This window comes from Molothrus aeneus, chromosome 6, assembly GCF_037042795.1.
Source record: "Molothrus aeneus isolate 106 chromosome 6, BPBGC_Maene_1.0, whole genome shotgun sequence".
NCBI classification, from domain to species: Eukaryota; Metazoa; Chordata; class Aves; order Passeriformes; family Icteridae; genus Molothrus; species Molothrus aeneus.
The window spans coordinates 3,570,069-3,714,247 of record NC_089651.1 but is presented as its reverse complement, the minus strand read 5'-3'; the positions used below and the strand labels follow the sequence as shown (position 1 = coordinate 3,714,247).

General features: G+C 40.2%; 4 protein-coding genes across 4 annotated transcripts; 2 read left to right on the top strand and 2 right to left on the bottom strand.

Moving 5' to 3' along the window:
• The first annotated feature begins 5,016 nt into the window (after window positions 1–5,016).
• OLFML1 (olfactomedin like 1) lies at window positions 5,017–11,455 on the top strand. The gene is made up of 3 exons (XM_066552755.1): window positions 5,017–5,142; window positions 7,400–7,688; window positions 10,677–11,455. Exons 1-3 carry the CDS (start codon window positions 5,017–5,019, stop codon window positions 11,453–11,455), a joined length of 1,194 nt encoding a protein of 397 aa, XP_066408852.1.
• Window positions 11,456–43,893: 32,438 nt separating this feature from the next.
• Window positions 43,894–120,772, top strand: PPFIBP2 (PPFIA binding protein 2). Its single transcript, XM_066553064.1, has 28 exons — window positions 43,894–43,979; window positions 57,727–57,941; window positions 78,649–78,738; window positions 82,671–82,784; window positions 90,924–91,055; window positions 97,785–97,877; window positions 100,311–100,419; window positions 101,836–101,868; window positions 103,518–103,579; window positions 104,096–104,171; window positions 104,811–104,908; window positions 105,088–105,152; window positions 105,546–105,614; window positions 106,008–106,068; window positions 107,600–107,641; window positions 109,246–109,390; window positions 110,640–110,672; window positions 111,220–111,358; window positions 112,004–112,132; window positions 112,620–112,770; window positions 112,923–113,034; window positions 113,525–113,613; window positions 114,326–114,448; window positions 115,046–115,171; window positions 116,013–116,201; window positions 116,590–116,760; window positions 118,280–118,345; window positions 119,004–120,772. Exons 1-28 carry the CDS (start codon window positions 43,916–43,918, stop codon window positions 119,073–119,075), a joined length of 2,868 nt encoding a protein of 955 aa, XP_066409161.1. The 5' UTR covers window positions 43,894–43,915; the 3' UTR covers window positions 119,076–120,772.
• Window positions 120,773–120,800: 28 nt separating this feature from the next.
• On the bottom strand, window positions 120,801–127,542 carry CYB5R2 (cytochrome b5 reductase 2). The gene is made up of 9 exons (XM_066553063.1): window positions 127,416–127,542; window positions 127,192–127,338; window positions 126,478–126,550; window positions 125,299–125,405; window positions 124,201–124,330; window positions 123,399–123,482; window positions 122,815–122,900; window positions 122,160–122,259; window positions 120,801–121,252 (listed from the first exon to the last, which is right to left on the bottom strand). The coding sequence occupies exons 1-9, from the start codon at window positions 127,428–127,430 to the stop codon at window positions 121,080–121,082; spliced, it is 915 nt and encodes a 304-aa protein (XP_066409160.1). The 5' UTR covers window positions 127,431–127,542; the 3' UTR covers window positions 120,801–121,079.
• Window positions 127,543–127,722: 180 nt separating this feature from the next.
• On the bottom strand, window positions 127,723–141,919 carry OVCH2 (ovochymase 2). Its single transcript, XM_066551576.1, is given in 20 exon segments — window positions 127,723–127,859; window positions 130,930–131,098; window positions 132,028–132,160; window positions 132,573–132,585; window positions 132,864–133,009; window positions 133,011–133,037; window positions 133,642–133,745; window positions 133,748–133,848; window positions 134,468–134,550; window positions 135,553–135,681; window positions 136,433–136,532; window positions 136,926–137,042; window positions 137,367–137,507; window positions 137,939–138,084; window positions 138,184–138,274; window positions 139,040–139,063; window positions 140,180–140,287; window positions 140,290–140,352; window positions 140,443–140,449; window positions 141,866–141,919. Coding segments are annotated over 20 exon segments (1,893 nt in total).
• Window positions 141,920–144,179: the final 2,260 nt, after the last annotated feature.

Here is a 144,179-nt window from a genome sequence, read left to right as displayed (position 1 = left end):
GCAGTTATCAGTTAACTTTTAATTGGGCAGTTTTTTCTTTATCTCTCCCACAGCCAATCCTCCCTCCAGGAGATCTCTGCTGTCCATGGCCACTGAGTGTGCCTGCATGGCTGATCCAATTCCATCATCCCATGGGGAGATGCTCCGCCCAGGGGAGGAGCCAAGCATTCCTACCTGGATCCAATCTGAGGTGCTGGGACAGCACAGCAGCCTTTGCCCACTGCATTCCCAGAGGAGCAGCTTTCTGCTGCCCTGCACTGCCAGAGGGAGCCCAGGCCCATCTCCAGCAGCCCTGGAGCTGCAGAGGAAAACTCCCCCCTTGTGCAGGATCCCTGCTCCAGCAGAGCCACAGCTGGCACTGCAGGAGGGCTGAGCCCCCATGGGATGGGGCTGTGCCACCTCCCTGACACACAGGGGGGCAGTTCCTGCTCTGACTCTGGCAGTGTTGTTTTGTATTACTGCAGTTTTATTTTATTTTTTCCTACTAATTAACTGTTATTCCTACTCCCATATCTTTGCCTGAAAGCCCCTTAATTTCAAAATTATAATAATTCAGAAGGAGGGGGTTTACATTTTCCATTTCAAGAGAGGCTCTTGCCTTCCTTAGCAGACGCCTGTACTTTCAAAGCCAGACACTAACTCCAACAAGAGATCTACATGAGTAGAGTACAGCTTTATTTCCCTTTTATGATTTCATTCATAGAGACAGTCCTGATGTGACAACTCATTTTTCCTGCAAGTGGTGGGCATCCTGGGCTCTTGCTGGTCCCAGGGAGCTCTGGAATTCCCAATTTGGGGTGGCACAGACCTAAAGCCTGGAAGAGCTTTCCCTCCACCTGGCTCCCTGGTGTTCTGCACCCCCAAACCACGCTTCCCTCTGCGTGTTCTGTCCACCTCAGAGGCTGTGTGTTCCAGCCGAGTCTGCCTTGCAATTCCCAGGGCTTGGGAGCCGCCTAGTGGAGTCCTCTGTGAGTCCCAAAATTCTGCCAGTCCTCCTCCTCATCACTGCATTCCTGGCTGATACCACTCCCAGCACTGTGGGAATCCACAAAATCAGAGGGTTTTGGGAAAGCTGCAAAAGGCAGGCCTCAGAGACAGCAGAACTGTGATTAGAGCTAAGCAGCAGCCATGAGATAGGTCAGCAGAAAAGTTATTTAAAAAGTAGAAAAGACAAATAGAACAATGGTCTGTGTATTAACGCTGGTCTAGAATAACTCCCTAAGCTACAGAAAAGTTTATCTAGTGAGATATTTGGAGTCCTCTGTGAGTCCCAAAATTCTGCCAGTCCTCCTCCTTATCACTGCACTCCTGGCTGACACCACTCCCAGCACTGCTTTTACAGCTGAGCACCACAGAAGGACTTCACTTGGACTTCATGTCTTGGTCTTTTCTACAGAAATGGGAGTCACTTTCTAAGGTATAACACTGAAGGGAAAAAAAAAAAAAGAAGAAAAACAAAAAGGTAGGGGCAGAACTGGAATTAAGTGCTGATTTCCTACTGTGACAAAGGTATTTTCTAACCTCCCATATCTCTGCATTAGACCTGTGGCCAGTAGTAACAAGGAACTTGGTTCTGCAGACCCAACTCCCAACAAAATTAGAAAACACAGAAGTAGGCCATGACACTCCCTATACTACTAATATATTATATTAGTAGTATATCATAATATCATTCTGATTCACCAGCATCAAAACCTATCAGAATAGGCAGCTGTAAACTAAATAAAATTGCAATCACAAACAAAATCCCACATGAGCACACAAGCACTGGGATATCACTGATGCATCAGGGTGAGCAGCAGTTATTCTGATGCAGGTGTGTATAAAATCAGTAGAAAGCTCTGAATCAGACTCTGATTTTTAGTTTTCATCTGTTATTGCTTTGCATGCTGAGGTTAATTAAAGATGAAAAACATAATTAACCTTATTTTAAGCCAGTGTGTAGTTTGGGAGTAAAATCTGGTGTATTTGTGCACCACTTGGATCTGACAGGAGTTGGGAATTCCCTCTTGTTTTCAGGGCTGTAATAACACAGGGCAAGGCATTAGGACAGCATCCATGGCTCAGGAAAAGCCAAGGAAAAAGCCAAGGAAAAGCCAAGGAAAAAGGGTGAGGGAGCCCTGGGAGTCAGGGATGTTCCCAAAGTGCAAAATGAAAAATTTCTTGTGATTTCTGTGAGGAGCTGAGAAACCAGAGCGGGACTGGAGGAAAAGTAACCTGATTTATTGTGGCACTTCTCTAGTTATCCCACCTGAAATGACAGAAAGAAACTGGCTTATAAAAAAACCCAAAACAACAAAACATAGAATGCAATCATATGAGTGAAATAATATCTTAAGGAAATGTCATTCTTCCCCCTAATCAAGTGCACACTATGAACTGATTTCAACATTGCTTTTAAAACACATAAAGCTCCATCCAGCATCTGAAATCAAAACCACAAACACAGATGGAGCTGAAAATGCCTATTTTTCCTTTGAAAATATCTAACAGCTGCTAACACAGACACCAAATGGTAAAAAGGTGGGAAAAATGCAGCAAAGAAGCAGCATTGACAAGAAAAGGATAACATCTCAGCCAGGGAGAGAAGAACAGTGAAAAGGCATATTCACCTTCATTTATACACTTGTTTCCTTTTAAAGTTTGAGAGGCCTGTCAAATCAAGGGACTAACGGTCATGAGAAAAAGAGTTCCTTGAGTTAAAAGCAAACTTTTTGTTTAGTGTGTAATATCCTATGCCCTGAGACCAATGTCTTCCCAGGCATGCCAAAAAATCCTGCTTTAAATCACCATCAGACATACCTATAGATATAGATTAGCTCTAGATACAGATTAGATATATAGATATAGATATAGATATAGATATAGATATAGATATAGATATAGATATAGATATAGATATAGATATAGATAGATATATTGGGTTTTTTTACAGATTATATATAGCTGGTATATAACTATAGATAGTTATAGATTAGATATAGATATATTTATTATACAGATTATACATAGCTGAGAAAAAAACATTTCTGTGTATATCTAGGCTGAAGAGAAGTGGAAAAAATACAACAACCAAAGCAAAATAAATGTAAAAGCCCAACAAAGCTCATGATTTTACCAGGTGCTGTGGCCTTCCCAGAATTGTGCATTGGACATGGACCAGCATTGCCATTGCCACGAGATCATGGTTTAATAAACATGGGAATGCCCCCATTTGTAGAAATCCTTGGAAGTATTTCTAGGATTTGTAGGAATCCTTCTGGTCTTTCAGCTGTGGGTGATTCTAAGAAATGATTGAGCACCTTCACAGAATCTAACTCCATATGAAGAATGTTTAGGCTTATCAAGGGGGTACAGCAGTTCAAAATATTTTACCTTTTAGATTATTTTCCCTGTCTTAAGATAAAGGAAAGAAATTATGTATCTGTATCTTGGCTTCTAAATATGCATTCATTAAAGGAAGTTTTTAATTTTGAATTCCACAATCCTCATCTCCCAGTCATTATCTGGGACAGATGTGAGACTCAGAGAACAACTCTGAAGGGTTCCAGGTTCACCTCAGAGGTTAGAAAATGGATTTATTTTCCTATGTTGATCTTCCCTGGTGTTGCAGCTGATTATTTTGTGGAAAAGAATGTCAATATATTCCATAGGACAGAGTCAAGGAAATTCAGATTTCCCAAGGTGTCTGCTCTCAGGTCCAGCTCTCTGTCCCCTCAAGAAGGAGCTCTGGAGTAAACTGAAATGTCACTGGACTGAAAAATCAAATATTAAACTCTCTGTGCATCACTGACTGTGCCTGTAAATAGGAGCTGGCAAATTGTGTGCCCCTCTTAGGTTGAAGCAATACTAAAATACAGAATACTGCTCTGTGCACTGGGGTGAAATTTGCCTGCAAAGAACACATAAGCACCGTGCAAAAATCAAACACACAGAGGAAAAAATCTGCTTGCTATGGCACACACACTGTCTTGAATTCTGCAATCATCACGTGCCTACACATGAGGCAGTTAGAAAGAAAAAGAAAGCTTGGTAAATACGATGAAAAATTAAAAAAAATAATGTAGAAAAAGAAAAATGGGAGGGGGGAAAAGTGAAGAGGTGGAGAATTCTGAGAAACAGAGGCGTCCAGCTTGGCTTCAGCTACAAAGGGAGCTTTTTAAGCTCCTAACACATGGTTTTCTAGCAAATAGTGCTGGCATGGCCATGAGTTTTTCCAAACAAGGCATTCAGTCAGGAAAATTTAAAACAAATAAATACAAATTGCCTCCAATGCAGTAGGTTCATGTAAGTTAATTATAATTAATTTTTAAGTCAGACTAAATAGAATTATTATTCCAAAAGAAGATGTCTGTCATAGACTCCACTGAATGGACACAGAGCTGTGTTAAGGGTATTGTTTTCAGCTGGAAAAGTAGTGTCAAGAGAAAAAGGAGGAGGAACGTTTTTAAAAACAGTTTTCTGTCTGGTTTCCAGTCCCACTGTAAATAGGCTGGATAGTGGAAGTGAAATGAGTTGCTTTAGATGGTTTTACAGGCACAGACAACAAGCACCAGACCTCCTTGTGTTCCACCCACTCTGAATCCACTCTGACCTGCACCAAGCACACTCTGTAGGATTGGTCACATGGGAAAGCAGATGGGAGGAGAAAGGAGGGGAAAATAAATTACTTTTATTTGTATTATTTGATAAAATTTGGCCTACAGACTCGATGTGACTCAGTGCTGAACATCTGGGATTGATCATAGGATCACAAACTGAGAAGTAGTCATCTGGCTCCTAGAAATAAACACATTCAGTCCCTCTGCCACAATGTTACTTCCTTAATGATAGAATGCAACAGCCATTTTAAGTCCTTTTAATCTTTTCAGCCACAGTATTTTTTAACTTTTTAGTAATTTTTACTATTATTTTTTCACTTCAGATGATGGTAAATTGCATTTGACCGTGGACTGGCAGCGTTTGGGATTGCCCACAGAACTGATTCACCACTTTCCTCCAAAATCTTCTGGTGCCATGGTAGCCTTACAGGTTCGTTTCTTGCTGGTTTCATCTCTCGTGAGCATCATGGGAGCAGCACAGTACGTGATGCAGGATGCAGCCCTGCTGAGCTACATTGACCAGCGTTTTCTGTCTCTGGAGGTATGTGCCTGATTAATCCTTCTGCAGCAAAAGAGTCTTGAAAATGTGTGGATGTTCTGGGGCCAGGACAGTCTGTGTGATATATCAAATCAGGAGGGTGAATTTCCAGCTTTGTCCAATGAATGAGTAAAATCGTTGCTAAAACTTTAACTGTAATGATCCCAACTCACCACATCATTTGTTGCCGGATAAAATTTCATAATGTTATGTTTTTATTCTGTTATAATCTGTATTTTTTTTAAAATGACATCATTGAATTTAGCTAAAAATGCAAATGTTTATACAGAACTGTCACAGACCTTCCTAGGGAGCAGTATAAACTTATTGTCACCTGTAGAAGTGTTGTCAAGTGTTTATTAGCAAGGAGATAGAAATTTATCAGGTATTTTTCTCCTGTGTGCAGATATCCCCACCTGGAAGGGTAGTTTAAGACACATTCATTTAAGATACACTGCTGCAAACCAGCAGTGTATCTGCACTTCAAATAAATCCCTAATATCAGAGATACTGAAATGCACTCATTTCAATTCCTTGAATTCCTTTCAATTACTTATATAAATGTACCAGCTCTTACCTTTTTCCTACAGTAAAAAGCTACCAGTACTGGAAAATACCTCTTCAGTATTGGTGTGTTATAATCATATATTGTTTATTTTTAATTATTGACATATCCCTGGCTCCTGGCTTGTATTTTCAGACTTACAGAGAAGCTCTAACTTGCCTGATTTGATGTCCCTTTTTTGTACAAAGCCCTCATTAGTCTTATCTTCTCAACACTGAAGGATTAACCTGATATTCTCTTCCCACTGTGTAGATGGAGATTTACATTTTCTTTGCCACTCTAGGAGTAGCTTCCCCTGGCAATTTCTCTTCCTTTGGCACCCATTAAAATTGAGGTAACCTGTGGCATTTGGTGCAAGGGGCACAAAAGGAGCAGGACAGAGAAAGAGGCAGATACTGATGACAGCACTTGAAAGCATTTAAAATAAAGGTTTTGTAGAAAGCAATTAAGCAACTTCCTGGGGGCTTATGGTCTTGTATAAATGGGGGAGAGAGGAGGTAGCACAGAAAGCACAGCTCACAAAGCAAGCCAACCAAAGATCTGCTCAAATTCCTCATCTTCCCAAAGTGGCAGCTGAACTACTATTTTCAGGACACCTATGAGGCAGCTGTATTGCAACAGAGAAACATATTACTTACCTTTGAAAACACTGATAATCTGAATTTAGGTGTAAAGAAATAGTTTTTTGTCTTTCTGTGTTTGGGTGTTTTTGTTGTTTGGTTTTTTTGTTGTTGTTGTTTTGTGTTGGTTTTGTTTTTAATACACCCAATAATTTGAGGAAAAAAAAGACAAAAAAAAAAAAAACAAACAACACAAAACTTCTTCAACTGTAGCATATATTTCAGTATTTTCATTTTCACCTTTAAATGGGTGAAAAATAGCCACAGTAGATTCTGCCTTGGTCAGAAGAGGTGTATCCATGTGAAATGCTCATGGCTGTACATTTCCTGCAGAAAACCCTTTGAGACTGCTTCACCAGAGCACTTTTCTTTCTTTAGGCAGCAAAACAAAATATCTAGCTGTGAATAACCATGTCTGTGGCCACAGCTCTCTTCAGAGAGCAGCAGGCACAACTTCTCCGAGGACTTTTCCTGGGGAAGGCAGGGAGAAGCCCAGAGAAGAAGAGAAAACAATTCTTGTCTCTATTCACTGGTCCTGTTGTTTGGCACATGTGGAATGTGTTATGGAGATTGTTTACCCAAAGTTATTTGTTAATTGGACACTGGTGAAGGTTGTTTGGATTCCTTGGCCAGTTGGGGCAAAGCTGTGTCCTGGCTGTCTCTGGACAGTCACAGGGTTTTCTTTAGTATAGTGTAGTATTCTTTAGTATAATATCTCTTTAGTATGTAATTTAGTATAGTATTAGTGTAATACTATAGTTTAATAAAGCATTTGTTCAGCCTTCTGAACCATGGAGTCAGAGCAAGTTATTCACCGTGTTGGGGTCGTCCTGAAACTATACATGTCAAGACAAAAAAAATGTGGATTTTTGTCCAGACTTTTGAATTCTGTGCCAGTCTGAGATGTTCTCCTCACACAGACACCCAGCAAGAGCCCCCTGGGCTGCAATAGGTGGGTGCAGGGCACTGGGCAGGAGGGAGCAGCAGGGTTGTGAAAGTAACCATGAATGAGGCCGTGATGCACACAAAATACCCACGTCTGTCCGTGTGTTCTCTTCCCGTGTTCTGGCTGAAGAGGAGGCTGGAGAAGTGCAGCCAAGACCTGCTGGAATACATGGATGAGTTCAGAGAGCTCTCCAAGGCGGCGCTGGCCCGCCTGGCAAGGATGAGCACTGACAAGGCTGAACTTGAGGGGGAAGTGGAAAATTTGCTCACAAGGGTCGAGCGCGCCCAGAGGGACATCGACTATTTCGGATCCATCATGGATTCCAACGCCTGTGTGGAGGTGCACGAGGACCTGCTGAAACAGCAGCTGCTTGAAGAGGCAGAGGAGAAAAAGAGACTTAAACTCATGCTTAATGCAAGTAAGAGCAGTTTGTTTTTCAGAACTTCAGTGTGAACAGTCCCACATGTGCATGCTGGCACAGGGATAAGAGATTTTCATCTGCAAGGGGGTCTGGGCTGCGTAAATACCAGACTTATAAAACCCATGTATATGCAAAAAAGGTATGGGAGAGGGAGGGAGGAAAATACAGTTCAAACATTACTTTGCAGAAATTCTACTGCATATCAAATTAATTCTTTGGAAGTTACATTTTATTATAAAATAAGGTAAAATCCTCTGAAGGTGTGCTGTTGCAAAGTCCCAGAAGTCCCAGTCTGGGTACTGCAGCTGTACCAAGGAATTAGTAGTCTTTGCTTTTTGGACTAGGCAGGGTCAAAATGTCAACTCAAAATTAAATTCATGGGTTAATAAACTACTTAATTTACTTCTACAATTTTTACCTGCTTTACTGTACTGCTCTGTCATCCTTCCTCTCCTTGTCCCCTCCTTTAATAAGAGAGCACACTGGCTTGGCTGTCAGCAAAGCTTAGCTCTGATTTTAAAATTTGGTGCTATGGTACCTAGCATGAAGAATAATGCACAATCTATATTTTTTTAAAACAAATGACATTTTATAATTATCTTTACCTTAAGAAGTTTTGGTACAGATGTAAACTATGTATTACAGACATATTTAAAGAAGACTGTTTTCATAGTAGTAAGAAATGAAGAGTAAATAATAGGAGATATGAATTGAAATTTTTAAAAAGTGAGTGAAAGAACTTTAGCATCATCAATTACACAATTCCACAGGCTTCAGCAGAATTAGGTTGATTTAATTTTACCATAAATTTACAATTTCTTTCTTAGACTTTTCAAACATCAGTATTAAGGCAGATGCTTACAGAAGCAATCAACTATTCTGCTTCTTAGTCTCCTCATACTCCACAATTCAGTGTTCTGAATATCAATAGTTCTGTTTTCCATTTAGAGAACTTTTGGACATTAGGCATTTTTTTCAGAGAGGAAAAAAATTGGGGATTTTTAAATTGACTGTGGATAAGACACTTTGAAAATTGTATCTTTCTGAGAGTTTCAGAGGAGAAAAAATTACTTTACATTTTCCTTTGTTGGAAATTTTTACTTTTAACTTTATTGTAGCAGCTTTATTTTCAATTTGTTCTCTACTGTCAGTACTAGTCAGATGGTTTTCCCATTGAATTTGATGTAAAAAGTATTCCCTGTGCAGATTTTACAGCACTTAGAAAAAGTAGGAAGAACCTCAACTCTAGAAAATAGCAGCTCTGCTTCTATGCTTTCATGTCTTAACCAGACTCTATGATTATTTTTGCTGAGTCACTTCAAAAATCTAGCAGAAAAGAGGGTTTTTATGTCCAGCTTTGTTACTGTGTTTGGGTCAAGTTCACACAGAAAATAACAATCAGTGAAATCAGAGACAAAAATCTGGTTATTTCCCCTGCAGAGGAAGATGCTGCTAAGGCTGCCTAGAGTTTTTGATTCAGCACCTTTAATTTTTTTTAATCTATCTAATCAATAAATGTTAGGTCTGAGAGAGCTGTTGTGGCTTGCTCATGGAAGGCACTTCCAGAGTGAGGATTCTCAGGAAAAAAAAAATCCACTCTGTAGCAGCAATATCCAAAAGCTTTGATTAGAGGGGAACAGTGCACACAAATTACATAAAGATTGCTTTCTACAGGCAACTGGAGTCTTGCCATTGACTTCAATAGGTTCCTATCAGGCAAAGCAGGGGGGCTGGTTTTGCTTTCTCCATTTCATCTGCTGCCAGAACTTCCTGCCTTAGAGCTTTGTTTGTCCTGTTTACTGAAATGGCTGCCCTCCACTGAAAGCAATTCTTTCAACTTCAAATGCTGTGCCCTGTAATTTATGAGTGCCTTTGGTAAACAAGCTTGGTTAATATGCTTTGCAATAGTTTTTAGTTTTTTTTTCCTGGAAAGGATGCTGCTTGATAAAGATCTCAGAGTCTAAATGCCCGAGTCCTCCCAGGCTTGGTGCTTTCTGGTCTGAAATGTCCCTGAAGAGTGCACAGAAAATGTGAAGAAGCTAGAGCTGTGGCAAATTGAGGCCAATTTTAACCCTACAGGGAGGTAAAGAGCTGGATGGTTCCACCAACTACGGTCCCGGCACAGGAATTGGCAGCACAGACACCACCCCAGCTCCTTCAAAGGCCACCTCAGTGCATGTACACGCCTGCTTGTGTGATCTATATTCTGTTCTTGCTCCTTTGTGTGCAGGTGTTGGGAAGGTGAATGGGAAGATAGCCCAGTTTTTTGGCTTTCAGTTATGCTGATCTCTTTTTGTTTCTATTTATACTATAAATGCATAAAAAAGAGGCTATCTGAGGATAAGACCAGTCCTGAAACAAAAATACTATACATGTGAATAATGGATTTTAATTTATATGCCTCCAACAGGAAATAAATCTGATTACTTTACTGTGTTGATCCTAACCAGAAGTCAGTTCTCCGAAGTAAAAATTATAGCCCTGTAAAAGGACAGACAAGAATAATCACAAAATCACTAACTGTGCTCTTGGTCTCAGACACACAAACATCCAAATGTTTTGGATGACACTGGTGTAATAGAACAAAGCCCAACGCTCTACAGGTAGATGAAGATACTACAGTTTTATTAGCAGGAATATATAATAATAATATCATATTATTTTTCAAATATAATATATATTATTATAGATCATCTATATTATTGTAAAATCATTATAGAATATAATATATATTATATATTTTTATTTAATATATACATTGTTATTTTATATATTATTCAAATATATTCAAATATACTAAAATATTATTCAAATATAATATCACATAAAATCATTTTCAGCACTACTTACCAGAGCCACATTGCTGACACCTTTACTGATATATTGATGAATTAAAAGGAAACTAAGTAATTCAAAGAAAGGAAACTAGAAAATTTACAGATATTCTAATTTTATTTTTCTTTGTCTTTGGTTATTTCCTTGCAGGCTGTGACCACATGCTTGCAGGTATTAGGTCCCTGAAGGTAGTTAAGAAAACTGGAGGAAAGCACGGCTCTTGGATGAAAGATCCTGGCAAAAAGCATGCCAAGATTTATTTATTAAGTGGTTCTGTGAACAACGAGATTTTGGAATTTGCAAATATCATGGCTTTCATGGAGAACAACCAGACTCTGAAGGCTCGCAGAGTCCCCTTACCAATGCCCTGGGAAGGAACTGGCCACGTCATCTACCAGGGCTTCCTCTTCTACCACAGGCACGGCTCCTTGAATGAGATCGTGAAGTTCCACCTCCAGAGAAGGAACATAGCTGACCAGATGCTGCTGCCAGGGGCTGGGAGGATTCCTGCCTACCAGCTCTCTCCACAGACAAAAATAGACTTGGCTCTGGACGAGCAGGGGCTGTGGGCCCTCCATGCAGAGCCAGAGACCAGGGGGAACATTGTCCTCACCAAAATCAATCCCGTGGCCATGGCAGTGGAGCACAGCTGGGACACACCCTGCAGCAGCAGGGATGCTGAGGCAGCTTTCATGGCCTGCAACACCCTGCACGTGGTCTACAACTCTCCTTCTGGGGGCTCCTCCCGCATCCAGTGTGTTTATGATGTTTTGGGTGCTCTGAATGCCCACACAAACCCAGGACTGCATTTCCCAAAACGCCAGGGTGGCCACTCCAGCGTACACTACAATCCTAAAGAGAGGCAGCTCTTCGCTTGGGGTGATGGATCCCAGATCATTTACAAACTTCACACAGAGCAGAAAGTTTAAAACCTTTAGCAGCTTTTCAAGCAGACCTAAAAGCCACCAGTCCCAGGTCAACACAGCCTTTTTATGTGTGTTAAAATTGCATTACTCCCAGCTGTTACAACTTTCATCCATTTTACAGAACTTAAGACTTATGTACCCCAGTAATCTTAATGCCCAATAAAGAATATGTGAAGACTGAATTAATATAAATTACATGATCACTAAATACCACACATACACAACCCCTCTTCCCCCCCACCCCCCAAATTAAAGTCTAGGGTTAATTAAAAGAAATAATAGCCCATTTCTGACACATTCTCTTCCTATTGAAACTATGTTTTCTGTTTCAATGCCATGGAAATCAAATCAGAATTCCTTCCTGTCCAAAACACAGTCTGACAACCTTTCCTACTCTGAAGATCACCATAGAAAGCCTTCTAGTAAGCAATATAAAATCACATGCTTCCAGAGAAATTAGATATCAGTTTTAACAGGAGAGGTTTATTTTACCACAAAGTGTAGGAATATACAGCCCCACAAACATGGTTTATATTTAACATAGAACTCTCATACATCACATCAAGGCTACTCCTATTCCTTGAACCTCTAGAGTATTTCCATGAAAATTCCACACTTCTTACCCATATAGCTGTACGGACCACTGTGGATCCTGCCAGTACATTAGCTGCAGCCAAATATTCACTTTTTTCAGCTTCAAGTCACCAGCTCTCACCATTTTTGAGTATATTGCTGTTTGTGTGTCAGAAGGAATGTTCCTAGGTGAATTCTGTGTCACACACCACTTTTAAAGGTTTTACATGTCACTCTTTGGTGTTATTCTCATTAGGTCTCTTTCAGCATCTACTTGTGAGGCATTTCCCCAATGTCTCAAGTCACTCCCATTGGTTACAGCAGAATCTTTCTCATCCTATCCTCCACCTCCAGGAAAAGGTGGCTCAGGTGAGCACAGCACTGCAGGTGAGGGCATGGCACTGCTCAGTCCTGGGTTTGTGAATCACAGATAGACTCCAGGTATTTTTTTTTTCAAAAATAATGTTAAAAATGTTAAATAATATTAAAAAAAGGCTTTTAATGTGAAATACAGGTATAGACTGTATTTTTTATTTATTTTAATGGCAGCTGCATGTCTAATAGCAAACAAACAAACAAACACAACAAAAAATCCCCTCTGAAAAACCACAAATAATGGTACTTGAAAAGCAATCCACAGCTGTTGCTACAGAAAAACTCATTTTGTTCATTACACTGAGAGAGCTGTTGTTCTGTTTAAAAATAGCTTCCAGAGAACAGCCAGACATCAGGGAATGATTTTGAAAAGGAGTTCCAGGGTACAATTAGGAGTGTATAGACTGCTGGGCTGCACCAGTGACACTCTGCCTTCAGCACAAAGAGCTTTATCATTCTGAGCAGGGGCAGTGAGTGGAGCACAGCAGACAGAGGGTGCACAGCCACAGACACCCCCAGGCTGCCAGGGATGTGGGCTGGCACTGCTTTCCTGGCTTAAAGGCAGTATTTGGCCTTTTATTCCTCCTCTGTAAAATTACAAACATGTAAATGCAAAATGGTATCAGCCGCCTCTGTGAGAACTTTTACTGGAAAGGATGTGTAACTTCCTTTATTTAGGAAATAAACTCTTTGGGTGCAAATATGGATTGAATCTGCTTTTTAGAAAAGAGGTTCTTGGGATGTGCTTTGTGTCACACTATTACTCAGCAGAGGAAGCCCATGTCATTATTCTGCAGAAAGATTTCAATGTGCAACCCTCAAAAGTTCAGGCAGGGTCTTCTCTGAGCCTTGCTGCCCTGGAAATCCAAACTTCATGATGAACTAAAGCCCAAGAGGGGGTGGAGCACCCAGACATCCCATCAGCAGCAAAGGGAGGCATGGCCAGCCTGCACAAGAGCTCCCAGCACTCTGTAAAACAACCACTCATTGTCAATCCCTGCCTGGGACTGCTTTTCCACACCCTGGCTATGTGCCAGGAGTGTGAGGACATCCCATGTCCTCTGCACAGAGCCCCAAGGACAGGACAGGACAGGAGCTGGCATCCTTGGGGCCACTGTGTCAGCACCACACAAGGAGCCTCTGGGAGGCACTGAGGAAAATCCTTCAGCCCTGGAGGTGGAGCTGGGGTAGCACTTCTCAGTCTGAGGTTCACTCTTGCTCTATTTTCTAGTCTTAAGATGAACTTTGGAACTGCTTTTGTTTTTCTCAATCCCCATGGATATTTTGGTATCCCATCTGGGAGTTTCACTGCCTACACTTCACCTTGGCTGTGACAAAGACAAAAAACAATTTAAATCACTTCAGCATCGCTCACACTCTTCCTGGAGCACAACATGGACCTGGCCACTGGTGCTGCAGCAGGGAACAAGCTGGGAAACAGGCTGTGGGTTGAGGTGGCACATGAATTTTGTGGCTGTGGTGGCAGCAGCATCTCTGGGCTTACAGCACCGGTGACAGGTGAGGGATTCACATCTGTGAATATAGTGTGCTCTGCTGACCAGTGAACATTCTTGTAAGAAAAAGGTGGCGGGATTCTCCTCCAGCTTCCTGACAATCTCTGAAATATAAATGATTTCATTAATTTTCATAACTGATAGCACACAAGCAGATATTTTTGAGAAAGTCAGAAGAGACATTTGGTTAACTCCCAGATGACAAAGGGAAAAAAAAAAAAAAAAAGAAGGACTGTCTGTTCAGAAAGAGAAGGGAAGAATGACAAATATCTGAACTGAATAATCTGCTCCAGGACGGCAGTCTCCAAAAGGCAAGGACAAAGGACTGTCTGGAGGCAGGAGACAGCCATGACAAGACTGCATGAAAGAGGGCATTGACTTCCAGTTCAGGTAGATGATATGATTGTTACCATGGAAATGGAATTGGTACAAGGAGACCAACACAGAGGAGTCTTCATCAGGAACAACAAACACAAATGAGTTTATGACCTCTACCTTCACCATCTAGATTCTAGATAACATCCATTACTCTCCTAGTTATTCAAGTCCTTTTATGCTACACTTTTTCCATGTGCTCACTTTGCCTGAACCACTGAGCTCATTCCATGTGAACCACTGGCTTTTTGCGTTTTCATGTCCAGACCCTCCTCTAGAGGGGAATTCCATGCCCTCTGCTCTGACAGCAGGATCACCATCCTCCCAACAAAAGCAGCACTCCTCAGTGCTCTGGCTGTGCTGCAGGTCCCTCACCCCTTCAGTGACACTGCTGTCACCTCATCCTTTTCCTGCAGTGGGTAGTGACTGCCCCTTCCCGTGGTGAGAGCAGGTTTCACTGCACGGATGCTCCTCATTTCCCTGCCGTCCATTCCCTCGGCCATCTCTTCCCCAGAAAGGTGGCTCAGGTCAGAATAATCTGCAGTGATTATGTCCTGTTTGCACTTGGAGCAGTCAGAATTATCATAGACAGAAAAGTTTTCAGCTCTCTCGGTTTATTGACATCCATATGATGAATTTAAGCTTTCTGACAACCATGTGCTTTCTTATTTGGATTTTGTGAATACTAAGGATCTGTGACTGCTAAAAACAACTTAACCAGTAGAGCAGAGTGTGCTGCTAGGAGCATGCCAGTTTAACTGGGTTTATTTTTACAGTTCCCATCAGAGATAAACTTGTTTGTCAGAAAATAATCCTCCTGTCTCTTTTTCTTCTTCATTCCCACCTGCCTGGGTCTGGAGGATGAGAGTCCCTTTTAGCATTCACTCAAGCAGGCACCATTTCAGAAAAACACACTCTACATGTTTGTGACAGGGGGGTTTATCACTAAAAAATGCAGCTGTTGTCACCCTGCTCTGTCACGGTGCATGTTTTTACTCCTGTGCTGTTTCCCGCTCAGTTGCAGGGAAGCTCAGCAAAGAAACTGCAGAATCAAAACCATTAAAATGCAGCTCACTCTCCTAATACTGAAGAAATAGCTCCTCCTGAAGGCAGAAACCAGGACCTGTGGCTTTTTGAGTTGTTTGAACTTTCCCTGGGTTTTCATTGCATATAAGAAAATAACTTTATTACACTTGATTAGACCAGTCTTTCTTTATTTGTAGATGGGATATTTTGTGTGATCTGATGTTGCACTCATTTGCCTTGGAAATATGAGTGGCATAAAATAATTGAAAAATTGAACATTTTATAATTCTTATCTGTGTCCCCTTGTCCTATATTTGTGATAGATGAGGTTAGAAATAATATTTTCATTAGGATGTCCAAGTAAAAATCTCTTTAATAGAGGATTATTCCACTACATTGTTCTGTGACCTCAAAGTTAGTCATAATTTTCTTATTCTTAATTAAAAAGGAAAGTAAAGAATCCAACATGTAAACACTAATTGCTAATGCAATGAGTTAGATCATGAACATCTTATACATTTTTCTGTTATCCAATCCTTTGTTATAATTAATCCTCTATGTAGAATTTTTGGGAGCAGGGCTTAAATTTTGTACTTCTCATGTAATTCCTGAAACTCTCTGTAATTATTAACAAATACCCAGACAGAATTAAGTGCTTTTGTGGGCTTTTCAAATATAGATTTTTCAGACTATTTAATTTAAGCACTACATATGCTTTATCAGAATATTTAATTTAAACAGTGCATATGACCAATGGCTTTTTCTTCTAAAGGCCTTATAGTGCTGGCATTACCACTTCAGCTGAGGGTTAGAAGATAAAGTGCCAGCATCATTTCCTGTGCACATTCTCAGTTTGAAACCAGTAGCTGTTCCATGCAGACGGATGGCTCTCCTCAGAAGAGCTGCAAAGATTTACTTTGGCCTCATGTTCACAGTGTGTTTTTCCAAAAGCATTTTTAATGTGTCTGCAAGCTGCATCCTGCTTTCATGCCAGCTCTCCAGTGCCACATGTACAGCTGTGTCTGGATTTGAAAAGATAGGTGGCTGCTAAGGAAGGCAGGAACATTCCTTGAAATGGAAAATGTAAACCCCCTCTCTCTGAATTATTATCATTTTGAAATTAAGGTGCTCTCAGGCAAAGACTTGGGAGTAGGAATAACAGTTCTATACAAGGAAAATTAAAAATATAAATGCAATAATATAAAAACATAAAAAAAAACCACTGCCAGAGTCAGAGCAGGAACTGCCCCCCTGTGTGTCAGGGTGGTGGCACAGCCCCATCCCATGGGGGCTCAGCCCTCCTGCAGTGCCAGCTGTGGCTCTGCTGGAGCAGGGATCCTGCACAAGGGGGGAGTTTTCCTCTGCAGCTCCAGGGCTGCTGGAGATGGGCCTGGGCTCCCTCTGGCAGTGCAGGGCAGCAGAAAGCTGCTCCTCTGGCAATGCACTGGGCAAAGGCTGCTGTGCTGTCCCAGCACCTCAGATTGGATCCAGGTAGGAATGCTTGGCTCCTGCCCTGGGCGGAGCATCTCCCCATGGGATGATGGAATTGGATCAGCCATGCAGGCACACTCAGTGGCCATGGACAGCAGAGATCTCCTGGAGGGAGGATTGGCTGTGGGAGAGATAAAGAAAAAACTGCCCAATGGACAGCAGAGAACTGCCCCAGCTCTGACAGATGGGAATAGAACACACACCCCCAGCCACATCTTGCAACCTAAGACAAGCTTGTAAAAACAGCTTTGGCAGAAAAAGTACAAAACCTCATGTAAAGCTTTAGCTCCTCTTTATACAGATCCCCAAAAAATGAGGGAAATGTCTAAAATCAGGTATTTCAGTCCCAGCAGCAATCACCTCTGAAGTGTGTGCAGTACTTGTATCACTGTTAAAAACACAACCTCCTATGAGGGCCTCTAAAAAGTTCTAGTTCAGTAATCATTTTAGCAAAAAAAAGGAATTCTGCTGCATGCTATGAATTGCTTGTTTACTTCCCCATTTTGAGAGCTAGTGAGTACATCCAGAAAAAGATGCATTTCCTATTCTGTTGTTTGGCCATAAAATACAAACATAAATTTTCAGGATTAATGACAGCAGTAAAGCCAAAAATGTATTGCTCTAAGTTTAAAGAACTTGCACACAAACAAACTGAAACAACCTCCAGGCTACCCTGAATCCTTTTTTCTCCCCTGTGGCATTGCTATCCTAAGAAAAACAACATATTCACATTCTTGTAGCATATTTGTTACCACTACATTCCTAGTCAGTCTGGTAAACAAATAACTTCGAATTAAATTTCAAAGAAATGTATAAGTTGTGGTTGGGAATTATAGAATCATTAAGGCTGGAGAAGAGCCCCAAGGTCATCAAGTCCAACCTGTGCCCAAACACTGCCATTCCGCAAATAAACCACAGCGCTGAGTGCCAAGGCTCCTCTTCCTCTGAGCACTTCCAACCCCACCACCTCCCTGGGCAGCTCCCTCCAATGTTTCACCACTCTTTACATGAAGACACTTCTTCCTAATGTTCAACCTGAACCTCCTCAGGTGCCACTTGAGACCGTTCTCTCTTCTCCTCTTGCTGGTGACCTGGGGGAGAGGCTGATCCCACCTGGCTCCAGCCTCCTGCCAGGTACTTCTAGGGAGTGTGATCTCTCTTTTCCGGGCTAAACACCCCCATTTCCCTCAGCTGGACTCTCCAGACCCTTGCCCAGCTCTGCTGCCCTTCTCTGGACTTATCCCAATGCCCCTCCTGCAGTGAGGGCCCCAGAGCTTTAAATGTACACTTCGAATAAATCTTTTCCTCAGCAAGTTTTTACTGAAAACAATGTTTGTTTTACTAACCAACGGGTATGAAGATTGCACTTTTTTCTATCCAGGCAATTCAAAATATGTTGGCAATGGTCATATGCTTGTCTGTTTATGTTTTGATATTTGAAAAAAAGATGAGATCTAATCTTTTTATGAAAAAACATTTGAGTTCTCCCCACCCACCTGATAAACCTCCATAGGTTTATCAGTCAGAGGACAGCACTGACATCCAGCTGGGACATTTAAGTTGCAGTTTTCTTACTAGATATGATTTTACTGACTCCCTCTAATGGAGGAAGAAGGCAAGGAAGGTGCTGCTTATCATGTCCACAAGCAAACTTTTTGGTGAAATATTTATATTTACATTGTCTGACATTACTCACAACACCAAATTAACTTCAACACTGTAAATGTCAGTACCCACAAACACTGCTTTTCATTTCAGCCCTGTTTGTGTCCAAACTAAAAGAATTTGTGGGGCTGTTTGGTGAGGACATACAACATCACATGACTGACTAACCAGAAAAACAACAAGGAATGCTCAAAAACAAGATGTGAATACTTTTTTGAAAGGAATGTGATGTGTACACAGAAAGAGGATGCCTGATGATGCAAAAGCAAAGCAGAAGCTAAATTACTTATTCATTCCATTACTTCAGGAAAACAAATATTTCATCTGTGCACTGGGTAAAGCCAGTGGTTTAGGCTCTCCTATGGTGAACTAGGCTTTAGGAACCAAGAAGATTTTTAAAGGAGCCTGAAAAAAGTGAACATCTTCCTAAACAGTTCAGCTAAAAGTCCCAGAAGAAATCTTAAGATCTTAAGAGCAGAAAAAAAAATCATTTACAATAGCAAAAAAATGAAACACTTCTAAGGCAGAATCCATGAGCCACAATTCAGATGTGGATCAGAAAGCCACTGTCTAAATCTATAGTTATGACAGAAACGCAGCTGTCGTCATACCAGCAAGTATTTGATCCTGAGGTACTTCCTTTGGCTGGACATAAATTCACACCAGGAAGAAAATAATGGTGATTAAAAATATGCAAAAAAATTCTAGTTCCATATCAAGAGCAGAGCACATGTACTGCAACAAATATCAGAACCACAATAAAGATGACTGACCATCATTATTTCCTGTTCAGAGAGGATTTTGTGGGAGCTAGAGCCCCCTAACTATTTAATAATATTACAAGTCAAAGACAGAGTACATTAAGAAGCTGCAAAGAATGAAATAATGCATTATGAATGTATTATAAATACATCTCAAATTTTAGATTGGATCTGTGTAAAGAAAATTGAACTGCAAATTACCTGAAAAGGCTTGCTAACTGCCCAAATGTCAGCATTTGCAGCACTCATAAATATCTTTCTCTATGATTAATTGTGTTTTTCTTTGAGCTAACAGAAAGCGGGGCAAAGCACAGAAGCAAAGTTTCGGTTTTCAAATAGAGACAAGTTCATTTAGAGACTTATGTAGCTGCAATCAGCATGAAATCACAAGAGGATTCAGAGGTCATGGGCAGTGAAACACAGCTTTTCTCAGAGTCAATCAGAACTGAGATCAAGCTGAAAACAACCCTTCTGAGAGAGCTCATGCTGGAATTAACTTGGTTCCCCACCAGCTCCAGTCTCAAGGTGGCAAAATGTGCATGAAGGCTGTATAGCTTCTACCCCTAAGGTGTAGTCCACTTTCTAAGCCAGTTAATTTTAAGAAAGTAAAAATGAATCAGGAGACAATTTCCTGGTTACTTCTAAAATGTAATGAAAGTATAGTGACCAGGATATGGGCAGTCATCTACAAAACATGTTTAGAGTTCAAAGGCAGGGCAGAAGGAAAGAACTCTTTAGGAAAAAAACAAAACAAAAAACAAAAAACAAAATCAAACCAAAACAAAAAAAATCAACCAAACAAAAAAAAAACCCAAAACCAACCAACCAACCAAACAAACAAACAAAACCCCACAAGCTCTAAGAGCAAAGAACTGCTGAAAACCTGCAATCTGTTGGAAAAACAAAACAGGTCTTAGGTGCTAAATCAAGTCTCAGAAAAACACCAAGTTTATCTCTGAGGGTAGAGAGAGGAACAAAGGAAATGGGAAAATGGCTAAAATTTCAGATTTCAGAGAGGCAAGAAGGGTTCTCTGACAGGAAACCTGTACTGTGCAAAACCAGGTCACCTGTCCCCAGGGAACCTGTAAATGCAGGAGTTCCCACTGCTGTGTCACTCAGGGTCAATTACTCACAATTTCCAGGCCCTGCAAACTCTGGTACACCCATGTGGGTTATCAGCTGCTGGATCCAAGACAAGCCCTGAAGATCAGGACCCGCTGCTTTTCCCTGCCCTTGGCTTGGGGTTTGGGGTTTTCTGTGGGAATTTTGCTGTAATGGACCTTAATGACTGCTCTGGGACTGACACTCAGGATGTGAATCAGCAGAGACTCAGCTCTGCAGCTGGCCACTCTTTAATCTGCACCATCCATGCCCTGGTGAGATGAATTCACATCTCAACAAACAGCAGAAAACAGCAGAGCAGAGCTGAGCAGTGAACAAACAGAGCTTGGGCATGTGAGCGAGCTCCTGAGCGTCAGCTGAGCCCCAGGAGCTGACCTTGTCTGCTCTGGCTCCTGTTGGGGTTAGATGAAAGGGGCTTAGGCTAATCTTGCCTCCTGAGAGCTGGGACAAGTCCCAGCCCACAGCTCATTCCTGCAGCTCAGTCAACACAGGGTGTTCTGTTCCATCACAGCACCGAAGGGCTGAGCCAGGGCTGCCCCCAGGTCTGCCCTAAAACCAAAACAAGAAGGCATGAGCTGCTGCAGCTGGGTGTGGGGCTGTGAGAAAAGGGCTGTGAGAGAGCCACCACCTCCCTGACACACAGAGGTGAGCAAGGAGCAATACCATCAGGGAAAGAGACAAATCAGAGACCCAGCTGGTGTCCTGCCTCTGAGCTTGCAGGTAAGCTGAACTCAGAGTTTTTCTGCTGTTATGGTCTCTCCTGATGTTTGAAGGGACAGGATTTCATGTGCATGTTTTTTAAATAAGATATACCTTAAAAACAACTGACTAGATTTCCTGAAGAGATAATATGACAATAGATATCTTTTCAGCCAAGAAACAGCTCAATAACACCTTCTGTAGCTCACAAGCCTTTCTAGAATGTTTTTTTCCCCCACAGTGAATTTAGGCATTTGTTAAATCCCCCAGTGTTGTGACTGAAACAAATCCCATGACTGAACATCATCTCGTGGAAGGAGCTGGAACACCAGCTTGCACGAGGCTGTGTTCTCTACACCAATACACTCAGCCACACAGGGTATAAATCCACTATCTCCCCAGCTGCCTGATGGTGAGAGCAAATCCAGATGTTGGAAACAGCTGTGCCTGCCTGAAAAGACTGCAGCTACCCCCCACCAGCACTTGGTTTACTAAGGCAGGCTTGCCAACCCCAGAATTTATAAAACGCCTCCACATGGGGAGGCTGTGTTTACCGGGGGGGGGTGGCAAGAACGAACGCTCCACCTCAAAAACTTTCAGGATTTAAATCATTTGGCGAGTGATTTAAAGGCTGAACACGAGATGGCGCTAAGTCCTTGCAGCAGCACCACCTAAATTTGGATAATTTCCCTGTGTCAGGTGGAATTCCAGCTACGGCAAGCAAACCTCATTCATGGCTTGTTTAAATCTTTTTTAAAATGCTGAATAAAAGACGCAATATGCTCCTGAAAGGCTTTATTTAAGGACTGCACGTGTCAATGAAATCTTCTGGAATAAAATGTGAAAACTGGGGAAAAAAACCCAAACTGCTCAACCAATATAGTTCTCTCTGGCAAAACCATCTGCATATTAAGGATTTTTTTTTAACTGTATCATATCTGTCCTATTAAGAAGACTTCTATATCATGTGTTCTGCTAAATGATGACAGAGGAAAAATAAAATTCTGTTCTCATATCAAGTAGCTGTAGCTAACATGCAAAATCTCATTATTCTAGTTTCTAAATGCAGAATTTCTACTTTTATGCAGGGGCAAAACATCTTTATTCAAGCACTCAACTTGAATGTTTCAGAGTCATTCCGCCAAATAAAATAAACCACAGGCATACCAGTTAAAAAAGAAAGTTTTCAAAAGGTAAGGGAAAGTTGTGCCAGAGGAAATTGGTGACATGACTGGCCACAAATCTCAGCTAAAGATAAAGGCTGCACTTTCTAGTGAGACATAATGGATTAGCTGCATGGAGTCCATGGGGAAGGATTCTCCAACACATTATTTCCTGTCTGCAGCTGATTTATCCCCATTCACAGGAAGGGAAATCCCTGAGCATTTCAATGGGTCACTTTTTTCAAAAAAAAGAGATTATACAGTATTGCAGCTTTCACCATCCTGCATCATGATGTTTATTTGTTATTTTAATGCTGGTGTTTTCCAGCCTGCAGCCTATGAGGGCTGTGATTTTGGGGGAAGCAGTGAAACCATACTGTGACTAACTTTTGTTGTAGTCTTGGAGAAAAGATTTCATAAAGAAAGATGTGAAATCTTGTGAGAATTCTTGAGCAAATTGATACTAAAATATCTGAGTGGTTGGGACTGAATTCAGACTACTTTAGCTGCAACTAATTTACTCTCCTTCATAAACAGGAACATTACAGCTTCATAAAAACCTTTCAGCAAACATAACAGCAATTTGGAACATACTGAAAAGTGATGTATCAAAGGATGATTTTTTTTTTTTTTATAATTTCCTGCCTTAGAACCACAAGTTTCTATCCAGGGAGCACAGCCATTTAGAACCTTCATCTCAGAGTCTGTTTTGGCCCTTACCCCTCAGGGACTATGATCCATTTTGCCACTTTTCTGCACAATCCAGTAACAGGGCAAGCAGCACAAGGAAAGAACCCCTGGGTGCATCAGCCTAAGCACCATCCAGGCACAATTGCAGGATCAGGAACCTGGCTTGAACTGAAACTCAGCATTGCCAAAGTGACCCAAAATGTGACTGCCATGCTGAGGAAGAGAAACTTGGTCAGGTCTGCTCAATAACTTTTAAGAACATAAGAATAAACCCTGGCGATTAAATCTCATCAGGATAAACTGTGGGAGATCTCACAGGTAACTTTGGTTTTTGGGATGGAAGCAATGAAGATGGTTGATAAAGCTCCAGTGCTCTGCTTTGGGGCTCCTGACTTGTTTTTTTCGTGGGTCTTTTCCAAGAAGGATGATTCTGCTCTCCCTCAATAAACCCCATTGTTACATAAGAAAGGCAAAGACTCAGCACAATGCCAGCTTTGTGACAGCCATGGGTCTGCACCACTGCAGCAAAGACACCACTCTCATTGAAGGGGCACTTCTGGAATGGTAATTAGCCAAGAGGCTAGCACAGCTGAGGGAGTGCTCCTGGAACCCACTACACTGAGAGAGGTGCAGAACTGACTCACCTATTACAATGATAACAAACAGGATAGACAGGACCAACAAGCTAAAGAGAGCCCAGAATTAAGATTCTCTCTGCTTTCTGGTGGTGCAGCAATATTGTGTCGAACAGTAAAGAAGCAGAGCTGTAAAATCATGAGCCATGAACAGACAGGGGCTTGTGCTCTGTGCTCAGCCTCCCTCTGCTCCTGCCTGCTCTTCCCAAGGGAGTGGCAGTAATTGCCTCCCCATTCCAGGCCCTTCCCCTGCACTGGGGCAAGGCTGTGCTCGCCTTCCCAGGCCCTGCCTGACACTGCTTCTCCCAGAGAAACTGGAGAGCAGCATGTACCAGCAGGGGCTTGGTAATTCCAGGGCAGGAATGAACAGCACAGGAGGAATCCTGCATCAGTGAGGCTCCCAGGTGCTGCTTCTGTCACTGGCAAAGCTGTCCACATACCTGTCTGAGACCTCCAGTGAGCTGGGGAAAAGGAGGGGAAACTGGGCTGTTTTCAACCAAGTTTTGCCCAGATTGTTCTAAATTCCACTGACTCTTTCCCAATACTCACCAAGCAGAGCTGCCCAATAATTTTTGGTATTGGTATTATGAGAAATGCAAATGTTATCAACCTGTGTCATTTTCACTGCTCCTCTACATGACATATTTAAGAGGATTACTTCAAAGTTGAGACAAAAGACAAGAAACACTCAAAAGCCAAATTAATACACAGCCCATGGATCCTTGCCAGGTTAAATTATTCTTTGGCATGTTCAGAGATGTTTCAAAGGAATTCTACCTCACTTCCCATTTTCTCTCTCTCCCCCACCTTGGGCATGTCTGCTCTCTACAGTGAGGTCCAATCCTCTATCTGGAATATCTGGTATGTGATTCATAGCCTTGGTGTTTTGTGTAAGTTTAAAGCAAAACTGAAATAACACATAATTCTTCCCAAGGTCAGAGAGTGGCTCAGCTGGTAACAGGGAACAAATTTTAACACCCCAAATACACTGGAAGATTATTCTAGGCAAAAAGAGATTCTAAAACTGAGAAGTGTTATAAGTGACAAAATACCTTAAAAAACCCCATGTATTTTAGACATGCTTAAACTATTTAGGTGAAAGATACCATCATGCCAGAAAAAAAGACAGCAAACTGTAGTGGTCAAAATACAACCACTCCACAAAGAGTGAAAAGTGTGTGTTAATTGTATATGTGTCTGAAACCTCTTTAGCTCACTTTCTGCTAAGCAGTTACTTTTGTTTAGCCAGCTCCACAGAAAACTGACATCCCCAGAAGCACTCAGCTGCTGTAACAGAGCTGTGCCAGTGCAGCACAGGTGACCCCTTTGCTCAACAGGAACCCTTTATCAGATTTTTGCTCATCCAGGCGCCCCAAGCTACCAGGGAACTCCTAATGACCAAAACTCGCAGCACTTTTCATACTTCTATGAGTGATCCTGGAATCTCTAGAGACAAGAAAAGCTACACTTCATGAATGTGTTTTTGTTTAAGGTTTGTGTACTTGGAGCCTTCCTGCACTTGAGATTTTTTTTCAGTAAAAAAAAATCTCATTAGATTGTTGACTCCTGCTCAAAAATCAGCCTCTAATGCTGATTTTTTTCCAGGCTGATTTTTGAGCAGGAGTCAACAGGGGAGGTGATATGAAATAGTTATAACAATATAAACCACCTATGCTGTTATTTCACTGAGAGAATTAAAGTCGGTGAGAAGTGCTTTAAGTAGAGAAACACGCGATTTTTCAATCTTTGGAGTAGTTGGTGTTTTCCTCAGTCAATACCGCGATGTCCGTGTTAACCTGGAAAACCCCCGGGGACTTTCCTAACCCCTGGGTAGGAAAACGCACCAAAAAAATTAAAAAAAAAATAAAGAAGAAGAAAAAGAAAGAGAAAAACTAACTTAAAACAAAATGCTTTCGATTCCAGCAATAGCGAAGGGGGGAGAGAAACGCTGTGCAGAGAATTCCCAGAGCGCAGAAATTCCCTGGAGCACCTGCCCGCGCGGGGGGGCCGCAGCGCCAGGCGCCGTCACTCGGGGGCGGCCCCGAGCGCGACCGAGCCCGGGCTGGCACCGGGAACGGGATCGGGCACGGGACTGCAAAGGGATCGGGCTGCCCGAGAGGGCCCGGCTGCAGCCGTCCGAGCGCCCGGTGCGGGAGGCGGCGGAGAGCGGTCCCAGCTGTCCCGGGTATCCCGGCGCTGCGGAGGCGCGCCGGGCACGATCCAGAAGAGGATCAGAATCAGGACCAGGATCAGAATCAGGACCAGGTCAGCGGGCCCGGGGTGTCCGAGCGGGGCCGCTCTCGGTGCCGAGGCCGCTCCTGTTGCTCTCCCCGCTCCATCCCATCTCATCCAAAAAGAGCGGGGCTTTTAAACAAACGCGATTCCTGCAAGGTAAATATTGATTCTCCCAGACTCCCGTTGGACTGGCAGGTCGGTAAATAAAGCGCTTTGTTGGCGTAGGGCAGGGGGTTTAGTGAGAGCTGTTAGTGATATGATGACACCCAGCTGCAGCCGAGTTCTCTAAGGTGGGAGCCCTCCCCTTCCCAGGCTTTGACAATTAACTATAAAAAAAGCTGTGAAAAAGAGGTTGTTTAAAGGGTATTCAGGACAAAGTAGCTGGAAGATGTAGCTGGTTGTTCAAGCAGCACAGAGATAAGGAAGGTAAGGGGATGTCAAGTGATTCCCCCGTCCCATGGGTTAGCGCTCGAGGTTCGCGCTGCTCTGATAAAATCACCTCCTCCTAACATTTGCGAGAAGGATAAGGAACCACCTTCCTTCGTGCATCGTCCTTTGCTCAGCTTTGCATGGGGCAGAAGAAGATGCTGAGGTTCATTTTGGCAGGTCTGACTGTGTGTGGGTGTAGTGCAATGGGTGCTTTTGAAGATTTGCATGTACCACACTTTGTATTTCCATGGCCAAAAAAGGTTGTTTGCAATTTCAGATTTTGAATTTTAAGGTTGTGGAAGGAAGGGATTCACTGAGGAGCGCTTCTCTGGGGTTATTGTGTTGGGGTTTTTTTTTATAAAAGGAATATATGAACAAGTGCATAAAAGACTTTCTGAAACTTCTATGGAAATGTGGAAAGAGCAGGTGGGAGAGCAAAGAAAGCAGAATTCCAACTTTCCATGTTTATTTATTGACTTTGCCTGTGTTCCTGATTTTTACTTGCACCTGCTGTATGAACTTTCAAACCAATGAATCTTTAAGTTTCTCTCCATCTTTCTAATGGAGAAATACTTGGAATAAAACTCATATACCAGGAAAGTGCAAGGTCAGACTGGGACAACCATAAGCAAATATGGGTTGTTGGTTTTTAGATGATATGGGTGTTCCATCCACTTGTAATTCCAGTTGAGAACAATTACAAAGGCCTCTTGAACCTGAAGGAAACCCAGTGTAAGTTAAAGAGAGGGAGAACTCAAAAAAACCCCAGCTTTATCTTAAGGACAGTTATAGCTTGGTACCAGAATATGAGAAAAAAATGTAATAATAATAATGATATTATTTATAATGTACAAAGTAATTTCAAGTCCCCAGTAACAAGACTTAAGCTGAGGGATAACTCAGGACTGGTCTCATCACTGACTGCTGAAGTTTTTTTCTGTTGTAGAGACACATGACTTGCCTGTAACTCTTCTGAACTAATGTCAGCATTGCTTTTGAAAGCTTAAATGCTTTATTTACCTGAGCCAGGTAGTAATCAAACGTCCTGACAAAACATATAGCAGCTTATCTGTCACCCATCTGGGACTCTGCCCTATGGGAAGCTCAAATTAAAGGAAGGGGACAGAAACTGGGTTGATCTGTGTGGCTGGAACGTGGTAGGAATTGGGCTGGGAGTGTTGTTCCCTGATTCCAGCTTCCCTGGCTGCTTTCATCTCCTGTCCCAGGAAGCAGAGGGATGGTGCAGAGGGCACTTTCTGCTGCTGCCATCCCTGTTTCACTCCAGCAGCCCTATCCACATGCAGAAAAATAGGGAAGACAGGAAGGAGGTAGGGAAGGACTAGGTAAAGGTGAGATAATGAGAGTTATCTTCCCCTCACTCCTCCGGTGTCTGATCTCACTTCATCTTTCTTCTTGTGGTGTCAGCAGTGTGGAAAAGGGATCAGGGAGTGTTGGTATCCAGCAAAGGGAGAATGTGTAGGTGTAGGCACAGACCACAGAAGTGCTCTCTGGGCTCTGGAATCCATTCTCCCATTTTCCTGTCATGCTTGTTACACTGGGTCAGGTCTTCTACAGACAGACCATGCAGGCTCTGAGGCAGCAAAATGTGGCTCCATGTGGCAGAGAGAGTTGGAATGGAGCATGGGAGGAGGACAGATGGACAAGAGTAGAATGGAGACCTTAATAATCACCTTCCTCAACACGCTGATTGTGTCAGCAAACAGGCAGGAAAGGCAGAGGGACAATGTCCTGTGAGTGCAAAAGAGGAGAAAATGAAAACAGAGTAAGAGACACTGAGCCTCATCTTTGTTATTCCATGTGCAGCTCTGCTTCCAGCCCTCATTTACCTCACTTGTTTCCTCTTTGCCTCTTGCTGGTCTCTCTCCTCAAAACAAACTCCCACAAATCCCTACAAGGCACTCATGCCCAGACACTGCTTTCACTCTTATGAGGCTACTCAGAGGCAGACCAGAAACTCAGTTGGTTTTCCCTGCAGCTAAGGATTTGTTTGAGCTCAGGCAGCCTTGACCTGGTAAGATTAGCAAAGGACTGTGTTCACACAGGTAAAGCAGAGCCTCAATAGGGCTCTGCTTATTAGCAAAAAAAATCCACCTTCCTCCTGCTCCTTACCCAGAAAAGACATTTACAGCAATAGGAGGAAATCTCCTGCTTGCTTTAGAAGCCTATAATGTGATGATTTAGTTTGTCAAAGCAGGGAATGATAAATAAGGAAATGTGTTTTATGAAAATGATCGCTCAGCATAGGTGCGAAATCATTGAATGTGCTGTACAAAGCAAGGTTTTTGTGTTTTCCAGAAATACCCAAGGGTGTGGAAATATCAATGCAGCAGAAGATGACATTGTTTAGGGCAGTAGATTAGGACTGTCAGAAGTCACTTTTCTATCAGTGAAGTTGCATCACTCCAGTCTCTGGAGATGTTTCTCATTCCTGTTTGCCACCCCCATTCCCAGAGATCACTCCAACCTCTCTAGGTATAACCTTGAAAATCTCCTAAGATACTCAAGAGGGTTTAGCAGCAGTGGATGTCCCTGGAGGGACACTTGATCAGTTACCAGAGTTCTGTAGATGTGTATAAAATAACTTTGCTTCAGACAATACCCTGAGAATTGGATAGACTGAGCAGTAAATTAAGTTCTTTAAATTATCCCCAGTTTGCTTTTGTCTGTTCAGTGCTATCAACTCACCTGTTGCTTTGAAGCTGAAGAAACTGAGAGTCCCCCTTTGCTCAATCTGTTCTTTACCTTTGTCTAGGCACCAGCTCTGAGGTGATGTCTTTGATAACCTGTGGCAGGTTGAATTTCTTCCCTTCTTCTTTCTTCCACCTTTACAACATTTTAGTTCTTCTTTTACATAGATGCACATTAAGCAACAAAATAAAGGTGCTTTTTTTCTTGTAGCTAGATGCCTCTGCCTGTATGTTTTCGTGTGACATTTTAATTTCAAGTCTCTCTGACCTTGTAACATTACAGTTACCTTTTTTGTTTTCATCTTCAAAGGTTTATTTTTTATAAAACCATTTCTCAATAGCATTTTGCTCTTATCTGGTAATTCATTGATGCAAGAACAAAGCAGTTAAATTACGAAGATAATTTCTTTCTGAAGCAAACATAAAAAGTAAATCCTGGTGGCACCGTTGCCAGTCTCAGTAAATTTGTGTTTATAATGTGCACCTGCCAAGTTCCAGTGTAGTGGTTTAGAGGATTTTAAGCACAACCTGGATTTTGAACTCTAATTTGATAACCTGTACAGCAAGATTTTATGCCTATTTTGTGGTTCACTAGTATTTCTGCAAAACCTGTGACTGAAACTTGCTGAGGGGAAAGAGCTGTATATTTTCATACAGATCAAAAAGGAAAATGTGGTATCTTCAAATTCCTAAACTGGGGGTTTATTTCTCTGTCAGATCATCAACAAACAAATGAGAAACCATTAGTGGTTTTCTCAACTCTGTGTATGTGATATATAAAATACATTCTGTGTTTAGTCAAATTTTCCAGGTTAAATCTGAAGTAACTGAGGATAAAAGTTGAGGATTGAATACAGGTTAAAATAGAACACTTTTTAGAGGGGTAAAGATAAGAAACCTGATGTGACCAGACAGTGTAATTCAAGGAATAGTAAATAATGGATCTGACTTCCAAAAAGTTGCAAGTATGAACTGGTGATTGTATGAGAAGCCATTGGCATATCACCCAAGGAAATGGTGATAAATTGATGATGGTTTCCTGAAGCAGATGTGAATTTGGAGAAAACAGATCAGCTGATTCTCCTTCAATGAAACCTTGCACTGGTTTGGAGGGCTGAAATCAGACTGAACACTCAAAGTCAAGAAAAAGGTCCAAAGGATGCCTCTGCTCCAAGTCTTGCTTATCCAATGCTGACTGTGAGTGTTGTTTCCATTAGAGCAACAGAAAGTGTATGAATATTCATAGGGAATGATTCACTTGCTGCTTAGGTCTTCATAGTCTTTAAGATCAACAGATTGTGTGTGAGTTAAAGTAATTAGTGAAGATAAATCTAAGCTGTTGCATTTTAATCTGGATTTCACTTAGAGTATGGGAACTCCTGTTTTACCTTATCCTCTTCTGAAGACAAGTCTGGTTGGTCTCTGCATTCAGAGGTGACTTTGCTGGGGTTGCCTCCGTTCTTCTCTATGTACTGCTCCTACAAAAAAAAAAGGAATTTTATTTCCAGTTTGCATTATTTTCGACCCAAAGTTTATTTCAGAAATCTTATTTGGACAGGGGAAGATATTTGCCAAGTGTCTCTTGAATGTAGTGAATCATATTTTTATTCCTCTACAGGGCAGATGGTAGCATCTGCTTTAATAAAGCATAATCAGAACATCTTATTCTAATGGCATTGCAGTAAGATTTATGAGTGTGTTTCTGGGATGATCATAAACTAATGAACATAATCCAATCAGTTCCCAAACAGAAGAATTCTGATGTCTCACTCCAGACAAAAAAATAAAAATCTCTAGCAAACACCTTGGGGAGATAACCCATTTTATGTGGATAGGTTTGAAACAAGCACAAACCACTTATGAAAGTAGGATATGTTATTTCCTTAAAGAGTGTTCATTACATCTGAAAAAAAGAAAAAATTAGTGAAGTCAATATTTTCTTGAAGTAATCTTCTGCAAAGAAGATAGAAGTATATGTACAAAGTATTTTAGTATTAGTACAGATTATATTAAACCTGAAAATTTGAGTCACAGGCATTATAAATGGTTAGTTCAACAACTTTCTTCAATTTAGAAAGATGAATATATGCAAAGTAGAAGTGTTACCTGAAACTGTAAAGTACAATTCTCAGTCTGCTCTGGCAGACTTTGTATGTATAAAAAGAAAATCAAATTAGAACTTTTGTCACTAAAAGAAAGTTGTTCTAACAAGCTTTTGTGTAAGAAGGAGGTCTGTTCTGGCCTTCTTTGCAGAGCATGGTGCTTCTCTGTTGTGAAAAATACTGAAAAACCCTCAATAGTTACCCATACTATGCCCAGTGTGGGCAGCATTTCATAATAATTGTAAATGAGACAAAGATTAGAAAACTATTTCAAGAATTGCGGTCCAAATCTGTTTTGCCTTGATTGCCTTCTTCATTTTAATTAGGAAACTTGGTAGCATCTTCTGTTTCCTCTGCAGATTGTGAAGCACAGCTGGTTCTCATTTAATTGGCAAAAGGCAGAATTTAGAAACCTGCTTTTTTATATTTTTTTTTAGCATGAGGAGAGGAGTTTGTATTCAGAGTGAATGGTTTTTATGAAAGGAATTCAAACTCTAAAATGTAGCTGGGATTTGCCAGCCATTTGTAGTTTTTATTTAATCAAAGCTTCTGATTATCCAGGACTAATTGCAAATGGGAGTAGCAGCTGCTCACTTTCTTTGGCAACCCAGATTTGGGTGCTTAGAAGAGCTTCCAAATTAGTAGATAAGATAGATAGACTGATAAAAGTGCCATACCAAGCAGAATATTCATAAATATAATTTCACTGTAAATGAGTTTTATTTGCTTTTGTTGACTAATGAGTAAACAGAACTGTTACATGTTTACGGCACAGTAAACTGTGAAGCAAATTGAAGCAAAACTACCCCTTATCAATAAACAGTAATAGAGGAGAAAAAAGTCTTCATGACAGAACTGTATTTTAGTGTTTGCCAATATGACCATAGTCTTCTTTTCAAGTAGGAATGGACAGGTTCTATATTATTTTGGAATTAATGAAACTGTCTTGAATATTTCCACTTGGAGGTTTGAAAGGGGACTAAATCTCTCTTATATAATAGCAAACCAAGTTTTCCTTGCAAATTTAATAGAAGAGTACAAAGATGCCACAATTACTAATATGGAAGCAGACTTTGATCCATTTTCTGGAAAATTAAATAAACTGAAGAAACTGGTAGTGAATTCTGATTCCCTTTTCTCTCTTGAAATAGAAGCAAAAGATAATGTTATCCAACAGATGGTAATTTCAATACTTTAGTCTTTTGTCTGTATTTTACTTTGATTTTGATGCAAGTGGCCCCAAATGCAAGAAACTTCTGACAAACTTTTCATGCAGGCAAATCACCTGGTAGCTGTTAGGGATTAAAGGGCTTTGCAAGTCATTAGCCTGAAATAATTTCATTTTGTGGCTGTATTAATAAACAGGTCAAATAAAGGCATTGTTATCAAGCATAAAAATTTGTGATTCATTTATTACCTCAGGGAACTCCATAGGTGTATTCACAGACCAAATATGAGAAGTAGGACTTGCAAATAGTTCTTAAAAGCTGCTCTGAGTATTAATATGAAATACTCTGGAGCAAGGCAGGATGTGTAAAAGCCTGGCAATCAGCATGCCCCCAGGTGTCATTCCTGGTTTTGACAGCGCATTTTATGACTTCAGGCCTTCCTATGATGCCATTCAGGCCTTCTAAAGTAATGTAAGAATTCTTTTTCATTTTTCTGATCTGTCGGTACAAAGGTGTCTATTTCTGAGGCAATAAAATTTGACTAAATGTATAACTATATTTTGTATACATTTAGTCAAATGTCAAACAATATGTTTTGGCTACAGTTATACTCTAGCATTTGGAATTTTTCTATTTATTTCAACCATATGGAAGAGTTCTTGGGACTGGAAGTAACATGTAGTAGAGTTTTAGCTAGAGTTTTATTTTTTTGACAAATCCTTTCGTGTCATTGTTCATGTTCAAGTTGTTAAATACTTATCAAAATACTTATCTCGAAAGGAATCTAAAGAAATCCTCTGTGTGTTCATTATAATGGTTTAACTTTTGGATTTTTCATGCCCTAAAAGTAGTGGGAATTCAGAGAATAAAAGGTTTCCTTTAAATATACCCCCGGGATGGATGATACTAACAGCATCCTGAACTTCAGCTGTAAATATGTATATAAAACTCAGGAGAGCACTGAGTTTATGAACAGGTCTGTTCGTAGGTTCAGCTTTTGCATTCAGTTGATTTGCAAAACTTCCAAAATCTTTCTGTGTCTTAGCAAAATCTGTGAGCCAAAATGACTGAACTGGAATATGGAAACTTTAGCAACTTGGAAGGGGAGGCTTGAAAGTTTTACTGAGAAATCAGTCAATATCTGGAAATGGCACATACTTCCAGAGTTTTGCAAATTCAAAAAGGCTTCCTGATTCATGGAACTGGGGCTTTGCTTTTTCTTATCTCTTTATTAGTCCCTCATATCATGCATAACATATAAGGAGAAATTTACATTGATTTGGCTTATCCTTTCTAAGATGATTTGACATGGAAATATACTCATTTTACATTTGTATAGAACTTTAAATGTTTGGCAGACACTGCATGATGGGCTCTGTGGGTGCTAAGAACTTGAACACCTCTCACAGCTGGTACTAAAAGGTGCAATATTTTACAGGACAATTTGGGGATCTCTTTAGTATCCTGTGCCACAGGAGTGTCCCCTTTGTGGAAGCAGCACAGTGAGCACTTCAGAAGTCTTTTTAAGACTGTAAAATCTTTTCCTCAGGCACTCAAAATTGGATATACAGTTGTTTGGGTTTTTTTTATTCTATTATTGCTTGTTTTACTTGTTGTGATAGTGTCAAAACAATAGCAGTGCACACAGATGAGTGTGAGATACAAGAGCTGTCACAGACATCTTTCAGGAAAAATCCTTTCCTTAGGATTTTTTCTCCTGAGAAGCTGAGAGGCCTCAGGAACAAAATGTAAACAATTATTATCTGCTGCTGTGGAATGCAACAGGTGCATCTGGGATTGGCCCATGTTGGTTGTTTCTAATTAATGGCCAATCACAGTCAGCTGGCTCAGACTCTCTGTCCAACACAGAAGCTTTTGTTATCATTCTTTTCTATTCTTATCTAGCCTTCTGATGAAATCCTTTCTTCTATTCTTTTAGTATAGTTTTAATGTAATATATACCATAAAATAATAAATCAGCCTTCTGAAACATGGAGTCAGATCCTCGTCTCTTGCTTCATCCAAGAACCCCTGTGAACACGGTCACAAAGACCTGAGCACTTGGGTAGGTTTTCAGGGAGGTGAATCCCTTAGGAGCCTTCCCTGGGTAAATATGTGTTTCTGTGAGCATATACAGCCTCCATCAAACAGGTCACTGAGGAGGCCTGGATGTCTGGTCACACATTAATTGTGGCTGCTCCCTGCTCCCTCTAAAGTCAGCTTCTGGTTTCAGTGCATGCCTGACCTGTCTCCAGGCACCATGGTATTCACTTTTCCTCCAGGATTCACTGGAAAAACAAGGATAAAGGGTGGTGCATTCTTCTTGCCACCTGTAATAATGTTTCTTCAGCTGGGGGATGTTTTATGTTTCTCTCACCTCTGTGAATCTTCAAAGCATTAAATGTTGCTCTTGGATGTCCAGAGCAACTCTTCTGTCTGTCTGCAGCATTACCTATCTGTAAAATGTCCTTTTTTCAAAATTAGAAAATCATGTTATTCCATTAAGTATGGAAAGCAATTATGATAGGAGGCTGGGATTTAAAATTCAGCTGTGGCACAGGGTTTGATACAGATACTTTCTCAATGTTGACCAGCTCTGCAGGGAGTAAAATGTCCCACATTCTGAATAATGGAGGAGCAAAACCAACAAAATATGTCATTTCAAACCAAGGTTTTACTTGGTGTGAAGAATTTTTGCCTTTGGTTATGGTGTCCAGCTGTTGGAATGATGAGTTAGTTTTCTGTAGACTTGTGTCATTGAAGTTTAGGGCTTGATGTGATCAATGATCTCAGACTTAGGGAGAACTTAACAAAGCTTGAGGAGAAGGATGTACTACTGACAGTGGGCACAAAGACTTACAGGCCACAGGGACTTTGGGCAGAACTCCCAAGATAAGGAATAAAGTAACAAAGCCAACTCAGCAATTGGTGCAGCTCTGCTCTGTGTGTGGGCTGGTCTCTGGCCCACCAGGTGAAATAACCTATTTGGGGACAGCAGTTATACCTATTCTTGAGGCAGAGAAAGAGGAAAAACTTGAATAGAGTTTTTTTCTCAAGGATATTTTCAATAATCTTCAGGAAGCAATCTATATAGGAATGCTTTGTTTATAAGCACAGGCATTGAACTAGCACAGCTGTTAAAATTTATATTTTTGTCGATGTGCTGAGTAATGTGGGATGTGGTGCTTTTCATAGTGATCCATTTGCTGTTCAGCGCTTTTAATCCAAGCGGATTCAATTTTGATGAATTTGCTGTTTCTAGCAGAAGTATGTTTTTCTTTTCTTTGTTTCCCACAGACACTTTACTCAAAATAGCTACTGAAGCTTCAATTTATACAGAAGTGCTTGATACTGTCAGTTCCTGTTAGGATGAATTCAACATATTTGTATCCACAGATGCAGGTTGGGTAATATCAGACCAGCCTAGTGAATGTTATTTATAAATTGCTGCGCAGAATGTTTCAAAGGGGGAAAAATACTTATATGAAAATGAATTTTGCAAAGTCAAAAAGTTGACTTTTTAGCACACATTCTCAGTCTTTACATCTAAAGCTGAGTTTAGACTTCCCAAGAGCCTTCATGTCATGTTTGTGAAGCTGAGGGAAATTCAGGAAAGAGCTTTATAATCAGAGCAACCCAAGAGTAGCTAGTTTTGAAATAATAAATATTCATAAGAAATATTTTTCTTCATTGTGTCTATGTTGAGCTGTTTTTCTGTGCAGTCTAACCCAGACCTCAGTTAGATATCTTGTGGATGAGAATTAACTCTTTGGGTTGCAGGAAATCAATTTTCCAGCTCATCAACCCTGCCCTTTGTTCTGAGGTTCTGCTGCAGAAAAACCCAACTGGGTCCCTCTGCATCCACTGGTGCCAATTCCTTCTCTGATCCTCACCCATCCCAGTGTCTGCCCATGTTAAGGAGAATTTAGTGCTCTCCATTCTTCTAAACCTCCCAAGTGAGTTATTTCTGTAAAGATTTGTGGCTTTTACATGAAAGCATTCACACCTCCACCTGTGACATCATGTCATTTGTCGCAGACATCTTTTATGAAAAATCCTTTCCTTAGGATTTTTCCTCCTGAGAAGCTGAGAGGCCTCAGGAACAAAATGTAAACATTGATTATCTGCTGCTGTGGAATGCAACAGGTGCATCTGGGATTGGCCCATGTTAGATGTTTGTAATTAATGGCCAATCACAGTCAGCTGGCTCGGACAGAGAGCCAAGCCACAAACCTTTGTTATCATTCTTTTCTATTCTATTCTTATCTAGCCTTCTGATGAAATCCTTTCTTCTATTCTTTTAGTATAGTTTTAATGTAATATAGATCATAAAATAACAAATCAAGCCTTCTGAAACATGGAGTCAGATCCTTGTCTCTTCCCTCATCCAAGAACCCCTGTGAACACCATCACAGTCATTCTTTTGCATCTTTCTAAAAATCAGAAATGCCCTGCACCTTGAAAGATTCCCATGGCATTCCAGAGGCTCCATGGGCTCTGCCAGCTCTCTGAGCAGTGTTTGCTCCTTGTTGGCAAGGCTGCTCATTTCTACAATCATCCTAAGGAACTGAAGAAACAGAGAAGATTGGTGTCAGAACTCAGTACATCCCTCTGGGTGACCAGAGTTGCCAAGGACCCCACCGGGGGGCTCAGAGACCCTGGCATGCTGCCCAGAACACCTGGGGATTTGATTCTGACCCCTGGAGCAAGTTGCCAGCTTTGTATGAGGACATCAAAGTCACACAGGTTTGAATGGTGTAATAACAAAATGATCACAGGGTGAAAATGTAGATTTTAGGATTTTTAGTATGGGGGTTATGGTGACAAGATGGAAGAATCTGGGCGTGTCCAGCCTTTCTTCTTCTTCTTGTTCTACACTTTCTGCAGTGCTGTTGGCACTTTGGGATTGGTTTAGAGTAGAAGTGCACTGTCTACCATAGGTGATAGGTATTGGGAATTAAGTGTAAATATGTTCTATGTAGTTTGTAGTATAAAAGGACAACAGCGCCTCGGGGGTGGTCAGAGTGCCTTTGGCTGCCCTGCTGAGCAGATCTCCGCTGGGCAGATAAAAAATTTTATAGATAAGAATTAATAAACAACCTCAAGACCGAAAAGTGAAGAGTCCAGGCTCGTTCTTCAGTTGCGCGGGCCGAAGCAGAGACACCCTGCACATCTCGGGGCAGCAATTAACAACCAAAACCTGAGAGATTAGAAAATTGGACCTCCTGCATTTCTTTGAGATACAAGATCTTCTGGCCTTGTGTTAGCACTGTTTAGTTTGTCTAAATTTGTAGGATTTTTGCAGTGACTAGCTTCGAAAATTTTGCTTGACATATCTCCCTAATCTCTCTCCATTGCTGTCAAGGATTTGTCCTCTGCTTTACTCTAGGGCACAGTTAATTTGTACATGAGTTCTGTGTTTACTTTTATAATAATTCCTCACCTTCCAATTTACCAGAGCATGAATTTACTTACATGATGTGGGGTGTGGGGGAAGGTGTGGTCTGAGCAGTTTCCCAGGCACTGGAGCTGGATTTAAACAACTTCAAAGATCTCATTGAAATGTTGACCTTCATGGAAGAAAATTCAGAGCTGTGACCTTGAGGCCAGTGAGATTGGAAGGAAAAATAATTTTAAAAAACCCCACAGTTTATTTTAAATGTTGAAATTTTAAGGATCTAACTTTTCTTAGTTGTAAAACTCTCTGAACTAGATGTGAACTGCAATACCAAATCTGACTTTTGTATGTGTTTATTTTAAGAGCAGAAATGTTCACATTTTGGCTCAGAGACTTTTGTCTCGTGTATTTTATCAGGTTCAGCTGAAGTTTATATCCAAACTATTTATTCATTGTGTTGCGCTTTATTTTTTTTTAATTTTAACTAATTAGATGACAGAAAAGTGAACTGAAGTAATTAGACTTTTTGGACTTAAAACAGTAACAATTAATGCAATTTTGGTCTTAAGATTTGCAAAGTCAGAAGCTATAACATTTTTCCTTTATACTTCGTGTAACACAGAAAACTTCAGATATCTGATAACAACATGAAATTAAATGATGAAGGACTTTTTTAAGCTTTTATGGACAAAGTTTAAAGCTGCACTGAGGACTGAAGGGCTTCTTGCAGTTGCTGTAAGTGTTACAGAGAGGGGCTGAAGAGAGCTCACTTTCCACATGCCATTCTGTCAGCGTCAGCTCTTAATTGTAAGGATGAGACTTTGTGCAAACATGAGTCAGGAAATTTGGTTATGGTACCAGGAGGAGCTGTAACTCAATATCCATCAGCCCTGTGGAGGAGTTGCTGTGAGCTGATCTGTGTTTTGAAGAATCAAGTATCAGTCAGACCTAACATTTTTTTAAAGGGGGCTTCCTTTTTTCCTCCACCTTCTGTTCCCCCCAGAATTGAAACTCAGACTTGTATTAGCAAACTTAATGGGTTTATTTTTTGAAAAGAGATGTTTGGCTTTGACTTGGCCACTTCATAGTGCAGTAAGTTTAGCTATGTGTTTTAAATGAAATTATTTAGCACATTATGTTCAAAAGCATCATTGCTTTTTACTTGTTGCTCTGACTTTCATCAGTAACACACAAATATGGTGCTTTTACAGTGCCAAGGTGCTTCACTTCAGGATATCCCCTCATATAAGGATCCCCAGCAACATGTTGAATAAAGACTCTAGCAGTTCTGACACCTACCTGAAGTGATTTGCTATCAGGTCTTTGTTTAACTTTGGCTAATTGATTTTTCTCTTTAGAGATGCCTATTCTGCCTTCCTGTGGGCAATTCACACTTTCGAGCTCAAAACAAACTTGTTTTTTTTTATTCCTAGCCTAGTTGTTCTTAAAAACCCTCTGAAATAACCTTGATTTTACTTATTACAGAATGGATAATCAATGAAAGAAGAGGGTTTTTACCTTTCTGTCTGTTCCAGTGAAGCATATGAAGGGGAAATTGAGCAAGTACTGTCTGTATTAAGAAATAAATGAAATTTAAGGTAGAACCATAGAATGGTTTGGGTTGGAAAGGACCACAAAGGTCATCAGATTCCACCCCTACTGCCATGGGCAGGGATGCCTTCCACTGTCTCAGGTTTCTCAGAGCCCTGTCCAGGCTGGCCTTGGACACTTCAGGGATCCAGGGGCAGCCACAGCTTCTCTGGGCACCCTGTGCTAGGGCCTGCCCACCCTCACAGTAAAGAATTTTCCTCCTGATATTGAATGCAAACCTGCCTTCCTTCAGCTTAAGGCTCTTAGCTCTCTTTCTGTCACTACTGCCCTTGTGAAATGTCCCTCTCCAGCTCTCCCTGGAAAACTGCTGGAAGGTCTCCCTTCTCTCCTCCAGGCTGAGCAAGCCCAGCTCTCCCAGCTGTCAGATAAATAGGATTTCTGGCTGGAGAGGAGTAGCATTCCTCAGGCAGTCATTCTAGTGACCATCAGAGATGATTCTGTTCCCTGGATTGCTAGTCAGGATTGAGGATTACCTTAATTAGAGAGTTCCAGCAGGTTCTAAAAGACCAGGATCCAAACATGAATTTATAACTTTTGTACCTGATGGAGCCATGAGTTGGAGGGATGAATCAGTGGCTGTGCTCCTGTCTGGATGCTGCACAGAGTGTGGCTGGGGGAAAAGAAAGGGAAAAAAAGGGTGAGAGTTGGGCAGATTTCTGCATTCCAGGGCAGGAGTCATCTTGCAGTTGAAGGAAAGCTTGGAGGACTTCTGAGCTTACCCAAGGCACTTGATATTTCATTATGCCTTTAAGTACAAAGCAATGTAATACTCAAATCTGAGTATTTAAAGAGTTTACAAGCATGTGTTTATTCATCCTAGGAAAAAAAAGGTGGTGGTAGTTAATTGTTACATGTGTCAGCTAAATGTGAGAAGAATTTGTAGGCCACAGACAAGGTCTGGATTTCTGGAGTTTCTATCAAAAAGCACACCACTTATAATTGATAAAGTTGATAACCTCATTATTGTGAGCAATCTTGGGAAAATATCTGAGTTGCCTCAATTCATGTTGTTCATATTCTCATCTCTGAGCAGCTGCTGGTTCAAGCCAGCCATGAAAGATTCAAATTTAATTAAGGCTTTTCATGTTTCTGAAAAACATCTTGCTCACAGTGAAGATGTCTGTTAAATATTATGTACCTTTGGACACAGTAAGTTGTAGTTTTACATAGAGAATGTAGGCTAAGAAATTTGCAAGGGATATATTGGCTCTGAGCACAATAGTTCCACCAGAGATTTTTCATTTTATTTGGAATGCAAATCTCAGATTAGGATGTACAGTGCAAAACTATCTTAGCAGAATAAATTTCAGGAGTTCAGACCAGTTTGCTCTGTCTGCACTTCCTGGAAGATGTCATTACTTAGGCAATTATAACAGACAGGGTTGCAACATCTCTGTGGGCTGGGCTCTAAATTAATATGAGCATGTGGCTTAGAAGGGATGATAATAATTTAGATTTATGTCTGCTTAACAATAAAACTTCAGCTATTAATAGCAAGGAATTTTCACTAGTCAGGCAAAAAAGTAAATTCTTTTCTTCCTAAAGACCTGAAAAGGTGAGTAGCCTGGTTCTTGTATTTTGCTGGCATGTGAAATAATCTAATAAATCCTGAAGGTTAGAATTTGCTAATATTGAAGCTTGTACTGTAATGTGAAAGGTAGCTTTTGTGCAATCCTTACCAAAGCTGAAAAAACTTTTTTTCTTTTTTAAATATACGTATATATTTACATAAGTAAATAAGTCACGGTGTTCTGCATATGTTGATGTCATTCAGGAATGAAAACAGTAAAAAATATTTGTAATTAAAATACCAGCAAACAGATGGATCCTGTTTGAGGGGCTGTTACAAGTGTCTTGTTATTTAATAATATTTTTTTAAAATCCATAGTTGAAGATATTTCTATAGAATTAGATCATAAATGGTAGCTGAAAGCCCAGGAGATCTCACAAGCTCTTTCATTAATACTGCTCAGAGCAGCCAAACTGTAAAGAGGGAGTGTCTGGGAAAGTGAGACTTGCCTGGAGCACACACAACAGGTCTGTCTAGAAAAAGATGTCAAGCGAGTAATATTACATTATCTCTCTGGAGCAAAGAACATTGCTTTTATTAATAAATCCTTGTTTGATCAGCCGGTTTTGCTATAGCTTAATGCAGTTAGGCAGCAAAGCCTCAGTGGGTACAGGTGAGAAAATAGGCGGTGGAGGCAGGGAGGAGATTGGAAATTCACTTCTGGTGGAGTGTTTCAGCCAAACTTTCGGGGTTTTGCCAAGGCTTTGATGGGAGGTGTTTTTCCATCAGTGAATTTTCAAGTTTGTAATGCAGTGTATCAGCATTTTCTGTGCCTTTGTCACCACAAGTGATGAAATACTACATCAGATGTTAACAAGAAATGTAGACCTGCATTTCTTGTTTGAACAGCCATGCACTGCTCCAGTGGTGTGCTGCTTTTATCACAAATAAAAGCATGGAGTGCAACTTAGAATTAGGAACTCTATGCTATATTTAGCGTTTTTCAGTCTTTTTCTGCCTTCTAACTCTGAGCCAGAGATCTGCTGCCCTGATTTCCCCACAGAGCCTGGTGGCCATGCATTCCTGGGGGAATGGCACGGGAGCCTTGGTGCCCCTCTGGCACCTGTTGGCCACCTGTAGGTGGATTTCCTGTCACTGAGGTGATTATTCCCCGTGGTATGGCTGCTTTGAACTAGAGGAAATACAGCAAGGAAGGAGGATCATTGCAGCTGAGAGGGCTTTGGTGGCCTGTGATGTGGCAACAGAAGATGGAAGTCTCCCAAAAACCAGCAAATGGAAGCAGCAGGATCGGGGGGAGTGTCTGGAAAGTTCACATGTGAAAGAAAGCACTCTGAAATTTTAGGTTTATATCAGCTGACTTAATGACTTTCCAGATTATCCTGAGCACAATTTATGTTATTTCCAGTGCCATTAAATGAAATATTTGGGTGACATGTACTTTGGTTAAATTTAGCATCGCTTGTACTTAAGAGATTATTTTGACAAAAAAACTGAAGGACCAAAACCACTGATTCATTTCCATTAATCTGAGCCTAGGGTGACAGTGGGGTTGAGGCATTCTCACATTGCTCTTCAGATCAATGTGATCTGAAGTTAAATCGTGGCTTACCCACTGTGACAAGCTGTAAATGGCAGAGTTCAAATGAGAATGTTGCAGTTCCTGACTCATTCCTGCTTCTGTCTGTCTGGATCCTGGGGTTATCTTCATTAACTGGAATCAACATAGGATGCTGATAACACAGAGGTTCTTAATAAGTTAGCTTTCTTTGAAGAGGAAACCCATTTCTTTGAGGAAAAACCCATGTCTCAGGATTCTTAGTTTTCAAGAGAAGAAAATAATTTTGGTTGGATGGTGCAAATTTTAATTGTAATATTTATTTCAATGTAAACTGCTTGATTTCTTAGCACAAGTAATCCCATGATAAACACATATTTGTGGCATTTCAGTAGCATTGGAATCATAGGCCCATTGCATTTACACCTACTCACAACCTGAGTTATTTGAAGGATACCTCTGTCCATTGTCAGACTGGTGTCTTTGGTGACAGCTGCTAAAATGACACAGTTTTAAACCACAGCTCTTACAACTCGCTGTGAAAAAAAAGACTGAATGCTGAGAGACTGAATTGCAGCCTTCATGGAGAAGAAATCAAAATACTGTGAGCCTTTGTGGGCTCTGTGGGTGCATTGAGCTGTGCTGGAGCCCTGTGAGCCACAGGCACAGGAGTCATCCCTGTTTCCTCTCTGTGTGGGCACTGCTCTCGTGCCTCAGCCATGAAGTGATGTGCAAAAGGGGATTTTTTCACTGGCAGTGAAATGGACTGCATAAATTCTTCTCCCCTTTGAAATGTTGAAATGTCATCTGTTGGCAGCAGCAGCTGCTGCTTGACTTAGAGTCCAGCAGCAGCACCAATTCCAGCAGGGACTCATTCTGGAAGGTTTTTCTCTTTTTTTTTTTTTTTTTTTTTTTTTTTTTTTTTTTTTTTTTTTTTTTTTTGTTATCCCCAGTGTCAGGTGGTAACATGAATGTATTTAATCCTGTTTTATAGTAGCAGCAGTAAATTCAGAGAACTCATACCTGGGGCATTTTGGTTATTTGAACGGGAAAAAATGGGATTTTTGGTGTCATGAAAGAGATGGTGATGGTGAAAACTGAATATTTCAGAATTTTCTTTACTCTTAAGGCATAAATCAAAAAGCAGACTTCCTACAGATTTCTGCTTGTAGGAAAGACATGTTCTGCCCCATGTCTTCATTCCTTCATTGAATCTTAGTCAATCCTCTTTTTTCCCCCACATAGGAAAAGGCTGAAATGCACTGAACTTTGAATCTAGGAAACCATTGTTAAGGATGAGGAGCAGGAGAATCTTGGGCTTCCAGTATTTGAAATTCTTTGGGATTTCTTTATTTGCATTTGACTGTTTTAGTAAAATCTCTTAAAAAAAAAAAATAATCAGAACTCCCAAGTCATCTATCAAGAACAGGAATAGTTTTTTTAGTTTTCTTATTATCGGGCTGTATTTTTGTAACACAAGGCTTCATTACTAAGCTGTAGCATGGGTTTTGTTTGTGTAGCCTAATGCATAATGTGACAGTGACATATATTTTGCCATCAGGCTATTTAGTGTAATACATATGGTTTACTCTGTCTTTTCAGTAGAGGGAGTAAAGATCTGAAGAAATCCCACAGGATGGCTTCTGATGCCAGTCATATGCTGGAAGCAGCTTTGGAGCAAATGGATGACATCATTGCAGGTACAACAATGCATTGTTTTACAGCACACTGTCTTGAGATTTAACTATGTCTGGTTTGCTTTTTAATATTTATTCCAAATTTATCAGGTTCTCTGAGATGCAGATTTCACTATTAACACTCTGGTTCAATAGCTGTGTGGAGAAAGCTGAAAGCAAAATAAAGGAAGTAAAATAAGCCCTAAAATTTCCCCTCAGACAGGTGAACATTGAAGTGAGAGAGGTTTACTTTGCTTTAATGCTCTATGTTTACTTAAACACATCCTCAGCCATGTGGCAGCATCCAAATGTTAGTTTTGTATTTCAATATGAGTTTAAAAAGTTTTCACCAAGTCTTCTGGCTAGCTGGATAACTTATAACTGCATCAAACACCTGCACATATAGATATATAAAAATATGTAAAAATAAAAATATACGTAACTTTTATTATGCCCTGGGGTTTGTGCTCACACACCATGCAGCAGGAGCTCCTTAAAGGAGTGTCAGGGTAGGGCCATGATCTCACTTGTGCACGATGGCAAAGAATTCACTAAAGCTTTATAAATCTAAATTGGGATTTATAGGCTCACCCAAGCTGAGCCTTCTTCCCTGGTGATGGAGTCAATGGCATCAGCTGCAGTTGTGCTGCTCCTTGATCTTCCTGCTCTTCTAGGAGAGCTCTCTGTCCAGAGACTGATATGAGGCTTTAAATGTCACCATCAGGCTAGATCACTATCCAGGTTTTTTAGTTTAAACAATCACTAGGGTTTGGTTTGTTTGTTTTTTGCATCCTCATATGAGTCTTCACTTTATTGTATGTGCAAGACTGCAGAGATACACAGAACTGTGAATATGAATTTGGGATAGATATAACTGGAGTGACTTTTCACATTGATGGAAAAAGTTCTAAGCAAATAGGAAAAATCACACATATATTTCCTTGTCCTGAGTGCAAAACCCTATTCTAACAAGATTTTAACCAACAGAAGTAACTGAGATTTTATTTTTTCACACCTAACAAAACACCATAGATAGGGAAGCATTGAACTTCCCTCAGATGTATAAGGAGAGAATAAGGAAAGCAAGTCCCAAACCATAATTCATAAACTAGAGAACTGCAATACTTTTTGGCCACTGGGATGCCATGGAAGCTGTGCTCAGAAATCACCTGCACACAAATGGAACTTGGTGTCTCTCTTCTGTGGTGATTTATACCCAGCTCTGCTCACACTGGGGAATATCATGGATGCACTGGTGGTTCCATTCTGCAGAAAAAGCTAGACAGAAAAAAAGAGTCACTCTATTTAAATTGATTTTCAGATTAGAGACTTTTTTTTTCCAGGACCCATCAGTCATGAGGCAAGTCCTGGCTATGGCAAAAGGTCTTTAGTGCTGGGTGTTTTTTCATGGTATGGAAAGATAACCTCCTAATATGTGGTAGAACTGATTAAATAGCAATATATGACAGCCTAAGAAAATTAATTTTTTTCCTAAATTTCATGTCAGAAAAATAATTGAGGCCAGAAGACAGCTTTTCTTTTGGTTCAGTGGTTGGTTGGTTGATTTTAATATTCTTTTCCCTGCTCCTTTTTCAGATTGTTTGTTTGTGCCATACCATTTCAGGGTTTTATCTTGATAAATAAGGAATAAAATTAAATTTTCCCAGGCTTTCAAATGACATCACTTTTACCCCCATCACTTGGGTGTCTTGGTGGTGTAGAACACTTGTGCAGATGTTGGAAGAACTGTTCCCTGGAAATCAGCTGATCACAGCTGTTCTGTGCTCATGAGCAAGCCCTAAAGTAAAAAGATTCAGGCATAAATAAACTCCAGTGGCAAGTGGGGTTTATTTCCACAGTGGTCATGAGCAACCTCTCCAGGAGGGTTGACTTTGTGACTTTGCATTCCTTATATTTTCAGTCTGATGTCCACTGATAGGCAGCATAACACTGAGAACAGGCTTATCTAAAGATACCTAATGGGAGAAAAAACAAAATATTTCCCAGACAGTGCATCTGTCAAGCCTCATGGATGTTAATTGAATGCTTCCCATATGATTTCAGTGTTATATCTACCTGTACTAATAAAGAAACATATTGATTTATTCCTATACTTAGGGAAAAACTCAGTTGTTTGGAAAGGTTGTTGACCTTATTTCTTTATTATTTTCTATTGCCAGGAATAGATAAAACTTTTTAAGACAGGTTAAGTCTGTTGTCATTGTCCTCTAGCCAATGTTCTGTGTGTTCCAGAACAATTTCTTGAATATTATGGCATGATTGAAGGACCAAGTAGATCTGCTGGAGTCTATAGTTGGATACAGCTGTTTTCCCAATTTGTCTGAAACTGAGGCACAGAATGATAATTCGAGTTTGACTCTCCCTAATTCAATCCAGTAAGCTTCTGTATGCAATTTGGGCAGGACTGAAAAACAGGAATGGTCTCTTGTCCTGTATGGTGTTGAGAGAAAATACAAGGTAGAAAACTCCTTTGAAAGGATGACTCTAATACTATAGTGAATTTTTCTAACATCCTTTAGTTACAAGCATGGAGAAACATCAGAGCAAAACAATGTGTGTAGTAAACAAGCTGACAGCAATTAGAAATTATTTAAGTAATATACACAATCAATAACTCACGTGAAATTAGAGAATTATCAAGCATTAAAACACTGTATGTCATCCCAGAGTCTGCAACAGCTGATAAGCCTCAAATCAGTGGAGAATTGGGAAATCGTGTCCAGATAATGATTCTCCAAGCTCACTTTAAAAATAGGTTCAGCTGTCATATTGATAAGGTCAAATTGCCAAGCCAAAATGATTTGAATATTGTTTTTGATGCAGAAAACATCTGGGCTTGTTGTCAAACATCCCATCCAGGTAGAGCTTCAAACATGGGAAAAATCATCTGTACAAATGTAGCTGCTCTTAGAGTTGACAGGAAACAGCAAAAAGTCATTTTTAAGAGCATGTGCTATTTCAATTCACTGTATCCAGAATCTATGGACATCTCCAGGATTCAAAGACCTAAGTTTACTTAGGTAAACTCAGGTAGCTGATAAAAATGACATTTTCTTTTGCAATGAGGCCTGAGTGAGTACTGGGAGAGCCACATGCTTCTCTTGACCTCAGAAACTTCATCTTTAGGCACAAAGTGAGCATTACTTCCATTTTAGAGAATTTGGAAGTCCAGTGATGTATATCTGACATTGTTTAATTTTTGAACCTTGAGTATAAATGTATATGTACACATGCAAAAAGGGAGCATCCTATCTCTTTAATCAGCCCTCATTTCTTTTGTTCTCTTCATTATCAATAAAACATTGGATTGTGGCCATTTAGGGTAAGAACTGGGTATATGCAAATATGTATCACAAGTACTTACAGATTTGCACTTTTAGCCTTCCAATTCTAGAAGTCCTACCCTGTGGTGGTGTTTGCAGAGGTCCCAGACGAGGGAAGAGATGAGAATCTTGACTCCATGTTTCAGAAGGCTGATTTAGTATTTTATGATATATATTATATTAAAGAAAATTATATATTAAAACTATACTAAAAGAATAGAAGAAAGGATTTCATCAGAAGGCTAGCAAGGAATAGAAGGAATTCTATTCCTTCTATTAATAAAATAATATAATAAAATCTTGTGACTGCTCACAGCCTCGACACAGGTGGCAGTCATTGGTCATCAAGTAAAAACGATTTCACATGCTGGGTAAACAAGTCTCAAAATCACATTCCAAAGCAGCAAAATATGGAGAAGCTGAAGCTTCTCAGTATCTCAGGAGAAAAGATCCTGGCAAAAGGATTTTTCATAAAATATGTCTTTGACACTACCCCTTGCTCCAGGAGTTAACATCTCCCATGCATGATACTGATTAATCCAGCCAAGAAGTCTCACTGCAGCCTGTGCTCATTCTCAGTGCAGCACAAAACCTATTAGTGCTCAGACTGCATGAGAGGAGGATTGTGAGGCAAGATTAACAAATTGAATATCACTGGGCCTGATCAAATTTGACAGATAGGTCAGTGTTCCCAAGTCTTTTATGCCTCGGTACATCTGTACTGATAACCCGCCCTCATAGCTATATAAATTAGGCACGCTAAATGATTAGCCTTATTTGACTAAAATAGAAAAAAGGGCTAATGTGATTGTCAATGCACATCACTTAGCCATTAGCTGGAGTGACTTGCACTCCAAACAGAGGCTTCCTCTAAAAAAAAGCACCATATATCAGATCCATCTACTCATTCTTCATTTAAGGAGCGTGACTTTGGCATTGCTTCCCTCTGAGCTTTAACCAAGTCATTACTTCTCCTTTTATTCAGGTTGTATCCATTTATTAAGATGTGTTTCTTCATAGGACTGTAGATTTTGGTTATTTTTCTTTGCAATATATCATAACAAATTAATACAGTTTTTATTTTACAAATATTTTATATCAAACTGCTTCTCTCCATAATCAGTTTGTAAATCCATTATTTCCCTTTGTGATTAATGACCATTAATTGTAAAATCTAAAACCTCCCATCACAATATAGTTTGCTACAGTCTCTTCAAATTCACTAAGTCATCAGTGTAATTACTGAGTTTCCTTTTAACCAGAGCTCCTGCAATTATTGCTCACTGGAAAATAATGAGAAAGTTAAATGTGTAATCACATGTGTCTGTATCCATGCTTCAGTATTAGCACAGAAAGATGAAAAAGTAAATGCAATTAAAAAGTTGAGCAAGGAGTATTCATGTTTGAATTCCCCTCTCCTGAACTGGCAGAATGTTGGTGCTCAGCTCATGGCTTTGGCTGCTGTGTTAGGAACCCAGCACTGCCCACAGCCTTGCTGGAAAAGGAGCCTCCAGAGGAAATTGTACTTCAGAGATAAACAGGCTTTTAGTTCAAGTTTAATGTATTTTCCTCGTGGGATTTACCAGCCAGAATTTGAAGGAGGAGCTGTTAGTGGGGATTATTAAATCACCTCTAATAAGTGATTAGAACTTGGTTTCTACAGAAAAAAAAGAGTACGCCACTCACTTGAACTCCTTTGGATGGGCTTTAGGTTCTGTGGAACAGAGTTTTCACTGAGTTCCTAGATAAATAAAAGGAAATCACAGTATTTCCTGGTGACCTCATCCTTCACCCCTGAATAGCCACATGTCATCACAGCATTCATTCAAGTCTCACAGCGCTTGAACTGAGGAGGATGGACACCTCTGTTCTGCTTCATGAGGGATTGAAATTGCGCAAACCAGACAGAGAGCACTTAATCCTATTTTTGTGTATTGGGGAGGTGCTGGTGGGTCTCATTTGAAATCCATGCTGGGTGACATGCAGCTGATGGGCACACCTGAGACTGTGTAGAATGGCTAGAAAATAGCTTCTCTTTGTTCTTTTCAGTTTGTTCAACTTCCAAACAGTTTTATATTTTTATCACTTAAATCCTATTCAAGGTTCACAACACTTTCAAACTCAAAGTTTGGTTTCTATGGTAAAGGTGTATAACTTTATTATAGGAATCTTTGGAATTTCACTTCAGAGCACTGAACTGACTATTTAAAATAATGATGAGCACAACAGAACAATTTAAATACTACACAATTTCCTTCATTGTAGTTCAGAGTAAGTGGACAACAACAGTTGCAGTGGTTTTCTTGCATTTTCTAAATAAATTACAATTGTGTTAAAAGACTATGCTTCAGTTATGATTAGTGCATTTCCTTTTTATTTTCTGTTATTTTTCAATCAATGATTTAGGCTGTTTTTTCTGAACAAAAGAAATAATATACCTAGAGCACTTATGTTACTTGTTACTGCTATGCATTAAGGTGAGCATTTGTGAAGTTATAAGATTGTGGCCTCTTTAACCATTAACTACAGTGTGTTTATGCATAGATCTTACAGCAATAGAGATATGAAAAAGGAAATTTCATAGAAAATTACTTGAAACAAGGTCTTTGATAGAGGAATAAATCAATTCCTGTCATAACAGTTCCCGAAAACTTTGTGTGAAGAATGATGAGGGCTTGAGGGGAAAGGAAAGATAAAAGTTGTGTGTGACCTCTAAATATCCAGGATATTAAAGGAGGAAGCAAAAAAGCTGAACAAAATATTTATGGTTTATATTTGTGGGGGTTTATTTTTTTACCATTTAAAATTTGTTTAAGCTGCTGACATTTATTTTCAGATACTTGACTTCAGAAAAGCTAATTAGTTAATTCCTCAGATATCAACAATAACCTATTTATAGCAATTAAAAATATTTTAAACATTTAAAAAATAGAGCAGTTCATTGTTTTTCTATTTACTCAATTCTTCCTGTTTCATGCCAGCTCTCTGTGGCCTTGCCTTTAATTTTGTTAACAACACCTAAAACAAATGTACACACTTGAGTAATCTTTACAGCCATTTGTTACCATAACCAGCTATTTAAGACTTTTACGCATGCTGTCGCCTTCAGGTTAAGACTTTGCATAAGTGTCTAGGTGCATTTTTGTTTTAAAAGCATGTGAAAATCAGGGCACCTTGCATGCTGCTTTATGCCTGTGCAGGACTGTGACAGTGTTCACAGGGGTTCTTGGTTGAGGGAAGAGACAAGGATCTGACTCCTTGTTTCAGAAGGCTTGATTTATTATTTTATGATATATATTACATTCAAACTATACTAAAAGAATAGAAGAAAGGATTTCATCAGAAGGCTAGCTAAGAATAGAATAGAAAAGAATGATAACAAAGGTTTGTGGCTTGGACTCTGTCCAAGCCTCACTGTGATTGGCCATTAATTACAAACCTCACTGTGATTGGCCATTAATTACAAACATCCAACATGAGACCAATCCCAGATGCACCTGTTGCATTCCACAGCAGCAGATAACCATTGTTTACATTTTGTTCCTGAGGCCTCTCAGCTTCTCAGGAGGAAAAATCCTAAGGAAAGGATTTTTCCTGAAAGATGTCTGTGACACAGGACTGGCTGCTGATCCCTTCCCCAGGGTTGCCAGAGCAACCTGACCTTTGGAATTTCCTCAATTTTGAGTGCTTCACTTTGCAAGAGGTCACTACAGCTGTCCCCAGACATGCTTCCCATTCTCACTTTCTGAAAATCATGGGGCTCTGAGCACAGGATGGACAGGGGAGCCTCTCAAAATTGCTGATGGACTGATGGATTCCCTGTGCAAACAGGGCAGAACTGCAGATCTTACAGAGCTGAAAGCACTGAGAGCATCTTTCCTATAAATGCTTAATTATTATCTAAAAAACAGGTGTTTAAAATTGTTTGCTGTAGGGTCCTTTGAAGGTACAAGTCAAACTGATTTACTGATCTATTTGGTCTTTAACTTCCCTTGCAAGTGTTTCTACCTTTCCAGCAAAACCACAAAATTAGAAGTTTTCTTGAAAATGGGAGTTAAAACTAATTCAAAATGGAAAAATACTTACAGTAAATATGCTACTTTAAATTTTTTATTCCTTACAAGAGATAGGGGTTTTTTTAGTATAAAACAGCAGAAATGCTGTAGTGTCCTAGACACTTACGCCAACTTACCAAACTGTAGCAATGCATTTGCAATTACAACAAATAATCTCCACACATCAACACTGTTTTTACTGAGTTTTGAGGAAGGACTGAAAAGAAACAGAAATGTAAATAGCTGCAGATACAACATGTGGCAAAGAAAGGCAGTTAAACCATGATGGCCAAAACCCCACGGGACTGAAAATCTGAGACACAAAGGTCCTTTTGTAGTTTGTATGATGTGATCTGTTCTGCAGGACATGAGTGAGTCAGTTCTTTAACAGGCAAGTGGACAGATTGCTAAGATTTAAATTTAAAGGAGTTTGGTATCATTAAATTCAAAATTGTATCTTGTCCACTTCTTCCTTTAAGCTAATGAAATTGATTCAAGAGTCTTTTCAAAAGTGAAAACTGGGTAATCTTAATGAAACAAGTTCCCTTCACTTCCTCACAAACTGAATGATCTTACTACTGCTTATTACAAACAATTACAGATTTTGTGCTAAAAACACTGTTTTACTTAGACTAATGGTTTAACTGGCCCTAAATATACTCCTTTTTCATGTGTAATTAAAAAAAAAAGAGAGAGAAAATTCTTGCAAGTATTTTTTATTCTTTAATAAATGTGTTGATCCTGTTTTTCCTGTTCAATGGAGACTTAGCCCCAAACCTCCATCACAGCTGCATAATCCATCCTCCTTTTTTTTCACCAGGCTGCTTAGCTTGTGTTTCTGGGTAGGAGAGACTTTCTTTGCTGTAGCTGTGTGTGCAGTCCCTAAAAGTGCTGCACATCACAGCTCAGTGTCTAGAAGCTTGTAGGAAAGAAGTTCTGAGTAATTACTCAGTAAATACCTATAATTTGCATAAGAAATTATAGACAGTTCTTGGAAATTGTCTGAAAGATTCTGTGTGTGACTGTAGGCAGAGCTCAGCTGAAAATCATCTGAGCTGTGTGAAGCTCTTATCTGAATGTGGTCATTAGTGTTTTTAGGCTTGGAAATTTTTTCCTAGGGCTTCCTGCTAATCCAGCTTAATAGTTACTTTTCCCTGTAGTTAAAGATCTAAAAGCAGAGATTTGAGGAGAAGTTAATATAAGCTGTGATTCAAAACACACAGTTTGTGATTTATTCTGCATCACAGTATGGAAAGAAAGAGTTGTGTGAGCTCCCTCTTCACTCTGTCTGCAGGAGGCTTAGGAACCAGGAGGCCGAAATATGTCCTGTCCAGCCCTTACTGCTAGTTTACATAAATTCACATTTTCAAGGCTGTCTTCATGAGGAAAAGAAAACTTGTGCTTCAAAGAAAATTGCACTGTGTAATCTTGAAGGAGGGAGGAAGAACTTGGACAACCTAGATGCTCACTAAGTAAAAATTCAGGTAAAAATGTGTTCTCTAGCAGTGTAATGATTGAAAGGCCAGAGGAAAGGTATGTTTATAACTTTATTCTAACCACTTTGGTCAGATGTCAATATTGTTACTCATTATTATTTTCAGCTTTATAGAAAGTCATCCTTATCCAGCAAAGATGTAGGTTTTGGTGTTTGCTGGGGGGCTTTTGTTGTTTTTTGCTGATTTGTGATCTAAAGGAGCCAGCATTCTTAGGAAAATCTCTTTTTAACCACTGATGGTTGAGTTGTACATTACCTGGAATTTTTTTTTCAAACTCAGCCAGTTTGAGAATGAAAAAATTGAGATGAAAAGGATGAATGCAGGGGATCAGAAGTTAAGATGCAAGGGAAAGTGAGAGATCAGACACAACATCTACTGCTAGGAGAGGTGGAAGCTGTGTGAAGGATGAATGCACACAACATGGGCTGAGGAGAGGGGTTTTCAACCTGGCAGGGCTTTTACCTGTTTCTTTACTTGTGCCTAGTAACTTATTTTTGGAAGCTACTGGCAGTGCTGTTTTCTGAATACGTTATGTATTTGCCCAAAAGGAATGTTTCTTTGAAGCCATTCTGCTAATTGCAAGGAACTCTGAGAGAAAAAATGTTCTTGCACGGTCAGGGTGGGAGAAATGAGTAACTTAAAAGTTGTTTTGCTTGTTTCATTACTTACTTTATTCTTTCTGCCTACCTATAATGTGCAGCTGCCTTTAACCTCCTTCACTCACTGACTGTTTGGGTAGGCCAGGAGGGAGCTACTTGGAACGTCTCAGTTTCAACACTTTTTCTCCCTTTCTTTCTTTTTTTTCCTGTTCTTCTAAAGTGAACATTCATGATGAATAATTGTGTTCCAGGAATACACTAGGAAACCACAGTGTTGGGTATTATATAAACTTCATAACAAAAGATTGCCTTGTGTCCTGTTTACCCCTGGAAAAAGAAGTGAGGTACAGGAAGACTGTGACTTGCTCAAAAAAAAAATTAGTCCTTTTGCAAGAGTTCAAAACTTTAATAATTTTTCCTGAGTATTGATAAAATTCTGATGTTTGAACTGCATTCTTCCCCTCTTCAGTTATTTATAATAAAGCTATGCAGATATAGACAGCTGTTAATGGTGGAGAATGCTGGTAACAAATAATGTTGTGTGGCATCTCTTTTTATTTTCATTAATCTGCAATAATATCCAAATTCTTACTGTCTGGTGCTAAAACTTCATGTACTTTGCAGCACAATGATGCCAAGGTTTAAAGCAAGGCAAAGAAATACAATTATTTACTCCTACACACTTCTGTTTTCCAGGGTGTGTTCTTCTGGTGAGCAGTGCAATCCTACTTAATATGAAACTACATGGAAAGCAAATAAGAAAAGCAAGCCTGTGATTCATTTGAATTTTAGCATTAAATCAGGAAGTTTTCTGAATTAAAATGCTGAGTTGGGCTCTGTATTTTTGCATTTCTGTCCCTAGTACCAAAAGTGCATTATTTGTCGCATTCAAAGAAGTTCTTCATTTTCCATTGTAGCTAGAAGAATAAAAGGGACCACATTAGCAATCCATAGCAAACCAGTTTTAAAGTAATTCAGCATTTTGCAAAATGTGAGGATGAAGAGAATTCTGCCAGTCTGAACTGTCAGTTGAAGAGCTTGGGGTAGCTCAAGGATGCCTATGGAGCATGCCCAGTCTCAGGAAATCACAGAATTCCTGGCTGGCTCTGCCTGTGCTCCAGCACTTTAGAAATTTTATCCTTTATAAAATCAGTTTCTTAAACATGGCAGTCCCTGTGTGTACATGTTGTTTTCCCTGGTATTTTGGTAGAGGCAAATCAAATGAAGGCATGATGAAATGTGTGAATATCACTGACATTATACAATTATAATATAATTAACATAATATAATTAATATAATATCACTAATATCACATAATATATAAAGTTAATATGTAATTATTATAATATAATTAATATAATATCACTGAAATTATATAATATCAACTGAATTTTCCTGCATCACCTGGGATTGTTTGCTGTGGAAAGCAGATGCTGCCAGGAGTGTTGTAGCTATGATAATGCAAGGATTGAGGCAAGAGGTGATACACAGTGAGTCACTTGGGCTGGTGAACAAAGGTGTTACCAATACTGTCCTGGAGGAAGTCACAGTGGTACATTTGATGGTGGTGTTTATTTGACTATATAATCTACTTAGTACAATCAACTGAACTCCTGAACAGCTGTTATAAATTGTATTTAGCTTGGCTTTTTTTTTTCACACCTGAAGTATTTGTTGTGGGTCTGTAAGTTTATGTGGTTTTGTTTGGATTGGGTGGAGTTTTGTTTTTTTCTCTTGTCTATAAATAAAAAATATTCATAAAACTAGCTTGAAAAAATCTATAGCAGAATGCTCCTTTCAATTTCTCCCATTCCATAAATATTCTGAATTGCCAGTTCATTGGAAGGGTAGCCACCACAGCTGATTTTGAAATAGCTTTGAATCCTGTCTGATTTTCTAGGGTGAAAAGTGCTTGCTAAGCAAAAAGGAAATATTGGCATGGAGTTTCCCAAAAGAGTGAGAAATGGCACAATAACCAAGGAATCAATGCTACTTAAGAAGTCAGGGTCATGTTATCAGTTTGTGTGTGCATCTCTCAGAATGGAACAAACCTCTCTGGCTGAATGAAAAGATGACATTGGTTATATGATCCAAATGGCCCCTTACTCAATTTGGAAATCTGCTATTTTTAATTTAATAGTTTAATATTGATCTGCATTAGGAAGGTACAGAAACAAGCTGGCCTGAGTAGCTGAGAGCATAGAAATACATAAGAAAATGTCATTTGGGGGTTAGAGAACACAAGTCCTGCAGAGCAGACAGTTGATCCTCCCCTGAAAAGGAAGTAATTCAGGAAGCCAAGGCTGGTTTACAGGGTGAGGTTGTCTCCTGTGGCAGCCCTGGAGCACCGGATATTGAAGAAACTTTATCTTGCACATGGTCTTGGCCAGAAATTAAGATGAGATCTTGCACTTGAGGTATTAAAATAAACTCATAAGCAGCAGAGGTCAACAGGATCGAACAGAATATTCTGAGTCAGAAAAGAGATTAAGGTAATATTAAATGCTCCAGTAGTGAAAATGACTGTTGCTTTACCAAAATAAAAAAAGTCCTGCTACAGAGCCTTGAAAAATTTCCAGGAAGGGCTTTTCATTATTTAAAATGGTCAAAAAAAACCCCCACATGGATTGTATGGTGGAATTCAAGCCACAAATTTTTTTGCAAAGACATGACAAACTACTTTGGGTGATTGAAAGAGTTTTTGAAGAAAACCTGGTTAATACTGTTTTAATTTTCCCAAAAAACTGTGAGTAAAATTAATCATTCATTAAATGAGAGACCAAGTATTGTCTTTGTTCAAAAACTGGTTGACATGGAGAATAATATTAGCATTAAATTATCAATTAGCAGTTTGATTAAAAGCTACTTTAGTTGTTTCTGTGTCCTAGGACCTCCAGTGTTGGTGTATTCATGAGATGTGTATCAGGCTGCAGGTAAAATAAAACACTGGGTTCAAACATAGTTTGCAGTGCCCAGATCATGGTAGATAAATGACCACAGCAGGCAAACTAACACTGAGTAATGTGAGGTACTGTGCATTCAAGAAGAAAATCTGAATTCCTTATACTTTTTTACATCACATTAGATACATCTGCTCAGGGGAAAAATAAATTTAGAAGGTCATTGTCAAAGATTTTTTTGTTCCCTTCGTTACTAACACATAAACTATGTAGAACACAGGAGTAAAAAGAATAACAGCAAGGAGATTATTAAAATCCCTTTGTGTGCATCAATTATGTAGTCTTCTAATGAATACTAAATGCTATGTGGAGCCAGTACAATGTGAATGATCAAAAACCTAAAAAAAATCTCCCATTACATCAAATAAGAAGGGAAATTGTGATTTTTTTTATGCTAGAGAGAACATGAGTGAAGACATGTGTACAATCTATTATATACATGAGGCAATGAATTGTAAATAAAAAGTTTAAAAGTAGAGCAAATAGATATTTTCTACCTGACTGCTTCTTAAAGATACAGAGGCATATTAAATTAAATTAAGGTCTGAAATTCAGGACTGAGAAAAGAGAATTTATTTTACTGTGCATCTCATTGAAACACCCAGGGTACTAAGAAAATAAGTTTTGGAGATATTAGAATTTGTAAAATTTATAATACTTCCATAATTGAATTATGGTTTTTTGTGCCTATTATTTTTGAGAAAAATAATATTGGTGTTGGAGGACTGGAAGGAGAGAGACAATGCAATTTAAAGAGCTTTTTGTAATTTATAAAGCTAGAAAAGTTTCATTTGCTATTTTTATTGCTACCTTTTTGGGTGTTGTTCTCTGTAGGAGAGTTCTAAACCTGCTCATGGTCATTTGTGTTTTTCTAGATCTGGTAACATGATGTATTTAGATCCCAGTTTCTTGTCAGAGAACTGCATCAGTCATTCATTTGCAGTGTGGGGACTTTCAGTGGTGTAGCTGAGAAGTTAGTGACATCTCATGGCAACTGTGGAAAACTACAGGTGATTTGGGATAAGTTTTGGGATTTATAATTTGGACATTGCAAACGTGATCTAGGTCAAAAATCTTTTTTGATATGCATGTACAAACCTCTTGCATTTGGTTCTCCAGATTTCATGATTTCTCTAGAGACTATTTCAGGTATTTCTAAGCCTGAAATGAAGGTTTTCAGCCTGGAGTGAAACTTGTAATTCTCAAGTCCATATATTGTAGTGTGCAGTACCTACAAAGGTAGGTATAAAATTAATTTGCCACCTCCAAAGAAATTATATGACATTATTGTCTCTCCTCACTTTGTTTTTCTTTAGGCACAAAGTCAGCCACAGAGTATGCTAATGGTGGCTATGATATTGTGTCACCTGCTCCATCAGTGTACCTGGGCACATTTCAAATTTTGCACCTCCTGGAAGATCTGAAGATGGCCCTGGAGATGCTGGAGGACCCTCAGGAGAAAGAAGCTCTGAGGAACCAAATCCCAGGGGCCACAGCACTGTGTCTGCGAGAGTGGTTTGAGGAGAACCTGGTGAGTTTTTATTGGAGCTTTTCCATTTTGCCTGCAAACAGGGTTGGGTCAAGTATTTCCATGCTTAAATAATCTCCATAAAAAATGATATCTGCACACTTAGACAACTGCAGAGGGTGGTGAGCAATAACAGCTGAGGATATCACTGCTTTATGTACTGATTTCTAAAGCAATGCAGATATAGGAGTAGAAGAAGTTGATAAAAGACCTTATTTTGTCCTTTGGGGAGAGAAGAGATAGTAAAAATGAAGTACAAAAAAGTTGCCTTTTCTGTGGCTGGTTTTTTTTTTTAATATATATTTTGTTTGCTTTATCTTCTTGCTGGAGATAAAAAATTTATAACTATTTACAAAACTTCTAACTTGTAAACTGTCAGTTTAGAATAGAGTGGCATTGTCTGTTGAAGGGACAGATCCAGACAGGATGATCCTCATTTCCTTTTCCTTGCTGCATTGCCTTGGTTATCAGTATTACAAATGTCCAGAGCAGGGGGGGGTAAATGCAGGAAAGCCTTTGATTCTGAAGGGGAGACATTCCTCTTGGGATAGATGGGGAATAAACCTCTGGCTACACTGGAAAAACCAGGTTTACCAGGTGAAGAGATAGACCTGAAAAGAAGAGACTCACTGGGTGTAAAGGAAGAGAAACACAAGATTCCCCTTCTCCAAACCTGCCACTGCCAGGGACTGGTATAAATATGAATAAAAGAAGAAAACCTGGTTAGTATTATTTCAATTTTCCCAAGAGCTATGAGTAAAATTAATCATTCATTAAATGAGAGACCAAGTATCATCTTTGTTCAAAAACTGGTTGACATGGGGAATAATATTAGCATTAAATGATCCATTAGCAGTTTGGATAAAAGCTACTTTAGGTGCAGAAGTTATTTCTGTGTCCTAGGACCTACAGTCTTAGGATGCAGGAAATGCAGGAAAGTCTTTGATTGTAAAGGGGAGACATTCCTCTTGGGATAGATGGGGAATAAACATCTGACTGCACGGAAAAGGCTGAGGTTTTCCAGGTGAGGAGCAGGTCCTGAGACGGACCTCAGAAGAGGAGATTCCCTGGGTGTAAAGGAAGAGAAACACAAGATTCCTCTTCCCCAAACCTCCCACTGCCAGGGACTGGTGGGATCCTCATGAGTAAAACCTACCTGTGTCTTCCCCAGCTCCAGAAATTTTCCTGGATTAATGGTTTTCCTTCTGGCTTTGTCAGTGCATATGACTTTCATGGAACCTTGCCTGTGGCCCCTGGTTTGGTGTTTCTGATCTGCTGGGGCTGTCAGTGCTGGATGTAACCCCAGTTTGTTTTGTTTGTTTGAGCTTGTCATCTGCTTGCTCCCTGGCATTCTTCACAGAGTACAGGAAAATCCTGTTTGGGCCCATATGAGAGAAAGGAATGAGAATTTGGTCCCAGTTTTGAAAGCTAAAGGTGTAGGCAATGTTTAATTTGCATGTACAGTGTTAGATTTTGGATTTAGATATCCTTAGGCCAGCTCTTACCGAATGCTTGCCTCAGCAGAAATTTTAATTATTTTTCTAATCTTTATGATAGCTAAGAGATGAGTTTAGTGCATAAAAGCCAGATTTTCAGTGTTGTTCACAGTAAAACTGGACCTGTATCAAGAGTAGTATTCATTTGACAAAGCAATTGGGCAGTCTGGATGCAGAACCAAGAAAACAGGGAAGGTGTTGTTTGGAGTATCTCTAGTGCAGCATGGAGAGATAACTGGTTTTAAAATATTCTGCACTGTTCTGCATCGAGGGAGGGTAGTGCACAGCTGCTGTGAGTGTTAATTGAAAATGGATAGTAATCTTATGGATTTGAAGACCTTTCTTGAATTATTTTTAACTGCAAATAAAATTTGCTAGCATACATGATTTCTGTGGAAGAAAACTGATAAAATTCAGCTCATTAAATGTAATGAAAGATGTATTTCATAGTTGTGTCCCACACTGAAATTTCCTTCATTCCAGCCCAGAGCTATGAAACATGGCACTTAATATGTGTCATATGCCAGGATAGCTGAGGTAGTGAGTTCTAAAGAATGAGATTTCTGCATCTCAGTGAATCCATTCACACTGGGAGCCTCAAAGACAGTCTGATGATCATTAACTCTATGAAATGCTGCAGTATCATAAAAAAAACACCCACTCAGATGTGGCACATTCTCCACTGTCTCTTCTAAGCATTCTGCCTAAAGTGTAGGCTAATAACTGGAGTGTATTTTAATTGTTGTATTCAACTGAAAAGTTACATAAAAGATTGCTTAATATCAGTAGCAGTACTTTGAATTGCAACCAACTTTGTATGTGAAATGTATGCAGCAAACAGTGGATGGTGAAACAATTCCTTTGAGATTTTATTGTTTTGAGCTGTTACAGGTTAAATAACAGCTGTAAACAGAGAGGGATTCTCTTTTGTGAGTGATTAATTCCACATCTATTTATTTTTGGGGTCCATGCACCTTCCTTTGCAGCTGGAGAGCTGCTCTAGCATGTCACTGAATAGCTTCAGAGACTACAGCAATTACTCATTTTCTAACCTTTTACCCAAACGGGCACCAAAAATATTCCCAACGTATCCTGATTAGGCACACATTAGAAACTAAAGATACAAAAAGCCATTCCATGTTTTTAAAAGCAGATAAGTATGCTTCTTTCAAGAGAAGTGTGTTGTTCTCCTTCACTTCAGTGTGTGGTCGAAAATTGTATCAAAAATCATTTCAGCTGCCATGGCTAATCAAGAATACAATCTGCCTAATGAAAATAATTTGAATGTGTGTTTTGCCACTGCCTTGTGTTGCTTTGCTGGGAAACCACAGAAAGGGAGGTCAGAAGGAGGACTGGAGGCTCATTCCTGCTGGATGTTATCAAACAGCAGCATTTGACTGCCAGCATTTGGGTTTAAGTAAATTACAGGATAAAAGTCCCAGTGGTTGTCTGGTGTGCTCCTTCTTCATTAGCAATCTTCACAACCTAAAGCAGCCCTGAGAGCCCTCTGAGGCCCAGGGTGGGTGTCCCTGTTATGTTTGTCACACAGCAGGATTTGGGATTGCAGCTCAGAGGGCAGGAAGTGGCTGGATATTCTTTGTGCTGTTTTTATTGGGGTAACATCCAGAACCCAGAGATCAGTTGTACCTGCATGGGGAAAATAACCTCTGCAGAAAATTGCCCCTTGGACTCATAACTCAAGTAGCTTTGCAGCTTTGGGAATTGCCACTTAATGTGCTGAACTATACCTCCAAATAAATAAATAAAGGCAGTGGAGTTTTGCCCTCGGCCAGCTTTGAAGCCCATGGGTTTATTGCTGATCAAGTCAGGAAGTTTCTTTGCTGTTTATAGGTACTACACCTGGTCTCACCTGCCTTCAGGTCCATAGCACCAAACTCTGGAATTTATCAGGCATCAAATGTCACTAAGTGATGTTTCAGATTAATTTAATTTTTATTCTATTTTTTTTAAATCAGTGGTAACTTTATTATTCTTTGTCCGGTCTGCTCTAGGTGTGAATACCAAAGATGTGGAAAAATTTAGAGATGTCTAGAATAGGAAAACTTTAGGCCTCATGTTTCATACCTGATATTACCTTTCCTGTTAACTCTTTGGAGAGCAGTTGCTGAATTCCTTTTTCTTATGTAGCCAAGAGTGATTTGGTGTTTCCTCTAAGATCAAGGCACAGCATCTGTTGAACTAAAGGTGTTCTTTCTTAAAAGGCCTTTTTTTCCTTCCTGTTTCTGTGGTCTGGGATCTATGAACAATTCAGATTTCTGAGTTTACAGAATAACTGGACACAGTAACTGTTCTGTCCCTGCTTTGAGATAGATGAAATAGGTTTGACAAAGTTAACACTGAATTTAGAAAGATTCTGTGTCTCATGGAATGAGCATTTTATAGTTGCTGTAGTTGCACAAATCTTTTGGCATTCCTAAAATGGCAGAAAATTTAATTAATTATAGACTTTTAAGTACTTAAGAATTCTATTAAAAACTTTTACCTTGAAGAGAATGTCTGAAGTGTTTTAACATGGCTTAATGATTGTAAATTCTTTGGCCTTAAAAACAACACAAAGACCTAGGGATTATCTGGGAGAGTTTGTACAAAACAAATTTGTCGATAGTATCTATGTTTCTTGTTAAATATTTCAGTATTGCCAGTGACCATGTGACCTGTCACAAAGCAGATAATAATTTCAGCATTAAAAATTAACTGCTGCAGTGACAATTTGGCTTTGTGAGCTACGAGAGGATGTATTTAGTTACAATTTCATAACTCTAAATGAATTTCCACACGTTCATTCTGGGTTTTATGCTATCCACCTTTATGCAATCCTTTTTTGAGTAAAGAGGAACACTTGTGTTCTCACAATGGGCCTTAAGCCTCATTTTCAGGATTGCAAAACATGATCTTCCTCCTAGTGGAACATCTATACTTAAAGCAAACCACTCCATCATGTAGCTTTATCGAATGAGCCTTAGAAAGCCAATTCTTGAAAACTCATTAGTATTTTCCTGATTATTCAAAGGTTTTGTGGAAGCCTGACTCTGAAAATATTTCTAAATATTCTCAGTTTGAGGAAATGGAGAGAAGAGCAGAAGAAATAGTAGAGGAACATGTGGTAGAGGCAATTTTTAATTGCCTTATGATATGTGGTTTGCCTTATGATATGTGCTGTGCTTTGTTTCTTTTGAGGATCTGTTCTTTAGTGGTAAAACCAGAGACTTTTTAGCAAGAAACAGCATAAATTCTTTACAGTCTTGGTTGCTAATAGCTCATAATTAATGTTCAAAAGAGATTGTTTCCACTGTGGGTTAAAATCAAGGAATATTTTTCCCCAGTATCTTAACAAAGACTTGAGTGAAAACAGTAAAGCACAGTTCAGAATTCTGACTGGATGAAGCTTGTGGAGTTTGGAAGTCACTTCAAAGTTTTATTTTAAGCATGTGTTAAAGTGCTGAAACCTAATCACTGGCCTCTCTATTTCACTTTTGTCCAAGATTCATTTCACAGGATTACCCATCCAGAGGAGAGGCAGAAAATGACTGAATTCAGGGCACTTCCAGGGACTTGAAAACAGGCTTTTATAAAAGTCAATATCAATAGCATTTTTCAGCAACAGCTGAGTGGGAAGGGAATGTATTCTGAGAAACACCAGTTAAAGTCATTTATCTTCTGGGAGATCTGACTGCAGAACTCAACTGCTGGGGAGTCCTGATGTAGATATTTATAGCTGCATCTCCCCACTGCCAAGGGATATCAACACATGTTGGATTGTAAAGGGAGCAGCAGAGCCTGCTTGGGACAGTGTAGAAAAGCAGTCATTCCATAAGCATTCATGTTTATTTTTGCCAGCTTGAAACACTATATGGGTTCTGTTTTCTGAGAAGGACTCAGAGCTGAAAGCTGAATATTCCAGTCCTCCCTCTCAGTGAACTGATGATGCAAGGAAGGCCTGAACTGGAAAATCTGCCCCTCTCAGGGGCTCCCCAGGGGCTTCAGAGCAATTCACAGGACACCAGAGCCAGCAGAGAGGTGCCCTCCATGGGTTCAGCCATTTAGGAAAACCAGAGAATGCCTTGGAGACAGTGGTACTGCTGGTGCACAGAGCTTGCATGGAACTTTTCTAAACCAGACCTCATTTTTCCAAAGTTCTGTGGTTACTTTGTCTGGGAACCAACCCCATCGCCTCTGACTGACTGCTCACTGCAACAGCTCTCAGAAGCAGTAAGGTCTCCTCTGCATGAAGAACTGATAGAAGTTTAAAAGAGTTTTGCAGTGGATAGGACTGATTTAGATGTCTTTCTTTAAAATGTCATTTTCTTTCACCCTTGTAAGGATCAGTAATATTTAACAGAGCCACCCTAAACTACAGTGAGCAGAAGTGCTTAAACAGGATTGAGTTATGGCCTGAGGCTGAGTACTCATGGAAGACAGGTGATATTTCTGCTATAACAGGAATATCATAAATATTATAAAATAACTGTATTTTATGTTAGCTTTCCAAGATTTCAAGGTACTCTACTGACATCTATGAAGTTTGCCCTCAAGTGCAATCCTCAGCTACGTGGCCTATCCACACCTTGATGCTGTCAGTGAAATACTCTGTATGAAGCCATGATTTTGTACAGAAATTGTAAGTTATCCTTCAAAAATACACTTTATTCAGTTGCTTTTGTACAAGTCTCATTCAGCTCTTGGCTTCAGTGCCTTCCTTTGCACTAAGTGACTGAATATCCCATTAATTCATCTTTCCTTTTGTGTCTGATGCTATGCATGGAGTCACTTTTCCATCTCACCTTCTGATCTCTCACTACCATCGCCAGCTGCACACTTTTCACTGATTTAATGTTAAACACTGTATTCATTTAACAAACACTGGGGTATAAATGCATTTTTCAAGTGGGGCTACAGGAAACATTGGAAAATGTTTTTCATAAAGTAATTAACAGAGGGATTGATAAGGGGGAATTGTTTCCTTAAACAATGGTGTTGACAGAAAAGGTCTAGAGACAAAATTTAATTTAAAAAAGTCCCTCTTGATTTGGAAGCATTATTTGTCTAATAGAAGAAGGGCATAGCTTTGAAGTATTTATCTTTATAAACCCTATTTACATTTCACACAATTTGGATGGATAGGTTGACCTATTAAAACTTGCTAAATTTTATTAGTTATGACAAACAGCAATATTGTATCCACAACAAAGTTATTTCAGTCTTTTTTGGATTAGTGATGCTAATAACACGAAACTAAATATTTTTTCAGCTTTTGTGACCATTCAAAAATGGGAAAAACCCATATTATTTTGGACAAATTTTCTAAACATTTTGGCATCCTGTTCTTTTCCAGAAGTTGGAAACAACAGGCTTAATTCTCCTCAGTAAAGAAATGCTTGAGAAAAAAAAAGGAAAAGAATATTTGTCTATTCCTTATCGGAAATAAGGACTTTTAAAGGTGTATCTGCCGTTTATTCTATTTTGGGGCATTTTTTTGCTATTCTTTCCATTCTGAAATTTAGAAAAGAAAAATCTGATGTGTATCATAGAGAGGAGAGGCAAACTGCTACCTGGTATTGTATTCGTGTGTGTGCAAATATTTTCTAAATATCCTGTTTCAAGTGTCTCACATCCTCATTTGTTGCAGCTTTAGTAGTTTCAGCAGTGCTTTGAAGTATTTGAGACAGGAAACTAAACCTGACTTATTGTAATGTGTTTCGTGGTAGGATGAAAATAAATATCTTTAATTATTCTCTTTACACACCAGTGTACTCTGCAAATAACTGGGGAAGTGCTCATAGTGATGTTGATGCTCTGTTAAGTAGGAAATATTTTTTAGATTTTGTGTGAAAACAGAGAAATCAGGTTTCTTACATTTAAAAAAAAGGCTCAGCTCTTATAGAGCTTGGGCTGGACAAAGCATTTCAGCACATGGTGAGGAACATGTGAAACTGCCAAGAATGTGCAAATGTCTGTGGGTGAGTTAACAGGCAGTAACTTCATCTCAGAAGCTGAAATCCATCCTCTGTGCCAGCCAGGAGCTGCGCATCGCTCCAGCAGTGACCAGAGGGGACAGGGCAGTGCTGGGGACAGGTGACCTGGGAATGGCTGCAGGGATGGCAGCACCTGCTGCAGGAGTCACCAGCATGTTGAGGGTTAACCAATGGCCATCTAAGCCTGTCTAACCCTGAGCCAAGTCTGATTCTTGATTTTCATCAACAAGTTAAGGCCTTAGGATTGAGTGTGTCTGATGCTGGGAAAGGATTATTTGTTTGTGCATCTGCAAAATGTTATTTCTTGTCTGTTTCCCAGGATACTATTTATTTTTTTTAATTATCACAAGCATAAGCAAAGCAAGCATGCTCATCTACAGAATGCAGTGTATTTATTTAATTTTGTTCGGAGAGTTTCTCCTTTCTCTGTCACGTAGAATTATCAGTCAGTCACAATTAATACTCTAAGACAAATTTTCTTGCTGGAAATACTTCATCTAGATTCCTGAAGCCATTTTTGCCATGAAAAAGGGATTTCTTCCTCCATTGTCTTCAACACAAATGGCCTGAGTTTCTCTATACATAAGTATTCCCACATTTTCTCTTTCTTTTTTCACTCAGAAGCCCTCACATTTTTCTGCACCATGAGAATAACACGTGTAAATTGGTACACTAAAAACATTTTCCCATTTAAAATCTGGTCATAATTCCTTTGTTTCCAAAGCAGCCCAGACACTAGCACTGGGGGGAAAAACAAAATTTTAAAAAAACATATGCAGAGGAAGAGATGAAGGAAAAGTTGATTATTATCATTATCACCATTATCATCATTATTACTATTATATTAATTTAATTACTAATATTACCTAAATAATAATTTTGTTAATTAATATAACAATTAATTCATCTATTGCTTAATAATAATAATTAATTTAATAGTATTAATATTATTAATTTAATAATATCAAATCCGTTATTAACAATCAACATAATAATTCTTGGGAATTAGTAAATTTTTGTAGCATGGCCATCCTCACTGGGCTCCCCTGACGAGGCTGGGAGGATGCAAACCTGGACACTTCATTTCTTGGCCTAAGGGAGCAAGTGTAAGTTCTTTAAGTGTTTTCAGGGGCTGATGGGATTTGAAATTTGAAACTAGAACAATCTAGAAGTTATTGATGAAAAGGAAGACCTGGAGGACTGCTCTGACTCCTCCAATTCCTTTGCCCTTTAATCTCCCAGGAGATTCAGAGACAATAGAAGAAGAAGATTGACCATTTGCATTTGGGCTGCACCAAAACCTACATTTTATCACAAATAAAATGTAAAATTGCTAAAACAGTGCTACTAAATATAATTTTTTGTGTCCATAGGACCCTAGCTGGGTGGGAGAAAGAGGAGGAAAAGTGGTGAAAAAGCAAACAGCTCTGTGCTTCTTCAGCTCAGTGTTGGTAGAAGAGGAAAAACACCAGACACTGCCTTTCCCTCCACAGTTCTAAGAGGATTTCTGGGTGTTTTCTTGGCTCTTCACAGTGGAATGGAGGGACATGAGAAGTGTGGCTGATCATTTAAAGCATTTTTGCTCGCAGTTTCAAAGCTCTTGCAGCATGTTTGTTTGCTATTTAAAAGAGACTGCAAGCCTTGTTTGAAGTGTTTGACATGCTGGCTAAAAGCAATGGCTCACTTAGCTGAGTGGGCTTTGTTGGTTGTGTATCAGCACAAAAATGTAAAAGTGCTAAAAGTTCTTGGGCTGGCTCCTTTGGTGTCCTGCAAATGGAGTTTTTAGTCCAATCAGGTCTGGCAGTTTTCTATGGAAGTATGGCATAGTAAAATATTTTACTGCCTTACATTGCATTTGTATTGCCATAATGTGTGTGTTCTTTTACTTTTGGGGACAGCACTGGAGAAAACAAACAATTTGATGGGGCAAGAGAGCAAAAACTGGATCAGCCTCTCTCTGGGGTAACACTTGAGGGTGGTGGTTCTGTAGTGGAAGTGGGGGAGCTTTTGTGTCTTTGTTTTTAGCTCTCCACTGAGCCAGAAACTGGTGCTGAGTGAAGAGCTACACACAGACCTGAATTTCCTGAAAATAAGAAAAAAATGCAGTGGGAACCTGATGAAGCAATGCTGAGAGTGCAACTTGCTTTCCTTATTTTCCCACTGCCTAGAGAAGCTAACCCGCTTTCCCAGTGAAATGGAAAAGCATTCTAAGCAAATCTGGGGCAATAGATTTGCATTCAGCTGGTTTCTGAGAGTTTCAGGCCAAAGCTCAAGCAGGATGTAAAGTTCAGAATGCAGGTGACAGGCTCCCAGAGATCATGTGACTGTCTGGAATGTATGCTGTCAACATTCTGGCTGATAAGATGCAGAAAATTCACTTACCTTCTAATCAGGAAGAATGACTAACAGAAACTAAGGCTTCTTCTCATGATCTCCACAAGCGACAAGGTAGAAGTAAGGTATGTTGTCATTTTTAATAGTTTTCAGAGGGGAAAAGGATGCAGATGCCACACTGGGGCACTAGGTAGTTCAGTAACACAGCTTTTCTGTAGTTTTTAAAATTAAAAACACAATCATTAGCTGATAAAGTGTGGTGGAGTGTTTTAAGAGAGGCATTTCCTTCTTCCCTGAATAAGACTGAAATGGGAGTCTTGGAGCCGATGCTTTGAAATGGATGAAATGTGGAATTTTAAGGCACCATAGTGGTGGTATTAGGGGATATGCAAGCCGTGAGATAAAGTTGGATGTATTTTCTAATCTCCATAATTAGATAACAAGGTTTTTTGGGGAAAAAAAATGCTTTATACTGTTGGACATTCTTGTTTTATGTCAAGACAACCTCTATTCAGTCTCCAGTTTGTCAGCCATGACATATCAGCTGTCATGCACAGGGAAATGTATTCTATTAAGTTTTTGGGGTTTTTTTAAATGCACCGTTCATGATGCATTAAGATTTTTTTCCAGATAGTATTAGCTATTCAAGAATAACTGCTCTCATCCACTTTCAGACAGCATAAAATAAATATATTCTATGCTCAGGGCAACCCAAGTCAGATCTGTCTTGTAGCATTGCTTTTGGAAACAGGCAGGTCTTTTGTCCTCACACTTACTGGTGATTTTAGGTATCCCAGCACCTTTAGAAGAGTTGCAGCAGTGGCAGAAAAAATTGTCATGTTTTTCTTGTCATGTGACTTTAGGTAAGAACAGATAATAAATATATGAAGGGAACTGAAAGTCCAGGTTTATATCCTTCCCTCTTACCTTGTGTTGTAGGAGGTTCTCAAAAGAGCTCCATCAGGTCAAAAGGACCAAGAATGGTTGAAATATGCACATCCCCTTGAAGAAATTTTGTCACATATATGTGGCTTCCCCAGTCTGGAATGTGGGTGGGTGCCTGAGTGAGGCTGGTCCCTGTAGGAAAGGCTTTCTACAGCTTCAGACTTTGAGTCCTTTGTGTATAACATTATTACCACAGGCAGCTTTGGCACTGGTTCTTCCCAAGTGCTGGTTGATGGCTCCCTAAGCCCAGGGGTCAGTCTGGGTGTAGGAGCTGAAGGCAGTGAGGAGATAAGGAAATGTTCTGAGATGATCACAAAGGTTCTGTGTGGGCAGCTGCCTTTGGGTCTGAGGAGGCATTGCCCAAGCAGTTGTCCTTGTGTGTGTAACAATCAGCTGCCTGGTTTAAGGCCAAAGCCACTTTGAACTAGGGGGAGAAACAACACTGGAAACTGGAGTTTTATTGGGAAAAATTAGGAGTTATGGATAACTGCTGTGCGGAGGCACTAGAGGACACCACAATAACAGGCAATGCTTTAAACTTCCCTTCTTGCCAGAGCATTGCGTTCCACACGTATTTATCTTGGTGTTGCAAGTTTGAAAAGTTGCCATGCTGTGAGATTTCAGCTTCAGCAGGAGCAAACAAATATCTTGGAAGGGTATCATCATCTTCTGTTAGGATGGAAAATCGCCTCTTTGGCAATAGCAGTATTTATGGGATCATTATCTTGTTCACAGGATTGTCCTTGAATTCCTCCCCTTTTATAATGTCTTTTGAGAGAACAGGCAAGTAATTCAAAGAGGAGAACTTATTTTTAGGTTTAGTCTGAGCCTGAAATAAATTGAGAAGGCTGAGTAGTGTTACGATAAACAGGGAGCAGAACAGAGACAGGAAATAGGGGGTCTTTGGTAATGAGTTCCAGCCACTCTTGAAACAGAAAGCCAGAGAAAGCACTACTTGAGAATAGTTTCTCAGTGACAGCTTAATAATTTTTAGCTTGTTATTCAGCATTAAAGGGGAACAGTTCCTGCAGATTGATGCTGTTCTTGAAAGATCCTTTTTTAAAGATCATTTAGCAAGTTATCTTTTTAAAGTTTTTAGGCTTGTATTGTTCTTGCTGCAAACTGATCTGCTGTTTAAAAAAACCAGATGTTTGGGGGGGGAGCCTGAAGTTTATACAGTTGTGTGTTATATATACATCTGTGAGAAGCCTTTGGGATAAGCCTTGTGGGACAGGAGCAGGGGATTCTGCTTAAAATATGACCAGGCACTGAAAATTTCAGAAGTTGAGGGTTGAAAGGGGAAGAAATCACAGCTACATCCTGTAGAACAAAGCAGAGCGCTTGCTTCCAAAAGTTTCTTTTAACCCTGGGAATGTGACTGCTGAGATGGGCCCAAAGCATGGATGGTGAGATTGATATTTACAAGCACTTCACGTGGCTAAAGAGGGTAAGTAATTTGCTGGGCTTTGTTTGCTCTTTCTAAGTGCACATTTAGCAAAATCTCAGTGAGGATTCTCTGCTTGGCGAAAAGAAACTCATTTAGTGCCTCAGACTTTAAATGGTGTGAGTTTCTTCATGAGAGGTGAATTAAAGACGTGCCTTGGTGTAGGAGGAGGAGGCTTAGGGAGGGGGGAGAAAATCAGCTGTCTTTGTCTTTAAAAATGAAACTCTAGGATCAAACTTTGAGCAAATGGCAATAGATTCTGGCAAGTGCTCGTGCCTTCCGGGGATTGCAGTGCAACAAAACAAATCCTGCATGGTAACAACATATAGCAAAAGAGAGGAGAGGCTCTCTTGTTTACCATGCTGTGTTTTAAAGGGAAAAGTTTTCTGCACCAGATCTCCACTTAAGTGATTCTTCATCGGGGTAACTGTGTGAGACCTTTCGGGATGCCTTTGTCTCGGGTAAAAATGGTGGTGGTTTTCTTCTGTGCCTGTTACTCTGCTAAAAAGATGGGGTTTTTTAAAGGCAAGGCTGTTAATTTTGTTAGTTTTGTTGATGAACTGCCCAGGCATAGATTAACTGCATGAAATTGTCTTTTTTTTCCTTTTTTAAAAGTAGGTTTGTACAGTTCTCTCATCACGTTGAAAAAATCACTTTGTTTTTGTCAGCTTTTAGGTTTTTTTATGATCTGAGTATTTATTTCTTGGTGTTAGAAAAATCCATGAATGGGATATGACTAGATCCCTCAGAATAGGCTGTTTTTTAAATTAGAGTATGCATTTGTGTGTCATGAAAGAAGCAGATTCTCTCCTTATTTAAATTCTGTTTTACCCTGTGTGCACTTTTCCTGCAAATTCTTGCCTGTCTATATATATGCACACACGAATAAAAATGCTCTCTTGGGTTTTTATTAGCTGTATAAACACAAAATATCTGTCAATTCTAATGTGAAATGTGATTAGGAGCATTTCTTTTGGGTAGTTTCTTGAATAAGTGTAAAATATCAATGATGTGTCAGTGTTTAATAAGAGCTTAGGAGTCCTGAAGTTAATTTACCAAATATTTGCATCAGATCCTGGAAACTTCACATTTGTGGAGGGGATTAAATGGGAAGTGAGTGGATAGTGAAGAGGCAACAGGAAGTAGCTGCTGGTAACATTATACTTAGTTTAACCTGTGCTCTGTGCAGTTAAAGCTAATTACCTCTTTAAAAACATGCATTTTGAGCTCACATATTAATTTGCTATTTAAATGAGGTTATGGATACGGTGTGTCTGCCACTTCTGCTTCCAGAAATTTCATTTCTGTGGAGACATGTTTGCTAACAAAAAGGTTAATGAGGTCTGCTGCCATCAGCTTGAGGGCTGTGCTCTGAAAGGACATGGTGTTCAAATGGAGCATGAGGTTTTACAATTAACAATGCTGCTGCTGTTGCTGCATGTTATTCCCTTTATGTCAGGTACATAAAGGAGAATATCAATACTGCTGCTTTTCCTTGCAAGCTCTTTAAAGGGGTGAGCACATGGGAGGAAAGGAGGAGGACTGAAAGTGATCTTGCATTGTTCCCAGAACTTTAAGCAGTCTGCTCCCAAATTCCTTTGACAAGTGATTTAGAAACCAAAAAAGTTGAAACAATCTAAGCTGTTTGATCAATCCTCCTGTCCAAGAATCCTAATGTCTCACAGGGTCTTGCTGTTACTGACTGTTACAGGACATAAAGATTTCAGTTCCTGCAATCATAAACAGCTTTTTGGCTGATAATAAAATTGTGAGTTGCTTTCAGAGTAACATGTGGCATTTAACAGAGAATAACTGCAGCAGGCTTCCATAAAGCCTTGGTGAAGTATGCCAGAGCTGGCTCAAATTTCATCATTAGCAGAAATCACTTCAGACACCCAGATGGGTTTTGATGTTGCTGGGGTTGGCTAGGCTGGATTTGTGTGGTATCTGTGGCTTGGACTGGGTTAGGGCAGCAAAAAAAAAAAAAAACAAAATCACAAGACCCAGGCAGGCAAAACAACAGATACAACTGCTATTTTCAGATGCTTATAATGGAGGGTCTGGTTTTAAGCAAAATTCTTGTAACATAATGTGTACAGTGGCATCTTGCAACAGCAGCAGGAGAAAAAATATTATTTAGATCAAACTGAAATAATGTGTCACCACACTCCAGTTCTTTCCACTGGACTTTATTGGTGTCCACATGACCTGTGGAAATGCCGGGCCAAGAGTGGCCAGAGGGATGGACAAAGTGGGGGCAGGAAAACCTGAGAGCATGTGAACAGAGCCAAAGAGGGAGGGCAGGGGAAGTTCCTTGTGTATAAACATTGTGCTTTTAAATTCACAGCTTGGCCAGCAGCACAGTCATAAAGCAGTGCTGGGCAGTCTGGGGAATGGGTTTTGCAGCTAATTAATACTGGGATCTTCCACAGGGCCTGAGTGTGGATCTCTTAAAGTTTCATTTGCAAACTAAGGGACTTGAGATACCCCCACAACCTGGAAGTGTCTCGTTTTTAACAAATATTCTTTTGTCCTCCCTTGGGGCTTGGCTTGGAGGGTTGACATACAATTTTGTGTCATTCTGTTGCTTTATTCTTATCTCTCCACCCAACCTTAATTAAAAGACACCATTCCAGATAAACACCATACAACCTATATTTTGGTACATAGACATGTATTTATAGCCCAAAATGATTAACATACATGCTAATATTCACTTCAAGCTGTGTGGCACAGAGCTGATGGCTGGCCTGAAATTGGTGTATATTGGTATTATGCCTTTCTTTTTTTCTGGATGAGATTCTTAACCTGTACCAGCAAGAGGTGGAGTGATCAAAACCATGATGTAGCTATTAAATTCAAGATATTGAAGGTGAATCTTGTGGCTTCTGTAAGGATATTTTCTTTTAAGACATATAACTGTCTGGAGGGAAAAAATAAGTATTTAGAAAAATTATCCAGATAAAATAAAAATATTTGTTTAAAAATTCATTTGGTTTAAGGACTACCAAAATTTACCTAGCTCTGCCTTTGCTTAGTTTCAGACTATGCGCTGTCAGCTTTTTTCAAGTGACTGCTACTTTCATTTAAGCAACCAGTAACAATGGCAAATAAAAAATCCTGCTGTTGATTTACTAATTGCCTTCAGATGAAAGGCAAGAGTTATAGATCCAGAAATTGTGTTCCAGCCCTCTCCTCCTCCTCTGAGGTAATTGAGGGAATGCACATCCATTGAGATGGGTGTGTGTCTGAGGTAGCACTAACATGCCAAGAGATTAAATTTTTGCTTCAACAGTCAGAGGCAAATAAAAGTTTACTGTGTAAGCTGCTCACTCATCACTCATCATAATACAACTCCTTGTGACTCAGGCCGTAACTCTAGTGACCAAAAAGAGTGCTACAGAGGGGGAAAGACCATGCACTTCTAAATATTGTCAACTCCAAATAGGTTGGGGAGAGAATGCAGTGTGCATTTTCTGGTGTTGGAATGCAGTGCTGAGGGCTGGGTGCTGCTTTGTGGTAAAGCTGACTGCCTGGACTCTGCTGGCCATATTCCTTGTTTTCAGCTTCTAAACTACAACAAAAAGCAGCACATTGAGCATGTCCCTAATCTACTCCATCAATACAAGTATTATCATTACCACAGGTATCCTGTCCAAGTACTCCTTGTTTTCAGCTTCTAAACTACAACAAAAAGCAGCACATCGAGCATGTCCCTAATCTTCCCCATTAATACAAGTATTATCATTACCAAAGGCATGCTATGCAAGTACCAGTGGAGCTGAAGGTGATCCATGTGGCTGAGGAAGAGAGGAGGGTTATGACATAATCTGTCTCCTCACAGAGGCGGGTGACTTGTTGAAAAAGCTCACAAATCACCACTTTAAGTGACTGCCAGGTTTCTATTCCCAGCTCCTCCCCGCTCCACAGCCCAGGGTGAGATCCATGGTGTTGGTGACAAATTTCTGAGTCACAGCTTGCTGACCGCTTCAGGAGTTGGAAGGGTTAGGGTTAAAATTAGCTGTGTTGGAGATTCTTGGTGCTGAAAAGGCACACCTGAGGAGAACATCAACTGACCAACATTTCTTGCCAGATCCTTTGATACATTTACTGGTTATCCCCATTTTAAATCAAAGCTATTGAATTGTTCTCCAAAGTCTGAATTTTTTTGTGTGTCACATGAGAAGGAAAATTCAAGCCGTTTTTTTTTGAGGAGGACTCAGTAATGACTGGATCATGTAAGTGATACTTAGACCTTCCCAGCAACTTTCCAATATTATTTTCATATTAAATCAGTGAGCATATTCCAAAGAGAAGATTTGGAAAATAAAAACAAAGAAGATAAAGCAAAAAAAAAAAGGAAAGCTTTCTTTTCTCATTATTTTCTTTCTCTAGAACTGGGAGTTACAGATTATTTGGAATTATTCCAGGAAACTTTTATGTTAATATCTCTTGCCATCTGATGGGCAGTAAGGTATATCCAAAATCTCTAAGGAGACTGTAATACAGGTGCTCCGAGAAACTCTTTGCAGCTCCCGCCTTCCCATGGCTGGGACAGGTCACTCTTTAGTGGGTAAAACCTGGCTGGATGTCCTGGCACAGAGTGGTTGTGGACAGTGCCACATCCAGCTGGGGACTGTCACCAGGGGTGTTCCCCAGGGATCAGTGTTGGAACCAGCCCTGTTTGGTGCCTTTATTGATGACCTAGATGAGGGGATGGAGTGCACACACAGTAAGGACAAAGATAACACCCAGCTGGGTGGGAGTGTTGATCTGCTGGAGGGCAGGAAGGCCCTGCAGAGGGATCTGGACAGGCTGGAGAGATGGGCCAAGGCCAATGGTGTGAGATTCAACAAGGCCAGGTTCTGGATGCTGTCCTTGGCTCACAACAACCCTGTGGAGCACTGCAGGCTGGGGACAGAATGGCTGGGCAGAGAAAAGGACCTGGGGGTAATGGCTGAGAGTGACTGAACATGACACGGCTCTGCCTAGGGGGCCAAAAAGGCCAGTGGCACCTGGGCTGCACAGAAATATTGTCCCCAGCAGGAGCAGGGCAGTGGCTGTCCCCCTGTGCTGGGCACTGGTGAGGCCACACCTCGAGTGCTGTGTCCAGGCCTGGGTCCCTCAGCTCTGGAAGGACACTGAGGGCCTGGAGTGGATCCAGAGAAGGGAAACAGAGCTGGGAGGGTCTAGAGGGTAAAAAGTCCTGTGAGAAGCAGTTGAGGGACCTGGGAGTCTTCAGCCTGGAGCAAAGGAGGCTCAGGAGTGACTTTATCACTCTCTAAAACTACCTGACAGGAGGGTGGAGCCAGGTGGGGATCAGCCTCTCCTCCCAGGCAGCCATGACAGGATGAGAGAAATGGCTGAAGTTGTGCCATGAGAGGTGCAGATTGGATGCTAGGAAAAATTTCATCACAAAAAGGGTTGTAAAACATGGGAGCAGACTGCCCAGGGAAATGGTGGAGACACCATTGCTGGAAGAGTTTAAAAAATATGCAGATGTGGTACTTGAGGACATGGTTTTATGGTGAAAATGGTGGTGGTGATGCTTGGACTTGATAATCTTAAAACTCTTTTCCAGTCTTAAGAATTCTACGATTCCTGTAAGCAAAGTATTTATGGCATGCAGTTGATTTTTTATCTGCAGTGGTACTGCTCTCAGCATATTTTTAGCAACCTTGCCTTAGCATATCTCTCCTTCTACTTTGTTATCATAAACTTTTTAACATGTTTTGTGCAATCTCTCTCATTCTTTCATTGGAAGAGGCATAGTTAACATATTTGGCTTACAATTTGTCTAGCCCAGGTAACAATTTTTGGTCTCTAATGCTGGATCTTCTGAAGTAACAACTTCATAGGAAATCCTGCAAATTCACCCTTTTAGACGTGTGTGACCACATGACCAGTGTTCATTTATTGTTTGGGAGTTCTTAGAGCAAGCTGTGGTCTCATGTCTTTTGTGGCATGGGTTCTGTATTTAATTTCTGCTGATACATGTGACATCCTGCTCAGTTTCCTATCAGTCCTGGCACTCACAACTGCAGAATGCTCCCCAATCATCCACAGATGGCCTTGGTTCATGTTACACTGTTATATCTTGTCTTTATGCGTGCCACAAAGAATTACTTTGGGGCACGAGGCTCAAACAACTGCTCAATCAGATACTTTTATTTAGCAGGTCATTTTTCTGTCTACTGTACCTTCCTGTGCTTATCTGAGGCCTTTCTGGCTGACCTCACACCTGCATATTTAGAGCCATTTCTCTGAGGTCTTGATCCCTAAAACTTGGTCAAAAACTTGTGACAAAAGTAAATTTTGAGTAGAGTTAACACATTCATCTTTTTATGGTGAGGGCTGGTTAGTGAGGTGTGGAGTGAGCACCTGCACATTCTGTTTTCAGCGTTCCTGTTGGCCCCTTAAACAAGCACAAAAGACCAAGATTATTGAATTTAGAGGTGATTCTAGTTAAGGGCCTTGCAGCTATGCTAAAGGACATGGTTCAAACATAAGAGCCAGATGCACGGGAAAAGTAATATGGAACGCAATAATGGAATGCGAGTCAGTGCTGACTTGCTCAAAGTTATACATTTAAGCAGAAACAAAGAATAAAAGCAGAATGAAGAATGGGCTGGCAGCTAAATAAAAGCATTTTGAAAGGATCTGCAAGTTATAGGTCCTAGGCTGAAAATATATGAATTTCGCTGTATGTTTAATATGGAAATAAATATGGCCCAGGGGTCTGTGAAAAGGTTTCACCACTCAAGCCAGTTTCAGCTGGAGTCCTATGTCTCCTCTTAAGTTTTTAATTTCAGAAGAAGTTGCAAAATAGTTGGTGAAGAGGAACCAAAAGAAAGCAACAAAACAAATATTGAAAAATTAATCTCTGAGGAAAAGACAGAAAAACTTGTATTTTATTTCACAGCATGAAGAGGGACCTGCTAATTAGAGATGTAGACATAATCTTCAAATATGTAAAAAATCTCTGAAGTGAATGGAAGGACCTATTTTTTAATTTATGGTGGTATGATAACCATGAAGTTGAAGAGATGATTCAGATTAAGCATGAAGAAAAATGCTCTCATGATGGGTAGCGAAGAAGTAGATGGAGAAGCTGTGAGTTCCATCCCTGGGGGTCTTTAGAAGAAGACAAAACAAGAGTATTGCAAATATTCACTGGCCCTAGGATGGAATAGTGAACCAGAAGATCTCTTCAGACATCTTTCAGCCCCTGTTTGTTGGTGCCATTGTGATCCTATCAATTTCTTTCAAAATAATCAGAGATAAGGGTGCTCATTTTCTCTCAGCTTACAAAGGTGCCACACTTATATCTATTGCCACACTTAGATCTAGTTCAGCATTTTATGGCTTGAAAAATGTCTTTTGATTGGATAAAAATTTGGTTTCTTGATTTTAGTTAACTCAAATCAAATAGCACCATGTTTATTTTCAGCATTTGTTTTAGGTTTGGGCCTGTTGGCCTCAGTATAGATTAAGAAGCTATAAATATATTTAATTTTTTTTTTTTAAATCTGTTCACAAATGTTGAGTTGAAAAAGAAAGGGCATCTGGGGAAGGAGGATTATAATTCTATTGGTGCCATTGTGCAAGTAACTATAAATGAGCAGACAGCTGCAGTGGAAGGGAGCTCCTTGGATTCCTGTATGAGCTGAAAATCCAGGGCGAGTGTCATGTTCCCTGGCAGAAATGCAGTGCCTGCAGTGGAGCTGGGAAATCAACCTCTGGGGGCTCAGGTTACTTTTGATGCTCTGAGCAAGAAGCTCCTTTTCTCACAATGTTTCAGTGTGCAGGATGAACTGAGGAGACTCTTCTAAACTTAAAGAAATCCACAGATATTTTTTTAATGGTGGTGTTTCTATGTGAAGTATTAAAATTAATAGGAATTGGGACATAATAGTTAAGGACAGGCCATATTTTAAAAGGTTTTGCTCCCTAGAGCCTTTTGGAAGTCCCTAAGTAATTGGGTGGCTAAAGTAGCTCCTGATAAGAATTTGATCCTTTAAATAAATTTTTAGTTGCTAACAAAAAACTTGTAATTTTCTTTCAGTAATTTCTAGGAATAATACGCCTATAGCAATTTTTACTATAAAGTAAAATATGAAAGTAAAGTAAATACAAGATTCATTACTGTGAAGAATAGATATTTCAAATTAAAAGGGTTTTGCTTTGGTAAGATGGTATTTTCCATTGAAATTATATTTTTCCAGAGAATATCAGTCTATTCATTTACCACTCTTGAATGCTGGAAATGAGAGAGTATTCAGAATGCAGCTTAAAAAAGGTACATTCTTAATGTACATTATTTTTAATGTCCAGTATTTACAGGCTTAATACATATGAAATAAACAGTTCTGGTCTATACACACATTTTTTCATATTTTTTGTTTTTTAAGAACTGCTTAATATACAAAACTTTTATTAACTGTTGCTTGAAACTTTAACTGTAAAAATTCTCACAGCACCTTTTTTTTCCGTCCCAGTCACAGGTGAACCATCATTCATCCAATAATGAAACTTATCAAGAAAGGTTGGCACGATTAGAAGGTGATAAAGAGTCCCTCATCCTGCAGGTATGTCCAAAAGAGAGAAGAATTTTGTCTGCATAGTTGATATCCAGTGCATAAAAGCTGAAGTGGCAGAGTATTTTCTGTTAAACAAATGTTAGCAGCTCACCAAATGTAGCTGATATTTAACCAGGAATTAATTTGTAATCTGTATAATCTCTCTAAATGATTCCATGTTGGGGTAAATTGTTAGAGGAGAGGGGTGTAACAGTAGTAAAAGTGGGGGGGAGTGGCAAAGGGATTAAAATAATTCTGTCCCAGGCTGCTGCTGGGATGACGGTTCTCATTCTAGGTTTGCTAGGTTGTGCCAATTTTCTAGGTTCTGTATGCCACCATTTTTTTGAATGAACCAGAAGATCATTAAAAGGTAGGTAGATGGAATTGGTATTTTTTTCCTGTTTATATGCTGTACCAAAATTGTTTACAGCTTCTAAAAGCTTAAGGGGGAGGGAAACAGGGATAGAGAAAATTTGACAGTAAAATGCATGCCTAAGTTCTTCCAGGTTTCCTGTTTCTCAGTTTTCCAAGCCTTTTTTTCAAACAGATCCATACAGTGTCCCATGTAAGTTCTCCTCCTGGAGAAAACACATGTTGCACAATTAAAAAAAAAATTTATTTTTCTGTGTATTTTTGCTGGTACTAAACTGTATATTCCACGCTTTTTAAAAACCTGAAGCTGGAGATAATTTAAATGGTCTTTGCATATCCTTTCCCTTCATGCTTTCAAATGCATATTATAAGCACATATATTTATATCAAAAAAGTTGAAGTGTGTTGGGTAGGTGTTCTCCCTGCTTTCAGTCACAAGTTTCTGTAAACATGTCTTGTCCTGTATGTTCTGCTCACACTTGTGTTCATTTACTGAGCAGAAACCTCACTGCTGTTGTTAAATAAACAAGAAATGCTTTGAGACACAAGCTTTGGCTTGGTTGGATTGGTTTTGTTTTTTATTTTTTTTTACATTACTGTTAAACTAAATTGCTATTACCAAATTTAGGAAAAAAATCCCACCTGACTGAAAAATAATCTTCTGGTTGGAATTTAAGTGTGTGCTACAAATTCCCTTCACAACTGATATTTATTAGAACACCTTTTATATTTATTTAGAACACCATTTATTAATCAAGTGGCTGTTAACACCAAAAAATTGATTCCATTAGTAAAAGCAAGCAGCTTCTCACACTGCGCATTCATGTTTTGAATGCATGAGCAGCTCATGAGTGGAGGGACAATGAGGGGGCCACATCCAGGTGTTCCCTGAGAGTGGGACTGGTGCACCTGTGAGGGTCTCCTTTGTTCCCCACATTTCTGTGCAGTCCTGTGATCTGTGCATCAGCTTTTATGGGTCTGACAGGCGCAGTGCTGATAGGTCCCTGCAGACTGTCCCAGGATGTGCTTTTCTTCTCTTTGTCCAGCAGATTTTCAGGAACCATTTCTTTATCCACACAAACAGGTACCCAGGGAAATAGCCAGCCAAATGCACAAAACACAGGGGTTTATGACACCTTTTGGGACCTGCCTAGAGTTTTTCTTAGAAGGAATAGAGGAAAATCAGAACTAGAAAATGTCTCTCTTGCATTTTACTCCCATCACTTCCATCCCCCATCAAACCCAAAGGCTTAGTCAATATTTATGCATTTTCTTTTCCCACTGTGCAGCATTGCTGTGGGACTGCAACAACCCCAGGTAAATAAAACAGACTAAAACCTCAGTCTGGAAGGTGAGCATCAACAATAACAAAGCTGCCAAAGTGGAGATGGGTTTGGGACCTGGTTTACACCAGCTCTTCTGTCCAGTCAGTCAAATATGAGGAGCACAGGCAAGCCCCAAGCTGAGGTTCCATGGCCTGAGGGACTGTGCTGGTGCAGACCTGGCTGCTGGGCATGACCTTTGGCAGGAAGGATGAGAAGGGAAAGGGAACAGAGCAGTTCTGTTCTGTGGCTCATGCTGAATTGCACCAGGGACTGGCCCATAGCTGTGATCTGGGGGGAATATGAGGCTGGGGAGCACTCCAGCCTGGTTTCAGACTTTTAAACCTTCCTAACGCTCCATTTTTAGCTAAGTGCTCAATGCCCCTCACTTTTACAGAAAATATATTGCCTGCAGGCTGAGTCTTGCAGGTGTTGCAAGACTCCTAGGGCAAGATGTAATTGCCAGATTAGCATAAACTGGGATTTTGTTCTGGGTGCGGCCTAGGAGTTCCTTGAAGAGCCTGGCAGATGTGATCCTGGACAGAGGGGAAAATATGAGCTCCAAGTGGCTGATGTGCCTCTCAGCCCAGCTGCTGGAACACACGACACATGCTTCCAAAACTGCTAATCATTCAGCAAATTCCTTTCCAGGTCACATTTAACATCCAGAGCTTTATTTCCGTGTTACAATGGTATTTAAACCTAACCTGAAGCTCTAAATAAAGCTGGTTTTCTTCCTCTGGAATTTGCATCACACTGAAGCAGAGAATTCAGTTTGTCTCTTCATGCCTTCTGACCTCACATGGGGATTTTTGTGTATCATCCTTCATTTAATGGGAACAAAACAAAGTAGACAAGCAACAGATTTCCTTGGAGGGAGTTCTCCTGCCCCAGCTTGGATGGGTCCCTATGCCATCTGCCTCCACCCACGCCTTCCTATCACCTCTCATCCTGAGTTCAGCTGTACTCTAAGCTACAGACAACTACTTTAATGGGGAAAAAATAGTCTTTTCCTTTTCTTTCTTTTTTTCTGTGATTTTTTTCCCAGGCATGCTTGGGATTGTGTCAGCAGGTAAAATAAAGACAGACATCTCCCTTTGCAGCTTCCCTGAAGTGAACTCAATTGTTTATTGGGTTTTAGACATGCTGTGTAGTGGATATATCTTAAAAGTTTCACTTCCACATACTGTACATTTTTGTTTTGTTTTATTAATAAAGGTGTTGCAGGGTCAACAGGTGAGAGCATATGTCAATATGTGAGAGCATATTTAAGTTTTTGTTAATGTGTTTCCTTCAAAATGGAGTTTAAACACCTTAGGCTCCTTTGTTTGTTTTAGATAATATTTTTCTAGAATAATCAAGGATTTTTTATAAATAAATAGTCATAATGAATATACAGTGTATGGTCTCCTTAACATAAGAATTATCACTGGGTTTTTTTCCATATATTTCTAACATTAGCCTGGGTGCAGTTTTTTCTGCTTTGCAAGATTTGGGTTCAGCTGCTGGGCTTTTTTTATTGCACACTCACATCTCTGTAGCACCATTCCCACAGTTCTTTACCAGGATTGCTTATTATTTCTTTTTCTGGGGTTCATTGTCTGTATCTCCCTGCTTTTGCTTTCATGTTTTGGCTTGCCAAAGCCTGGGATTCTTTGTTGGAACAGAACTTTGCCACAGTTAAAACTTTCCTTTCACTCATTGCATTCTTTATAGCTTCAGAAGTCTCTATTGATAGGTAATCCATCAGTAAAGTTTTGTTCTTGTAAGTAAAGTAATTGGTTGGGTTGGGAAGGAACAGTTTTCCTACTTACCTGTTTTAGGGAGTGAAATGCCAGGGGAATCCGAAATGGCGATACACACTCCAAAACCACATAAAACATTTCCAGTATCCTCTGTTCTTGTTTGCTCCTTTCCAATTCTCCAGACTTTTGCATGAAGGGACCCAGGCTACCTATAGGTAGCATTCCACCTCTCCTTGAAATGCCCTTTCTTTTTTTATATCAAAACAAAACAGTTGTAGGGGAGGGGAGATGAGAGGGCGGGGTTGGAGTGAAAGAGAGGTAAGACTGCAAAACTTCTCTCTTGGTAGAGCAGGTTGCAGCAGTGCACAAGAATATTAAAGCATTGAGAGTTTTAAAAGGGAACTTCTTGTCAAAACGTGCATTTGGATGTTATATGCATAAGGTAATTGAAACTTATTTCCAGTCAGTTCAGTAGCACTGTGCTTCTCCTCTCAAATTGCAGGTGAGTGTTCTAACAGACCAGGTGGAAGCTCAAGGAGAAAAAATCCGGGACTTAGAAATCTGTCTTGAGGGGCATCAGTTGAAGCTGAATGCTACAGAAGAAATGCTACAACAGGTAAAAATCTGGATTGCAGACCTTCTCCAGAGGTGGGGTGAGCACACATGGTCAGCTTCTCTGCATGTGTGACTGCCTTTGGCAACAGGATAAAACAGGGAAGAAAAAAAACGCTTTTTTTATTGTTCTCCTCCTGCTTTGCACTTCCCCCCCCAATAAATGTTTCTTTGTTTTCCTGTTGCAGAAAAGTTTTACTGGCTGGTTGCATAATGCTGTACGTGGCAGCATGTAAAATGAAACTATTGTGTCTTATTTGAGCTGTGCTTATTTGGACATGGCTGAGTAACTGGTTAGACAAGTTAAATGTATCTAATACATGTAGGAGTTATAGAATTAAGAGGTTTTATTTAAATGCCTTCTGTTTTCCTATGGCTTTGTTGTTGAAGTTGAACAAGCAGCAATTTGGAATGAATTACTGTATCAAGTTCTGTTCTATAACCATTTTTGCTTAACTTTGGAGCTTTCCCCTTAGTCTGGGATGAGAATATCAGTTTATAAAGACATTTTTTCTTTATTTGAATCAACAGTTTCAGGCTATGTGATTTAATTTGTGCTTTTTGATATTCTATGTTGAGGGAGCAGAGCAAATGATAAATTAAATACCTTACAGAACTTGCAGGTCTGTTGATGCCAAAGTTCTTTCCCTGTACAATTTTCTGTTGTTACAAATGCAAATTATCTATTGTTAATGCAGTACATAGATACCAAAAATGGATTTGAAAATGTAAATAACCCTCAAAAATCTATGCCAGAAATTTTTAGAATAGATACTGTTCTCTATGAGCTTAGTTTTTCTCCCCACACAAATATTGTGTGTTATAAATTTGCTATTTTGTTCCATGTGAGATACGTAATACTTTTATGAACTGATCATAGCTTTAATTTATGATAAGGATCCTTGTGCATATGTATGTAAACAGCAGCAGTTTCTACAAGATAAAATTGTATCATAAACATTTTAAATTATAATTCTCTGAGGCTCTTGAAAAAACCTCCATCTCACACAGTCCAAAATGCTTCCAGCTGGGCAAGGTTGTATTCTGAGGGGACAGCTTTAAAAATGCAAACAGTGAGAGCATGTAGTTTTCTAGAACTCAAAGAACAGTGATTATTTAAGTTGTGAAAATCTCTTTTCAGTCTCCAGGAAGGCATTCCCAACAGAGTGCAGAAGCTCCCTGTTCCAATCTAAAGCTAGATCGTTGTTCTTTGACTTCTGCTAAAACTGCTTATTCTTTCTCTGACTTAAAATGTTTTGCCCAGATAGTCTTCTGAGGAAACTGTGAACTTAAAGCCTTATTTACCAGAAAGCTGAGGCATCTGAAATTAGAATATAATTTTGCAGGAACATTGCCATTTCAGTGAAAATGTTTGCATCTGCTTGTCTGGCCCGAGGCACGTGCACAAATTGCTTACAAAGCTGATCCTAAAGTGATAAACTGCAAAAGGCTGTACCAAAGCTAAAAAATCAGAGAATCTCCAGATATGTCTAAAATAAGCCTTAAATCTAAATTTTGGGATAACTTTGAGCAGCTGTACTTGTTGTTTCTCCCAGTAGACAGTGGGGTTTGGGAAACTCAAGTCAGATCTCCAGCAGTCAGAGAAGTTTTACATTCATTGTCTCAGCAGAGGATCCTATTTAATATCATTTATTTTGAAGGTTTTCTTTTCCATTCAGTTCTCCATTCCATCTTCTGTTGAAAAGATTATCCTCTTTGCGGGATGAGCTGAGATTTGGGCAGAAGAGAATGACCTGATTATGTGGTGATCGTGAAATTCATGTCAGATATGTGGCCAATGGATGTTTCTGCAGATAATTTGTCAAAAGTTGAGTGAGTGTGTGTTTTCAGGGGTTTCAATAGATGTATCAGTCAGGTTTTGGGAAGATTTGAGTTCAGATCTTCTCAGCCAGCAGCTGCTGCTGGTGTCCTGCTTTTCAGAATGTCTTCTGTTACACTCTTGAGAGGTGGCATATTCTAAATTCAGATTTATTTCATGGTTCTGCTTCCTTATTTACAATGTATTTGAACTCCACTGATTTTTCATTTGTGAACTTAAGTCAGCCGCTTCCTCTAAGTGGAAAATGGAACAATAAAGATAAAGCCCTGTCTTTTTAATTTCAAGAACTGTAAGAAGAGTTGACTCTGTGCAAAAAAAAGCTTCAATAAAAAAACCTATAAACTTTAAGATAACCTAATGACGGTATCTGGAAGTTCCACAGCAGAAAGGGTATCTAATGCCACCCTGCAAAGTAGTTTTTGCTGCATCTGTGCTAGCAGAGACTTGTCAGGGTGGGGTTACTGGCAGAAAATCTTTCTGGCTTATGATTTATGCACCGTTGTTTTGAACCCTGCTACAAAGTGATCGTGGAACCACTTCTGAAACAGCAACTGGAATAAAAGTTATACAAACAACAGAAAGTGGCTGTTCAGCATTTTGGGGTGGGCATCTTGAATATGGAGTAGCAACAGCAGAGGAGAAGGGAGGAAAGATTCTCCTTTCATCCTTCTCCCTCCTCCTGACCATGTTGTTTCTGCCACTGATTTGAGCCTGTCATGCTCAGCAAACCTCCTCCTCCACGGCTGGGAGAAAACTGGCCTGGGGTTTGGAAGGAAGGGGCTGTTTTTGTGATGGCTGAGTCAAACAGCTCACAAGATAGGTCAAGGTGTGGCAGAAGGGCAATGGAGAGATGTGCTTTGACCCCATTGTTCATGGAAGCACAGCCAAGGAAAATCCAGCTGAGCAGCCTTTGAGCAATGAGAGGATCCTGTTCGAGAGATGCAGAGATGCCCTGGTGTGCACAAGATAATGTGATGCTTAAAGCATCAAACCCAATGTTTTACTTCTGTAAGGACACTTTTTCCACCACAGGTTGTAATGAAGAAAAGTGTTTTTCCACCTTGAAGGTGTCTGGTTTTCTTCCTTCAAGAAAATGAAACAGGCTTTTTCAAAACTCATGAAAGTCAATGGCAAAACCTTAATTCAGTCCTGAAGTATAATTCAGGTTTGGGCCAAGAAACAGGTCATCTTTCACAGTAAATGGTAACAGAAAATGTTGTGGAACATGGCTGGCAGGAAGACACAAGTTTAATTTCATGGAATTACCTTCCAGTGAGGTGTCTGTGCTGCTACTGAATGTGTGAAGGATATGGAAAGGCTGGCCTGTGTGAACAGCTACCTGCCTTTCCCCTTGGCACATTGTAAAGGAGATGTCTAGAAGTAAAATTTAAAAAAAAAAAAAACTTCCTAGAATTATCCTAGGAAAACAATTTATGCAGTGACAGCCCGTTGCCAGTATATCAACTGCTTTAAATTGTAAAGTTACAGCAAATTTTAGAGAGCAATGATGGATGTGTGTGTGTGTGTGTCTTGTTCTTCTAAGTTACTTTGTAGCATTACTAAGTACTTTCTTCCAGTCAAATTTAAGAAAGAATTTTTTTTTTTTTTTTTTTTTTTTTTTTTTTGAGATGAGAGAGAGCCTTGGGGGAATCTCCTACCAACATGCTGTAGAGTTGGAAACAGAAGTAATTTTTGCTTTATAAAGTTGCCTAAACTGTCCCATAACAGAGAGTACCAGCCATGCCTAATGCAAACACATCAGTGCTGTGGAATCTGACAGCTGTGTCATGTCCATCTGAAAAGTGAACTTCTGCACACACAGATTTCACCTCCACGGTGCCTTTGCATGCATTTGTTGGTAATTGTCAGGAGTAAATCTAGTTTGCTGCCTCTTTGCTATTCCAGAGCTGCATTTTATTTGTTTAACAGACAGCAATTTCCATTGGAGCTCTCTGGAATAAGGACAGGAGTTTGCTTAACCAAGGACAATTCTGGTCTGGGGGGCAGAGTCTTTCCTGTACCTGAGCTGAACCAAATCCTAGATGTGGTCTGACCATGTCCTTTTGCCTTCCAAATAATTCTTGACACAATCTAGGGGACTCTTGCTGGAGAGTTTTGTTGTGTGAACATGACTGTGTCTTCAATCAAGTGAATTCTCTTGAAAAGTAGAAAGTATTTGGTTTTAGGATTCTTTGTGCCTTATTAAAAATATACATAAAACCTGAAATGCTGAGGTGTAAACAGGAGTGGATCTCTGTTCACATGTCAGTTTGTGGCCCACTCCTGTCTGGGTGCAAGGGCCAGAGGAAGGTGTGCCACACAGTGGAGAACATTTTTAAAAACTGGATTAAAAGTATGCAGGGAGGAGCTGTGTCAGAGTAGGAACTTGAATCCAGCACTGTTCAGGGTGTACCTACTCTGGTTTTGCAGCTGCCTCATGCTCAGGGCAGCCAGAATCCTGCCTCAGTTGCAGGGTATAAATCTGGTGTGTATCTGTTTGCTCCTCAGGAACTTTGCTGGCTGGCAAAGACCATTCCTTCAACTTTCAGTTGCCTGAGTTATCTGATCTTAGATGAATTTCAGCACTTGTTTATAGCATGCAGGAGCTTCTTGCCAGCAGCTGGCTTAGGGTTTCAGATTTTGAAGTGTGCTCTGTGCTGCTCTGGTTGAGCTCTGAGGTTTTCAGAGCATGCTCTCAAGCTGTGCAGCTTTATCTCTCCAGGTGAGCACTCCACTTTGCTCTTTTGGAGTTAACATGGGCAGGATCCAAGGGAGATCAGATCCAAGGGCTGGTCAAGTTGGCAGGGCTATGGGAAGCTCTGTCCTTTCCCTGCCTTAACCATATAATGGGCAAATGATGAATTGGAGGGCTGTAATTCCCTGCCTGCTGCTGCCTTGCACCATTTCATGGTGATTGCACACATACATCGCTCTCAGCTGTGCTTCCAGCTAAGCAAATATCTTTTTTCTGCCACAGCTGACACACAGCTCTTGAGAAGTGCAGCCCTCATTAGGGGGGCTTCTGGCTACATTTTGCTTCCCAGGTAGGTAGCTTGGTCTGTCTGTCTGTCTGTCTCTCTCTCAAGGTTTTTAATAACGGTGAAAAGTAAGGATTTTTTCAAATGTTGTATTTTGTAGGGTGCGCAAGTGCAAAATGGGATCTTGGAAGTTTTTTTTTTCCTCTCCTCACTTGACTAAAATCTTACTTATGGTTTCTCAATCAGTGTATGGCATGATTGTTTCCTCTGTTTTGTGGAGAGCTAAATATCCTGGAATTTTCTGTGCTTGCAGCTGAGAGCCTAAAAAATTATAGTGTCCTCTTTTCAAGCTATTTTTGTCATGTTACATTTTATAAACTGTTTTATAAGAATTGTGTGTTTCCAAGACAACTAAATGTGAGAGTGAGATATACAGCATGGGCTACAGCTTCATTGGGAATATTGGAAAAGTTGATTAAGTACTTTAGAAGTATACAACGTGAGTTTTTAAAAGTGTGTTGTGTTTGGAAATAGTTTGCTACTCTTTGATCTGTCTGGTACACATATATCACCACTTCTGCATGCCTCCTCAATTTTTAAAGTTAAAAGTTGAGTTTCGAAAAAGATCTTTAAGAAGGAAAATTACACTTACATAGTATAATGTATAGTACATTTAAAACTAAAACCAAGTATCTTGTTTCTAAAGAAGACTCCCTAGGAAATGTTCTATATCTGTTCTATTTTTCAGCTAAGATCCTCCTAAAGCTGCTACAGCCTAAATTACCATTTTGCCTGTCTTATATTTTCTTTTTTTTTTTTTTGCTTTCAAACCAATAACATAAATTTGTATTTTCTTTTCCTACAATTGCATATTTATTCTGCCTGAATTCAAGTTGCATCATACCGCTGAAATACACTATAATTTCTCTGTAACAAAATGGTTCGCATTCTTAATGAGCTGTTCACTGTGAGCATCTGCTTGAAGATGAAAATAATTGCTTCCAGATGTTCCCATTTCAAGAGGAGACATTTACTTTAAACGGCACTTGCTTTCAAAGCACAAGTTAGGTCCTCTGGATGCAAGAGCAATTGTCAGCTGTTTTAAATCAGTGGAGCTCCATTGAAAACAAACTAGGGGTAGTTAGCTGCTTTGCCTATTCAAAGTCACGAGATTTATGCCAGTTTACTCCAGCTGAGAATCTGATTCCCCAGCTTTGGAGCAAATAGTAAAACTGTGTTTGAGCTGATAATAAGCAAAGCAAACCCAAGCAGCTGCCTTCGTGCTCACTTGGAGCAGGTAGTGCCTCCACGTTCACACAGAACTCCTGAACTTGGTATGAGAGGAGTGAGTGTGGATTGCTCTCCACTGCATAACTGAGGGTAATTTAGGGGTCTGTAGGAAAAAATAAGAAGTAATGCCAGATGGTGCACTCAAAGGATAGATCTTTTGTTTAAAATCCCTAGAGGGATGCTGCGGCTCCTTGCCTTATTAAGAAATATTCCTCCCATATCATGGAACACCATGTCAGTGTCCAAAAAAATTCTAAATGTTGTTTTAGCTCAGGAGTGGATAGAGTCTGTCCATGGGGCCAGAGTTGTCTCATTCTGCTCTTCTTTCTGATGTTCAGTGGCTTTATTTCATATCGGCGCTCCCATTTTTAACTCTGCCTTAACCTGCAGCAGTCTGCTATCTTAACAGCTGTGCAGAGCCTGCTCCAGTCTGGACTGGGATGTGCTTCTGAAACTCCTGCAAACTCGTGTTTTTCTGGAAGACAGAAAAGGAGGAGTTATTTGTAATTATAATTGTAATTTGTAATCACCTGTGTGGAAATCAGCTCCTCCTGGGATTTCATTAAGTGACTGTCTCAGAGTTTTTCAATTTAAAAAAGTCTGTGCAATATCTTTTCCTGATTAGGGCTTGAGTTATTTCATTTGGAGAAGACAAAAATGAAAAAAAGCCAAAACCATGAGGCTACATTTCTGTTTATTTTCCCACCCATCCACAAATATCATTGCCAATGTCAGCAGGAATGGGCATGGCATTGGGAATAGTGGGTGGCTTAGATAATTGGTGTTGCAATACAGATGCAAGTTTAGTACTATTTTTAATTTGTGCAATATTCCCCACCAGACTAAAATAACTTGCATGTAGAGCAGATTTTGAAATGAACCTTGACTCTGTAATCTTTGAAATAACCTTTGTGGCTTCTCCAAGCCATGGTCTACAATGTACTGTGCAGTTTGGGGCAGAGGAAGAGATGAGAAAAGGCTGCTGGACGTGGTGATTTCTGATCCCTCAATAACATCAGTACAGATTAACTGTGGCAACTTCAGTTAAATCACTGCCATGTAACTCAAAGCACAGTCTGCTGTGACTCCTCAGTGTGATTCATGTGATCAACACACTAATGGGATTTATGAATTATCATAAAATCTTTTGAAAGCTTACATTCTTTCATTAAAAATCGATTTGGCACTTGGGAAATGAAGTATGAATTTTTCAATAAAGCTTAAACTCCTGATGGGACTTTTTTATTTTTGAAAACAAAGGTGACAGAGGCATTTGATGTATGTAATATACTCTGTTAAATTTTGGGTGGTTTCTTGCCTTGGCTTTCCTGAGAAATGTGAAGGTGTGAATGTTGACCGTTCTCCAAACACACTGATATGACTCCATCCAAAGCATGTGTACTCTGCAATCTGCAAAACAAACTTGGGGCACACAAGCAAAAGCCATGAGCAGTTATTTCTCCTTTACAGTGTTTCTTAGTTTGGACACTGCCTTTTAGACTGCAGCTGGGACATTTCTTTCACTGCAGTTCCCTCCATGCGGGGCAGCCCTCAAAAGCCATCAGGTGCTACACGGTGTGAGTTGCTATTTATTGGTTGTAGAGGTGTTGCTTTCCTCTGCTACTCAATTTGGGTTAAGGTGCTCATTCTGCAGTTCATCCTTTATTGGATAACACATGACAAGAAGGTCTACAAGGTAATCCTGAAGCATAACTTTGGCTGATGAGTGTTTTAGGAAGACGCCAGCTCTTTTGTAATGTGCCATTATGGAGGTTTGGGTTTGTTCAGCCTCAGTATTGTTTTTGATCTCATGTCTAGCCCAGGGATTAACTTTGCCACACATTTGCCAGAAATAAGGAGTGGGACACGGTGGTTTGGTGATTAACACAGAACATTTAGATGAAAATAACTGCAGCACTTGAGAAACACACTGAGGTTCAAACTGAGGGTTTAACATGGGCCTGCCAATAAAACACATGGCAGTCTGTCAGTGCTCACATAAATAACTGGGGAAATCTTTCCGCTTTGCTTTCAGGAGCTGCTAAGTCGCACATCACTCGAGACTCAGAAATTAGATCTGATGGCTGAAGTTTCAGACCTGAAGATTAAGCTGGTTGGTATGGAAAAGGAGCAGAGCGAATATGAAGAGAAACAGAACAAAGCTGAGGTGAGTTTCTTTCATTAGTCATTTGAATTTTTTTCCATGTCTGTGGTGTGTTGTCACACACCTGAGCTTTTGGGCTGAAATCAGCAGGGATTGGTATTTCCCATGCCTGCAGCACAGCCTGTATCACTGACCCTATGAATTCAGGATTATGCATTTTCGGGATGCGGTTTCTTTTCCTCTCTCTCATATTTCAGAGGTTGCTGTTTGGCTTTCATCAAGGCAGAGTCCCTTCCAGAAGCATTTATTGCAGCGGGTGTTCACTTAACCCTTTCCTTTCCCTGGGAGCTGCAATGACATGGCTTTGCCAGGCCTTCCAGAGCTCTTCCATCATTTTTGTGGCAGAAAAGACTGTCAGCTCAGTAGTGCCAGAGGTGCCCCAAGCACTGAGATCAGGGGTTTTAATGCATTTGTGGCATTTGGGATGGCATTTGCCTCAAATGTGTCTTTCCCCTTGTGGCTACATAATAAATAGTACAAAAAAATATCATGGGCTGGAGGCAATTTCAGCCCTTACTCCCTTTCAGATGTGGAGAGCTCTGGACATCCGAGGAGCTTTGGGTTTTGCTGTATTGGTTAAGAAAGAGAATATGAAACAGGGAATTCATCTGAGCAACATCCATATCATGGTGGTGAGCAGCAGGTGGGAGCTGGGAAGGAAAGCAATAGTGGAAGAGAGAAATTCATACAAATGTGTTGCTCTACTCAGTGGTCCTGTAAGGGGACCAGCCAGCAGGAGAGGACTGCCTGGAAAGGAAAGATTGCTGAGTCTGACATTTATACATTGCTGACTGGAAAAAAAAAAAACAAAAACAACCAAAAACAACAACAACAAAAAAAAAAAAAAAAAAAAAAAGCACCCAAACTTTGTTCTCTATTGACTTAGGAGGATTTGAAATCCAGGCAGCATTAGGAACTGTTTGCTCTCCAAAACTCTGCTAGTGGAATAGGTGATAACTTGATAACTATGCATCAGTACTTTGCCTGCAGTGACTTAGCTCATTTGGGGTGTGTTTGCTTTCAACTTATTTATTCTCTGAAGTTTTCTTTAGAGATTCAAAGATAACATAGAGAGAGCAATTTCTGGCAGAGCTTGCAAGCCAGAGAGGCACCAGCTGCTGTTTTTACCACCTGTGGCCCTTATGGTGCTCTTTCAGACATAATTGCCAGTGCTTTGTGTACAGAGAGGGCCTGAGCACTCTCAAGCAACCTGAAAACCTGAGCAGGTCTGAGCAGCACCTGATGGCTACAGATGCCAGCCTGCCCCCAGTGCCTCCCATGAATGTAGAATACAGGGCTGAGGATGCCTAAATTATTGCAGGGCCAGCCTGGCTCTTTGAAAGCAGCAAAGATTTTGGGTGCATTTTTATGGACAGGATTTTTGAGTGCCTGGGAGATCTGGTCCTGTGAGCTGTGCAATTCTGCTGCTGCTGCAGGGAGGTGTGTGCCTCCTTGGGTAGGAAAGTTGAGCTTTAGCAGCCTAGATGCCTTGGTGGTGGTGGTGGTGCAAAGTGATAGGACACGTTCCTGCTGAGATGGAAAAAAGGATTCTAATCTGATGGAAAAGTTGAGAATCCTTGTGTTGAGTGTGGGCTGAATTATTTACTACCCCAAAGTGTGATTAGGTTTCTGGCATGTTGAAGGTTGCAACTTTGTGTGTGCAAAGTAAGGAAAGGTGTGGGAAACAAACAGCATTTTTGGTTTGCTTGTTATTTGTGTATTTATTTCAGATTCTCTTGAATTAGCATTAATCCCATTTATCATGAGTTGCTTTCAATCAAATTAGATGCTTAGTTGAATTCTAATGCTTTAACCCTATTTATGCTCCTTTTCCTGTAAATTATACAAATTTTTCAATGCAAGACACGATTTCAAACATCAGAATGAAATTTATTCATGTCCTTCACATTATTAGATTACAGCTGCTTAAATTTGGTAATATTTTGAGTGTTTTCCTGAACTCTTTGCCTCCACTGCCCAACTACATCTTTCTAATGAAGAAACCATTTTGACAAAAGCAAATAGTCTACCTGTAGTTTGCTCTTGATTTTGGCATCCAGCATAAACCATTTAAAATACCTTGTTGAGATACTTCATGGCTGATCCTGCTATTTTTAAATATAATAATGGGGCTTTAAAAGTTTTAAATTAAATGTAGCCTTGCAGGATCATTCAGCTGAACCATGTTTTCTCTCTATTCTAATTTTGTGTTTGCTTATTTCACAGCAGCTGTTTCCAGTCACTTAGAATTTATCTATAGAATTATTTTTCTGGTTGGGCTGGGAGGAAAGAAAGCAAATTAAGACATCCTTCTAAATGTGTGTGAGTTTTAATGTGTAAGATTGGTTTCACTTTATCTTGTGCAGCTGTCATTTATGTTTGGTTTAGTGAGCAGCAAAGAGTTCATCAAACATCTCTAGCCTCCTCTCACAGGTATTGATTTCACACTGAATGCCACTTGTCTCTGGCCCTTCAAAAGTACATACTAAATATAAAGTGCCATTTATTTATATATATTACAGATGGGCCAGGAGAATAGCTGCTTGTACATGGACTGTTTCACTCCTGGCCTTGTCACTTTAATTCCTTTTCTGGGGAATAAAGTCCTACTTTAGACTCAGTGAAACCTATGAAGGTTTCTGTACTCTCACCTGAAGGGGTTGTGTGGCTTTTCTCTTACCTGAGAAGCCTCAGAAATTTTGAAAATGTGTTTTTCTTAATGTAGCAAGGTATGAGGAAGCAGCATTTTCATAAGATTCATGGCTGCCCAGATGTCTGCTCTACCTGAACATGGACAAAAGAGACTTTCTGTCTGTCCTGCTTCTTCCTTTTGTAGCATGGGATAAGTCTGTGGGTTTGGCTGTAAGCTGCTGGCAAGTATTTTGTGGCTCTTGCAGCTTCTGAATTAAATATCTAGTGCAAAGCTACTTGCAATTCCAAAGAAACCCGAGTCAGTGAGGCACTGACTCCCTCTGGGGAGTCTGGTGTGCTGTCTCATCTGAATCAAGGTGTTGTAGTTAGTGTTGAATGTTCATGCTGGGAAAGAACCTCAAAAAGGCCTGTTCTACCTTGAAACTGAAACAATTGTGAAGTCACACCTGGAGTTCCCCTGGGATAAGGGTCTCTATTGTAAATTAAAGGCGACTTCGACAAAAGGGAGAGAATGATGAGGAGGACTCTGGATATTAGAAGGTTAATTAATTACTTTATTATACTATTCTATATACATTTTATCTAAACTGAATCTGTTAAGCATTCACTCTGCACACAGCTGCTCACACTGTACTGAATCTTGTGACTCTCAGCTGACACACGCACAGAGTTGGCCCTGAGGAAACAAAACATCTTCATTTTGGATAAACAATCTCTATATTGCATTCTACTTTGGTACAAAATAGGCACAGTGAGTGATAAGAATTGTGTTTTCTCTTTCTCTGAGGTTCAGAGAATGTGAATCTCAGAAATCTTTGGGAAGAATTGTGCCTTGCTTTTCTCTGTGAAGAGAAATGTGGCAACAGGTTTCTGCCATCTCTGTACTGTCAGGTTGGCCCTGTGAGGTCTGTGGACGCTTCCCCTTCCCCTTTTTTAATGCTAAGGCAAAAGAGAGAATTGCAAGGCAGCAGCAGAAGTGTTTCTGGATGCCCCCATGGCACCACAAGCAGAGCAGCTGCCAGTTTGTGCTCAGAAATCCATGCATCCTGTTGGAGATGCCCTTCTCCATCCAGAGCCTGGTGTGGGCTGGCAGAGCTCTTGGCAAAGAGGAGCACAGACCAAACCTTGGTGCTAAACAAAAACAAGGGATTTGGATGTGTGTGTCCTGCCAGTCCCCATCCCCAGCTGTTGCTGCTCTGGGAGGTACCTGATTGTGGAGAGGGTGGTAAAAAAAACCCAAACTTAATCTTCATTTGAGGATGAGCATCAGACATTGTGATCCTGATTGAGCATAATATGTATAAAGTAAACTGTATATAATGGCTTTTCTGAATTTCATCTTAAACAGCGAGCTAGGAAATACTCAAACGTGTGGAACTCTTTTGTATTAGTTAGGTGAATCTTTGTGGATGTGTAAAGTTGACTGTTATTGCCCTGTCCTTGCTGTTCCCTAGCTCTAAGACTCCTGATTTTACTGCAGAGTTGAGGTTACAGGAGGACTGTTGGCAATTCTAATGAAGAAAATAATAAAAAAATTATTTGCCCCATCATCTGTTGTTCCGTCCAGTGAAATCTTTTTCTCTCCTTTGAAAGATGGATTAAGCTCCTCAAATTTGTTCCATCTGAGAAGATTGAGAAACCACAAAACTTATGTTATTAGTGTCCATGAAAGCTAAGAGAAAGGCACTTCAGACTCGTGATACCTGAAAAAATACGCAGTGCTATTTGCTACAGAGTTGGGGAATTTAGGTGAAATGTCATATTGATTTTCATACTTGACTTTGGTTTGCTTTCTAAGCTGGATTTTTGTGTATGTGTATCACTGATACACACAGATCCAAGAAGCTGACCAGTAAACTGGTGCACTTCCAAATAATTATATTTTCTTCTGTGTTATTTTCCTGAATTCTCCTGCATCTGTTGCTTAACTCCTCCTCCACCTCAAGATCCTGCCCAGATACAGAGAGAGGTAATGGAATTATTTTTCTGCCTCGTGTTAGACCTGGAAACAGAATTACTTTGCTGGTGAATTCCGCGTATAAATTATGAAAGAGCAGGCTATGGCCCCAGCTGAACACTTTGCAGTTTCTTCCTACTGGATGTTTTGGAAGGGTAAATGAATGCAATCAAGTCCCATTTCAGCAAAAGTGTATCTCTGAGCCAGCATATTATAATATGTTCCAAATGATCCCTCATATGACTTTGAAACTTTCCAAAAAAAGTTTCTGATCTTAACTTCAGAGTCAGAATCATGAATTAGTCTGGAACGTAGATTCTGTTCCATGCAAACTGTGGCTTTGTGCAATATTCCAGGTTTATACTCATTTACATCAACTTTATCGGAAAGGAAACACATAATCTGTCTTTTTTTAGTTTGCCTTTGATGTGCTTCACGTAATTCTTTGCTGCAACTGTAGAAAAGTATACTTTGCATCATTTTTTTTTCTCACCTGTATTTTTTTTTGTCTTTTTTTTCTCTCTTTCCTCCCGTGTTTTCAGTCAGTAGTGAACCTGATCAGTGACCTACAGGAGCAGATGTGTAGACTGCAGCTGGAAATTAATAGTAGGATCCAAGAAAGAAAGTCTCAAGATAGGAAAGCAGACTTGACCCTTAATGATCCTCAATGTGGTGCAAGATCAGTAGAGCCCCTGGGCCAGAAGAATTGTTCTCGGTGTGAAGTACGAGAAGTTCCCCTTGGCAGAAGCCTCTGTATTGCCTCTTCTCCCTCTTGCAGAAACTAAATTCCACTAACCAGAGCTGCCTTGGGAATGTTTTGGCATTAATCTTTGTGGCTTTCATTAGCAAAGAGTGAGAGTGCCATAAAAAATGACCAGAAAAAAAAAAAAATCTCACCCCAGGCTCTCCACCTCAATTACTGGGACAAATTTGGTTACCATTGATGGCTGTCTGCTAAAGCACAGAAATCTGTAAAACCCCTTTCAGAATTTTCACAGTTTCCATTTCACTTGTAAGTCCGCAGTGCTGATGTGGTGTGGAGTTTTTTGGATTTAGGGGTTGAGATTTGTCTGATTTTGTGCAGCATGCTGGCATGGTTTGTAGTTTGCTGCTTTTCCTCATGATGATGCCACCCCAGCTGTGCTTGATGGTGTGGCCTAACCAGTCCTCTGAACACAGATTATTGATTCCTGGATATCTTAAAAGCTTAACACAGGTATCAAATAATCTCAGCTAAGACTCTCTGACATGTACCCTTTCTTTTTCTAATTAAAAGAGCCATAATAAAAATAATCCACTGGTACTTTTAAGATAGCAAATCTGTCACAGTTGTGTTTATTCCCTGCCATTAGCAGGTACCAGAATTTACATAACAGATCCTGGTTGTGTTTGATGAAAAATGTCTCACATGGCAAAACAAAAGCTACTTTGCATAAATGGCTTCATATCACTGAAGGTAGAATGATACTAGAATGCCTAGAAAAAAACATTTTAATACTTGATTTCAAATCAGGTTGTTGCCACATTTCTTTGGTTAAAATTTGCATGCCCAGAACTCATAAGTAATCTTCTTGTATTGTGAGGGAGTTTTTCAGTAATTTCTCTCATAGGTTTGTATTATAAAAATAACTATTCTGTGTGTTACACATATCTTGAAAATAGTGCTGTTGTTTCTGGGCTTGTTTTTGTGCAGGGCTGCTTAATGGACTATTGGAACTACAGTCTTTAGGTTGGAGAAATAATCTAAGAGTCAAATCTAGAAGTCATTCCAAATAAATCTTAATGCAATCCAAGATGTTAGTGTGGTGCTTAATGTATGTACTGCACAGGAGTCCAAAATTGGGTTACTCCTCCAAACTTCCTTTCCTCAGTTCATTTTAAGACATTTTGTCTTGTTAAAGCTCCATCAAGGTTTTAATAATATTGTCCTTTAGTGAGTAAGATACAGTTCTATCAAGGACTGGGAGAAGGGACATTTAAGGGACAACTTCTTGGAGTAGGTCAGTTTTTAGTGTGGCAGTTCAATGTTGAATTCTGTGTGGTTCATGCATGATCTGTAATTCAGGACTGGGAAAAATATCTGCCAGAAAAACCTTGCCTTTAATTTCCTTCTTCCTCTGCAGGGTTTGTTACAGGAACTCAGACACCTCAAAATTAAAGTGGAAGAACTGGAAAACGAAAGAAATCAGTATGAGTGGAAATTGAAAGCAACTAAAGTAAGAACAATCCCTGGCATTTTCTAATGACAGGCGTCTATCAGCTGGGAGAGGATATGCTCCATTTCTCATCAATATTTACTTTTCTGACATTTCCCTTGTGCAAGGTAGCTGTGAAGTCAAGTTTTCTTGAACTTGACTTATCTTTGGAATAAATATCTTGTTTTGAAGGTGGGGTAGCTTTCTTTGTGCCTTTTGCTCCCTCCATGCAGTTTTCAGTCTGGTACTTCTTGCAATTCTTATTTTAGGCAACCACAAAAGGCATTTTGACTTGCAAAGAGCTGCTCAGAGTAAAGGTCTCTTTGAAGGCTTCCTGGCCTTGATTTGTATAATGGTGACAAGCCTCTGTGGGATATACTTTCCTGAAGAGGCATGCAAAGTTTGTTGGGTGTTTGCTTACTATGGAATTTGTTTTCACAGACATTAAGCCCAAAATACACCATTAGATCATCTGCTTTGACTTTGTGTACATCACACTGCACGGCTGCCTTACACTTTTGTTGACCTTAAGTCCTGCATAGCTGTTGGATCATAATCTGGAGAAACTTGACATGTCAAACATTTAATCATTTTCCCCAGCAATTAATTTTTCTAATGGAACAATCTCACTGTTATTTCTAGTTTGAATTTTTAGCTCTTTTCCACTGGATTAAAAAGCACCATACAATTTTTCCTTCTTGTGCTGTAATCACATCTCCTTTCATTTGTGTAATAATCCCTGTTGATATGAATGGCTGACTCTTGACCTGTGGTTGAATCTTGGAGAAACATTTCAAATTATTAAATTGAATTTTCTATTCAATGCTTGATAGCTTGATCCAGACATGACGAACAGCTATTATTTGTATTAGCATTTCTTTCTTTTGAGAATTCTTGGATGAATAGCAGAATGTTGCTGTCATGTCTTTTTTCTCATTAAGATAATAGTTTTTCAATCCATGAAAATGTTTTCTCTGACGTGGTTGAGATGAACAGCCTTTGGGAAAATATTTTCTCAAGCAGTGTGTGGCCAGCTGCCAAGAAGGAAATTATGGAAAAAGTAGGAGCAGAAGGAAAATAGGAAAAAAGAATCATAAAACCCACTTGGGGAAAGAAGGTGCGGGACTGGAAAGGAAGAGAAGTACAAAGAAAGAGAGAGGAAGCAGAAAAATAATCGGAGATGACAGGAATTAGATAATAAGGGAAAAGAGAGCCTTTGAAAGAGCTCTGAGTTGAGTAGACCAGGGGAGGCAAAACCAGATGTGGTATTAAGAGGTCTGCAGGCTTTTGCCTTCCTGTTGTTCCAGCTTCTTAGACGAGAGATTGGAATAAATCCATGGCTGGATATAAAAAGCATATTAGTCAGTGGGAAGTGTAGGAGCCCTTCAGAGATGCAGCAAGGCAGATTCTTCTATTCCACATGGAATTTTAGACAGAGCAGTGATGTTATCCTGCAATCCAACTGCTTGCTTCCTGGTGAAAATAAGTTGGTGTGTTAATTAATCTGTGTTTCTCCCTGTCCTTTTTCTTTGCTTTTTTCATCCCTTTTTCCCCACCTCCCTTTTTTTTTTTTTTTTTTTACTTTTGTCCTTCATCTGCAAGGAGGCTTTGTATGCCTTAACAGGGGAAATGTAGAATGTTGACACACAATTATTTTGAGACCTCTGAAGAAAATCTTATCAAACTGCTGACTTACTAAAATATGCTGCTAGCAGTTTTTCTCATCAATACAAAAACCAAATTAGAATCACAGCATTTCAAACTGAACAATCACAGAATTCTTCTCCCTCTGTCTTGTTGAGCTTTTTCATGTGGGATTTTCCATCCAAATTGGGTGGCAGCCCTAAATGTCCAGTAAATGTAAATGAATATGGGATTCTGTTGCATATGTGTGGTGGTTTTCCATGTCATGCTTTTCTTCAACCCTATTTGCTGTTTTGAGGAAAAACAGTTTTGTTATCTTGCAGAGAAGGCTCTGTATTAATAGATTCTCAGTTATACTAATAAGTAGTAACTAGGATTAAAAATAAAAATAAATAAAAAAATAAATAATAAATAAATAAAATAAAAAGCACCAGCATCTGTTTAAAAATCCTTTGATATCTTTTAGAGGTCTTCATGCAAACTTTGAGTTCCCTATAATAGTCATTATTATGTGACCAACTTTATTGCATTGAAAGCTTTCCAGAGTTTCCTTACCTATATAAATCCTTGGAAATGTTAGTCTGACTTCTCCAAGAGCTAATTGCATGGGGAAAAATGAGCTTCTCTAATAGCAATAGCAGCTATTAGAGATACTATATAAATATGTATAGTTGTCCTAGTGTTTGTGAAATATCCTAAGCCGATAACTGAACTCAATCACAGCCTCCCTCAGACATCTCCTCGTTCCTGGGAAGGACTCACAGACAAGGGGTAGGGAAGTTATTCTGACTTTGCTGTGCTCTTTTTTAGGCTGAGATAGCCCAGCTCCAGGAGCAGCTGGCTCTCAAAGATGCAGAGATAGAACGCTTGCAAAGTCAGCTCTCCAGGACCTCCTCATACACTGAAGTGGCAGAAAGAGGTAAGAGGAGAGGAAACAAAATTAAAAATTCAGAACCCTACTTTAAGTTTGCTTTGGTAGCAGCTTGGACACTGGATTGCAAAGAGATACAAAGAGATGCAAGAATGGACCTAAAGTTTATTATGGGAGGAAAAGCGATGTCAATTCATTCTGTGCTCTGGTAGAGGAGAGGTCTTTAATGTGTGAAATTCCACTCCAGTCTAGAGGCAGCACAAATTGAAATAAGTATCCTCAAGAGCCTGAAACTTCTTCTGTTGGTGTTTTATGTGTAATTGTAAAGACTCATTGTACATCAATGGGAATTTAATTTTCAGGTATACCTTGAAAATTTCTTTGAAAAATCTTTACAGTTTCTGGTTTATAAGGGACAAAAAAAGGATGCGGTAGTAGCTAAGCCTAATGTTTCAATGTCCAAACATCCTAAAAGAGTCTTTGCTTCCTTTCTTCATGGCTGTGTCTCATTCAGGCTCCCTGTCCCATGAAAGTTTGCATTTTCAGTGTCCCTGCCAGCCTGGGCTGGTTTAGGGCTCTGTGATATTGCAGGTTTTTGTTTGTCTCTGTTGACACAGGTCAGTGGCAAACAAACCAGTTTGTTTAGCCTTTGGTCTCAACCAGTGGTGCCACAGCTCTCTGAAATATTCACTCTCTGGGGCTCCTGCCAACTGCTGGGCCAGGAGAATATGGAATTAGGGACCTTTTTCCTCTGCAGCACCAGCACTCAGCCATGCAGGAGTGTTTGTGTGCAGTTTAGCATAGGGCATCAGCTTTGCTGCTCTAACAGCTTCTGTGGGTGTTAACTGAGGCTTCCCAAGACTGCCCTGGCTGGGATGTGAATTCCCATGTTCTGTGCTTCCCCCTTCCCAGGGCTCCCCAAGAACCTCCTCTGGTTCATTCCAAGGGAGTGACTTAACATGTCCTTGTGGCGATCTCACCCAGCTGCAGAGCTTGTGCATGTAGAGAGCTGCATGTCTAACCAGAAAATTAGTTTGTCTAACAGCAGTGCTTGGTAGAAGAACCCTTCTACTAATAGAAATATGTATTTTCTGCAAGATTCCCAAATAATTTAGGGTATTTCAAAGGAAAGATAGTGGTATGACAGTAAATCTGGAGCTCAGCAGCATTCAGGTTCTAGCAGTGTGGTGAAACTGTCCTTGAATCCTGTGGCAGAAGAATCAAACCCTCTACAAAATCCGTGGGCTATGTTCAAGGAAAGCACTTAGACTGTATTTGAATGGAAACAGTAACAATCCTTCTGAAAACAAACAAACAAAAATTACTGATTGATCAGAATTTTAGGTGCTTTTCTCAAATAAAGTGGAAATGTAGTATGCTAGAATGCATATCCTAATTAAATTGCAGAATTGATCTAATGTGTGCTTTTTCCACATACTTGACTCTCACCACTTCCCATCGTAGAGGAAGTTTATAGGAGAAGGCTAAAAGAAAAACGTAAGCCTTGCAATTCCCTTTTGGCTTTATCTCACTGTTCCTTTCATACCAATGTTAACTCAGATGCCTCCTGCAGCAATAATTCCATGTTTGTTTAGATTTGGCTGTCTAATTGTAACACACCACGAGACACTGCTTTCACTGCCTGCAGCAAGCAGACAGCTCCTTTCCCTGCTCAGTGAGATTTCACTGCAGAAATAAAGGTCAAAGGTTCACAAATCAAATTGTTGGACTTCAAAGGGACGTTGTCAAGGTTAAGAGCCAAAACTTGATAATTGCCCCCTTTTATTTGCACATATGTAAACCCCATTTAATAACAGAAAAGACAGCTTTAATTGAAAGCCTTTCTCTTTGGAGGGGAGGATTTAGGCTTTTTATTTTTTAAATCATTCCATCAATTTTTTTTAAAGTCTGAATAAATGTCCCCGTACTTGATGATGTTAATGAATACAGTAAGTAAAATTTGCTGTAGTGTGCTTAAATCTACCTTGACACCAGTCCTTTTTGAAGTCTAACATTTATAAAGAGAAATTAGTAGGACTGTGATTTTTTTAAAAGTCTCCCAGTTGCTTACCCACTGCCTGCTGGCTTTAGTTTTTGATTTGGCTGTGCCTGTGCATGTCCTGTGTCTCTTCTTTGAGAAAACACCTGTGAGGTTCACATACATGTTTTAAACTTAATCATTGCAAGGTGTGCACTTTCCAGAATCCCTGCAATAAAAACTAATTACAGCTTTTTCAAATAGTTTAGCTATGACATTGTGTGTTCAACCTTCATTTGTAAAACCTTTTTTCACAGATGCTCTTTGGCAATGTTGATTTTCTTTCCCCTCTCTCCCTTCCTGCCTGCTGCCATATCTGTTTTCATGGTTTTTTGGGAACAGTTGTGTCTGGTGTAATGTCAAAGCATGAATAGCTGGAGGCGGGAGTTACAACACAGGAACTATCTCAGGTTCTGTCTCCATTACACTTGGTTTACTCAGGAAGGTTTGCTGGGACTATTGTGTAGAGAAAAATGAGAGACTTGGCAAAGTTAGGATGTGATTAACAACCTCATCAGTTTCAGAGAGGGTGTTTTAATTGACTTGATTTTAACATTACTGGATAGCCTCTATCACTAAATCGTGTGTCAGGAAATTCTCCATTAGCTCGTGACGTAGATTTAAACCAAGTTGCCCATACTGAAACATTTAAGTAAATAACATTTCACAGAATTTCCTTCTATCAAATCAGTTTTTTGTTATTTTTCATTCCCAAGTTCATGGATGTACTTTAGCTACTTCTCAGATGGAATATATTTTCAATCCTATTTTAAATTATTTCCTTAAGTATACAACAGCAAACATACTCTCATCTTTTTTGCAAAATGAGCTTCTGTGTTTCTTTTCTTTTCCATTGCTTGACTTACATAGTTAAAAATAGTGTTATGTAGTCTTTTGTAAGCAAAACCAGGATGTTTGTGTTGTGCAATACTTTTTATAGTTCAGCTTCTGAAAAAGTCTACACTAAATGTAGTTTAGTGGTGCACTGGCCACGCCACTGACATGGCTTTGGTTATTAGTAAGAACATAGGGAAAGTATCACAAAACATCTCTTTACAGTAAACAGAACAAGTCTTATTTCTCTTACAATGTTTTAAAACATTTTCAGACCAAGAAGTTCAGAGGTTGAAGATAGGAATGGAGACATTACTGGCTGCAAATGAAGAAAAGGTGAGAAAATAATCCTTGTTCTATGTGTTAAGAATTAAATTATAGTTTTGAATCTCTGAAATGTTCCAAATAACACATTTTCTGTAAGGACTAAATGAGAAAGGGGATTAATTCTTCAGGAGACTGTCATTTTTGTGGTAACAAATCAAGCCATGGGATTGTTCTGGATGGTGGCACACCCATATATGATCACATAGACAATAATATGCATCCCTAAAAAGTTCCTTTAGCAAGTAGAGACTCCAGACAGGAAATATTAGTTCTGGAGAACATTAATGTGGCTCATAACATTTATTTCTCAAAAAAAAGCTGTAATGTCAAACTCCTCTGGTTTCCTTATAACTATAATTTCACACTGTCCAGCAAATATTGTGCACAAAGTCAAATAACATTCCTTACAAGGCATGCAAAGACTGAGCCTGTTTTCACTAAAATCACAGAGATGTAGTACAGTGTTTCTGCAGTTAAAAATGAAGGATTTAAAATGTAACTTAATTTACTTCATGTTTTCCACAGGACCGTCGGATAGAGGAGCTGACACTACTGCTAAGCCAGTACAGGAGGGTCAAGGACATCATGATTGCAGCTCATGGTAAAATGGCTTGTGAATAATGTCCTGCTTTTATTTTTAGTTTATGTGGTGTTTCCTGCGACCATTATGACCTGTGACCACCAGCCATGTTTCTCAGCATAAAATGATCATAGAGAGGGAGAACTCATTTCCCTTCCACTGAGGAAAACCCTGACAGCTGACAAGACAAGTTTTGTTTGGAAAGAAAAACTGAAAACCCACATTGCTTTGCTGCACACAGTTCTGTGTATTTAACTTCAAAATCTGAGGGGGGAAAAAAAATCTGTGTCCCATTTCTCCTATACAGTGTAGGAAGTGAAGTGGGTTTTAGGACAATCTCCTTTTAAGTTGCCACCATAATTTTCAGCATTAAATTGAATCTGGGATACTGTACACCATCACATTAACAAGCAATAACAATATTTTTAGGCCTTGCATGGCAGAATGGAAACTTGTGTTTAACACACAAAAATATGGAATGAGAGTGAACGTATTTAACACACAAAATAGAGAATGAGAGTAAATCTCTCTCTGGACGTTCATTAGGTAAATAAATAAAAAGAAGCAAGGAGCAAGCCATGATGCTCTGATTGTTGAGCTGATACTACAGAGAGCAAACTTTACCTGTTTCTCTCCCTTTCTACTCTCCAATGCTTTCAGGCTCTCCTGTCTCTAGTGGCAATGAAGAGGAAGTTGAGGCAACTTTAAGGAAGTGGAATCTTCTGAATAACTCTCATGGGGAATTACTGAAAACAGAGGTACAGATGTTCTACAAGCAGGTTCTGCTGCACAGATGATTTTTTTGCTGTTGGTTTCTCTGTACTAATGTGGGTGAGGGTTCAGCCCTGGCAGAATTTTTGTTTTTATTGGTATGGGCACAGTAGATTCAGCAGAAGACACCAGAGCTACAGGATTGAAACTCTTGTATCTTCCCCAGCCCCCTGCAGGAGAATTGTCACCAGCTGTGGTCCCTCTAGTTCCACACAAAGCCATGGAAATCAGGCAAGACCTTTGTTTCTCCTGTGGTGCTAAATTGTATTATTTAGACTGTTTAACTGTTGGCATCTTCTCTTAACTGTTCTTGGCTTTGCTGCAGTTTGGAGCACTTCTGAAAGCTGTGTTTGTCGTAGAGGTTGGCAATGCTTGGATGTTTAAGGTTTAAATTATAGGAATAATTCAGCATTTTAATATATCATATATATTTATATATTTTTACAGAATGAATATATTAATATTATAAATATACAATATATATGAAAATATATACTATATATTCTATTATGTTATATTGTTATATGTTTGTGTTTATATTTATTTATATAAAATATATTTATATATTTATGTCTATATAAATATATAAAAATATTATATATATCAATTTATTTCTATTTAAAGTGGAAGCAGTCCAGTAGCTTCAAGTAATTTAACCTCTCAGCAGGAAGAATCTCTGGAATTCACAAATAGGTAAGAATAAGTAACTTTCATCAAAATGTGAAACAATTTCCCTTTCTAAAATCCCTAAAGGTTGCACATTGCTCACAGAGAGTTATTGCTGTGCTTGTTAAGAGTTTCTAAAATCATCTAGAGGAACAAGGCTACAGCTGCCCACTGGACCTGGTTTCCTTTCACTGCTGCTCAGAGGATGCCTTGTTGCTCTTTCTGCCTTCATCTATTGCTGTTCTCAATGCCATGATTTTCAGACTAAAAGCACAATAAAATAAACAAATATCTTAATTCTGAGTTATGTTTCATGCAGACATTATGCGACTTATGCAGCTGTTGTGCATGAGACGCTGGTTATATGCAAACAAACCATGTTGTATTGACTGCTGCTTCTTTGCCTGTGCCTTTTTTAAGGGTTCCACAGAAAAAAAAGTCCAGTAGTTTAGAAGACTTGCAGAGTGAATCTTTGGAAAAGGTTGGTTTATTTGTAATCACAGCTTCTGGTGTTTAATGTCACAACTAAAAGACAAAGATCAAGTATAAACATTATTTTTGTTATGCATATAGTAACTTTAACCACCACTAACTCTCTATGTGGAGAAAGAGCCCTAAAACAGCTCAGGTTCTTTTCCCCCCCATTTCTGAGCTGGTTGACACACCCATGTGGACACACCTTCAAATTCAGTTTTTGCCCTGAGAGAAAAATATTCAAGTGAAATACAAGAAATAATGAGGAGACATTTTGTTAAACTGCAGTATTATTTTGTTTATAGGTTTTTTTAAAATATATTTTACTTCCAAATCACCAAAAATATTAAGGCAGCTAATTCTGAAAGTAGCTAAATGTTGGGACTGGGGATTTCCACATAGGATTCCTTTTTGGGTGTGTGCATGTAGCAGTGTTTTCCCTGAGCTTTCTGACACAAAAGGCATTCCTGAAGTTGACGGTGATGCTGCCTTAGTTAAAGCAGCAGGAGCACCTCAAGGGCTTTAATTCCACTCCAGAATAAATATTCCCAGTTTGCAAAGTCTTGTTACATTGTGGTCCACAGTCTTGTTTTGTCATTATGTACACTGACATTTTTCTACATTTTTGTAATTCTGCTTTGTGAGACTGTTGGTTTTTTCTGTACCCAAATTAGGCTTAATACCAGGTGACCTAGACCCAGTAATGCCATTGAAACCAGATACCACTCATATGATTGCTCCAGTTCTTAAATTTTTAAAAATTTTTCTTAAATACTTTCAGATATTTCTTGAATTTCTGGAGATGGTAGTGACCAAGTAGAATGAATTTTGTGAAATTTGTGCTGCATTTGTCTGATTGTAGCCCCACATGTGACAAATCAGAACTCACATTTCATTCCATGGAGAACTGATAAAGGTTTTCTTGTCATAATTTTAGTTATTTTTTTGTCTTAAACCAAAAATCTGAATTTGTCTCTGTGATGTGCTGTGATAAGGCTGGACCTACACATTTGTTCTGGAGTTATTCTGCCTTGCTCAAAGCTAAAAGTCCCCCTGCTTCCAGCAATAATAACAATAAAATAATAAACCACATCAGTGTCCCTGACCTAACTGTGGTGAAATTTTCATTGCTTGGTTTCTGTCAGAGCTCCTTATGGTTTCAGCTGGATCCATACAGGACTGTGTGTATTATTTTATGTCAGTTGTTTTCATATTGGTCTGTTAAACAGCTGTTGTGTTCCCAGCTCAAAGCAATTCTAAAGGGACCACCCAGAAACCTGAAAATAGCAAAATTCCTCTGATCACAGCAGAACTAAAACAGGAATTTTGTAGAGTGGGGAATGAACAAACACAATTAGTATTAAATATTGGATTGAGATGAAATTAAGAGGTCCTTGTAATATATTGTCCATACATTAAGCACCATCTCTATAGCAATAAGTCTACATTTGATGTTCCATGTATGTATGTTAATACTAACATTTGTCTGTTGCTTTTTTCCACAAAACTTTGGCATTGCCCTCCCTGAAACTCCATAGTATGTAGATGGAAAACCAGCACAGCCTGTTGTAGAGCAAGAGGTATATTAATTGCAACCTTCCCTAACAATTCTCAGGTGTGGTGTGATGTGCTGTGATGGTATGGCTAGTTTGCATTTTATATTCCTTTTCTCTTCAAAATGTTTGCATAGTTCCAGTGCTGACAAACAACACGGGGTAAAGATTTGAGAGGGAAATGTTTTGGTTTTTTTACTTTTTATCTAGAAGCTTGTTACATGAAGCTGAGGTCAGTCAGTCTCAGAATACACACTGCTGATGTAAGACACAATTTCTCTACTCTTTTTGGTACGAGTCGGGATGTACTCCTGCAGTTGCCAAAAAGGAGCAGGAGTTGAGGACCTGAGCAATCTGGCCTGCATTTGTAGTATCCAAAGAATCCTCTAGGCCTCGGAATAAGAACAGATAAAGCAGTGGTTATCTCATAGAATTTTAAATCTATCATCCTGTCACAGACAATGCTTTGAAAACATTTTGTTGAGTGGGGTTACTGAATAGGAGCACACTGTACTTTCCTGTGTCTAAATATGGTTTGCCTATCTCCAGTGCAAAGTTTTCCTGTGAAACCTCCATTCTGATACTGAAACATTTCCCAGTGGGAGTTTATTCCAAAACACATATTGGATGTACACCACTCCCCCTAATAATGGCAGCTGGAGCTGCAGGTTCACTGATGTCTCAAAAGAGCATCCGTGTCCTGCAGCTTTCACCCACAGTGTTGGCTTGTCCATCTTTTCCTCTGGATTCAGCGTTGAAGAAATCCCAACAGGCCATTTCCAAAACTGTAGGCAAAAGTACATCTGTGAAACATGTGCTTTGCCTGGAAAATTAACTTATTAGGCTCAAAACTATCAGATTTATGGGAACTTTTCATCTACCCTTGTAAAAGAAGCAAGGTGCCCAAGTAGATATCACTTGAATTAGGTTCTGTGATAGAACTGGCATTTATATTTAGCTGTAATTCTTTAAAAATGAAAACAAAAAACCCAGAAAAACAAAACAACAACAACAAAAAAAATTCACATTTACAATTTTGTCTATGCAAAGAGATTTTTGTCCTTACAAAAGTTAAATTTCTGTACCCTAACTTTGGCTTTGATTCTTTTACTGTTAGTAACAGTGGTAGGAAATACATTTGTGGAAATTTGAGGTGTACAAATACTTCTGGGTTGAATTCCAGTGAGATACAATTGTGAGGCAGAAACAGAGAAAGTCTGGTGGAAAATAGGGGAGAAAAAATGATCTGAGAAATAACTAAACACATTTTTGGTGCTATCAAAGTTGACCTTGGAAAGATCGAACAATTAAATAGTGACAGGGTCCTGGAGGAAAGAGAGACAGCTAGGAAAATTCTTACGGCAAAACCAGGTAATATTTAACATATATTTTGAAGAAATGCAGAATGGATGAAGTGGGAGGAGCAGATGAGGGAAGGCAGGGCTGTGTCTTAGCTAGGAAACTGTCAGCTGATGGATGGGTTTAAATTGAGTTGTCTGTAAGCAGGGAGTGGAGTTATTTTGTACCATACTTTTTTCTCAGCTTTAAGAACATTGTGTAGCAGATTGCAGATGCTGTGAGCAATTTGAATTTTGTATTTATTTTATCTTTCCCTCTTTTAAAAACAATAGAGTATGCCAGTGGGGAAAGGCAGCAAGTACCAGACGCTGCCAGGAAAGCTGCCCCGAGCCCTGCAGAACGGAGAGCAGGGAATGTACAGCTCCCCAGAGGGATGTGGCACCAGTGATAACGATGACAACGGCGTCCCTGGCCTGAGTATGTATCTGTGCCTCCCCCAGAGGGAAAATCCAAACTGTTTGAGGGGCTGGGATAGCATGGGATGGAATCTGCTGTGCAGAACAATGCACTGTGATACCAGAAATAGTCCCATAGCTCATGGCAGAATGAGGGGTGAGTTTAATTTTGAGGGTTTTTTTTTTTCTGTTGCACATGACAATACCACTTGAAACTTCATTGTAAAACCATCAAAACCATGAAAATTCTGGGTAAAAATCCCTCTATCAGCACTGTTGGTTGCTTAGCTGTGGGGGACCCACTAGGGAAAATTTAATTTAGTACGGGCAGAAAAACTTCCGTGGATTTTGGAACTACAAATATATTTCCATTCCACAGCCACAGCCCTGTGGAATCCTGAATTAATTTCTTTTCAGTGGCACTTTAAGCACAGATTTGTTGACAGAAAGGTGTTAAGAGTGAGGCACGGGACAGGTATTTTTAGGACTGAAGGGCTTGGGAGCTCGGGCACAAGAGCAACCCTTGTGATTCTGAAGACTTCCTGCACTTCAAAAGTTACAGTGGGATTTTTTTGTTTGGCTGTAGTGTTTTTTTCTTTGGTGGGGGTTTGTTAATTTTAAGGTCTTGTGGTCCCTAAAGCTGCTAGCACACTGCAGTTTCAAGGTTGCAATTGGTTGTGGTTATTTATGGGTTTTGAAAGAGCTTTTCTGTGATGGCAACTTTGCAGGCAATGCATGAGCCATGCTGATGTGTCTTTAACTGCAGGATTATCCAAGGGTGGGTGAGCTTGAAAAGGAAAATGTTCTTTTTCTAGAAACAAGCAATGGCTTCTTAAATACACCAAGTTAAGAGAATTTTTTCCTGCGGGTTGGTTTGTTTCTTGCACGTGCAGTGAATTCATTCCACCTCCAATTCAGTATTTCAGAGCAATTTTTTGATGCAATCTTAGCCACTGCTTCATTTCAGATACTGTGAAGCTTTGTAGAGCTCTGTAAACTTTGCTTAAAGAGCTGAAACTTTCCAAGAATAGTTAGGAAAGCCCAAACAGATCCATTTCCATCCCTACCTGTTTCAGATGATCTGTACAGAGTTTCTGGGGCTTGTGCACACCAATGCATATTCACTTCCATATATAACTGCTTCTTTTGTGTTTTGCTTCTGCTCTAAATGCTTAGCTTAACTACTTTGCCCTCCTGTAACTTTATTTTGCTGGTGTTTTGTATCTTCTTTGCTTCTCCATCTGGCTTTCTGCTTCTTGGGATGACTGAAGATCGCGGCAGGAGTGTCAGTGCACCTGTGCTAGGTACTGTATCCAAACAAGATGCAACTTTAACACTCAGTTTGCTGCTTGCTTTGTTTTTTTCCTTTCCCTCTCCCTCTCCCTATGAAATACTAATCCCAGCTGGGCCCTCTAGACTGGACTCCTTATGTGCAGTACTGAAATGAAGTAATAGCTCCTGCTGTGTGGCATTCACATGGGGTTTCTTTTTATGGCACTTATTCCTGGTTTCATTCTGTTTTTCCTGAATTTAGAAAAATTCCCACTGATTTTGATGGAGGAGCTGAGGTATTAAGAGCAGGCAGGAAGACCTTCAATTAATTTAAATAATGTAGTTAAATAGAAAAGACTGAAATAACATAATTATTTTACCCAATTTTTTTTTTTAATTTTAATCAAATGTCCAGATGTTTTTTCACCTTCTGAGCATGTTTGGCTTTTTTAAAAAAAGAATGATTTTATGGGTATCTCTACTTTCGTGTCATGTCCTGCATTTAAACATCAGCCTCCCAGACAACAACTTTGTCAATAATGAGTATAAAATGTGACTATAATACTGTTCTTAACCCAGGAGAAACAGAGAACATGGATGGTACAGTGGTCTCGGATGACCTCTCACCTCTCTCTTCGGGAATGGATTCAGGTCCACAATCTCCATGGGCTCCAGAAAACAGAAAGAGTCCAAAAGGGATCAAGAAAATCTGGGGAAAGTAAGGTCTTTTTTTTTTATTGTTATTCACTGTCAAAGCATTTCAGCTGAAAATGAATTCCAGCAAAATCTACAATTATCTATAGCAAGAATAAACTAAAATTTGGGGAGCAAAAGCAGCTCTGGGATTGCCACAGGTGTGTCCTTTTGTACACAGGAGGGTGGAAAAATGTTGGGAGTGTTCACAGCATCATGCTGGTGAAAGAAATAAGGCACTGCTGTCATCTTAATGCAATTCATTTAGCATGCCAGCAGTTTTATTAGCCATGAAAAATTAAGTTGTAGTAATTTGCTCATTACAAAAGACACCAGGTTAAAAAAAAAAAGGGGAAAACAGAATGAACAGAAAGCAGGGCACAGTTGCACTGTGTCCACTTGATCTGCTTCAACAACAGCAGCCATTTCCAAGTCTGCATTAGTAATTGGATCAAAGTGTTACAGCTGCTCTGTGGAGCTCCTTTATTTTCCTCCAGAGCTAGGTCCAGACTGAATTTCCTAGAACTCCTTCAGCTGCCTCTGGAATTTGGCAATTGCGGTTTCCAGGGAGATCCACCGAGCTGTTAATTGTCACTGTAGTTTCCATGCAGAACAAATAAATCCTCTGTCAGCAGCTAACAGTCCTGTCGTGGCACTCTTGTCTTGCAAGAATTCGAAGAACTCAGTCAGGTAACTTCCCTGCAGACGACCTGGGGCTGGCAGAGTTCCGGAGGGGAGGTCTGCGGGCAACAGCTGGACCTCGCTTATCCCGATCCAAGGACACCAAAGGCCCGAAGAGGTAACAGCTCCTCCTACTGCCCCGGCACAGCCTGCTGCTGTTAAATGTGTCCAAGAGCCAATCCCTCCTCTTGGGGACTTCGCCCAAGCATTTCGGTCCACGTGGAATTCCACAACAGATGGAGAGAATTTCCCTGGTAGCAAAAATCATCCCCTGCCTGCGCTCCTCCAGCTGCAAGTTGCAGCTGCTTGGTGGAGTGTCAGAAATTTCACCTTGTTAAAGAACAAGGATAATAATTACCTCCTCATCTGCATAACGATGAGGATTCAGCAATTCTCTTTTCCCTCTTTTCAAACAGAAGATGGGAAGTTCTTATCTGCCCTGCAGCTGTTCACAGGTGGTGGCTGGGCTGCCAAGTTCCCAGGATGCCCCAGAACACAGCACACCAGCAGATCTGCTGCTGTGCTGCCTCTGGCACACCCTAAGCTTTCCAATATGGACATTCTTCTTTCCTTTAAGGTTTTCCAATGTTTCTTGTGCTTTTCAGCGACCACAATGCCCCCTTTGCTCAGTGGAGCACTGAAAGAGTTTGTAACTGGCTGGAGGACTTTGGCCTGGGCCAGTACGTGATTTTTGCCCGGCAGTGGGTGACATCAGGCCACACGCTATTAACTGCCACTCCTCAGGACATGGAAAAGGTAATCACTGCAGATTCTGTCCCACCAGGCCCCTCCAAAACATTGGCTTTACCTTTCTGAAATCCACAGTATCAATTTTCAGAGTTACCTCACGTGAGGAAAGGAGCCAGAGGCAGGGCAGACTTTTTGATAATGGTTTTTTTTTGTTCCAGGAAATGGGAATAAAGCATCCACTGCACAGGAAGAAATTGGTTTTGGCCATTAAAGCTATAAATGCAAAACAAGATGAGAAGTCTGCACAACTTGATCATATCTGGGTGACACGTAAGTGTTTGGACTGTCCTGGAGATGGTTGGGAAGGAATTTCTCCACCTCTATAACAGGGCTGCCTGATTCACGTTTAAACACTTACCAAACACCTTTTAAAAAGCACTAAGTTTCCCCATAGAAGAATTGAGGAATTTTGTGTTGTTCTTGACATCCAAACATACAGCTTGTGGTGTGTTCTTCCATGGGGAGCCCTGTCAGACAGCAGGAAATCAAATGGGTGGGGTCAGGCTAGGAAGAGTTCCATTGTGCTGCAGAAGGTGTGCTCCATCAGGTGTTGTAAAATCAAATATCACAGGGCTGCTGTGGACAAAGCTGGTTGGTGGGAATTGCTTTCAGGCTGCTGGCAAGAGGCTGTCCTCAGGAAAGGAGAACTGGTAGCATGAGCTACCTGAATGCCTCAAAAGAAGCCAGGCCAGGCAAGAGGGGAGAAGGGTTTTATTCTCACTGATCTGGATTTGGTTCCCCATTGCTCTCATATCTGCAGGGTGGCTTGATGACATTGGTTTGCCTCAGTACAAAGACCAGTTTCATGAATCCAGAGTAGATGGGAGGATGTTGCAGTACTTAACTGTGGTAAGTACAGTCCTTTTTCCTCAGTTTTCTGAATAAGCAAAAACTTTTAAATTTTTCCTTTGAATGTGAGCAGTTAAAGAATTTTTGCAAGACAGAGATAGTGCTAGTAATAACTCCTTTGTGCTTGCCCTGTGCATGGAATTTGTTCCTAAGGTCCATAAAATAAATAACATGTTAGGGCTAACTTCTGCAAAGTCCTTCTTTCATATCATGTAGCACACCACAATTAAAAGTAAAATGACCTGTTTTACATGTAACCTCTGGAGCTCATTGTTCTCTACACCAAGTTAGCAACAATATTCAGCAAAGTAACAGCAGAAAATCCATTGATTTGTACAGCTCTGACCACATCCACAGCACACCATGAGCCACAAACAGCCACTGTTTTCTTCCCATCCTCCTGCCCAAGTCTGGATAATTAAGGCCTGGATTTGCCTTAACAGGCTACACTTCTGCCTTCATTTTTTAGCCAGGTCTTGCTAGGATGCAATGTTAAAAAAAAAAAAAAAAACAAAAAAAACCAACAAACCAACAGAACCCCCTCCAAACTTCCCCCCTAACAAAACCCAAACCTTCTTTAAAGTATAAACTTTCATCTTCCCTAAACCACAGTTACATAAAAATACACAGCAAATTTAAACTCTTTCTTCTTGGCGAGAATATTTGTTTTGGTATGTGTTCTGTGCCACCTAAATGTCTCTCTCCTTCACAGAATGACCTTCTCTTCCTGAAAGTCACCAGTCAGCTGCATCACCTGAGTATTAAATGTGCCATTCATGTGCTGCATGTCAACGGCTTCAATCCCCACTGTCTGCGCAGGAGGCCAGTTGAGGAGGTAAAGGAATGCTGAAATAAATTAATTTAAGCAAGCACAAATTACCTGGTCCCAGCCAAAAGGGATAGAAAGTCAGCAGTGTACAGTGATACAACACTGTATTGTAGGGACTTGCACCTAAAGCAGCAGTTATGCCACTTATTAGTTGAATCTCATGCATTTCTCTTCAGAAGTTTACTTGCATAGTGGGAAAAAAGTTAATTCATCTTCCAAGAGAAGAAATTTGGAATGATTTGTCTTCACCTGACCTAATTTTTAAAATCTGTAAGGTTTTACCCGATCAGCACAGTTTTTTCTTAGCATTAAACACTGTCAATAACCCTGTTGTCAAACATTCCCTTTTTATCCCTGTAATCTGCAATCTCTGCTGTTGTACTTCCTGATGCAACACATGGGGTTTCATCAGTATTAGACCAGGTCTGCCATCTCAGCAGAGACTGCTTGAAAGGGGCCTGAAGAGAAACAGTCCCTCAGTCAGGGAAGAACAAGTGCCCTTGGAGGAAGAGGAGGGAGGCTGTTTTTATCTGAGCTGAGATACAAGCTGTGCACATTCGGTGCAGGCTGTGGTGTCATCACCTTTTGTGGTTTCTCCAACAGAACAATGTCTCTCCTTCCGATGTGGTGCAGTGGTCCAACCACAGGGTGATGGAATGGCTCAGATCTGTGGATCTGGCAGAATATGCACCCAACCTTCGAGGCAGCGGAGTGCACGGGGGCCTCATTGTAAGAATTTACCATTTCACTACTAAAAAATTGACTGTAATATCGAAAATTCAGGCTGTAATATAAACCATCTTTTGTCTGATGTTCATCAAGCTGAAAGAAACAAGCACATCTGCAATGTGACGGCATGATCAGGTCTTCTAAGGAGCCTCTTTGTCTGATCCACGCATCTTCATTTTACAAAAGAAAGCTAAAATAACAAAGGAACAGCTAAAACACTTTCTGTAATCAAAGTTGAACTCTGCACAAGTGTATGACAGCAGCACAGAAAAGGAAACCTCAACTGTGCTGTGCAAAAGTTGCTTTTTGATAAGGCATCCCTGAGTGTTTCTTTGAGTGATTTACCAGAACTCTGAGCCACACTAAATAACCACCCTGAAATCACAGCAGTCAGGAAATGACTTTTTTTTTTAATTCAAAACATTCAGAACTATTTACAGCTCAGTAAAATCAGGGTTCTGAAATACCATGATTCAACTGCTGTTGAATTTTTGCAAAAATGCAATGGTAGAAATCCTACTAAGATTAAGTTTTTACACCTAGCAGAGCAGGAAATTCTGAAAGGAAACTTGTTCAACCCAAACAAATGTATGGTTTAAAGATAAATATAAGCACATATTGATGGGTTTGATAATAAATATAAACACATATTTGCCTGATCATGCTCAGCATTTTTTCTTGGCTCCTTTCAGGTATTTCCCATTCAAACCCCAGTATCATGAATGAGCTATGAAAGGTCTAATGTGAGCAGGTACTTAGTGAGAAATCCTCTGCTCAGCACTGTAGTGGTTTATTATTGCAAATATTGATATAAAAAGTAAACATCCTGCCCTTTTCCCAGATTCTGGAACCTCGCTTCAACGGTGACACACTGGCCATGCTCCTGAACATCCCACCCCAAAAGACCCTCCTGCGCCGCCACCTCACCACCAATTTTAACGTGTTAATTGGGCCAGAGGCACAACAAGAAAAAAGAGAAACCACGGAGTCAGCAGCATACACACCTCTGACGACCACTGCCAAAGTTCGGGTATGTACTGCCGTCAAAAAGGAGAGATGTCAGTGTCAGACCTCTCCACTCTGAATTACAAAGGAACAAAGGTGGGCAGGGAGAGGTGAATTCTAGGAGTGCTACATTTCCCTTAATTTTAGATACCAGACCTTTTGCTATGTATCTGTTTCAATCAGGTCCTGAAAACAACCAAGCAATCTGTTCTGCCTTTCCTTAGAAGGAGCATCATGCAAATGCATTTAACATCCACTGCAATTCCAATTTGAGAACAAATGTAGTTCATTCAGAATCTAAGTTCTTGAATGAACAGGGTATAGCAGTAATTGAAAAAAGGGAGGATTTTGAATGTTTACAGAACAACTTTACTTGTTTTACTCAAACAACTTGTGTTGACTCCTTATTTTAGCCAAAGAAACTTGGATTTTCGCATTTTGGAAACTTAAGGAAAAAGAAGTTTGACGAATCAACAGACTACATTTGTCCTATGGATACAAGCCCAGCTGCTACGAATGGTACTTCGAAAAATTACGGCGGCTACAAAGGACTTAGTCCTTTCACTGACAGGGAACTGGATCAGGTGGGACAGACAGACTGATGCCATGCTCATCTCATCCTCTCCATGCATTCCAAAGCTTGCAAATAACCAAATGTTCCCCTATAACAAACTCTTTGCTACATCCGCATGAACTCACAGAGAAAAGTATTGGCTGTGGACACTGAAAAGAGTTCCAGACTAAGAATGCTGGGTTTTTTTTAATCAACATCATAATAAGCTCATCCATCCTCAAGCCCTTTTTCAGGACTATGACACCTTTACACTCTGAAGATCGAAGTATTTTGTCAGTCAAGGGTGTGGTTGCAGGAAACATAAGACTTTTGTACTTTTAGCTTTCATAATTTTAGTATGGCACACTATTTTTTTTTCCTTATCTTTATGGGTGGTTTTTAATGTAATAAATTCATTTGGTCAAACTTGTACAAAGCTATTGAGTTATATTAAAGTACAACTGGATTGTATTTTTTAACAGACAGTAATCAGAGAATCCAACTGAACTTTTCTTTCATGGTGTACAGTGGGGAGTAGTTTTGCTTAGATAATAAACATGAAGACAATGCATCAGCAATGAACAAATTATTAATAAACCAATAGTTAATTCACTTTTGCAATGTAGTAGTGAACTTGTGAATGAAACTGTCTAGACAGCATACAGAGAAATGATGATAAAAACCATCAAATTTTATTTCAACCTTGCTGTTGTGTAAAGGGATGTAAACCCTGAAAAACGGAGCACTCTTGGAGCCTTGTGTGAACTTCGGCAACACACAAGAGCCACACAGAGGCAGCTGGAGTAAACTGGCCATTCTCCAGTGACATAAAAACGGTTTAAGCCTGATAAGAGAATGGTCACAACATTGAAAAGACTAACTGTGCAGGTAATCTTTTCATTTGCATGGTTCAGTGCATCTAACATCTCATTTGTGTTCACTGGCTAACCGTGGTCTTTTTCAATGTACTGCTTCTAAACAGAATACCAAACCCTGACTGTGAGTGTGGATGTCCACTTGCTCAGCTAGGAGTTGTGAGGGAATGCATTAACTTTGAGCCAAGAACTTGCACTGTGCAGTTGTTCAAGCGTGACAGAAAGACTGGATTTTTCTCTAGGAACATGGTCTGTCTATTAAGCATGACTTCTGAGCAGGAAATCACAATACCCTAGAACTGGTGACATTCCTATGAAAAAAGAGGTAGGATTGTATCAAGGACTTCTTGCCTGTGAAAGCCTACCAGAAATAAGTAGTGTCAGACCATTTAGAAAATATTACTTTTCATTGATAGTATCAGTTACACTTTTTCTTTTTTTCTGTGAATTAAAGGCCAAGTTTAATGCAATCAATCTCTGTTAATCAGGATTCACTCTTCCAATCATTAAATGCATTTTCATATACCTTGTAGCACAGAGGCATTTTTGTTAAGGAGCTATTCAACTTACCCCAACTTCATTTGTCCAGGCACAGATCCCTCCCAAAGCTGCATGTAGAGTGAATAAAATTGCACATGCTGTCTGATTTGAACTAGTTGCTGACTGCTTTTACAGATGGAACACTCAGAAGGCACAGTAATGCAAATAGGGGCTCTTTCCCAAGGCATAACCCACCTCACCGTAAGTACTGGTTCCTCTCTTGTTCCAAAGTCACGCATGTGCTCTGCTAAAAGTCACTGAAAGTTGGTAATTGATGGTGGTAATGAAGAGTAAGTGGGTCTCTGTTCTTGTTAAGTATCTCTTTACAGTCTGGTGGGACATTCAGTCAAAAAAAAAAAAATCCCTGCTTTTAAATTGCTCTAGAAATTAAACTTCATTTAGGCCTAAGTTTTCATGAACTCTGATGGCTCTTTGACAAAATGACAGATATTCATCTCCTTAAATAAAAACAATTCTTCAAAGATTTTACAGGTAACCACCACCTCAGGTAGGAATGATGTACAGACTTTCGAAAATTTACATGAGCTAAAACTCTGTGCAAAACCAAACACCTCACTTTTGCTTCTTCATTCCACAGAAGCCATTAAGAAAATAAAAATAAGTGACTGGAAGACATAAAGAATTATGAAATATAGTTGAGTTGCCTGCCAGACACATAATCTCTACAAGTTTCCCCACACAAAAAAAAAGTTTATTTAAAGCTGTAATGAAGAAATTCCCTTTGATTGTGTGTGGCTCTCACCTCCTGTGTCGTGAGCCTGAGCTCTTTGCAGCTGGGTCTCTGGGAGCACAGGCCTCTCACCAAACCCCCTCAGTCCTTCCCATCTTGTTTTTTCAGACACTGCTGAGCCAGGATGAAATGCTAAATGACAGCAGGTTTTTAACACCCACCTTTGAAGACTGGAGATGATGCTTCAGCAGGACCATGATCACTGCTTGTACCTCACGCCTGCAGGAGTGGCCAGGAGCAGCTGGATGCTGTAGAGCAGGAAAGCTTTGCCTCTTTTCTGCCACTGCCACCTCCCACCTAGCATTTCCTACTGTCAGTGTAGCCACAGCTTACAGGTAACTCTCCTTTGTGCTGCTTTCCCACATCATGTAATAGGAAACAGGAGTTGGGAGAGGAGTTGGGACTCAGATCCAGAGTCTGGAAAGCCAAGACTGGCAATGCTTTGTCCTTTCATTCACTTGACTTTTACATGCTATGTTGATGTACTGTTACATCAAAGACCTTTTGTAATTTTTTATTTTTATAATTAACTTGTAGTGCAGGAATCATTAACACATAATTGTACCACGGGGGGCTAATCAGAGCTACCTGGAATTCAGCTGGATGCTGGTGAGAGCAGCAGAAATGGCTCTCTCACCACTCCTGTGGTCCTGCCAGACTGGTCCCCAGAAAGGATTTCAATCTCTCCTCCCTTTCACTGGCACCTGTACTGCCCTCTCTTTATCCAAGTCAGTGCACTGTAGGACGGGAAGAATGGAACACAGTACTGTCCATCTAGCCCTTGCTTTTATTAGGATGACAAGCTGCCTTGTTCACAAATCTTTACCTAAGGCAAAAACAACTGCAGTAGGAAATTGTAACTCTGAGACTACCAGGAAAGTACCAGAATAAAACAAAGATTTATTTCTTTAAAACACCTGACAAAATAAATCTTCTACTGCTGTACTGGGCCAGACAAGACTGCACCAAAGGGATGTATGGCCTCTCACTTTCTGAGGGGCTGAGGGTGAAGTTGTCATCTTTACAGCACCAATTACTTTGTGGCATTTGTTTACATGTACATCTCCTGTATTAATGAGCTATTAACAAGCTCTCTTAGTAAACAGATAAATGCCAGAAAAAAAAAAAAAACTCCTTAATGGTAAGGAAAAATACTTTGTACGGGGCTGGTTTGCATTACTCACTTGCTGGCTGCAGGTGTTGCTTTAGATTCCAATACAGCCCTCCCAAAGAAAGAGGGAAGCTCCAGGGCTGGCCACAGGATGCAGCAAGGGCTCTTTGAGAACCACCTGGGGTGCTTTTTACAGATGATCCACCCTGGTCCTCAGTTCACCAGTCTCTCATGACAGACCTTGCACTGTATGGTCAGGTGTAACAAGATAAACACATAATTTAAACACATGTCTACAGTGGTAAAATCAAGGCTAATTCTTTTCAATCACTGCAAACTGAAAAAAAGGAAAATTCAGAAAAGTGAGAAATAAGTCCATGCATCAGCAAACTACTCATGTTTAATAAAAGCTATGAAATGCACCAGTCTGGCAATGCAATCAGTGCTAGAGACCAGCTCAGGTACCATGGGCATTTAAAATACTTTGTCAGGTCAATTAGCCAACAGACTTATTACAGCACTGCAAATGGGATTGGCTGCTCCAGCTGCCCTGGGATATTCCAAACACAACACTTCCTATTGTCTTTCAATGCTGTATTTACAACACAGTGTGGTGTTGTGCAAACTTGGCTGTGAATAGTCAATCCACAAAACAGTTGATTCTTCTTTTAAATATATGTAGTAAGAAATCCTAATTAGCATAACACTGGTATAAATGCTTATTTTTTGACTGTAATGAATAAATTCTCAATATTCCCCTCTCTTTTGCTGACTGTGGAATGATTTAATACAAATCCATGTGGATGACATCTTTATTTTTTTTTCCCTCAGAATTAATATTTTATGCTAATTCCAGAGGTAAGACTAAGTAACTCCCATACAATTCAAGATGACATCTCAACTTCTTAGTATTAAAACACATAATGTAATTATGAAGTTATAAACTGCAGAAATAACATCAAGGTGTTAAAAAACACACACACACAATTCCTAATTGCTGCACAGTTGCACATCAACTGTTCTTGTAGAAAAATCTGCAGTACTTCCAAAAAAGGTACCAGGTGACATCAGTATTAGTAAGCAAATGTACTGCTCTTGGGATAGCCAAGCTTGTCCAGGTTGGGCTGACAGGCAAACTGAATCATTGGTGGTGGCCCACACATGAGAATGAGGGTCTCACTGCCAGGGGGAGGCAGGTGGGCTCTCAGCATGTCTGCAGTGACAAAGCCAGAGCTGTACTTCCAGTCTGCAACAAAGAAATTAATTCAATTACTCTGAATCTCTGTACAGGCTGAAACCTCTTTAAACCTCATTAAGTAGCTGGAGAATCAAGTAATGGCACCAACACTGCAAGCCAGGACAGGGTTAAATTTCTCACTCAGCTCAAACCTAGTGATCCTCTTCCACAGGGACAACAAACATGTGGATAACAAGGATTTGGGTGATAAGACATAGAGGTCTTAAAACAATAAATTATAAAATTTAAAAGAAATGAGCAGGTAGAAATAAAAAGGAAGAGTGAATCAGCTTTTCCAGTGAAGTGGGGTCACCCAGTGGCAGGGAGAGGTATTGAGACCTGTACCTTTTTTTTTTGAGATGGAATGGTGAGGTGACAAAGTTTAATGTCAACAAAAGCTCTGCCATGTCGTTTAGTGATAAGAGAAAACAAAAGAGGAAATGCTAAACTGTTTCAAGCACTAGTATAATTGAATGCATTTGCCATTTGAAGTGAGCCAAGAAGCTTAATCTATACACATGGCAACTCTGTTTCACCAGAATCTAATCTGGAGCTGCTGCAAAACAAAGATGTGCGCATAATATTTACAGGTATTAAACAATTTAGTGCCAACAGCATGCTAACATAACTTCATTTGGGAGATAGCCCAAAACAGAGCTGAACTTTTGATGAAAACTCTCAAAAACTGGAATACATGAAAAGATGCACTGAGTAACACATCTGACCCAAATGAGGTTAATTGTGAGCTCCCACTTTTTAAGTCCCCACCTGGCTTAGATCCCTTTTTAAAACAGGAGTGTGGGGTAAGGTTTGTTTCAAAGGGTAAGACAAGAACATTTTACATTACTCTGCTGTCCCCTTGAGCACGAGTGCAGCTCTGACAGGGATAAGCAAGGGCATTTCCATGTGTCCCTACCTTTTGGAGGTCTGTCCAGGGTGTACCACAGCACAAACTGCTCAGGATGCCTCTTGGCAATGTCTTCTAGCTCAGCTCTCAGCAATATATCATTTTCTGTCTGCAAAATAAGAATGCTGGTTAGCTCCAAACCATCCCAGGAGCCCTCTGCTGGGAGCTCATCTGCCATTCACAGCAAATGCAATGATAAAAACTATGTAAATCAATAAAGTCATTGGTATTTTGTCCCCTCCATGGCAGCTATTATCATTACAGGCTTCTGTAAAGAACAACAAACTGTGAGACCTACAGCCACCTAAACACAGTCCTAAAGATGGCAATTAGAACAACTTTTTAATCCAGGCTAAAATCACGAGCTGGATTTGTCCCTGACCCTGGCAAATGTCTCTGGACCAGCATGGTGAAGGTTAGCTGTATAAAAAGATTAGTGGAAACAAATCCTTTTTCCTTGAAATTAATGAAGGACTTGGATGAGCAGAGGGATCAGGATCTGGTTGCTGTATTTACTCTCTAATGTAGGAATTCAGTGAAACTATGAGGAGACAGCTAAGTGGGAAAGAGTATGAAACAAGGGCCATCAGTTTAAAAAGCTCAGAGGCCAGCAAAACCAAGTAGGTTATTAAAAAAGAACAAACAGATAAGTCAGAACACTCACCTGATTAGCAAAAAGGAGGTAACATTTTGTGGAGTCCTTAGGATCATTTGTGATCTGACGGATCAGCTGCAACATAGGAGTTATTCCTGTTAAAAACCAAAATGGTTAAAGTGGGTATTTCTTTCCATGGCTACAGTTTCACTGTGAATGCTGCCTCACTTTAGTCTTCAATGGGATCTCAGTCTGCATAGGGCTACACACCTCTGGATTTCTAATCCACATGGAGTGCAGATTGGGGGTTTCTATTATGACAAACAGTTCCAGAACAAACTCACAATTCTTGTATGCAGGGCTTTCTCTTCAGGATTCTCCATCACATAATTTTACCCCTCAAGACATTCTCTTAAAATTCTTTTTGTCACTGATGAAGTGAGTTCTCTGAGGTCACAAGGTCTCAGGCTGCCACACCCCAGGACTGAGCTCAAACCACTAGAATGCCTCACTGTTGCCACCATGAAAATAAATTAATGAAAAGAAATGCAGGTGTGTAAATACTCTGCTACTAAAGTACAGGGGTAGTCCTCACATATATCCAAAAAACATTTTCATTCTCTAGACACCCCACATGATGGGATTAGTTTTACCTGTTCCTCCAGCTATCATCCCAAGGTGCTTTGCAAACTTTTTCTCTGCTTCAGACTTCTTATTAGGCTTGATAAGAAAGGTACCTAGAAGAAATATTCCAAATCTATAGGTACATTAGCTTCCAAACAAACATGGACACAAATTCCATGGGAATAAATTACCACAGGTGATCAATTAATTAAAAAAAAAAATTCTGGAAATCCCTCCCTTCTGCTGAGATAGAGTCATCAGGAGAGAGGTCAGCATCCAGACAAGTGCTGAGCACTCTGAGGTGAGACTTAAGTGCACAGCTCCTCTCAGTCAAGATCACTGCAAAATCTTTCACCTGTATCCTACAAGAGGATTACTTCTCTGAGCTTATTTCCTCACAGTCAACTCAGACCTGATTTTAATTATGAAATGGAGCTAGCTCTCAGTCAGCTCAGTCTCAGTAACAGCACAGAGATTCTCAGAGGACATTTTAGGCCACAACCTCACTTGCTTAAGAAGCATCTGGAGCATCTCCCTCCAAATATATAGCTAAGGTATTTTATTTCCAGTGCAGACTTCTCAGTCATATAAGGCAATAGCAATTTTTTTCAGATTTATAGTCCCAGGAGTGAGACACTCATCAGTTATTCCATACACAAAGTACTCTTTCCCATCATACCAACTCTGACAGGCTCATGGTCAAGTCTAGGAAAGGTGATTTTTCCTCTTTTCCACTTAAAAAAATATTCTCTACAGCTGTCAAGTTTTATAAAACACCTCTGAAAATAACCAATACCTCCCTTTTGCTCTCCCACCTTTGCGTCACAGTACCTGTCCCCTTATAGACCAGGAGTCCATTTGGCCCTCTGAAATCAATGGTGTCTCCAAACTTCATGTTATTTAGATACTGGGACATCTTCCCACCTTCTGGAAACTTGGGGTTCACATTTTTGTGGTAGACCTGTAAGAACAATTATTGGCACATTATCAACCACTAACTTTCCTACAGACAGTATCTGTAGAACATAATTCTGCAGGTCTGAAATTCAACACCTGAGAAATAAATCCAGGTAATTCTTTGCTCCCAGTTATCTCGTGAGCCTTGCAACAGGAAGCAGCCAAAAAAAGTAAAATGTGCTATTGGGCACATGTCCCTCTGCTCCCTGCAAACAGCCAGGATAACAGGGATGGGTGGCAGGCAGATTAGGGACTGCTGCCCTATTATGTCACCCCATTTTTGTAGCTGTTCCTTCTGAAAACAGCACTGTTGCATCTTTTCCTTATAAACCTTTCCTAATCAGCCACACAACAGCTTTTTCAGCTTTCAAAGCATGTAAGAAGCATTAAGCAGCTCATAACAATTCACCACCCTTGTAACATGAAGAACATGCAAAAAATAATTTTAAAAAAGCCTGGATTTTTGCCTAAGGACAAACTCTATCATAGAAAAGGATTAGGAAATCCAGAAGTCCTGGGATCAGATAATCCTGCATTCCCTAGCTTAAAGGATTTCCCTTGTGTGACTTGTTTTCTGCTTAGAGCTGTTTGCATTAAGCAGTAGCAGCAGCACAGGCATCTAGAGGGAGAGAGATCAGTATCCATGCGCTGCTAAGTAAAAGATATTAGGGAAATTCCTAAAGTATTGCCAGGGAAGTGATTCTGTCCTCCCTCTACTTTTCCTCTGCCATCCCTCAGTGCCCCACAGCAGATACACAGGACACAACTTACTATTCAAGGGCAATGAGTTGTTTGCCATGCAGTCACCCTATTTGAAAAATATGAGCTTTGATGAAAACAAAATCTAATAAAATTTGAATTAAAGACAACGAAATTTGATTACTAAATCAAAACAAACTATTTCACTAAAATGAAGTGCTTGCCCTCCTTCCAGTTAGCAACTTACCTCTAATAAAGGAAACCAAAATTTACCTTTATAATTAAATCAACATAACCTTTTGCCTCATCACTGGAAATGGGGGTATAGGCTCGAACCACCAGATTCCCATCAATTTTTGCAGAAAGGTAAACATGCTGGCCTGAGAAGAAAGAATTACAATCTGATTATCTTTTTCACCCATGGAGGACAAGAGAGAAAGGCAGGTATTGTAACCTGCTTGTGTGTAACCTGCATGAGTAACACATGCAATGACAGAGAAAATCTTTGCCATATAAATGCTGCATGAAACATTCAGTTTCTTCTCTTTTTTCAGCACAGAGCAGGCATCTCCCAGGCAGTAATACAGTTTCAGGATCTTATTCCTAAATTTTTAAGAATGAACCTGGATAAACACATGCACTGCAGAGCACATCTCAGCTGGTTTACCATTTGTCTAGTTAATTCCATTACTCTTTTCCATACAAGCCAGAAGAGAGTTTGGAGAAAAACAGGCAGCATGCAAGGACATGCTCAGAGCATGGAATGGGATGACCCTGACACCTGCCACACAGCTCAGGGAACTGCCAAACAGTGCAGAACAAACAGAGCCACATCTGCAGATCAGAGAGAGACTTTCCCCTGCAGAGATTTTCACTGACTCAAGGTCCAAGGTTCAGTGCTATCAGTGTTCCAGGGCACAGCAAAGAAGGCCAATCCTAGGCTGAAATTCGTGCTACAGAACTCCAGATAAAGTTGCATGGAAATGTGTGTAATTCAAAGGGAAGTGCATGCACAGGAAAGGCTCTGAATATTTCAGCATGTTCCCAGGCAGCAGAGTTGCCCCCTTCCTCCTTTACACGTATTTGTATTTGCCAAAACCATGAGGGCAATTGCCAATAGACTGAGGGGACCAGATGGAAGTAAAATGCAAATAAGAAACACGAAAAAGCTTTGACATACATATACCACTCTTGCTTATATCCTGACTGGTGACAAATTCCATCAGGCTCAGTTCAGTCTCTGCTCCATTTCTAACCTACACCACACAACTGGACAAAGCACCCACAAAAGATCCGAAATACAACCCCTCTGGGAAACCTGACATTTCTCTCTGAGACAGCAGCATTCAGATGCAGCTTTCAACTCCTTGCTTTGCTGAGCCTTAAATTCACAGTCAGAAGTCCAAGAACTGTGAGAAACCAGAAATACAAGTAATTGTTTACAGTACTTGCCTACAGGTAATCCTAATATGTGATTCGTTGAGGGTAGCCCAAATCTGAATTTCTTGGTATCGTGACTGATTTCCTAAAAAACCAAGGTTAGAATGAGGTCAGCATCACCACTACTTTGAATTTCAAACTCTACTCAACACAATATGCTTCAGCAAGCCTGCTCTTTGTTAGCATGCAAGCCTAATACTGGGAAAGGACACAGAAAACTGCTTTGTTTGAAAAACAAAGTTGAAATAACCAGGAGTCTCAGAAGCCGTCTTCTCCTCTTTACCTTCACAAGGAGTGACTTTTGCCGGCCTGCACAATCCCTACAGCATCTTTACGTAGATAAAACCAGGAAATTCTGTGCCCAAGGCTAGTGAGCACATTGCATGCTGGCAGACAAAGATCAGGCAACACTGCCGTGCAGCAGCTCCGGGCTTGCTTCTCATGGTGCACCCAGGACAAGAACCGAGGGAGGAACACAGCCAGCATACGAACATGCAAAGCATCGGGAAACAGCAGTTCGCAGCATGCCATAAACTCTTTTACACACCCTGCTCTACCCTGGGGGGATCACAGTGTGGCTGCGGGGGGCACAGCCATCCTAGGAGAGCTCCCTGCCCTGCTCTGGGGATTCGATCCCTGGGGTAGCCCAGGGCCAAGAGCCTCCCAGGCCAGCGCACCTACTGCCCTCGGACCCTCGATGCCCCATGTCCCCAGAGTCCCGGGTACCTCCTTGTCCAGCAACCGCAGCGGGTACTTGGCCAGCGGGTCCTGCAGGGTGACGGGGCGGCTCGGCCTCCGCGCCGTCCCTCGGAGAAGCAGCAGCAGCAGCGCCGACGCCGCCACCACGGCCACGGCGATGGCCACAGGCGCTCCCTGGCAGGAGAAGAAGGGCAGGCGGTGAGGCCACGGCGGCCGTGAGGGGCACGGCCCTCCCCAGCCCCAGCCCTCACCGCAAACGCCTCCATGGCGGCCTTGCCCGCAGCTCCCGGGGCCCGCTAAGCCTCGGCCGCGCAGATCCCGCCTCGCGCTTCCTCCTCCCTGTTCCGCCTCCTGATCCTTCCTCGGGTTCCTCCTCCCGGCTCCTCCTCGGCTCCCGCCTCCCGGTTGCTCCTCCCGGTCCCGCCTGGGGCCGGGCGGGGCTGGGCCCGGACGGTGAGGGGAGCCCCGCTCCGCCCTCAGCCGGGGCGGGTCAGGCTGTCCCGGGGGCCGAGTTCTTGGTGTCAACAGAATCGATGAGGTTGGGAAAGAGCTCTGGCATCACCGGGGCCAAAGTGTGACCGGACACCACCGTGTCAACCAGCCCGTGGCACTGAGTGCCGTGTCCAGCCTTTCCTTAAACACCTCCGGGAACAGTGACCCCGCGGGCAGCCCCTTCCAACGCTTCACAATTCTTTCTACCAAGAAATAGAAAAGGAGGGTGTGAAAAATGCATGTATTTTATGCAAATATTAAAATGAATATTATATGTGTTGTGTTAGAAAGTAATGCTGTATTAATTCTCTTAAGTACTGTGTTAGATATAGTTTTAGGCTGTAAAAGATGTTAAAATAGAAACGATGCTATGTAGGATACTTTTTTTAAAGAAAGGACTCGCAGCGAGATAGCAGACACAGGACACCTAAACCTTTCAGAGAAAGAGAATTTATTGCCCTCTTATCAGAAGAAACGAACTTCTTCCTGCCTCGAAGGCGCTGTTAGGATTCGGAGGAAGAAGTTGACGATGACCACACAGAATCCTGTATTTGAATGGAATTTATGCATCATGTATGAAGTGTATGAATATGCAACTGGTTATTGTTTTTAAGGGTTAATCCTTTGTTAACGTGGGTCCTTTTTCGGACTCGTGCTGCCCGTAAAAAAGGTACCCGGACGTCCATAATTCTTTGTATTTATTGTCTCATATTGTCCTAATTCAATTTGTCCAAATTGTTATTACTCTAATTGTATTACTACTTTTTATAAGCATTTTATTACTATTAAACTTTTAAAATTTTAAAAACAAGTGATTGGCGTTTTTCACAGAGGGCAACAAAGTCAAGCTGGTCAGTTCAGATGAAGAAATAGCAATGTTTCTGTGCACCCAACGCATGGCAATTAATGGATTCCTAAATGAGAAATAAACGTGCCCTCGTGCCGCCTCTGGAAAAGTGCAAGGGAAATAAAGTGAGGGTAAAATTAAAAAAGGAAGATGCAATGAGAATAGGGTTGTTGTGTTCTTTTGGGCAGACCCACAGTGGGAGGAGGCTCAGGAAAGGCACGGAATGTGTTACCTCCGCAGGCAGAGAAACACAGAGAGCAGGACACCATCAGGACAGCATTCCAGAGCTAACCAGAACCACCTGCAGTCACAGAGCCTCACCTAAAAACTAAAACAGAATCCCATTACATGAACCCCGTTGAAAGTAATTTTTTACTATTTTTTTAGTTGTGTTTGAGTTTTTTTTTAAATCAAGATTTCATTTGCATCAGAAAACAGTTTACATTGTTGCTAAAAGGTACTGGCACCTTAAAGAGACCAAAAAGTTGCCACAAACAAAAGCAAAACTAGGCTCCTTGTAAAATCATGCTAAGAGAAACACAACAGGCCAACAACAAGCAGCCAAGCAAAAAGTTAGTGCCATAACAATCAAATCAAAAGCAGACATTTTAAGATAGAATTTAAGATAGGAATTTTCATAAGAGATACCAATTTATCACTGCATTCAATATCATCACAGCTGACATCACCTGTAGTTCTTCCCACACAATTTTTGGTATTCTGAACGCATCCACTTGAAATCCTTGTCTTAAATTAATAAACAGATAAAAGTCACTGTGTTCCTGTTAAGCAAAAGAGAACAGCAGCCAAGAGATAATCCACATCTGCTCCCAGCATAAACTGATACAGTCAGCTAATGGCAACTTCCACCATAACCAAACATTAACAGGCTTCTATGATAAAAATTTACAAAGCATATTTTCCCTCCATTTCTCTCTAAAGATCTCTGTTCAGAGAGCTTGGCAAAGATAAAGCACATAAACTCTATCAATAATGTAACACAGCTGTTAATCTGAATCACTGAATCTCAATTTGCCCATAATTCTTCCACTGGTAAGTATTTTCATAGCTTCACAAAAGACCTCATGCTCAATATTTTGTGGGCTTTTGCCTCAAACTTTACGGTGAAGAGAAGAAAGTGGTGAAATATGTTTACCTTATTCATTGGATAATAAAATCAGTGATTGTTTCCCCAGCTGCAAAATAAAATTGAAAGTTTAAAAAAAACTAAAGAACCAAAGTTCAAAACTAATATTATAACCAAAGGAGGGTTACTGGCATCAAAATTCTTGTATGGGAAAAACTCTGTAGATATTTTTGCCATTAATATCAACAAAAACTAAGTGAGATATCTTACCTTCTAGTTATTATCTGGACCATTGAGTCAAAGGAGGATTATTCTTTTGCTACCTGTGGTACTATCCAACTAATCTAGTTTTAAACACTACAGCTGAGAGCAGAGGGGTCTGCAAAGCTAATTGGAGCCTGTCACCACAGATTTCTGCATAAGCAGCCTTTTGGACATTAATTAAACTGCTAGTTACAAGTTAATGGATAGATTAATTAGGAGAGCTATCAGTTCTTGCATGCTCCCTTGGCCTGTAACACCTGTCTTTTCAAACATTTTTGTTTAAACACCAAACAATTTGTAAAACCAGAAACTGTCTTAAAAATATCCTGCAGTATTTTTACAGTCTGCAGCACTACATTCAAGGACATGCTTGGCTCATGTGTCTTATTTTCCCTCTTTTTCCTTCTAAAATGGATTAACAGTGTCAAGACTGCAGGTAACTTATGACTGCTCCAACACATGTGAAAAGCCAGAGTCTCAGTTCAGGTGAATGAGCAGTAAATTCCCCCGGGTAAGTATCAGCTACTCTGGAATCTGTTCATCAGTCCAAGAAGCCTGCATGTTCCCACCAAATTTTGTTTTCAATGACATTTGTGCCTTGGGAATGTTTTATGATGGGATCCATTCATTTCACACAATGAAAATGGGGAGCTCTGAAAAAAAAGAAGAAGAATAAAATGGGGTAAACTCTGCAAAGATCATCAATGAAGACAGGTTGTAAACTTGTCAAAGCAGACTCAGCTGCCACCACGTGTCCTCTACTTCCTCCCAACCCTGAGAAATGAGGCTGCAAAGTCACAGCAGGGAAAATATTCTTCCACACATGAAATGCAGGAGGGAGTGGAATAACAATAATACAGCTGGAAGAAATAACATTTTCAGAAGTTACTGCTGATTTAAGTTTGTTTCTTTTTTGGGCATTCAGCTAGGGATATTTTAAACAGCCAAGATCTCAGGGAGTGCTGGACACCCAAATATAAAAATAACACCCTGAAAAAGACCTCAAATTAATCATCTAACAATAGCAAAAGGATTAATTTAATGGTTGTTTTGTGGGGTTTTTTTCCATACATACTGCTACTATAAATATTCTTCTTGATCCAGTCAAAACAAAACCCTAACATTGTGTATTCTCCTGGGTAGTTCTTCCTTCTACATCCCAAGCCCCAGCTAGTGATTCCATGGAGAGTGTAAAACCCCGAGTTGTCTCCTGAAGGACAAACTAATGGGCCTCCAGAATCACCCTGTGAAAAACACCAATCACTTGTTTTTAAAATTTTAAAAGTTTAATAATAATAATAAAATGGTTACAAAAATAGCAATATAATTAGAGTAATAATAACTTGGACAATTTGGATTAGGACAATACGAGACAATAAAAACAAAGAGGTAGGGACAATCTGGGTACCTTTTTCTGGGTAGCACAAGCCTGAAAAAGGACACACATAACAGAGGATTAACCCTTAAAAGCAACAGCCTGTTGCATATTCATGCATCTCATACATGATACATAAATTCCATTCAAACACAGGATTCTGGCTGGTCAGTGTCAGCTTCTTCCTCTGAATCCTGACGGCGTCGGCGTCATCATGCCTGAGCAAGGCAGGAGAAGTTTGTTTCTTCTGATAAGGGAGCAATAAATTCTCTTTCTCTGGAAGATTTAGGTGTCCCGTGGCTGCTATCTCGCTACAAGTTCTTTCTTTAATAAAAGTATCTTACACAGCATAGTTTTTATTTTAACATTATGTTATAACCTAAAACTATATTTAACATGCTACTTAAGAAAATCAATACAGCATAACTTTCTAACATAACACACATAATATTCATTGTAATAGTTGCGAAAAGCCAATCATAAAATACACATTTTTCACAACCCTCCACAAGGACAAAGGAACCTTGTCCCCAGCCAACATCACTCCTGCTGTTTTTAAAATCTCAGTTCAGCAAGGAGAGGTCCCATCTGCTCACGTGCTTGGGGTTTTTAATTTTTAAAAAAACAAAGAAAGGCACAACCTTTGTTCAATGGAAGTAACTCTTTTTGCAATATGGGTAATTAAGATCTGACTGCTAAGGAATCTTTCACTGTGAATCACCACAGCCTGTTTGCAAGAAAACAGCTTTGGGAGATTTTACACTTCCCTTTCTAGAACCCACCTGGCCCAAAGGCAACTTAGTCCTTGCCTTCCTCCAGAGGGAATCCTGCACAGATCATCCCCAGGGTCACTTTCCTGGGAAGGTTTATGTAATAGCTCTGACATATGTCAGGTGCCAGGACGGGGACTTCCAGCTGCTGCAGTTCTTTCCTGTCGTGAACGGCGGAAGAATTGCAGCACACAATATGCGTGAACAGCAAATCTCAAAGTTTATTGATAACTCACACATATTTATATTGGTGTTAATGAAGCTTATACATATTGCAAAAGCTGAGCTCCTTATTGGTTAAAGCACACTTAGATCAACCACACCTACTTCTATGCTCTAATGATTATTTTGCTTCTATGTTTATATTCTTCTAGCTATTCTACTTAGGCTATCTTCATTTTCTGGCAAAAGATTTTCTCCCCCATCTTCCTGTTGCAGCGAAGGTCACCATGACCTCTGTCAGTGATTGGACACTGATTACTTAACTCCCAGCTTGTTTCCCCTATCTTTATCTAACGGTATCACATCAAAGTGGCCCTTCTCAGCTAGCCAATTATCCAAAAAGCTCTCCACACTTTCCCCTTTTCTCTGTCTTGAATTAAAACACATCATCCAGTAGAGGCATGAATTAGTGGTTCCAGAAGGAAGCTTTACTTCTCTCCTTTTCAAATGGTCTCAATCTAAATTACCTGATTTCTCTCCTCCCACCCATGTCCCTTTATGTCTAGCTGAGTTTACACAAGTGAAAACTTTTTAACACATCTGTTCTCCAAAAACTAACATATAGACAGAAGGACTGTTCTACCACAGGATGTGGTATTTAAAACACAGCCACAACATGCCCAAGCAGCAAAGACTGCATACATGATTCAGGTGCACCCCACCCTGTGACCTCACACATCCTCGAGGGCTGCAGCACCTCCTCCATGGCAGGGAGGCACACTGGGAGCATGGAGGTGGTGAATTCCAAGAGCTCAGCCAGTTGCAGCAGGGCAGTGTCAGAGTTAATTTGGGTGTATAAAATATTTCTTGATTGACCTTTTCTAGGAAAGCAAAGACATTGACATTTTCTGAAAGACTTGGGAACATGAGGCTTTAAGTAACTTTGATTTTATAAATTTCCAAGATGCATTAAGAAGGGAACATATTTAAAGCAGCTCCAGAAACCACCAGCTTTCTGATATTAACAAGTCAAGATTGTGCATCTGTGACATGGAACAGAAATCATGAAGAAAACTCCATCCAGCAAGGGTAGGAAGAGAGCCTTGGAAAAAACATTTATCCAGTGCGAGCAAAGTGGCAACTTGTGCCCTAATCTGTCTTGGTGACAGTGACCAGTGAGCACAGAGACAATACACGTCTCACTCACACATCCTCTGGGATTCTGAGCTTTGGAGCTCAGTGAAGGCACAGATCTGGGCTGACAGTCACACAAAAGCTGTTGTGTAAATGCAGATTGGGATCAATGTTCAGGCTGTTGGATTGCTTCATCATGGAGAATTTGGGAATCGCATTTACATTAAAAACTATTTTGAAAGATTGATTTGTATCAATCAATCTGCTGGATGGAAGCAGCAGGCTGCAGGGACACACCGTGCAGTTATGGACATTCCCAGGGAAGGGCTCATCCCACTGCACTCACCTGGAATGAAGGCAGTGGGCACTTGTGACAGCCCAATCTTGGGCAAGGACTGCTCCTCCACAGATATGATCATCTGCAGTTTGCACTTAACTGGAATGTTCTGGCCTGCAGTGTGTAAAGGCCACGAGTAGGGCACAGCTTCTTCACCTCCAGTTATCCTACTGAAGAGGAACCTGGGCTGATTTGAAGGCATTCCACAAGCATCCTCTGAAACAGAAATCACTGATGTTCCAAGAAGTCTTTAGAGGTTAGGTTAAGACTGGGAGAAGTAAAGAACATTCCAGTTAAGGGCAACCCCACAGCATTTCAAGCTCCACCTCCCCCTTTTTTGCTAAATCTTCTAATTTCCCTCATTTAATAGGCTCTAAATGTTTAGACCACCCTGAGGAGCTGATGCTAGCAAAAACAGAGCTTCACCAAGATGAAAGCTACCATTTGCCTTCAGAAGTTTTAGCCTCAAACCTACAATGAACAGGGACTCATCCAGTTCTATAGACTACTAGAGGGGGAAAGGGCAGTTCTAAAATGCTGATTGTTATTTTCAATTACTCTGTAGTCTTTGCAATTGTTTTCACTAAGGGAAGTTGGTGTAAACTGACATACATGCTGAAATGTTATTGAACTGCTGCACATCACTTAGCAAGATGAAGGAAACGAGAAAAATTAGGTTCTGCTAAAGTCAAAGCATGGAAATGTCACAATGCATATTTTTATTTCCTCAAAATGTCTTACTAAAAAAATCTGGACCAACTGCAACCATTAGGTATTTATAGTCCAAAAGGTACTCTCTATTCCCATGAAGGAAGCATAACTGAGATTGTCTTACCTGTCATAACCTTTATTTCTTCTTCAGTAACACTCATGTTTTCAAAATCTTCATCTTTAGTTGAATTCAAAGTATTTAAATCTAGCAAATGAGGGTGGTCAGTGTGTTAGCAGGATGTCTTGAGTAATATTTGTATTTTAGAATAACTTTTATTTTCTTATTTTTGTAGAAGAAACAGATTTCTGCTATTACAGTATTAAAGTGCTATTTAAAATGTGCCACAAACACGACTCCCAGGTTTTAGCCAGATTCATTGTTTGTTTTCACCATTCATTAGTCCTTTGTTTAATGCCTGAAGAGGTTCACAATCCTTTTTTTTTCACTGAAACAATTTGTTAGATGAGAATCTCCTAGAGCAAAATAATTCTGAACAGCCAATCTGCGGCCGTGCTGGTGTTCGGAGACCCGGCGATCCACAGCCCAGCTCGCAGTTTCGGGTGCTTGTCCGACCCCAAGTCGGATCCGCACCTGTGGGTCAGCGACTCACGGAAGGGCGGCAGCCAAGATGCAGGCAGAAGAAAGGGAGGACTCAGGTGGCAGGAGAAAGTCAGATTTATTATCCAACCAGGCGGGGGAAGCAGGGTGAGAGGAAGCTGTCAGGGAAGGGGGTTACCACCTGAGCAATGCACAATTGGATTACAGCAATTTATAAAGGCAGGGGGGTGGGTATGGGTGTAAACCTTAAACAACGAATGAGGACACAGAAACTTAGATACATACCAGGAGTGACAGGCTAAGCCAACAAATCAAGAAAAAATTGAGGAGGGGCCCCAGCCCCTGACCAATCACCCGACGCCCTGGAGAGAAGAATCTAGAAGAAAAGGATGGGTTGCCGGGTGATGGACAAGGGGACTGGGGTGGGGAAAACCTGAATACATCAAAGAAACCATAGCAACATAGGAGGGGCGAAGGGATTGACATTAAACTGCCTGAGGCAGGGGAATTCCGGGACAGAACCACTTCTGCCCGTGATAGGGGGAACTGGAACGAAACAAGAACAGAACACCACGCCAATCCACTGAAGAGCCCTTTGTGCTGTCCCAAGGAGGCATTTTCCCAAGTTTCTATTTAGTTTTCTGTTCCCTGTTAGATGAACAAAGGAAACTGTAGCTCTGAATCCTCCAAAGGTCTCTGTCTCATCAGGGAGGAAGACAACCAGCATCACAGCAGAGGAGCTTGGAGCAGGTGCTGGTAGGGCAAATCCACAAGACTCAACTAAAAATGAGAAAGCAAAGGCTCACTAAAAAATTAACAGGTACTTTTTAATCCTTCTCTCTTTCAACAGTGGGCGCACAATATTCTGTATATTCCAGCTTTCAGACAGGAAGGTAAAAAGTAACCATGACCAAGAGATAAGCAGGCTGAGGCTGAAGGACTGACCTATTCCTAGCAGCCTGTTCAGAAGTTTCCTCATCAGAAAAAGGAGTCTCTGGCATCATTTCACAACAGTCTATTGCAGCACCCACAAACTTCCTTACAAATGAAACACCTCAGCTACCTGATTTTCCCTAATCTAAGCACCAGCTTCAAGCAAGTGCTGAGAACAGTTTTCTGGGATAGGATTTCCTCTCATTCACTATAAGTCAAGTGGCAAAAATTTAAAAATTACATGAATGATGCTCTGGAGTGATGAACAGCTGGACTCTGACAAGAAGATGTCTTGGGTGCTTTGTGTGTGATCATTCCTATAGACCCAAATTACCGTGCTATGTATTTTCTTCACTGGAACCAATTCAGAACTGCATTTCACACGGAATTTAAACACTCAAAAATTGTTCACTTCACTGTGGCTTTGCCTCTGTAAGTTGAGAAAAATTAGCAATACCTACAAGCATTTTTCAAGGTACTGAAACTAGTACTATAATATTACCTGAGACTCTGCAAGCAAATTTACACTGGAAAATAGGACTAGTGAAAGTCATAAAATAAATAGAACATCCCCAAAATTAAAAATCAAAAGTCAAAGCTATTTCCTTTTCTTTTCCCACATCTTCATACACAGTCATGGCATCATAGGAGCAATCTTCACTCTCTTCTACTTCAAAAGACTGGTATGTAAGCTTAAAATTTAAAAATGAAAGAGTGAACCTTGTTGTGAAAGTCATATGGAAAAAATTCAAAGATCTACAGGGTCTTTACGATTGTGAGTGATTCCTGCAAGGTTTGGTTTCTGTGACATTCAGACCTCTCACAGGTGATACATAAATATTAAATTTTCTAGAAGAATCTGTCATGATGAAATTTAACCCATGAAATCTTATTTTACTATAACCTAAAGGACAAATCCAAACCTATCTGTCTTTTGGGATGGATAGTGATTCCTTTTTACTGCATCCAGCAGCATCATTCATGCTCATGTTGCTTGATATTGTTTGTCCTTAGCTGCGTCATTTCTTGTTAACTCAGTGGTGCCCATTTCCATCATGTAGACCCAAAAAGGGTTCATGTTATATCTTAACTACAAGGGCCTCTGGAGCACAGATAATCCACTGACAGCCTGCCAGGTTGCTGCAGTGCTCTGGGTAGTGCATACTCTCCAACACTCCTTCTTCAAGAAGGGACTCACAGCCAGCAGCTGGAAATGCAGGCAGAAAAAAATGGAAAGGAAAGCACCAGCTAGAAGTGCTGCCAGAACAGGAACATCAGGAGTTCTTTTAAGACTCAGCAGGTGGCACTTGGGCCCATCCTTATGGCTGGTGAACTGCTGTGCACAGAAAAACCAAACACAATTCTCCAGGACATGTTTTAGCCTCAGCTGCCTCCCTCAAGGCCCCCCAATGAAAGCATCATCCACACAGAAATACCAAAGGGGTTTCCTCTGGTTTGTTTTCTCTTGACATTTTTTTTCCAGGTCCCCACCCAAGAGTGTAGGCAGGCACATTACTTGGTTTAAACTTACCAGGAAGAATATCTGGTGTAAGAGCTTTGTAGGTAATGGAAAAACCAGTTCCACAATCCTCATCATTAGAAACAAATTTCAGCCTTATGCTATTGGAGCCAATCAAAAGAGATAATGAAATATCTTCTCCACAGAATTTCCCTGAAACATAACATTAGAGAATAATCACTGTTTAAAGCCTTCAGTTACTTGAGAAAACTTGCATGTACCGTTTTTAATACTTAGCTATAAAATTCTAGGATTAAAGAGAAATTTCCTATTCATCCTTCTACTTTCCTTATTAACCCATTATCCCAAATAGATTCACCCTATTAAAAATTGAAAATCATTGACACCAGAAATGTGATACAGTTCCCTACCAGGCATTTTCCAACCTCTTCACCTCCCACACTCTTTTTCTTTTATTTCAGATCCTATGTCTCAATGTATCAATCAAGCAAGTGAAACAATCAACCACCACCTCATTGGGTGCCCTTGCTGTTAGAATAAGGAGTGCTCTGACAGGTTATAGATCTCAAAGACCTTTTCCATCCTGAATGATTGTTTCAAAGAACAAGGGTACAAAAACTGACCCACGAGTGAGTTTTTTATCAGTCTGTCATCTTTTGAACAGACTGATAAAGAATCATAGTCACAGAACATTTCTGGCCAGAAAAAGGGGGAGAAACAAAGCCATATGTAATTCCCTTCTGGCACAAATAGAGTCCATACACACAATCTGGAATAAGAAATCAGTTCCCATTCATAAAAATGCAACCAAAACCTACACTTGTATAGGGAGTATTCTCTGGGGGAAGACATTGTTTTCTCTGCTTACTGATGGTTTTGATAGAACTGTTCAGGCCTTCCAGGAAAATGCAATTCCCCTTCACTCTTGCAGAGTTTGCCATCCTGAGCACTACAAAACACTGTGAGTTAAATCATAATGGAAGGAATTAGGTTTGACACATATGCAATCTGGTGTTCCACCAAAAATCTCAAACATCTGGAGGATATTGTGAGACAGGGTTGCTGAGCTGCACTTTGTTTCTCCTGGCAGACTGATGCTGTGTCTTCTCTTTTCTCTCTTTTATTTGGAATTCTGGTAAATCAGCTTTAAACCCCATCATCTGGGAGCAAGAATGAAGCCCTGCCAATGGACTCTCATTTTTTTGTAAATGGCAGTGCTTACTTTTTACCTTAAAGAAACTCTTGGCTACATGAAGATTTCATTAGAAATAATTTTCAGTGAGGAAAAATGGATACCCCAGAGCATAACAAAAGTGTTCATGGCAGCCCATGTGAAATAATGCCCTTGGTTATGTTACAGCAGGAGACTTTTGCAACAGTTCAAGGTGCTGCTAAAAATTACTTTATTAAAGGAAGCAGAAGCTGTCCTATTTGGTCAAGTGTCAGCAGAAACACAACACCACAAAAATCATCTTCTCTTGCCCTCCCTTCTCATTGCACGGTAACCCAGAGAGAGCAGCATTTATCAACTCTGTAAACACAAACAATTTAAGGAGTCAAGTACTTATTAGAATATTGCATCTGCAGCATTCTGGGAAGACCAATAAAAACTGGCAAAAATGTTTTCAAAACAGTTTCTTCCTTTATAAATTCCAACTATTTTGGGGAGGGCTTTTTATGCTTTAACACAAATAAAAGATATTGGGGGAAAGTAATGTACTCACCTGGGGAGATTTTCACTTTCAGATCTAATGAAGGAGGGATAGGGAAGGGGGAGGAAAAAGAAGAATCAGTTCTTGCAGTTTCATAGTCACAATTTACTTTTGTCCATGTGAAATGGCAATTTTGTACAGCTGGCACTGAGGCAACTCCCAGTGCTTTTTGGGGACACAGTGCCTACAACAAACTAGGGCTTGGAATCAAAACAAAATTGCAAGTTCAGGGAATGCTGACATTGGAATAAACATTTCTGGGGTAGCCACTATCAGGATGAACCATGCTTTGACAGGCCACCACTCAGTCTGAGCAACACTTTTTCAGAAGCTAAACTCTTTTCATTTTTCTCTGACATTATGGGGGTTCCTTCTTTGAATCATCAATTGAAGATGGCTTCTAATAGGAAATTTTATTTTTCTGCTCACAATTTTTTTTCTTCTCATTGACTGAACCTCATAAATAACCCTCCCTCAGTTTTTTCAGTTCTCTGTGTAAGTTTTAACACAGTCTCCAAATCCCTTTAATGAAATTAGCCCAAACTAGAAGAAGATGTCAATTCATTTTCTTATAACTCTCAGTAAAGTTCACCCCTGCCATTTATATCTCCAGCTCCATGATTTTGGCAGTGGTGCCTGATGGTCACACACTGTTCCCCAGCACAGAGGGAATTCATGGCCTTTTGGGAAGAGTGAACAAAACCACAAAAGCACTTCTGAGTGTGACTTGTCCCTATGTTGTTGTCAAATGTCTGAGCCAACATGTTTTAGTTGAGAAAAATGACAAGTGACTTCAAAGAAGTGCACATGGAATCTCTGATACTTTCAACTGGTGAATTTCCATTTAAAAAAAGAAAAATTCTAATAAACATGCTAATAAACATGCTAGCTGCATAAAAGAAGAATTCTAATAAACATGCTAGTTGCATAAAAGGATCATTCTTTAAAAAAAAAGGCCCAAGTAGGAAGTAAAGTGCATTTACAATGCTCTCAATTTGGTTTTGACAGCTACCTGTCATTAACACTTCAAGGGACTGTGAAACGCTGCAGTGCTTTGACAGGAAATCATGTAAGTGCTGTGTCCTGAGACAAGATAAAATTAAATAAAATGTTCCCAGACAGAGGATTTGTCACAAGCGAGGGATGCATTACTGTGGGACGCATTACTCAGCACCATGCTGAGGTCTGGGAATATTCCCAGGGATCCTCTGTTGTAATGTTTGTTCTTCTCACTCCCTCTCCAGCCATAGGCACATCCCATCCCCAGGAGATGACACCAGCAAGGCTCCAGGCCCCAGGCTTGCCTTGACACAAAAGGGGTCTCCCTGGAAAAAAGCCAGCAAAATCCCAGGAGCCAGAGCTTGTACAGCTGAGCAAGCCTTAAAGAGTTTGTTGGGGTCTCTTTTGTGCCTTACTGAAAACCTGCAACACAGGGGACAGTGAGTTTTAAAAGCGCTGTAAAGACACACACATTTTTGGGGTGTTTAGTCAGGATTGTCAAGAAGGGGAGAGACAGACAAATTCCCTCATGGGTTCATCTCTGATGTGCTTGAGCATGTAAAAAAGGAGTGAGGAACAATCACTTAACCTTTATCCCACTTCCTTTCCTTCCTGTAATCCAATTCTTTCCAACATTAATTAATTTGTCAAGTGTTCTGAAGTTAGAAAGCCCTAAGCATTATTGCACTGGGGTACATTGCAAAATTGCTCTCAGGAACCTGTCCTACAACCCATACAATAATTAAAAAGGAACCATGTCATTAAGTGCATTGCCCCATAGGGGACTTTTGAAAGAATTCCTACATCCAAACCTCCCAGTTTACAGGGACTTTGTTTACTTTGTTTACAATGTGGTTCTGCTGGAGCAGGGATCCTGCACAAGGGGGGAGTTTTCCTCTGCAGCTCCAGGGCTGCTGGAGATGGGCCTGGGCTCCCTCTGGGAAAGCAGGGCAGCAGAAAGCGGCTCCTCTGGGAATGCACTGGGCAAAGGCTGCTGTGCTGTTCCCAGGCTCAGATTGTATCCAGGTAGGAAAGCTTGGCTCCTCCCCTGGGCGGAGCATCTCCCCATGGGATGGTGGAATTTGATCAGCCCTACAGGGACACTCAGTGGCCATGGACAGAAGAGATCTCCTGGAGGGAGGATTGGCTGTGGGAGAGATAAAGAAAAAACTGGCCCATGAACAGAACAGAACTGCGCCACCTCTGACAGATGGGGACAGAATACACACCCCCATTTCCAACCTAAGACACCAAATTTAATAGAGCATGGTTCTTCTACACACCATCACTGAAGTCTTTGCTGTAAAATACTGAAACACTCTCTGAAACTTATTTTTTTGAAGCAAAATGAACTTACCATGGCATGATTTGCTAGCAACTTACCCAGGCAGATCTACACATGGAAATAGAGCTCACATGGAGAGAATATCAGTTGCTATTTGTCCCAACAATTTATACAGCTTTTGAGGAGACAAAACTTTATTTCCTGCACACTTTATATTTAGCCAATATTACAGACCTGGGAAACACACCACAAGTTTATAATGTTGTTGGCAGCATGCTCAGTGTTTTATTGTTTGGCCAAGGGCTCCCCAGTAACTATCCCCCCCCCAATCCACCATCAGTGACCACCCCAACAATCATTTATGTATTTATTCAATTCTAGTTTTTCATTCTTTCCCCTGCCAGTCAAAGGATAACAAACCCCAGCTTTTATTCTGAATATGCAGTTTTATAAGAATTGAATATAAACCCTGTCCTAGAAACTTTGAATTGCAGTTGTTTTGGGGTTTTTTTCTGGTATAGATGCAGAATTTATTATGAGTGCAGTTTTCCTACTAGTCCTGAAGAAATCTCCATTTCTGCCACTTCTGAAACCCATATCACCAACATGATTCCACCACTAACCAAAAACTTTTTAAAGCTGCTTTCCTTCAGGGATTCATTTGTATTTTACAGGGACAAAACAAACCCTCCAGACCCCCAAACCAGTTCCATGTACAGCAGAGCTCTGCACTCGTCCACCACAACAGAAGGGCATAAAAACAAGAATAAACAATCCCTGTGGTTATGAGTGATGCTCATGGGCCACTGATGTGGAATAGAAGATGGAGAAACAATGGGCAGATGTAGAAACAATCCAAAGCACATTCCAATTTCTCATAGAGAGGCATCACTTTCTGTGCAGCACCAAAGGGGTCAGAGAGAAAAAGCAGAGGGGCACATTCTGTCCAGGCTGCACTTACCTGGGATGGCAGAACAGAAGGGGAGGCTTTCTTACCTGTTATTCTGTGTTCTCCTCTTCTGCTACCTATTCATAGTTCTGCTGAAGCTGTTGCCTTTACCCTCTGTGCAGACAGAGGCACCTCCCACTGGGGAGCTGCTCTTGCCCCTAAAGCTGGCAGCTTTGGCAGACAGCTCTGGCAGCACCACTCCTGACCAGCACCACCCTGGCCACTGTTGTAGTTGAGACAGAGACAATACAAAGCAACACACTCCATTTTCAGAAGGCTTCAAACCTGTTTTTTATTATGACATGCATGCTTTTTATACTTTCTTACAAAACTCCTTAGGTTACACTTCAGTCATGAGAGAAAAACAAAGTGCTCATTGGAGTAGGCAGTTGCAGGTTTCTCTTATTAATCCTTCTTTCTTGGTTTCTATATCAATGACCTTGGTAGGAAATTCTTTCAGGGGTTAACATGGATCCTCTTATCAAACTTCTCTCTGGCTCACAGCAGTCACTGTAAAACCTCTTCCACAATTCCCTCCTTTTTTTGTATTTTAGCCACAAACACAACTGCTAAGGACTTTGCAGGGCCCATGCAAAAATCCAAGGAGACAGGGGAGACACAAAACAATTATAGCAACCAGCAGCAAAATTAACAACCCAGCTTCCAACAGACTTTAGGCAAAGGTCAAACCCACCACACCACCACTGATCTCCAGCCACACCTTTGCACTGAATCCCAATGCAGAGCTGGCTCTGTGTCCCAAAGCTTTGTAGTGACAAAAACAAAGCTATGAAATCACTAACTTTAGCAGGCAGAGCCTGTTCCTGCTGGCCCCAAAATAATGGCATTAATCAATGTTAGTCAGCCTGGGCTGTCCCTTCTTTTGCTGTGCACTGTGAGAATGAAATGCTTGTAAACCAAAGTGCTGTAGAAATGTGCACAGCTGCTCCTTGTTGTGAGGCCATTAAAAAACAATCATGCACACACCCAAATAAGTTTAAGACCAAGAGAAAATGAAGAATATTGAGAAGGTTCATCATCAGAGCCCTCCAATTGCTTTTTCTGCTGGCTTTGAGGGGTTTTTAGAGGAGTCCAGGGCTGGTGGGAGGGAACACAGGCTGCACTGGGTCAGTGGAACACTGAGATGGCCCAACTGCAGGATAGAGGAAGTTTAATTCTTGCTAGAAAAGTCTCTTCATGTTGCTGCTCCTGTCTGAGGAGGAAATCCAGATCCAGAAAATGTATTCACTCAGTGACAATGAAAAGTTTAAGAGAAGAGGGAACAAGGAGTGAAGGGTACAATGAGCAGCAAATGCTGGTTAGTAATTGACCTCTTGTGACAGTGTTCACAGGGGTTCTTGGATGAGGGAAGAGAGACGAGGATCTGACTTCATGTTTCAGAAGGCTTGATTTATTATTTTATGATATATATAACATTAAAACTATACTAAAAGAATAGAAGAAAGGATTTCATCAGAAGGCTAGATAAGAATAGAATAGAAAAGAATGATAACAAAGGTTTGTGGCTTGGCTCTCTCCGAGCCAGCTGGGCTGTGATTGGCCATTAATTACAAACATCCAACATGAGCCAATCCCAGATCCACCTGTTGCATTCCACAGCAGCAGATAATCATTGTTTACATTTTGTTCCTGAGGCCTCTCAGCTTCTCAGGAGGAAAAATCCTAAGGAAAGGATTTTCCATAAAAGATGTCTGCGACAACCTCTTAGAAGATCAGTAGAAAAAACTGATCTTCAAGATCAAATGGGATTGGTTTTTTGGCTTTTTTTTTTTTTTTTGGTGCTTTGGTTTTTTAAATACAATGAGCTGTGCTTTCGAGGGTCACTGGTCACATCCTAACAGTTTGCAAGGTCACTGCAGGAAAACTGGAAAATCTCTAAGCTCAATAAAATTCATGGT

Excerpts from the sequence above, each read along its gene's own strand:
- OLFML1 (XM_066552755.1), top strand. The coding sequence starts at position 5,017 with ATGGTAGCCTTACAGGTTCGTTTCTTGCTGGTTTCATCTCTCGTGAGC. Across the intron at positions 5,143-7,399 it reads AGCGTTTTCTGTCTCTGGAG|AGGAGGCTGGAGAAGTGCAG; the intron begins GTATGTGCCTGA and ends TTCTGGCTGAAG. Across the intron at positions 7,689-10,676 it reads TAAACTCATGCTTAATGCAA|GCTGTGACCACATGCTTGCA; the intron begins GTAAGAGCAGTT and ends ATTTCCTTGCAG.
- PPFIBP2 (XM_066553064.1), top strand. The coding sequence starts at position 43,916 with ATGGCTTCTGATGCCAGTCATATGCTGGAAGCAGCTTTGGAGCAAATG. Across the intron at positions 105,615-106,007 it reads TCTCTGGAATTCACAAATAG|GGTTCCACAGAAAAAAAAGT; the intron begins GTAAGAATAAGT and ends GCCTTTTTTAAG. Across the intron at positions 111,359-112,003 it reads ATCAAGAAAATCTGGGGAAA|AATTCGAAGAACTCAGTCAG; the intron begins GTAAGGTCTTTT and ends TTGTCTTGCAAG.
- CYB5R2 (XM_066553063.1), bottom strand. Across the intron at positions 123,483-124,200 it reads CCTGGTCTATAAGGGGACAG|GTACCTTTCTTATCAAGCCT; the intron begins GTACTGTGACGC and ends TATTTCTTCTAG. Across the intron at positions 122,260-122,814 it reads ACCTCCTTTTTGCTAATCAG|ACAGAAAATGATATATTGCT; the intron begins GTGAGTGTTCTG and ends CTTATTTTGCAG.